Genomic DNA, 115153 nt, shown 5'->3' with positions numbered 1-115153 from the left:
TTGTATGACTTTAGACTTGGCTTAAAAAAATGTTATAAGACTTGTGACTTGACTTGGACTTTACACGAATGACAGTTTTTAAATTTAATGTTGCTGAAACAAAAGTAATTAAAAAAATAAATATATCTCAGGGCTCTCAAAATTTCAAAATCCCTGGTAGCCCTTCGGGCAGGGACTCTTCAGTTTTTGGTAGCCCAAAATAAATGTAAGTAGCCCGAATAAAAAAGAGAGCAATTTTTTGATTGATGTTTTGTTTCCTTTACAATATTATACATTAAAGTATAATATTGTAAAGGAAACAAAACATTAATCAAAAAATTGTTGAAAAACAAATTACAACATTGTATAAAAATTACAATCATCAACTCAAATACTTGGTTCTAATTGAACAGAAATTTCTATGAACTTGTAAGAACTGTGTAGGACATGAATCAGTCTGTGTCAGATCCTGAATTTGAAATTTCCACTGAAGTCACGGGTAAGAGACAAGTGGAACCAAGATCTAGGACATTTGCTTTTTGAAGTTTGCAAAGACTGCTAAATTTTGCCAGTGGTAGTTCACTCTTTGCAACATAGTACGCTGTTCTAAACAGATTTTTCAGGTTTATTTTGAGTATGTTATTTGCAATTGGTGTTTGTTCTGGGAAAGATATTGCAGACTGAGCAATAATGCATTTCTTGGATTTCTCATGGGTTCTAATGGGGGCCTTTCTTAAAATGACTGGTCCCAGTAACAAAGGCGCTTGTCGACTCAGAAATCGAGAGAAAACCAACAACACACCTGGCAGAACATTATGTTATTTACACGGGTGCACATAAGTGGTCCGCATGTGCGCATTCGCTGTCAAAATAAAAGACGCGCACCAGATAAGAAGTTGCAAAGCACTGTTTTTGTCCGCTAGAGTGGGATTTTCACGGCACATTCCGCACCACATCTCTGTGCGTTCATCATTTGTTTGAAGCCAGCTCACCTCCTGCAACCACTTTTCCGAGAATACGTGCTTCTTTTGTGGTTCGGACTCCTTCTGACATTTCTTTGGAGGTGGAGGAACATCACAGTAATTGCTTAAAGGAGCTTCTTCGACATCTTTAAGAGTTTTAAACAAATGTCTGTCCTCCTCCAGAAAATCTTATGTATGCAAACACGCGTTGCAACTTCATATCTTGTGCGCGTTTTTTTTTTGTTTTTTTTGACAGCGAATGCGCACCTGCGGACCACTTATGTGCAGCCCCGGTTATATAGCTCGTCATATTGCAGCCACAGAAATTCTTTTGTCCATGAAACCATAAAGCTGCACTTTCTTTTTGCCTTATAGTCTGATTTGTCATAACTTTTCCGTTTTGTGGTAAGCTTTTCTTTGGCTGTCACTTCTTCACCCTGACCTGTCTTATTTGGCTCAGCAGAACTAAAATATATATCCTGCTGCTTTTACACACACACACATAACGGTCAGCGATTCTCTGCGCGATCAACCTCTCATATGTTTAAGCTTGCTGCGGGAGATTTCACTTGTCATGTTTGCATAGTAAGCTAACGATTGATAAGACAATGTCAGAGGAATTGGTGCACAAATTATCATCACTCACCAATCAGTGCTGTCGCTCTCTAGCGATTTTGCAAGCCCTGTATCTGATTGAGGAATCACTCATCTTTGGAAAAGAGAGTTTATTACAGAGAAATAGCTCTTTCCAAAATAAAAGCTATACTATACGCTTCTTCTGGGCTATATTCTCAGCAGCATATTGTAGCGGGTCAGGGCTGTTCGGGCTTCTGTTTATACAGTTATGTTTTGTTTATGTTGCCATAGTGACGGGTGACGCCCTCTCGCTGCGACGGTGTGTCCTTCCGGGGTCAGAGGGCGCCTTGTGTGTTGTTGTTGTTGTTGCTGTTGTTGCTGTGCGGTTGCTGCGCTGAGCAGTTAGCTAGCGGCAGTGTTCTTCTGCAGATGTCAATAAACGGCTGTGCTCCCTGGCTAGCTCATGGGAAGCAAGACCAAACGACACCTCCGTCTCCTCGTTGTCTGAGCTCGCCACATTGGTGTCAGAAGTGGGATGATGGTGGCACCCCATGTTCTGACCCGAGTGACCCCGGCCGGTGCGCCAAAAGAAGGCACCTGGACATTTGCAGGACTTTGTGTGGGGTAATGGGGTCGTCGGGGACGACTGACCCCTTAGGTGGGGGCTATGTAGCGGGTCAGGGCTGTTCGGGGTTCTGTTTGTACGGTTATGTTTTGTTTATGTTGCCATAGTGACGGGTGACGCCTTCTCGCTGAGAAGGTGTGTCCTTCCGGGGTCAGAGGGCGCTCTGTGTGTTGTTGTTGCTGTGCGGTTGCTGCGCTGAGCAGTTAGCTAGCGGCAGTGTTCTTCTGCAGATGTCAATAAACGGCTGTGCTCCCTGGCTAGCTCACGGGAAGCAAGACCAAACGACACCTCCGTCTCCTCGTTGTCTGAGCTCGCCACATTGGTGTCAGAAGTGGGATGATGGTGGCACCCCATGTTCTGACCCGAGTGACTTTTCCCCCGCCGGTCGTGACCGGCCGGTGCGCCAAAGGAAGGCACCTGGACATTTGCAAACTGAAAGCAAAAAACAAGCGCAAATTCAAACGCGATTTCAATATGTCACATATTGACAGTGGCTCACCGATGCCAATGACATAATTACCCAGCTACATTTCCGAAAGAATACAAAAGCATTGACATATATTTTTCCTTCCTACAATAGCCCGACGGGCAGGGCAGAGATAGATTTTGGTAGTACGACTGGAAAAATCGCTAGCCCCGGGACGTCGGGCTAGCGATTTTGCAAGCCCTGTGTTACAGGCATGGCCCTTTAAGGATGAAGCCTGATGGGAAATGTATTCGGGATGTGTGTAGCGGGACTGCCTGGTGTGTGTGTGTGAAGAGAGAGAGCGGAGAAGGGGAAAAAGTAACGGTTAGCTACAGAAGAGACGAAAAGAAAATAAATAAAAGGAATATAATAACTCCCTCGACAGCTAGAGTTGTGTCGGCGATGCTCGCTGTGAGTAAACTGTTTCAGCCCACTGTACGCGGTGTTCATGCCTTAGAGAAGAAATAAAGTTCGGTGAAGCAGTTTCCTACGCCTCCTTCGATCTTTTTGCTAGCGGAGTTGACCTGTATAGTAAGCTGTTGCCGACTACGAGTCAGTTACGGGACCTTCAAGTAACTGCCAGAGGTTTCCTTACTACGGTTCGGGGCCGCGGATCTGGCGCGGTAACACCTGTATCTGATTGAGGAATCACTCATCTTTGGAAAAGAGAGTTTATTACAGAGAAATGGCTCTTTCCAAAATAAAAGCTATACTATACGCTTCTTCTGGGCTATATTCTCAGCAGCATATTGTAGCGGATCAGGGCTGTTCGGGCTTCTGTTTATACAGTTATGTTTTGTTTATGTTGCCATAGTGACGGGTGACGCCCTCTCGCTGCGACGGTGTGTCCTTCCGGGGTCAGAGGGCGCCTTGTGTGTTGTTGTTGTTGTTGTTGCTGTGCGGTTGCCGCGCTGAGCAGTTAGCTAGCGGCAGTGTTCTTCTGCAGATGTCAATAAACGGCTGTGCTCCCTGGCTAGCTCACGGGAAGCAAGACCAAACGACACCTCCGTCTCCTCGTTGTCTGAGCTCGCCACATTGGTGTCAGAAGTGGGATGATGGTGGCACCCCATGTTCTGACCCGAGTGACCCCGGCCGGTGCGCCAAAAGAAGGCACCTGGACATTTGCAGGACTTTGTGTGGGGTAATGGGGTCGTCGGGGACGACTGACCCCTTAGGTGGGGGCTATGTAGCGGGTCAGGGCTGTTCGGGGTTCTGTTTGTACAGTTATGTTTTGTTTATGTTGCCATAGTGACGGGTGACGCCTTCTCGCTGAGAAGGTGTGTCCTTCCGGGGTCAGAGGGCGCTCTGTGTGTTGTTGTTGCTGTGCGGTTGCTGCGCTGAGCAGTTAGCTAGCGGCAGTGTTCTTCTGCAGATGTCAATAAACGGCTGTGCTCCCTGGCTAGCTCACGGGAAGCAAGACCAAACGACACCTCCGTCTCCTCGTTGTCTGAGCTCGCCACAATATTAAACATATCAGGTCCCCATAAGGAGAATCATGTGCTAACGGCTGTCTAAATGACTCGGGTAAAGTTTGTAGCATGCATGATTGTTGTTTTTGTCTGCTTCCATTTGTCTTTGCACTAGGATGATGTCGGCGTAAATGTGCAGTCATATTCATTGTGTTCCCACTAGTGTTGTCAGCGTTAATCTCGTTGAAATGACGTTAACGCCACAACACGGCAAATCTCCGTTAACGAGCTACCCCTGCGTGGGGCTAGACGGCCAACACGTTAAGAGCTAACTGCGCTAACACACTAGTTCCCACCCATGTAATTGAGCATTGCGTGGCACATCCAACATACTGTTTTACTTTAGTCCATGACTCGCTTACCTTCAGGGTCATAGTCACATGAAAACCAAAATAATTCCAAACGCCAGATCTGAATGAGGGTGCGGGAGGTTCAATTTGCCATGTTGCAAGGAGAGCTTAACTTCTGTCTCACTAGCTTGCCCTGCGCTCTTCCTTCTGACGATGCTGTCTGTGTTGAACGCTCAGTGGATCTGCGCTCGACAGTGCAGCCTACGCAGATTCACTGAGCGCTCAACACAGACAGCATCATCAGAAGGAAAGTTGATAAAATAAATTACAAATTTTGTATTGTTCGATACATATGCGTACCGAACCGAAAGCATTGTATCGAACGGTTCAATATCGATACGAGTATCGTTGCACCCCTAATATACACATATATCTGGGTCTTTTGTTTTGTTTTGTTTCCTCTGTCACTGACACATGGACACATACAAACACACGTGTTCACACAGTGACTAGAGGAGAGAGAGAGTGGACAAGCTAATCACACTGCACTAAATTTACTGCAATGGTTCATTGTTATATACAGAAGGAAATCTCGGCACTTTTTGTTTGAACAGGAAGTTCTTCTTTTGCATTTTTCACTGAATGTTTATTCTGTGAATTTGTAGTTTAGAGGAAGAATATTCTTGCAGCAAAGTTTAATAGAGCTGTATGTTATAGAGGTGCAATTTCAGAATTAGTTTGTGCATGTCTTGTAAGTTCACTTGTTTTGTCAAGTGTTGAGATAAATACAGATTTAAAAAAGAACACATGGTCTTTTATTTACATTGACTCTGACTTGCCTGACTTTACTTGAGGCTTGACTTGTGACTTGAAGATAAAGACTTGAGACTTACTTGAGACTTACAAAACAATGACTCGGTCCCACCTCTAGGTGATTGTAGCGCAAGCTCAAAAAACGACAAGCGGGCTTGATAGGCAGCAGAAGTGAGAAGTAAGGAAGTAGAAATTTTTACTGTACTTAAATAGAATTTTCAGGTATCTCCACTTTACTTAGGAATTTATGTATCTGTCAACTTTTGATTTTAAACAAATACCAGTACTTTTTCCTCCTTACATTTTCAAAACATGTTTATTTTTGGTTTAACACATTCGAGTCAGTCCTGTCCCCCTATTAAACACCAGGGGATGTCGCATGAAAATAGATGAAAGAGGCAAATGGTGTGCCATAGCCAGGGGTTAAAGTGGGCCGGCATTTTTATTTATTCATTTTATTTTGCACAACATCGGAACAGTTGCAGGACGGTTGCACTCCGTCAGCATCTATTTAGCCCTACACAAGATGAGCGAGCATTAAGCAAGTCATATTTTTTAAGTTGTAAGTCGTTTCAAATGCAACATTTCTATTAGCTCAACAAATGTCCACAAACACACAGGCTTTCATGCATTTTGTCGCACAGTGTGTTGCTAGCTAACGGTCCAGCTGCTGTATTTCACAGGGAGAGAAAGAGAGCTAACTACACTCAGAGATGGAAAAAGATAAGAAAGACGGAAGAAAAGGAAGAAGAGTGGTTAGAATTACAGGTAAGAACTGCTCAGTGGTATGTGATAAACTGTAAATGTAAAGCTTACAGGTCAGTCCTCATGTTTTTAAATCAGATTTTGAGTCTGTACATTTGACATTATGCTTTTTCATGTTGTGAAATGTGCTGCAAAACAAACTGAGATAAAATAACTGGTTTACTGTGATGGATTTAAAGTGCGTGTGACTGGTACGCAGTGGCTGTGGTGCTCACGGTCAGAGTTCAGTTACATAAAGGGTAACAGAGTTAAGGTGATGGTGCTTAGATTCATTCACAGATTGAAACCTTCACACCAACTTTATCCTGTGTGGAAAAAAGACAGCATAAACAGAATACTGTCAGTGTAGAGGATGGACATAAAAGACAAGGCATGACCATAAAATACTCAAAGGATAAATTCAATTGGTTTATAATTTTATTACATAGTTGGAAAAAAAAGTTAAACAAGTAAATAAAGAAACAACGTAAAAGAAAAGTAAAAAAACCCAAAAACAAATCAGTAAATAAAGGAAAACGGTAATAAAAAGAAAAAAAAGGGCCCCAACAATCCCCTCTGAGCAAGCACTAGGCGACAGTGGGGAAGAAAAACTGCCTTTAAACGGGGAGAAACTTCCGGCAGAACCAGGCTCAGAAGGGGCAGTCAACTGCCGGGACTGGTTGGGGGGTTAGGGTGGAAAAAGAAAAAAGATGAAGGAGAGAGGGAAGAGGTGTTAGGAGAGAAAGGGAGAAGGGGGAGAGGAGTGGTGAAAATTTAGATGGAACAGAGGTGGAGGACGACGAGGCTACATGAATAAGCAGCAGCGCCTTTTCTTCTTTTTCAGGTACTTTTCCATGAGCTCTTTTTTCTCCAGGATGAGGGTTCTCAACTGATCGTTTGTTTCTTCAATTTCCTTCTCAAGTTTCTGGCATCTTTGCTCCGTTTCTTTTAATGCTCATTTCTTCTTGTGATTTCTTGAAGCTTACACTGCAGGTCTTCATTTATTTGCTCTTGTTGCTGCTTTTGCGCAAGCATTTCAGCGTTTTCGCACTTCAAGTTGTCTAATTTCAACAACATCTCATTAATGACCTCTGAGTGTTTTTTCACCATTTCATTGATCCTACACTGCATCTTTGAACGTAGTTTTTCCAATACTTCTCTTTCCAGTTCAGGTTTTCTGTCTTTCATTGTATTACAAAATTCATTCAGTTTTAGATTTCTTCTCTCAAAGTCCTGGAGAATACGTTTTTCTTCTTCCTGTTGCTCTTTCTCTTGAAGAAGCTCTTTATTTTTGCACTGTTTCATCCAGCCTGACTTTCAGCACTTTGTATTTTTCCTTTATGCCTTCAAGTTGGTCCTGCATTTGTGTGACCTCTTCCTTTTTCTGTCCGAGGATTTGTACAATTTCTTCCATAGCTTCATCAAGCGTTCCTCGGAGCACCTGATTCTTTTGCTCCATGTTTTCGAGATCCCTTTGCATCTCCTCAATAGTAGCATTCTTGTGTTGAAGCTGGGCAGACGTTTCTTTTAATTCAGCACTCTTTTTCTTGTTTTCCTTCATCAGGAACAAAATCTTCTCTCGTGCTTGACCAAACTTTCCTTCCCAGGCCTCATTAATAATTTTTGTGTAAGGCTGGCGTTGCTGTTGTTTTTCCAGCTCTTGATTTCGTGCTTCCAATTGTTTGCACTTCTCTTCCAGTTGAAGCTTCTCTTCTTCAATTTGTTTAATTTTTGCATGTAGGTCGGAGTTCTCCTGTAATGTCCTTCGGGCTGATAAGACACTATCCATGGTTGTTTTTCCTGGAGCGATTGGCCGGCCAGACCTCAAAGGAGAGGCGGCATAATCTTTTTTTCTTTGTGGGCATTTTCGTGGATACATGTTGGCGCCTGTGCACAGTGACTCTGAAAAGGTTTACAAATACTTCCAAATATATCTCTGGTCGAACGTTTGAAGGCTGCGAACAAACTGACTAAAAATTGCTGCTCCTGACCCCTACTTAAGGAAAAAACTTCAAAGGATCAAAGGCATGATGTCCACTCTTTATGAATCACATGGCATTTTGGAACGGGGATGGTTTTTTTTAAACTGTTTTTAAATTTTACTTGAGTGTTTCTTAGTTTTAGACCAGTTGTTTAGTCTGAGGCTTACAGCTGAATTAACAGTAAATTAGTACAGTCGAGTCATGCAGGATGATCACCACTTTTATATATTCAGTATGTGGGTCAGAGTGAGTGTGGATAGACAAAACACAATGATCAGGCATGACATTCTCACTAACTAGTGACACCGTGTCACCTGCGACACACACACACACAGCACGTATGATTTTGCCGGTTTCAGCTGCTGGTTGTTAATGTTGCAGACAGATCCCACTGTAACAGACTGCGGCTGTGCTTGAAGGTCATAACATGTTTTCATTCATTAACCTATCGTATTTCCATGAAAGCATAGCTATGTAGGCAGAAGTCATTTGTCGAGATTGCTGTAAGCAAAACATTTTCAACCTCAGTTTATCACAGAGAAGCAGCTCTCCTCAGCCTCACAAAGAAAATAAATGGAGGTCATTTAATTTGTGACTTTACTCTCAAATAAAGCTTTGTCTATATTTGCAAGTGCATTCATTTTCAGCTTCAGGATTCAGAAACTGTAAGGAATAAATTGATTGGTTTATTTACTTATTTGACAGCGAGGAAAACTTCTCAAGTCAGCAGCAGTCATTGTTCACAAGAGTAAAGTAGCGTCTCTCGGTCTGGCTCTCTAGGAACCTCAGCGTGCTGTTCCCATGGAAACAAGTTTTATACTGAGTAATTGTGTGTGTGTGTGTGTGAGAGAGAGAGACAGAGAGAATGCATACTTTACTTCAGTTTTTTAAAACAAAACGGATGAAAGAATAAATTGGATGTATAACTGATAGCCATTAACTTAGGGCTGATTTAAAGTGTGTGTGTGTGGGTGCGCACACATGTGTATGTGTATTCCAGGACTGAACAATGATTACCTTGACCTTCAACAACCTGTTGAAGCTAAACCTGCATTTCCTGCAAAGTTTGGGACATTAAGAGAATTCACAATGACAGTTTTGTGCAAAATGTTTTTTTCTGGTTCTCGGGGCCTTTAAAGACAATCACTCTTCTAAGCAAGGTCATAGTTTTTTTTTAATTGCAATTCTTGCAGTTGTAAAGTTATTGCAGTAACAAAAGCTCAGATTAAAACTGATTTTCAACTGACCTACCTTCAAGTTTATATTTAAATGAATGCATTTCCATCTAATCTAATCTAATCTAATATAATATAATATAATATAATATAATATAATATAATATAATATTCTGTTTTTGTTCTTAAAAGTCGGACCATTAAGTTATTTGAAAAAGAAAAAAAAAGAAAATCATTCATTTTACAATTTTAAGTCCTCTATGACCTTGGAAAATAGACACTGAATATCTAATATATATAACAAATCGCAATTTTTAGTTTAGCCAGTTAAATTTATCAGATTTTAATAGCTAAAGTTATCAGATAATTCATAAATTACACAGTGGAACATGTATTTTAAGCATATTTTGTTTTACCTAAAAGCTGAATATCATGCACGTCCAGACAAATGAAGGGCACATACCCATGTTCCCCCAAAGAGTTAATATTAGCTACCCTTTCAGCCGTGACTGCCCCATCACCTTAATAATAACACATTAACAGAGGTCAGTTGACAACCAGCTACCAGTTTGTACGTACTACACACAGACGTTTGTCTGTAACACATCATACTACTTCAATTGGGGCTTGAAGGTAAGTCTGCTTGTCTTACATGTAAGTATTTTATCTTCATTCAAGCAGCTTATTTGTAATTGCATTAGTCACACTGCAATGCAAACACTTCAAGGCAAAATGAAGAGCCCGGATGAGCCTCGAAGGAGTAAAGCGGATGGCGAGAACAACAACTGGGAGCAAGAAAATCAATCGGACACATCCCATAATAAGAGCCCGCTCCTTTCGGATCCATGGAAACCATGCAGACGGCACCGTGCTGTTGTCAAAGGTCAGAGTGACGTTGGAAAATCGTTATAATCTGATCAATACTGATGCAATCAATCTATCTGAGAGCAGCCATGTGCAATCTTAATCAAGTATGTAGTTTTACGCTGGAGCTCCAGTTTGGTTTGACCTCAATCTGAAAAGTCATACATTGATCAGAATCTTGAACTCAATAACAGAGTTTATTGATAAGATATTATCACATCTTTTAAATATGTATTTTCTGCTCTAAGGACAGGGTGCAACACTGAAACCTAATTACTGATTTGATATCTTATTAATATTCAGTTCTCATACCCAAGTATAATCGTTTGCTGTTATATTTCATCTGGTGATTTAACTTTCATATTATATTTTTATACTTCTGTTATTTCAGTTATACTAAACTGTCATTTGATTTCATTGTTACTTGTGTATCCAACCACAGAGCTGCGCACAATCCTTGTTTTTTAGATTCATGCAAGGCTTGGGTCAGGTCACTTAACTTGAAACAACAACTACAGAACCACTCGTGCTAATACTGAAGTAAGTAAAAACATTCTTTACTGCAGTAGAAGTACAAATACTAGTGCTAAAATATTCCTGTTACCTTTACACAAATATATGTGGTAGAAACATCCTCCAAAGAGCTACTTTATACTTTGAGTACATTTCAGATCCTGTACTTTTTCACTTTTATTTGAGTAAAGAGGTTAAATCAGTACTTCAGCTTTTTCTGGAGTGTTTTTTAGCACTAGTGTCTGTAGTTCTACTCAAGTACAGCATGTTTGAACATATTAGTGTTTGTTCTGATGGGTGCTTACTTCAATATTAGCTTATGCGATTCTGTAGGTGTTGTTTCAAGTTAAGTTATCTGACTCAAGCCTTGCACAAATGGAAAAAAATAAGGATTGTGCACAGCTCCATAGTTGAATACACAAGTGTGGGGGAAATCTGTCCCCTGTGTTCTGGAAGAGGCACCCTAGAACACGTCAGCAGCTGCCCGAAGGCCCGGGCAATGGTCGGTATCGTTGGCGTTCCTGCGATCCAGGGGCTTTGCAGGATGATCACTGCAAAGTCCTCTGCTGGCTGGGTGTGGCTGGGGCAGCCAAAAAGAATGCCATCCAGGCTGTGAGTGAAGCGGCAGAGAAAGCCACAAGGTGGCTGTGGATTAAGAGGGCTGATCCGTTGGTAGCTACTGGTATGCAAGTCAAGGCCTGATCACCATCGGGTGGCTCACCTGAGCGAGGGTCTGTGATGTTGTGAGACCCAAAACAACTGATTACCCCAGGATACACCACTGAGGGAATGGGTTAAATGCAGAGAGGAATTTCCCCACGTGGATCAATAAAGTATACCTTATTATTATTATTAACCTCTTAAGCCCCAAGCCTACCTGATCTCCTGCCTTTTGCCCCCGTATCAGGGGGCGTTGGAGCTTAAAGCGCTATACAAATACAGGCCATTTACCATTTAAGAGGTTAACTCCAAGTGGACAAACAAAAGTAGAACAAAACAAGATGAAGACAAAAAATATCCTTAGTTTTGGCCTATTTTTAATATGATCATTTATGTTCAATACGTTGGGGTGCTCATACGACTGTGACCCAAGTGTTTATATTTTCAGATTGTTTTGTACAATCTAATTCAAAGGCAACAACTAGAAGGCTGGAATCAAACAATGCAAACTAACCTAAAAGATTCAAACCTGCTCTGGAAACTGCTGAATCGAAACTGAACTGAATCCAATCTGATGAAAAATGTAAAACTTTAATGCTCCACAGCTTTCCAAGTAATTGTGAACTTTACCTTTTAACTTTACCACCTCTGTAACATCTCAGCACAACGCTGTTGCTCTGACATGCTAAACCTTTTTGTTTCCTTAGAGCTGCTGTTGAAGCTGAGGTGTTGTCTGGGAACAGTGTGTGGGATTGAATGGTATGGCTACGCTGCTCTGGGTATTTTGACTGCCATCCTCAGTTTCCTCATGGACCTCAGTGTAGCGAAGCTGCTGCGAGGTGGATACACACACACACACACACACACACACACACACACACACACACACACACACACACACACACACACACACACACACACACACACAAGCTAAGTAAGCAAAGCACACAAATAATCAGTGCTTCTCTCTCGTGTCTCTTGCAGCTCACCAGTGGCTTTATACGATGCTGGAAGGAAATGTTTTGCTGCAGTTTCTCTGCTGGACTCTTTACCCAGCATGTATTTGTGCCATTGCATCATCATTCTCCCACAACATCTGTCCTTTCTCCACAGGTCTGTTGAGCAACAAGCAGGAAACATGATTAGTTCAGGTGTTTTTTCACAGGCTGTGCTGCTTTTCTCTGTATTCTGAGAGCATGGCATTGCAACCGTCCAAGTCCACAGGTGAAGAAAGAGGGAATTAGTTTTTATTTTAGGTCTCAAATCTATCTTAGTTAGATTGTGGCTTGGGGGATAGTCACCACACACTACAAACAAAGCTCTAGCAGAAAACACCCCTTCCTTGAAACGTTCTTCAGTATGCAATTTAGTTCTGTGAGAACATTTTTAATCAACAAGCTTACCTAAAACAAAGGTGTCCATGTCAAAACTGAAAGAAAAAAGCAAAACTATTTGTGTCCAAAGATGATGTTTATAACTAAAAAGACTTGATTTTTCTTTACAACTCATATCATCAACGCCTCATAATGCCTCTAGATTCAGACTCGAATGTATTTATATTATTTATGCTATTTATTTATACTTTTAATTCAACTTTAACATAAACATACAAAACAATAACACTAATGATATAGAGGTCTCAAACACTTGTTACAGGCTTAAAAGTCAATAGAAAGTGATTATTATTGTGAACAACAGGAACTACTACAGCACGAAAAACTCTCCATATATTTACATGCAAACCTGATTATTGTTGTAAGACAGACTTGGAAAAATTGTGAGCCCATGCTTTAAAGCACCAGTTTTTTTTAGATGTGACAGCTAAGCAAACACTGAGTCTCTACCAAATGTGGATGTGTGTGAGCTGATGAGTATTGCAGTAGCAAGCTTTTGCCATTCATTCACTTACAAGTGATCATTACCGTGGAAGTTATGTAGTGTTTGGCTACAACACGGCATAAGATTAGAAAGGCTAATTATCCAAGGTGATTTTGTGCGGCCACACCGTAACATGAAAGGACATTCAACCTTTTTATCTTCATTATAGTCTTAGAAAAAAGATAAATGAGCACAAATGAACGTGAATATTCATTTTTCATCACCCACTTTTTTTCTCTTGAAAACGTCTTTCTGTCTATCTAAAATAAATGGTATTGAAAAACAGTCAAATGAGATATGAAGAAGTCAACTATGATATTAGCAGTCTCAGAAATCTTGTATGAAGTATGAAGGATGTAGGATAAAGCATATCTAAGGGACTATGTGTTCTATCTGTCCACCGTTCGCAGTGCAGCTCTGTACTGTAGCCCAGCGGTCCCTCTGGTCTCTTACTTGCAAACAAAGCAAACAAGGAGACATCTCAGCTGAACCATAAAAAAGGAGAAATTGGTTTGATTTATGCAACCAAAATCCCCCTGTGCAGATATAGCCTTTACAATCAAATACTGAAACACAGTTCATCTTCAGCTTGCCTGTTTTGTGTTGATGGTCTTTTTAAGTCCCAAAGAAATCCTTGCCTTGACGTTCCCCTCTATTTAATCATTCAAAAATCATTCTTGCGTATTCACCTATAATAGTCTTTTTTGCCTTTGTGATTGCTTTTGTACCTCAAACTCAATCTTGTACTCCCAATTGTTTATCTTCTCAGGCTCAGGGATACCAGAGGTGAGAACCATGTTGGCGGGATTTGAAATGCCGCATTATTTGTCTCTCACTAATTTGTTTTCCAAGTTCTTGGGCCTCATCTGTACACTGGCTGCTGGCAGCACTGTTTTCCTGGGCAAAGTGGTAAGATGACTCAGCATGTCTTTTTGTTACTCAGAATGCGCAGCAGTAATGTAATCATTTTGCTAATGGTGTGTTTTCTGATTTGTTGTGACGGTTCTGTATATTTACCTCGAAACATCAGGGTCCATTTGTGCATCTTTCCACCATGGTGGGAGGTTACCTGAGCAATCTCTGCACTCTCATACAACGTGATAAGAAGGTAAAGCACAGAGAAGTAACTAAAAAGGATGCTGTACATTAAAACAGTCTGTGTATGTTAGAAATAAAGCACATTTTAATTCAACTTTTTTGATATTTAAGCCCAGAAACCTTTCAGTTAAAAAAAAAGAGAAAAGCTTTGATAAACCCCTTATATTGCACATCAGGTACCAAACACCAGGCAAACAAAGCCAGAGATGATTTAGTGGCACAGCTGAAGCTCAGGTGTTAGAGTAGGTAATCTACCAATCACAAGGTCATTGGATTAATCTCTGACCCCTCCAGTCCACCAATCCAAGTGTCTTTGCACAAAATACAGAACTTTTACTTGTCTCCAAAGCAGTACGTGAGCTTAGGCCTAAATAAATGTTTGATCGGGTGAATGACACAGTTGAGTGAGACAGAAAGTTGAGTGCTCAGCACAAGTGGAAAGGTGCTATATAAATCCATTTAGTGGCTAAAAGAGATTTAGAAGTTAGTAAAAAACAAAAGGAGTGTGAACACTGGATGTCATCATTTTGCTGTAAATAGGACCCCTAATCTGTTTGGACAAATAATTCTGACTCAGAATCTATTTGTCATCTTCATCTCTTTCTGCTTACCTCATTGCAACACATTTAATCCTTGGGTTAAGATCAAAGCCTAACTGCTGTAACAGATACCTGATAATGAAAGTGCTGAAATAAGTGCTAAGTGAAATAAAAGTAAGTGATGCATAAATATAATACTAGAACTTGTCTACAGTCTTCCTGGACAGTCTAGAAATATTAATCGCACAGCAGCCCATTATTTGTCAGATAATTCCATTAAAAATGCTCAAAAGGAAGCAAATGTTTTTGAGAGGTCCAGATCAGTGCTGAGGTGAAGCCTTTCCAAAATGCTCTAGCTCAGCGGTCCCCAACCTTTTTTGTGCCACTGACCGGTTTATGCCCAACAATATTTTCACGGACCGGCCTATAAGGTGTCGCGGATAAATACAACAAAATAAAACTAGTACCGGTACCGAAAAAAAAAGAAGATTTATTCATAACACACGTGAAAAGACCCAGGAAAACCGAGTTAACGATAAAAACGATAACAAAATAACGCTGAAAACCGATAAAAACTCTGAAAACCATACATTTCACACCTGAGCCTCAACTCTCGCGGCCCGGTACCAAACGACTCACGGACCGGTACAGGTCTGAGGCCCGGGGGTTGGGGACCGCTGCTCTAGCTGTAAGTGGGCAGTGTCATCTTCCACCTCTCAGCCAAAGCTGCCATAAGCAAATCATGCAAACTTCAACCCTCATGCAGTTGTCCTAAATGAGAAAATTAGCGATAAAAACTAAAATTGCTTCTTGTTTCAGGTTGCAAGCATTTTTGGTTTATACTTTAAATTTGTGCGTTTTAACATGATGGTCTATGGAGGACGACTCATTTTTGGAGCCAGCCACGAGTGGCCGTTTGAGGAACTGCAGCTTTTGACACGTCAGAAAAAATGAATCACATCGAAGGACTGAAATAATTCCAGTAAAGACAGAGTCATCTTTACAGGAAACACAATAAGAGAACATAGGCTCTACATGCTTGTTAAGGCCTGAGTGATGTCTAAATGTTAAGAGCTTTGTGTTTGATTCTTCCACTGTTTGGAGGCCATGTTATTTGAATCATAGCAAGGGACCTCAGATGGGCTCAGACGGGGTGTGAAATGCTTCTCTGGAAAACAATAAATGAAATCCTGCTACGTTCTTTAAAGCATAAAAGTCTGAAAAAAGAGACAGCACACACACTACAGCATGTGTTTCTTGTAGGAAAAAGCAGCTGGACAAATGTTGGTTGTATCTGCCGGGGTCGGGGTAGCCAGCTGCTTCGGAGCTCCCATTGGCGGTGAGAGAGCCAGGTTGAGCTTTTTTTTTTAAACTTTTTATGTATCTGCTCACAGCAAATCTGTTTTTCGCACAGTTACTCAGGTAATGCTCTTTTCTGCCTTTGATTTCCCTTTTGCATGCTTCACAAAGTTGCTGTTCCCTTTTATCCTCCCTCAGCCCTATTTGGTCCCCCATCGTGTTTGTATATGTTCCTCCCTCACCTCTTCCTCCTTTGATCACCTCTCCGCCTAATATTTTGATCTTCTTACCTCCATTTCTCTTTTGCATCCTTGCTGGAGGTTCATTGCCAAAGGTTTGTGCTTGAAGGATAAGCTCAAAATGTCACAATTTACATAAAACAGCAGGGGGTCTGTTAACACCTGAAATATACCCCTATTTCTGTTGGCATAGATGCAGACAACACTATTTATTACAGCCTTCCAAAGATTGTACTGTTTAAAGTAGAAAGGGCTACTGCCGTCGCATGCAAAATGTCATCTGCACCTTATTCCTTTGTGTCTTTGCTCCTCTTCCCCTGCAGGTGTGTTGTTCTCTGTGGAGGTGATGAGCTCTCACTTCGCCCTGAGGCATTACTGCCCATGCTTCTTCTCAGCAGCCTGTGGGGCGTTGACCTTCCGACTTTTAGCAGTGTGGGGTGGAGATGGAGGTGATGGATGCACTAAACACCACTCGCTCCTTTAATAGTCTAGAAGTAGAGGGTTTACTTTAGAGTCACAGAAAAAAAAGCCAAATAAAGCCTAGAAGAAGAAGAAGGAATTCCCTCCAAATATGGAAAATTATTGTGTTGCATTGGCCAAAAAAAGAAAGAAGAACACAGTTCACTCAATCAAAATCGAAATATTCTAAAATGAGAAGCTTAATATGAATGCGCGCCTTGTTTTTCTGTATCAGTGCTTGGGGCAGTGGAGCTGAAACAGATGTCAGAGAAAAATGTTCAGCAGTACGTCGAGTAAGTGGTTCAGAGGGTCCAAATCTATTAATTATCCACAGCCTTCCACCAGACAGCCAGACAGCGTGTTGATTCAAACTGGATCCAAACACCAAATTCCTGCAGGGAAGGGTTAGGGTAATAAACTTGCTTTCCAGCAGCTAACAGCTCAATAATCAGGCCACAGTAACAGCTCCTCACAGCAACAAGGCCAAGATAATATGATGATAATGACTGAAGAGCTGAGATTTTACTGAAGTCAGACTTACAAGGACACTGTGCTATTTCCTTTTTAAAAGCTGGACCACTTAACACCAACAACTGCGTAGGAAAATAATGACATTTTAAACATGTGTCCTAGATTATACTGGGCCACCTACACGCTACACCTACATGAGCGCTCAGCTGTAGAAACACAGGACATGAAGCTCCAACCGCACAGTTTTTATGCTGATGTTAATTTCAGAGAAGATCTGGAAGTCTGCAGTTACTGAGTCAGCAGAGCGTTGGACACTTCTTTTTTTTTTTTACACTGTGTGCCTTTAGTACTTGGTGACGCTGGTTTCCACTGTGCAGTAGTACCATTGACAGCTGATCATGTCATGGTCCTGGGTTGCTGTCCCAGTTTTTCTAAGTTAAGGATCTCTTAGTTTTGGTTATTTTAATACTTACCGTTTACAGTTGCTTTATGTTTTCCCTCGGTTTTCCTGGTTTTGTTTATATTAAGTTATTGTTTCAGTTCATCCTGCCCGTCTCAATCTCTGTGTTTGGTGTTGCTCGTCTTGCCACTTCCTGTTTTATTTTCATAGATGTTTGTCCCCTGTGCCTTGCTAAAGGTTCTACTTCCCTTGTCATCCCTGATTTGTCCCCACTGCTTTTCCCACCCGTTTCCCTCTAGGCTCATGTTCTTTTATAGTTATTGTCTCAGTCACCCCTTGACCTTTGCCAGGTCGACCACAAAGTCTATCCACTCCCAGAGTTTTCTGTAAAATCACTCCTAGTGGCTCCTGGTTATTTGCATTGTCTGACTTTACTTTCTGCTTTTTTAGCATGTTTTCCTTTTACATTGATCAGCATTCACTTCCACTTAAGCATCCAGCATCCACTTTGGAGGAGCGTTGGAATTCAGTGAGCTCTGCAGAACGACTTGTTCTCTTACCAGTGTTTGTAAAAGCAGACTGCGTGGATAGGTGCTTGATTTTTCTGAGCCTGTGGTAACTGGGCTGAAAACACCTGAATTCAAAGAAGAGACTGTGTGGCCTGTTGCTTTGTCTACATGACAGCAGCTCCTTTACTGCCTGCAGTGCACCAATAATCCACCAGTGGGCAGAAGATGTATGTCACTGCAGCTTTTTCAGTTGCCTATTGATCATGTTGACACATGGATCTCTCAGAAACCCATGTGCCAGACTGTCTGACATAAACAGACTCTCCATCTCTCTCATGGTATTTATCATGAAGATGTCTCATGTTGAAGTAAATCCTTAATAAATGAAATATTTTCTTTTTTTAAATTCTGATTTTATTTCTTTCTGTTGTCAGTAATGTTGACAGCTATATAATAACTCGCCGTGTCAAACATCAACTTTGGCAAAGTTATTGGAAGCATTTAAGCTGGCAGACTGTAAAATCCAATACATTTTGAGTTCAGTAATGTGAGGGATTATTAAATTTGAAAGGCTGTGGGGAAGATTGAAGTGATGCAATTTGTTTTATGTCCACAGAGACTCTCCAGGCCTTGTTCAGAACTAATTTCCCCGATGCTTTACCTTTCTACCCGCTGGAAATTCTGCTGTTTGCTTTCTTGGGGTAGGTTTATTTTGACAGTATCTGCATAATCAAACAGGTCCTCTTTTATTCTCTGTCTGACAGATAATCCCTGACTTCTGGCATTCGTATTCATATCAGTCACAATGAAAACCAGCTGTTTTTCCTGCTGTACCAATTAGCATTCCAATTTTTTTAGTCTCATCTCAACCATTTCCTCCTCCTCCTTTTCCTTCCCATGACTTCTCCAAGTGTAATGACTTCCGATAGTCTGTTGCTGCCTGGATTAAAATTAGCCTCTCATCTCTCACTGTGGTTTGTGTCACTGTCTGAAAACAGGCTGCTGTGTGGGGCTGTGAGCTGCTGCTACCTCTTCTGCCACAGGTGGATCCTGCGTTTCACTAAAACAAACCCAGTTTTCGCCAAGATGCTGACGACAGAGTGAGAGCTCTTTGCAACCTGAATTGTGCTGTAAAATCTGGTTGACAACTTATTTGCCTTTTTTTCCAGATAGAAGCAAATATTTGTCGAGTAACACACTTTAAACCCCTGAAAGCATGGACTAGAGTAGATAGGAAAACATTTCAGGTTATTTAGAAGTCAGACAGACAATTTTAAAAGCTAATGGAATGAACCAAATGCCTGTATTTTGCAGGAAGGCTCTGTACTCAGGCATGGTTGTCTTCTTCCTGGCATCACTGACGTTTCCCCATTTTGCTGGTCATTACATGGCTTCTAAGGTGGGCATCAGCAGCATTTAAAGACATAAACACTGCAGTGAGTCACGCTGTTGCTTTCGTCTGAATGTTCCTTCATTATAATGCACTTTATTCTGAGTCACTCCCGTGTATGCTGCGTTGCTCTCATCCTCCTATAAATTGTAACTATTAATCCACAATTATAGTCTGCAACAATTTCACCGCTCACTCCAACACTTGATCTGAGCCTGATCAGATTGTTTAACTCCATTACAAGCTCAAACACTTTGTTTGTGTTTGTCATTACTTTGCTCTTCCTTAGACATTATTACACTCACCACAGAGGCTTATTTCACTTTTATTTCTGTCAGGGTGTCAGCTCACAATATCTAATTCTATCTCAGTAACTCATAACTGAGATTTTTGGCGCAAAGCTTCTTGAATAATTTCCCAGTTCTAACATAAAGAAGAAACTTTCTTGTTTCCTAATTCCATTTAAAAAGCTCTGATTGACTCTGATTGCTGTTTTTTTTTTTTTTTCAAATCATAATAATCCCATTAAGCTAGCAAAGACGCTAATTGATGCCGTTGTTGAATATCACCATCACATCAGAATGAATATCAGCATAGAAATGCTCTTAGCAGAGGTAGTGCATCTGAAAATGTCGGTCATGTGCATTGATGAGCCACTGCTTAATTATTCCATGAAAAACTACCAGTTTAGGCAGCAGCCCTGGTTCAGCTCGAACATGAGGCCCTTTGTTTTTCCCCACTCTCTGCCACCTTTGCTGCCTGCTGTCCACTGTGCTATCTAATAAAGGTCAAAAAAATAATGTTAAAAAATATTGGTACACACAGTTTTCATGCAGATTTGTGTGCAAATTTTGGTATCCATCCAATACCAAATACAGGGCCAGAATTCCCGATACGAACACTGATATCGATACTTTTAACTTAATGGCAGCTTATGTAGGGAAGAGCAGCGTGTAATGAGTTATGAGATGAATCATCGTGAATTTGCATTTTCTGATTTTAACAGCCACTAAATCTGTGGCTGTAATTAGAGAAGACAACAAAACTCGTACTTCAGCTTTTCGTGTATTTTGAAACTGAGGTTTTTAAGACCCGGAATGCAAATGTGCCTTTTTATAAAGTGCTTTGGGTCAGCTTTTGCTGTTTAAATGTGCTATAGTTTATAAGTAAAATCGATGTGACAGTCAACACGAAAAAGTTCAGATATTTTTCATAATGCCTGATTGAGTTATATTTTTTATTTCTTAGAAAATAATTTAACACAATTCCTACATGTTGAACTTAAAGGATAGAAACAAAGTATCGATCCGATACCAACACCGGCGTTGCTGTTGATATCTGGATCGATCCGCCCAGCTCCAGTGCAAACGCACTCTTTGTAAATGAGGACCAATGTTAGCATCAGTCTGTTTTTGTTTCATAATGTGAGGTAGTAATACTAATATCACTAATCTTTTAATCAGTACACCATGAAGGAGCTCCTCACTTCTTTCCTGGATAGCAGGCAGTGGACCTCACAATCCCACAACACCTCCGAGCAGCTGCAGCCTTTGTTGGAGTGGAGCTCATCAGGGACTTCTGTCTACTTCTCTTTAGTTTTCTTTCTGCTCATGAAGGTACAGGAATGCAAAGGTCAATGAAATCATCTTTTTATCTGTCTAGGAATCCTAAGAAGGCACCAAACTCGGCTGCGACTCCTCTTGTTCCTCTCTGCTGGGTCACAGCGACCCATAATTGGAATACAGTAATTGACATTTTCACAATCGAATAGGCAAACTAAAGGCTGTTTAACCTTTGAGGATGAAATGTCTTGTGATGCTTGATGCTCAGTCATACCAGCACTGCGGGTGGAAAGAATGGGTTTTTGACCTTTAACAGCTATTAAAGTAATAGCCCAGTTACTGGTTTTAATCAGTCCCATTATGTGTCCACACATCTCTTCTTCTCATTTGTGTTTGAAGCAGACAGAACACCTTGGAAACGCACAAAAAAGAAAATGAGTTTAAAAGAAAATTTCTACACTGAGAACAGCTTCTGATAGTCACTTTAGCAGGAACCAATGAGCAGTTCTCTCATTTCTACATTTAAATGTGAAACGCAAATGCACATAATGGAATCATTTGTGCATAAATGAGAGCAGTGCAAACACAGCCTGATGTGACTCCTCTGGATGCTCTGTGTCTTTGTGTGTTGTGTCTGAGATGTGGATGTTGGTCCTCGCCTGCACCCTGCCTCTGCCAGCTGGATACTTCATGCCAGTGTTCATCTATGGTGAGTGTTTCAACTTTCAATTTCAATATAACAAGTCCGTCTCACTGCATCCCCCATCTGCAGGAGTGAAATGCTGTCTTTTTCCTAACATGGCAAAGCTACTAAGTAAGAAACCCTTTCTTATTGGTCGTTTTGGTTTCTCTTTTCCAGGGGCAGCTATTGGACGTTTGATTGGGGAAGGAGCCGCTTATTTGTCTTCCACTGGAGTGACTCCAGGCCAGCAGTGGGCTTCTGTAAACCCAGGAGGCTACGCACTTGCTGGTAGAAAAACCTGACCAGCTGTAGTTTGGTGCTAATATTTTACACTCGCATTGACTTTTGCCTGAATGTCTGAAAGGGACAATTTTGCCTGCATTAATCAGTTTACTTCAAATTTTGCTAAACATTTTCCTAGAGCTACAATTTGAACCCAGTTTTAGCTAATAAGTTAATTTCTATCATCATCATGCCTTTCAACTTTTTAAGTTTTTAAGTAAATTTGCTGAAATGTGGCATTAAATTTAACAAAGCAACAATTCAAAGTGCATCGTATGGTTGGTCTGCTTTAGGTGCAGCGGCCTTCTCTGGCGCTGTCACACACACTTTGTCCCCAGTTCTCGTGGCTATAGAGTTGACTGGTCAGTTCACGCATGCTGTACCCATCCTCCTGGCGACTCTGCTGGCCAACGCCCTGTCACGCTCTGGACAACGCCCATCTTTCTATGATGCCTTGTCCATCAGCAAGAGGCTCCCACACCTTCCCTCTCTGAAGAAGGCAAGTCCTCAGTAAGTAAACACAAAAGGCCGTCTGACAATCTGTAGTAAACCTGCAAACCTGTAAACTTTGGTGCTGATTGTGGGTTTTTTGCATCTAGCTGAGCAGTGTGTGTAATAACATTATATTAGTAAGAAAGTCATATCAATATATAAGGCATGAAAATGTACACTATTACTGAAGTCTAGCCAGAAATGGGGAAATGTGTGAAAATGTGAAAAAAACTGAATACAAAGTTTATATTAATAAAATATAAAGTTTGTTTGAGTTAATTTTAGGTTTTCTCATTGCTGTTCAAAGCTTGTTTTTCAAACAGTGTTTCACAGTGAAATATTTCATCAGTTGATGTTTGGATCCTCCGACTCTGAAGTTATGCCGAGTATCAAAAGTTTCAACAAAACTTCAGTCCATGACTGAAACTATAAAACTATAAGGAAGCCAACCAAAGTGTAAATAATCATACAACTAACACTTTTATGTATGGCTGTATATAAACTGCTTAAAAAATTATGGGAAGACTTTTTAATCAGAGTACAGCATCAAGTTAGTTGAACGTCTGGGATATTGATCGGGTCAGGTTGTTCATCAGTTTTAGCTGCTTTGGTGTTATTGAGTTCCAGGAGACAGGCAGTTACCCTAGGAGAGCTGACAGGACCGTAGAAGGTCCTTAAACCATTAGCAGGACTGATGTCTGCTCCTTTGACAGAACAGGATGATCACTGCCATAGAATACCAGAATTGGCAGGTCCACCACTGGCATCCTGTGCTTTTCACAGATGGCAGCAGGTTCACCCTGAGCACACGTGAAAGGATCTGGAGAAATTATGCTGCCATTAACCTCATTCGGCATGACCGGATTGGCGGTAAATCAGCGATCGTCTGGGGAATCATGTTCATGGAGGGATGCTCAAACCTCTACAGTACAGGCAATCTGGACTGGCACAAGATCTGGGAGAAGATCCCCCAGGACACCAGACATTGTCTTATTAGGAGCACACGCCAACATTGTCGGGCTTGCATACAAGCATGTGGGGGTCATATAAACTACTGAGCACCATTTTTAGTTTCTGCAATGAAATTTGTGCAAAATGGGCCAGCCTGCTGCAACATTTTTGCACTTTGATTTTAGGTATGTCTTTGAATTCAGTCCCCTGTAGGTTGTATTTTAATTTCCTTACTTTCATTCCAAGCACATTATCCAGTCCATATCAGTGCATCCAGCACGACTTTTTGATGTGTTTTGAAAGAGTTCCTTTCATTTTTCACAGCAGTATAGTTGGGGAATGGCTGCAATCACAGCATTGTAAGATGGCGAAAGATGTACCCTTAGGCCCCCTCCTCGATTCAGAGATGGTCTTTCCCTTTTCATGAAAATGGCCTCCTTGACTCCGCGCTCAAACCAGCGTTCCTCCCTGTCCATACGTGTACATCCTCATCCTTGAAAGAGTGTCCACTGGCCTGTAGGTGTAAATAGACTGCAGAGTCCTGGCCTGACGAGGTAGCTCTTCTGTGTTGTGCCATCCGCTTCGCCAGAGGTTGTTTGGTTTCCCCGATGTATAAATCCTGGCGCTCCTCCTGGCACTTAACAGCGTACACTATGTTACTCTGTTTGTGTCGGGGGACCCGATCCTTGGGGTGGACCAATTTTTGGCGCAGCGTGTTTTGGGGTTTAAAAGCCACAGAGACCCGGTGTTTAGAAAAAAATGCGTCTCAACTACTCCGATACTCCTGACACATATGGGATCACTACAGGTTTTCGCTTGGGCAGCGGTTGTCCTTCTCTCCTGGATCGGCTGGAGCTTTCTTTAGGTGCCTTCCCAGCTTTGACAAACGTCCAGCTGGGATAACCACATTTACTCAGGGCCTTCTTGATGTGCTGTTCTTCTGCCTCCCTGGCCGCTGTGTCAGTGGGGATGGTGTTCGCTCTGTGTTGTAGCGTCCTGATGACACCCAGTTTGTGCTCCAGTGGATGATGAGAGTCAAACCTTAGATACTGATCCATATGTGTAGGTTTACGGTAAATGTCAGCTTTTAGATGTCCCCCATTACTGATGGAAATCTCGCAGTCTAAGAAGGGTAACCTGCCACTTTTCATATCCTCCCTGGTGAATTTGATGTGTCGGTCCACCGAGTTAATGTAATCCGTGAAATGTAGTACATCCTAAGATTTAATTTTCACCCAGGTGTCATCCACATATCTGAACCAATGGCTTGGTGGTGTTCCAGGGTAGGATAGCAAAGCCCTCTTTTCCACTTCTTCCATGTACAAATTGGCCACGATGGGTGAAACTGGGGAGCACATGGCACACCCATGTTTCTGCCTGTAGAACTGACCCTTGTATGTGAAGTAGGTGGAATGAAGACACAGTTCCAAAAGCAAACACACTTGGTTGATGCTGAGAGTGGTCCTGTTGCTGAGGTTGGGGTCATCCTGTAATCTCTTACGGACTACCTCCAACGCTTCCGTGACTGGGATGGAAGTGAAGAGAGATGTAACGTCGTACGAGACCATGGTTTCATCTGCCTCAATAATGACATCTCTCACCTTCTCAACGAAATCCAGGGTGTTCTGGATGTTTATAAGATTTGGGGAAACCTGCAGTCAGCTGAGACTGAAGAAGTCACTTGGATGAGTGACGAAACGTTTCTCCCACAAAACGCTACGTCCAGATGAACAGAATCAATTTTTGGAGATTTACTTTCCTGGATGATTGAGAATGCATCAAAACGTTTTAACCAATCAACAATCAACAAACCTGTCTCGCCTACAACTGATTACCAGGCGATTCCCAGGAGCACAGGCGACCATCAGAATCAAAACACTCACAACAATGAATTTAATCTTTTAACCAAGTCAGCCACAAAAAACACAACAGAAACTCATCATGACAACCCACACTGACAATATCTGGAAACTGGGCACAGAGGCTATGAATGTCAGTAATCATATATCTGCTTAGAACTGTAATTAGAATGAAAATCCAAATGAACTCAGATTTAACAGAGATTTATGTGTCTATACTTGGATCATCATCTGTTTGCCACCCACACAGGATATAACCCTTAACCCTCAGGCTCAAATTAAGTTTTTAGTTGCTAATGCACAACCAAGTCCTGCAGTGGTACTTCTGAGTAAAAAAAAACTCATAAAATATGTATGTGGCGTAATCAGGTTGTTAGTTTTTAAGTGTTGCAAATTGGCAACGCCTGCCTTGAGAGGGCTAATGCTTTCTCATGCTTAATGCTGTCACACTTTCAGATATATTTTATTTATAACCTATAGCACGTTTAAACAGCAGAAGTTGACCCAAAGTGCCAGAAACCCAGTTTCAAAATAAATAAAGGCTGAAAAGTGTATTTTGTCGTGTTAACTAATAATCAGATCGATACCGAAATCGACAGTATCACACAGGACTAACAGATATCATGACACCACTTTGGTAAGTTCAGACCACGCATGGATCAGCCTATGTCTGTCAGATGAAGTGTTGTTGGAATAACAAAAGGTCTTCTATATCACTGCCCTGACAGCAGCAGCTGTACTGTCTGACTTCCAACCAGCTCTTATACAACATGCTTCCTGAGTATGAGGGGTGGAAGTGATCCAAATTCATCAGTAAAAGCAGAGCATTGCAGTTCTCCTTTATGCGTTCCTGTTTATCATTTGGCAGCCGCTATTATGCAATTTCAGAATTGATCATTTAATTTAAGCACTGCTGCTTTTTCTCCAGGTGTGACACGATTCATCTCTCTTGCAGGCTTCCATCCACACCAGTCGGACAGGTTGCGGTGAAATCGGTGCTGCTTCAGAAAGCAGCTGGGCCAGTGGAGGCTGAGCAAGCTGTCAGAACCAGCACTGAAATGCAAATCCCTGTGGTAGACTCCTACGGTGAGCGGACAAATGTATTTGATCATAATTCACTCCAATAGTCTGCCTATATTATCTCTTCTTCATTTTATTGCTTTTAAATTTTACATACATGCTGGTCTAAAGCGCACGCACAGGTATGACATCACAAAGATCAACTGAAAGTAAAATAAAATGATGAAAAGTTGTAGCCATCTTAAAGGCTGCAGCAGTACAGCTTCATAAAAGTGCTTCCCCGAGAAGGTGACAATTATGAGAAAATAATCAATTGGGCAGCTGAGCCTTTCGGCAGCAGTTGCACGGATAAATTTTTGTGTTTGGAACAGATGACTCAAAGCCGCTAGAGAGCTGCGCGCACTTTAAACTGCAGCACCGACTGTGGCAAAGAAAATTGATTTTTCTCTCCTCTGTTTTATTGAAGAGTCACAGATTTTGCTGGGGTTTGTCCTGCGATCAGAGCTGCTGACGTTCCTGCGTCGCTGGAAGATTGAGGTGAAAAGGCTGAATGGAGACAGAGAGTTCACTGAGGGTTTTTTTTTAAAAGCAGCCGTTTAAAAAGAAGAGCGTGTCCGTGCAATCCATTTGACATTGACTGAATGTGAAACAGCTGGAAAAAAAAGATGATTGAAGTAGGATGTGCTGGCAGGACTGCGAACTGATGGAAGAGCTCATTTCATGACAACTCACATCCACTTTAAAGGATTTTCTATTCACAGAAAAATACTTTATTTTATTTTATTTTTTTAGAGGATTACAATAAACTGTTAAAAGTAGGAAATCAGTTTTTCAAGAAAATGGAACCTACTGGTATTAATTCCAGGTCGTGCTTAGCTGTGAAACTCCAAAACAATGTCTGCCCAAAATGTTGACTGTATTGTAATTACAAACTTACATTAAAATTTTCTAGTTTCTAGTGTTGTTATGCAAGTACAATATAAAACCAATCAAGGCATTTACTTGACTTGAGTTTATACCATGAATATTTTTCTTAACCAATTATAATTTGAATAAATAAACATTTGATTTTGTATATTTCAGTTGCATTTTACTTCAAATTACTGATTCATGTTTATGAGCAATTGAAAACCATGTGTGTGTGCAGAGTCCGGAGAAACATCTGGATGAAGGATGCTGCATTTACCAAACCTCCATCGTGATATCACCTCACAACACTGTTCAGGAGGTAGGGGCTCTTTGTTAAATGGAACTGGCAGCATTACCAGTCATTGATTTAAAGCAACAGTTGGCCCAACAATTGCAAGAAATCCTGTTTATCACTTTCTGAGAACTGGAGGATGATGCACACTTTCCAAAGCACAAACCGGGAGGCAGTTAGCAGAGCATAGCATAATCAGTTGGAAACAGCTAATAACTAATGAGCTGTTTTATTCACTGTTTTATTCCATTTATGCACAGACTGAAATTGAAAATAAAAGCAACTGGAGCTAGCTTAGTTTTGAAATATTTAGATATGAGTAAAACACTGATGCAGTCTGTCTCTGAAAATGGACCTATCTGGTCTCACATCTCCTGCTTCTCTTAAGTAATGAGCAAATTTTCTGAATGGATAAACTGAACTGTGTTAACTCTTTATCTCTGTCTATCTGAACCTCTCCACTAGCTCTTAGAGTGCCTCAACCATCTGCCACACTCTTCATCTCTCTCCACCTGTTCTCTCTGCTGTTGTTCTCCTAAAAAGAATGCAGTCAGAATGCCAGAAAATCTCACTTTTTTGATGATTAGATCACAAATATAAATACAATAAACCTTTTTTTTTATGCACAACACTTTTATTCAAGCAAGGAGCAAAACTCATGAGATCATGAATCTCTTTTGTGAGCTCAGGTTTGTCTCTGGCAGGTGAACTTGCAGCTTGCGCAGAGGGTTTATCTTGCTGGGTTGCAAAAGCATCCTCTTCCCTTCCTCACAAAACCTTAAGTTGTAGCAGAGGCTGTGGCACGTGTGCTTCACTGACTCATCGGCTGCTACAGCAACAGGAGACTACACTTCCTCCACCTTCTGGCATTGCCTGCTCCTTGTTGCTGTCACCATCTTTTTTCCTGCAAAATATTTTTATACCCACAGCAAACAAACCAATCAAACAACCAGCAACCAAGTGCCAACAGTTAAAAGCCCTGTTAACTGGTGCTCTCTCTCTCTCCCTCTCTCGCTGCACACTCAAACAAAAAGCTTTGTAGCCAATTAGAGTGAAGTAGATGTTTGAATTGCACACAGCGAACCCAAATCCTTGTGTTTCTGATCAACAATATGCAATTATTTTGGGGGACTTGCTAGACTTTTTTTTTTTTTAAATAAGCAGGCAGCTGTTCTCAGAAATAATAACCCCCACTACACTGCTTAACAAATGATAGTGGACAGATACTATTGGATTACATTACCCTAGCACATAAAGAGCAAGATATTTCTCTCGTTAAATTGGAAGAGACAAAAAATGAAGCCAAATGAGAGCAAATTAAAATTAGATTCAACAGATGGCTGAAAAACACTCTAAACACTCAGTTACTTAAATATGTGAAGATAAAGACAGTCTCATCCACAGGGCATATAATTAAAAAAAAAAGTCTTCTTTGCAACGTATCTGACAAAACAGCGGGGAAGAAACAAAACAGCGACAACAACAAAAACCCTGCAGTTTCCAGGACATCAGATGAATATTTATGATCTCATCTGAGAAATTGCTTCCATTAACCCTTTTTTCCTCTGCGTGTTCTCAGGCCCACAGTATACTGAGTTTACTCGGATCCCAAACCTTGTTTGTTGCAGACGAAGGAAAGCTGGTCGGGCTTATCACGTGGCCAGAGGTAGGGAGTGTTTTTGTGTACTTTCACCCATGCACAGATGTTACCTTCAACATGCACGTTTTTGTCACATTCCCATGTTCCTCAAATGAGCTTTACTTTGTGCAAACGAGACCACGTCCTTGTATGGATTTGTTAAAATTATGCAGGGCGCTGGGAGAAAATAGCTACTTATGGATTCAAAGCAGTCTCATTTGTTCCTTACCTCCATCTCTTCCTCCTTCTCCCTTTTCTCCTCCAGATGAAGAGGATATTAGAGGACTTGGCCAAAGAAATCTGAGCGACATCACAGCGACATCATCACGTCAGCACATCCTATCAAAATGTATTTTAAATAAACATGTATCCGTCTCTGCCTGATTAGCTCAACGTGTTTAATAATGATGTAATTTCTCTAACAATATTTGCACACCAAACTATACTGTTATCACCTGCAAACTCCTGTGAAAAACATTTATCAGAGCCTATTATCTTTCATTTTTATTTTTGTAATTAGAAGGATCTCGTCCATTAAGCAGATAGCACACAGTCTCATTTACTGCTTTGCACTTTGTCTCACAGTAAAATTGTAAGCACAAAGAATATTAACCAGTGCTAATAAGAAGAAAAACAGTTTTAAAATGTATACAAGTAATAACAGTCAGTCTCTGTTCAGTATATATTAGGTCCTGTGGGGCGCAACTGAAAGTTATGTGACCATGCATCTTAAATAATAACCCAGGGGCAGCCATGTTTTTTTTTTCCCTTTGGGGAGGGGGGTTGGAGGGGGGGGTGTCTTTTTGCAAGATGAGGCTTCCTTGAAAATACACCCAAATGTTTTTGTTTTTATTTTTTGCTTATGGCATTTTTTAAGGGATCAGTGTAGTGTATCTTTGGTAAAGAACTGGGCGGATCAATCCAATATATGATAAGATACTTTGTTTCTATCCTCCAAGTTCAGTGTGTAGCCCAATGAATTGTGTTAAACAAAACATGCACTATGAAAAATGTCTGAACCTTTGACAGTCACGTCTGTTTTATTTACAGCCCACAGCACATTTAAACAACAGAAGCTAATCCAAAGTGCTTTCCAGATGGGCACATTTACATTTCAGATCTCCAAAAAAAGTTTCAAAATACATAATTGCCCCTTGGGGATAAATAAAGTCTTGGCTCAAGAGTTGGCAGTTCGTCCTGTAATCGGAAGGTTGCCGGTTCGAGCCCCGGCTTGGACAGTCTCGGTCGTTGTGTCCTTGGGCAAGACACTTCACCCGTTGCCTACTGGTGGTTCCAGTGTCCGGCAGCCTCTGTCAGTGCGCCCCAGGCTGGCTGTGGCTACAATGTAGCTTGTCATCACGTGTGTGTGAATGGCTGGATGACTGAGCGTGTAAAGCGCTTTGGGGTCCTTAGGGACTAAGTAAACCACTATACAAATACAAGCCTTTTACCATTTACCATTTTGGATTCTGATGAAAAGCTGAAAGCTGTGTTTTATTGTGTTAACTTGTTAAAATGTGTTCAGAATTTGCAAATCGATGCTTCAACTCATAAGCTGCATTTATAAGTTCAAAGTAGTGATATTGGTGTTGGTATTAGTAATTGATACCAACATTTCAGTATCACACAGCACTACTTTGGTACACTGACCTATGATTTCTCCTGTGACTTGTATCTATGAGAGATAATTTTGAAAGTTCAGAAGTTTCAGACTTGGGGTTGTAAAATCAAAAAGCTTGTCCTGATTTAAATTTGGTTCAAGGTCTTCCTGTAAGCCCCTGGGCTGTTTTCAGCATGGCTGCTATTTTTAAACCTTTCAGTAGAAGTCCTGTTCTGAACATCTGTACTTATGTGAGCCAGACCTCTATGCTCATATGACCAAAAGACCTTTTCATTGCGCATGTGCCATATATTACGCTGCCACGCCTCAAGGTTCAGATCGTTCCTGCTGAATTTTTTCCCTCAGCCTCTTTGGGCTGTTATATTACAACTCTGCACTGACAGCCTAACACGAAGCCCTTGGGCTTGTGAACAGTGACTTTTCCACTAAAACTGCAGAAAATTGCTCTGCTCTCTCATCACCACCTCCGTGTGAATTTCAGGTCAATTTGAAACATAACTTCACTTTTCCTCTGCACAAATTTGAGGTCTGAGGAGAAATTGTTGAGTGCACAGTGGAGGTGGTCATAACTAGACTTCAAGGGAGTGATCAACAAACAGGAAACTGGAAATCCACCAAATTCAAACAAGGTAAGGTGCCTAAATTTCACGAACCTATTCACACATTTTGACTGAATCTTATAAACTTGTTGCCCACTGAAGGCCCCCTGAATTTAAAATTATAGCTGCTATGTGTTGAATGTAACAGTTTGTGACTTGGACATCCTTCCTAGAGTTACCACAAGGAAAAGACACTGGCATTCTTCAGTTATGCTGACAGTGTAATAACTATGTAAGTAATTGTTGAGAACAAGGGCAGAAAATAACAAGCTCCAGCGGCAAACATGAATAAACTGGAGTCATCCTTTAAGAAATTCTTTGAAGCAATAAATTACTTTTTGGCTTTCAGGAGCCTCTGTGGCCGCAAGTGGTAATTGCAGGCCACTGGTGCATTAAATTCTGTTGTGATCTGAGTCTGAGTGGCTCCACTTCCAAAACCCCCTTGGAAGCCTTTCAGTTGCTCATGCATTCAATTCCAAATCATCAACCCAAGCCAACAATTTTGCTGTCCATTCATTTCAAGTTAGCACATGGGTAATCTGATTGCGATGAACGAAAGCAGCCACAGTGGTCAAACATAAGCTCCCAGAGGAGTCGCTCTTCTTCTTTTGCAGGACGCTGCCATCTCGGACTTATTTTTTTTATCCTTGTCCTACTGTTAGACCGAGGCCCTCTTTTGAAAAACAGCCTCTGTTTACTTTTCTCTTGCTAACATACACTTGTGACCTCTCATTCAGCTGCGTCACATTTAACTTTAGATGCTGCTGCACTGCAGTAATAAATAAACTCCTTAAAGACTTTGTTGATGGATGCGATCACACTAGCCGTGCACAGCCACTGAGGTAACAGAATAGCCACAGCACGCCGCGCGGCAAAGCTTCACTTTGTGTAAGCTTGTGCTAAAAGAACATCATGACAGGAAACAGCAACACCACCTTTCTCCTCTCCCTTCTCTCCCTCTCAAACACACACCGGCTGCACAGTATATTCTGTGTTCTTCTCACTCGGTTTTTTCTACGCTCTCCTCGTCTCTCACCGCTCCCTGCATCTGCTCTCAGCTCGCAGACAGGAAAGTGTGAATTATGGCTAATCACGGCTGAAACTCGGATAATTGGATGTGTGCTTACGTCACCTCTCTATTCACACGAGAAATCCTTAATTTATATGCGAAACCTTTTCCTTCAGTTCACCTGTTAGAAGAAAAGAGACCACGACACAAACAAGACAGCCTTGTTCATCACATATATTAAAACATACTTTATAACAAGGTATTTACAGCATATTTCATTTGACTGTTCAGCTCTATATAACTACTTCATGTACATGGAATAAAAAATGTTTTTTTTTAATGTCACAGTTGAACTATGTACATTCACAAAACTATATGCCTTAGCTCTCAAGAAAATACTATCCGGAGTCTTCTGAACCTTTTCAGAAAAGCCATTTACAGAGTCGCCTCTTAAATGTCTGCCTTTACTTCTCCTCTCGCTCGATGCTGGTGGTTGAGACTCCTTACACCGAGGCTCATTTTAGAGATTGCCATCAAGACTTCTTTTTTTACAGCCTAGTTGTAAAAAACATCGTCCTCGGATAAGGAGCTGCTGTCTACGTGGCGGACAGCGGCTTCTGCAATCACAGTGCTTCTGTCCTGAATAGGATGATCTCTGTCCTGGGCGTTGGACATCAGGGAAGCGGAGCTGATTGGTGGTGGTGGAGGGGGGATCAGGTTGACTGCAGTGTTGTTGCCATACACCTGGGTGTGAATGCTGTACAGATGCTGAGGGACGCCAACGCTTCCACCATCAAGCAGGAACTGAGACAGGTAGTGGCTCTGTGCTGCTGTGGAGGGGTATCAGTATCAGTCAGATGGTAGCTTTGTAAAAACAAAAGGAAAAAAAGTATCTGGATTTCACAAACAAGTGAGTCATCACAGGTTGCTGTGATTTTTTAAGAAGGTCTTTACATGGAATGTGGAAATTGAACTGGATTATAACAAAAGACATAACTTTTATTGAAGCTGAAAAACAGAACAGGAACCAGACATGAAAAACCAGATGAATGAGAAACTAATCACAAAATCCTAAAGTGGGAAAACCAAATACACGAAAACCAGGAACACCAGGAACACATGAATACCTGAGACATGAGGAACTTGGAACACGGGGAGATATGGGAAAGTTAACAGACAAACTGACGGGGAACAAAGCAGAAGACACACACTATATACACAAAGGGTAACCAGAGAATACACAACAGAAGGAAGACACAGCTGAACCTAATCAGACATGACGAGTCAGGGAGGAAGCAAAACAAAATACACTCACACAGAACTATCACCATAAAACAGGAAACCAGAGACTCACACTGAGACGCAGATTGACGGAACATAAGGAAGAGAGGGAGCAAAAGATGTGACCGGGAAACAGATGAATGAACATGAAGACAGAACCAAACCTACACTGAATCATTACACTCTAAACGTGGGAGGCACGGGAACAAACCTAAGGAAAGGCTGAGGAAATTTGAGATGTCGGCCAAGAACTGCAGAGAAGATCACCAGGACCCCGCTGCCCTCTCTGCAGAGCATCTACCATCACAGAGTCCAGAGGAGAGCTGCCTCCATCCTTAGAGACCCCACACACCCCTCAACACGGACTGTTCGCACGGACTGTTTAGAAGTGTGAAATCCAGAACACCTCGACTCAACAACTCCTTCTTCCCCACTGCTGTCAGACTCCTGAACAGCTAAACTACCTCAACCGCAATTTGCACATCAGAACAATTTGCACACTAAGTTCATCGTTCACATTAAGCTCCTTTGTACATCCTTTTACATTAACAACTCCATACCTCACTTGTCTTCAATTACTTATTTTGTACTGATTTATCTTTCACTATTTTTTTAACCTTATTTATCTTAATACCTTGTCTTATTCTTATCCTTATTTATCTCGTTCCTTCGACCCTACCTAATTTGGCATTTGTGTATGGACAGCAAAGGAAGAATTTCATTGCACAGAGAAATGCTCTTTCTTCTGTACACATGACAATAAACACTTTGAATCTTGAATCTTTGAAACCTAAGACCTAGAAATCACCAAAATGTAACCAGAAACTAACTGGAACAAAGCATGACTCCATACTGTGACAATTAGGAGACGTTTCAGTTGGTGAAGTTTCCTTTAAGTTGGAATTTTAGGCAGTAAGTTTTTTTTTTATTTCCTTACAAAACAGCTAACAGAAAAAAGACAAAGAGTCATGCTAAACAGAAAGCACGTCCTCTTTTTGTTCTAAGATTTTATGTGTAAGAACATCACAAAAAATAATCCAAACTACATAAATACAACCTCGGCTGAACAACAACACGTGAGATATCAACAAAACCAATACCATGCATAAACAGTTCCTCTGAGATCTCTACCACTACTAGACAAAATAAATCCTGACACACTGATGACGTTTGATGTCAAGTAAAGTAACTGTCAGTCAGTTGGATTCTTTCATGGCTCTTATTTAATAGAGGACAGATTAATCTCCATGCCAAAGCAGCAGTAACAAAATAAAGAAGACAACAGAGCAGCTTACATCACTATGCAGCTATAAATCAGGTATGTTGTGAAAGACAAATTCATTCTTTTATCTTTTATGTCTGTCTGCAAATAAAATCCATTGTCAACATTAAAGCAACGACTTGAAGGTAAAATTATGACTTTGGGATAATAATTAATCAAACCCAGACGGAGACCATTATAAAAGAAATGAATGCATTTGGTTCATTTGTATTCAGACACAATGGATCGGCCACGTTCGCAGCATGAAAAACAAAAATGAAATGCCGATAAAGGAGACACCAACCTTGTAAGCTGGTGGACGGCTGCTCTGTGTTGTCGCTCATGGACCACACGTTCATGGCTGCCTCAGCCAGGGCAAACTGCTCCGCAACACCTGCGAGACACAAGTCAAACAAACACATTTCGTGCTGCGCTTCTCAGAAGTCGATCAGTTGTTTTTCTTAAAGCACCACAAGACAAAAAAAAAGAAAAGAGGGAAATTCAATAAGTGCCCGAGGTTTGAGTCACCGTCATCAGACGTTCTAAAGGTTATTGATTTTTGTAGATGCTCCCTCGGCACAAACCAATCACACAAAAACAATGTTGGGAGGGATCACAGCATCGTTTTATCTCCACAGAAAACATCTTGTTTTTCCTCCTATGAAACTCATCCGTCTGCCTCACCTGCAGCGAAGCGAGCTTCTTTGAACTCGTCCGTCATTTGGGAATAAAGCTGTTCGTCTTCCTGCAGCTCGGCCTCCATGCCCCCCCAGGCGCCGCCTCCTCTACCCCAGGCCCCGCTCCATCCACCTCCGCCTCCCCTGGCTTCACCGCATCCACCCCAACCCTTCCATTCAATCAGGTGCGCAACTCGCCCCTGGGCCATTGCCGTCGGCTTGGTGATGTGTTCCTTTATTGTGGCCACCAGACCTAAATAATGGAAGGAGGACAAGAAGGGATGAAGCTCAAGATTAGATTTTGGTTGTCCGGGGTGAAAAGATGGAGCATGCAGTAAGTGTGGTAACGAAGGAATAAGAGAAAGTAATTGAGGGGAAGGCAATGTAAAGATGAAATAGCTCCATGAAAATGATGTAGAGTAGGAAAGAGATGAAAACAGCGAGAAACGAAGCATGTGAAATCTAATAGAGGGCAAGAGAAAGGTGAACTATAATGAGATGGTTGTTGTTTGACATGAAATTCTACAGCTTTGCATAATTCAGGCTTGAGGGTGACCATTTATTCTTGATTTGCATAACATGAACCATGAAAAGAAGAACTTCTACTGCTGCCTTCTTATGTAGCGAGCCACTGAAACTGTTAGGATGCCTGGGTCGTTGACCCAGGGGTTTTGAGTTTATTATATTATTTATACTTTCTAGTCTTTGGTTTCTTTGAGTTCTGTCTTATAGTTTATGTCTCTGTCTTCTCTAGCTGCTCTGTCTCCCCTGTCAGCTGTATCCCCTTGTCTAGTTCGCGTCTCTGTGTGTCCTTAGTGGCTATATCCCCATGTCCAGTCAGTGTCTGTGTCTGCCCTGGTCCCACGTCTCTGTTCCCTCTGTTGCAGTGCGTGCGAGTCTGTGTCTTTGTTCAGTCTGTGTTATGTGTTTCCTGTTTTACTTTGAAAGTCCATGTCTGATGTTAATGTGTCTGGTTTTGCTTCCCCTTGTCTCGTTAGGCCTGATTTGCCCCAGCTGTGTTTCCCTCCTGTTACCCATTCCCTGATTGCTCCCTCTGTGTATTTAAGCCCAGTGTTTCTCTGTGTCCGTGTTGCGATCTACCGTTTTCCTAGCTGTGTGTTCTGTCATTCCTCCAGTTTAAGTTTGTTTTGAGTTTTTAGTTATGTTATATTTTTGAGTACCTAATTAAAGCCTTTTTGAGTTCACGACTGTCTCCGGAGTCTGCACCTTGGGTCCTATTCCTGTCTGCACACAGCCTCACCTAACAGAAGATCGCGACCAGTACATGGACCCAGCAGCACTCGCCCCGTCTGAAGAGCTCAGGGAGGATATAATTTATTCAGTGGATAAATTATGTGACCTGTGGCTGAATCATTCTGGGGAGGAATTTCAGCGTGCTGTAGCGAACCGGCTACAGCGACTGGTTTCTGGTCTCCCCTGGCTTTTGGACTCACTTCACCCACTCATACAGGAGTTTTTCCTTAATGAGCTTGATCTGCATCCCCCTGTTGCTACCGCTCACCTACCCAACTCGGAGAAAGATGTGCTGCCCAGCCCGCCGGACTTGGAGTTGCCCGGCCCATTGGAGCCATCACCGAGGAGGAAGCGGCGGCCGCACCACCGGCGTGTCACCCCACAGCTGGACCCCGGGATGTCAAAACAACCGGCTGTGGTGAGCAAAAGGGACACTTTTTCTTTTTCTTCGGGCCATGGGACTATTTATTCTGGGGCTATATTTTTTGCATCAGCTGCTCAGCCGTCTGTCTCCGCTGGAGGGTCCGAGGGGCCCGTTCAGCCGTCTGTCTCCGCTGGAGGGTCCGAGGGGCCCGTTCAGCCGTCTCTTCCTGCTGGAGGGTCCGAGGGGCCCGTTCAGCCTCCTGTCTCCGCTGGAGGGTCCGAGGGGCCCGTTCAGCCTCCTGTCTCCGCTGGAGGGTCCGAGGAACCGCTTCAGCAGTCTCTTCCTGCTGGAGGGTCCGAGGGGGGGCCCGTTCAGCCACCCGTCCCCGCTGGAGGGTCCGAGGGGGGGCCCGTTCAGCCACCCGTTTCCCCTGGAGGGTCCGAGGGGGGGCCCGTTCAGCCACCCGTTTCCCCTGGAGGGTCCGAGGGGGGGGCCCGTTCAGCCACCCGTTTCCCCTGGAGGGTCCGAGGGGGGGCCCGTTCAGCCACCTGTTTCCCCTGGAGGGTCCGAGGGGCCCGTTCAGCCACCTGTTTCCCCTGGAGGGTCCGAGGGGCCCGTTCAGCCTCTTGCCTTGTCAGCTGGGGGTCCGGGAGGACCCAGCCAGCACGTCCCAGTGTCTGCTGATGGTTCTGGCGAGGCCGTTCAGCCACCACCGGCTCCACCGCCTGGTCCGGCCTCCGAGTCTGCAGTTCCGTCTGGTCCTGCATCTGCAGTTCCGTCTGGTCCTGCATCTGCAGCTCCGCCTGGTCCGGCCCCCAAGTCTGCAGCTCCGCCTGGTCGGGCCTCAGCCTCTGCAGCTCCGCCTGGTCGGGCCTCAGCCTCTGCAGCTCCGCCTGGTCGGGCCTCAGCCTCTGCAGCTCCGCCTGGTCGGGCCTCAGCCTCTGCAGCTCCGCCTGGTCGGGCCTCCGAGTGTTCAGCTTCGTCCGCTCCTGAGGTCTCCATGCTGTCTGTTCCTGCACGTCCTGTCCGGCCTGCACGTCCTGTCCGGCCTGCACGTCCTGTCCGGCCTGCACGTCCTGTCCGGCCGATGACTGAACGTCATTGCCGTCATGGACGGCCCCCTGAACTACGTCGCCGTCGGTGCCTCCCGCCCGGCCAGCCTCCTGATCTGCTCCGTCGCCACCGTTGCCTCCCGCCCGGCCGGCCTCCTGACCTGTTTTCTGGGCTCTTGGACCATCAGCCTCCGGTCCGCCCCCCTGACCTGCCCGGGTTTGGACTGTTGTGCCGTTAGCCTCCGGGCCGGCCCCCTGAACTTTTTTGAGACTATTGCCTGGGCCTCTGCGCCTTTCGTGAGCTCTTTTGTTTGTTTGTTTTTGGACTATGCCTGGGCCTTGGTGCTGTTGTTTTGGACTTTGTTCCTGTGTTTTGTTCTGTTGCTTTCCAGGCTCCGTTGTTTGTTTGTTTTTTTTGTTTTTTTTGTTTCTGGCTCCTTGTTTGGTTTGTTTCGAGCCCTCCATCCTGTTTCCCCCGCCGCCCACCCTGGTTGGGTTGGGTTTTTTTTTTTTTTTTTTGGGTTTTTTTTGTTTTGATGCTTTGGTTTGGGCTGTCTGGAAGCCAGCCCTTAAGGGGGGGGGGGGGGGGGGGGGGGGGGTACTGTTAGGATGCCTGGGTCGTTGACCCAGGGGTTTTGAGTTTATTATATTATTTATACTTTCTAGTCTTTGGTTTCTTTGAGTTCTGTCTTATAGTTTATGTCTCTGTCTTCTCTAGCTGCTCTGTCTCCCCTGTCAGCTGTATCCCCTTGTCTAGTTCGCGTCTCTGTGTGTCCTTAGTGGCTATATCCCCATGTCCAGTCAGTGTCTGTGTCTGCCCTGGTCCCACGTCTCTGTTCCCTCTGTTGCAGTGCGTGCGAGTCTGTGTCTTTGTTCAGTCTGTGTTATGTGTTTCCTGTTTTACTTTGAAAGTCCATGTCTGATGTTAATGTGTCTGGTTTTGCTTCCCCTTGTCTCGTTAGGCCTGATTTGCCCCAGCTGTGTTTCCCTCCTGTTACCCATTCCTTGATTGCTCCCTCTGTGTATTTAAGCCCAGTGTTTCTGTGTCCGTGTCGTGATCTACCGTTTTCCTAGCTGTGTGTTCTGTCATTCCTCCAGTTTAAGTTTGTTTTGAGTTTTTTAGTTATGTTATATTTTTGAGTACCTAATTAAAGCCTTTTTGAGTTCACGACTGTCTCCGGAGTCTGCACCTTGGGTCCTATTCCTGTCTGCACACAGCCTCACCTAACAGAAACGAAACTGGACAGAACAGAAATGAGAGCATTGCACGCCTCAGGCAGTTCTTGTTTATAACTCTCAGCACTTTAACAATATTGTATGAGTCTCACTTAGATAGAAAACCACTGAAACAAAAACTGTGTGACATTTATCATTTTATTAGATCCTTTCAGTCTGTTTGGACTCCTTTGTAGTTAGATAGACATCATAATTGTTAGCTTAACCAGAAGGATCCCACAAATCAGGTGCATTTCCCTCGGGTCTTTGAATATTGCCCTGAATGGAGTCTTGTCAAGCAATATCAAGTCTCCGTGTTCCCGTATCTCTACGCTAATGTGTTATTCATAAACTGCGGAATCACCGGGCAAAACCTCAAAGGATCCATCGTTTAATTTAATCAAAGGAGACAAAAGTTGAAAGGTCTTCGGAAAGGACGAGTTAAAGTCAAATTGACAAAGGACAAACAAAGGAAAGGTTGAAAAGGTAAAGGTCAAAAAAAGAGATGAATTTATGGAAAAAGCAGAAATAAAATGTTAAGACTACAGAAGCTTAGAGGAAAACCAAGGATTAGAAATCAAAAGGTGACTTTGAGGATTGAGAAATGGTGTAAATAAGATAAGGGATCTGAATGTGCTGGACATCTGGGTTCAAGCTGAGAAAAAAAAAACATTGGTATCACTTTTTCTTCTTTCCCTTCTGAGCTCAACACCTACTTCTCAGCGTTTTGTTGTACACTGTGACACCCACTTCCGTCTCATGCTGCGTTCACACAGTGACGACTCTTTTTTGCGGCTCTTTTCTGGCTGACTGTTGATGTGGGAAAAGCTATATTTGCATCCATTTATGTTATGTGCACACAGCAATAAAATCCCATCTGTTTTCCAAACGGGGTATTTTGCACTAACTGTCAACACTGCGTTATGAAACGGACTAAATCATAATAGGCTGACATAGCTCAGCCTATTTGTTCCCAGAACGCAGTGGGCAGAAGTAAGCCAGGCATGATTTTCGCTGTTAATCTATAGGTACAGTGCAGACAAGAAACAGTGTTTAAGGGACCGCCAGGTCCATGGGAGGCTGATGCACAGTGTGCTGTTTGGAGCTACTGACTGTGCTGCTGCATGCCTCTATAGAGGCCTGTTATTATGTTTCTGAAAAAAAAAAAGACAAAAAAAAACTACGAAATGTCACATTTGCATTGTCTCTGTGTGAAGAGAAGTAAAACATTTTCATGAGTTTGCACAGTTAACTGAAAGGGCTTTTTCAAGATGTTATTTTTGTCATCCTTGCTTTTATTGTTTCAGATAATTCTCCTTATCACAGAAGTCTTTTTGAAAACTTCTGAAACATATGCTTGTCTGAGTCAGCCTCAATTATTGCTGGACGTTGAAAGCAATGAGCCTATTAAGCAGTTGTGAGTGGAGCACAAAAGACAGTGATATTGTCCTTCTTTGCCTTTAGTTTAGCATCTCACCCTATACCCAGCTTGCCTGTTAGGATTACTGGAGCCATATGGATCCTGACAATAACAGCAGACACAAAAAATTCATTTATATTTCTTTAAACAGGAAATGATTTTTTCTCATTATTTTATGCCATTCTGTAAAGCTGTAAGAACAATAAGGTTATACTGTATGATTGACATTTATGCTAACGGAGTGAACTGGGATATATAAGAACTGAATCAGTTGATTTATAGTTTTTAAATGCAGACAGAGACCAGTCGTGGATGTACTGATGTACTGAAGGAGGGCATGCAGAGGCTTGGTTAAATGGTGATTAGCCTTTAGCTAGGCAGTCGGCAATTAAAGAGAAAAAAAATTCCCTCAAGACCTGGTAGAGACCAAAAACGTAGCTGAGGTGAAGGGCTAGCAGGCTCAGAGGTACAGAGGATGGATGGTGGATATGCTGGACAGAGGATATTGGATATGGAGCTTCCAGACAGGAGGAAAAGAGGAATACCACAGAGAAGATTCATGGATGTAGAGAAGGAGGATATTAATGTGAGAGAGGTGGATCCTAGGGATAGGCTGAGATGAACTGCTGTAGAAAGAAGGGAACAGCTAAAAGGAGAAGCTCATCGTAAATGAAACAAACAAGCTGATATATGAGCTGGGTAGTTGAAACAGTTTGATAGCTAAGCACATAGCTAAGAGAGGATTAGCATGTCAAGTTTTACATTTGCTTGGTTGCTTCTACGTAAGATCAGCCAATCAGATCAATCAAATAAGAGTTCAAGGACTGAATTCAAAGGAGACCCTTAGAGACACATTTGATGTATTAGATTTATCTTCACAACTTCAGAGGAATTATGCCATTACTGGGTTTGAATATAGTGACTGTGTGAGCTATTTCAAAGTCAAAACAAACCCAGATTGTTAAGAGGTCTGTGGTACACGAACTAAAGGCTACGGTCCAGTGGCTCCATGTTGCAGTAGTTAACACATAGGTCTAATATGCAAAACATCCCTTGTTTGAGAACCCGCATGTCGACCCTTAGGGGGTCACAAGTTAATGTGTTCCTAGTGTCCTAAGTTCCAAGTCTGGATAAATGGCAGGGTTGTGTGAGGAAGGGCATCTGGTGTAATATGTGTCAAATCAAATATACCAATCCATCTGCTGTGGTGACCTCATGGGAAATAAGGGGGCAGCTGAAAGTACCTACCTAACAAAGGATAGGACCGGGATGCTTTTATGATTTAAAAAACCCCACATAGCTTTTAAGAGTCTGCTTTCAGCCATTTCCACGACTGGTTTGCTTGTCGCCAGCTATTTTCTCCACTAATGTCTCCCCTTTATCATTTACCGTAGCCGAATGGCTGCTCAAATCCGTTTGCTAACTATGCTTTTTGCTCTGTTTTTGATCCCACATTCAAAGTCATTTGATACACACATACACAAGCTTTAAATTGGTGTAGAGCTGGCATTCCTTTTAAAATATTGAATGGTTCATGCAAACCAACATTTTCAACCAATGCTTTTTTGCTTGAGTTTTTTTTTTAACTCTATAAATTGTCCTTAAACACATATATTATTGCACAACAAGGGCAGCTTCAGTAGAGGTGATTGTGGAAACAAAGCAAGCAGTCATAAAAATGAAACTGACAGAAAATATGTAAGAGTCACTTTGCTGTTAAAAATGAGTCACTGCTAAAATAAGACAGGAAATGAGATGATAAATGAAACATTTAGCCATGTTCAGCATGTCAGAGGCAACAAGCATATCAATAATAATCTGAAATTCCTTGGGGACTGTAATAAATGATTCAATGTCTCATTTATTGCAATCAAGATAGTGGTACTACTTAAACAACCAATAAGTCTGGAGTAAGTGATTTTATCAAATAAAAACAAAAAACATATACTGCGTTGTGTGAAGCACGACTTCCTGGTGTGCTTTGTTTATGAGCAAACACAGACAGATGAATAAACTGTGGTTTTAAAATCTGGAGCTGTAGTGTGGGTTTTGCATTGTATTTAAGTATTCATTGTTACCATTAAATGAACCTGCTAACAGCTCTGTAAGGCTCTAAATACAGGCAAAGGGGTGCTCTGTGTATTTACCATGGTTATAGTCTTAAGGGATGTAAATTTGGCCACTGTGAATGGACAGACGTCCATGTTCACACTTATCTATCCTGACAAGCAGGGGTGCCTCCAGACTTTTTTCATACCATGCTCATATGGGGGCCACTAAAAATATTGGGGTGGCACACCAACAACAGAACTTCCAGTTTTATTTCATGTAGGAGTGTGACCTGTTGCCTGTCTCTATGTTGTCTCCATGTCTCTATGCACTGTTCATGGGTTAGCATTACCTTTTCTGCAGCCTTACTACATTATTACCAATATAGCACAGTCTTGCCAGGGTGGGCCACTGAGGAAGGAGCAGCAAATTAAGTGCAATATTTAGGGGAGCTCCTGAATGTTCCTTCAAAGCCACCATCAATTCTGTATATTAAGCTGTAACTTTGTATTAAATAAACTGCCGGGAACATTCAGCTCGCTTCAAGATGAACAATTACATTTTATGTAGCCACTGTAATAGAGATTTTAAAACACGAAGTTGAAGTGCTGTGTTAAAAATCTGCATTAACTGAACTTAAACTAGAGTCTTCATAAGTTTTTAATTTGTTAAACTTGTTAACTGAAATCAAGAAAACCTAGGGCATTAATTTTGATCTATAACTGTAGGCAAATGTGCTCTTTGTTTACTTTTTCTCATTTAGAAGAGTTGGTTTGATGGCATGCAAATTTGTCCCATTTATTTTCACTTGCACTGATCTGGTCTAAAATAGCCTTCAGAGCAGTTTGCCTTGTTTTCATTGCTGTAAGTAGAGACAGCCATTACTAAATTTAATATTTATTAAAAAGAAATGGCATGTTCAGAATTTTTGTATGTTCTTCAAATTGCACACAGAAAGACTAAAATGTCTGCTAATGGGCTGCTTCTTTTGAGATGTGATTTAATGAGTTCACTTTGACTAAAGTGCTGGAGAAAGCTGTTATCAGCTTCAGACCGAAAAGCTAAAAGCTTCCTATTAGATTGAAGCTGAGTTACAGAAGTATTTTAGTCTGTGCATTTTTTAAAATTTTAAATGACCTTTTAGAGATTAGTACCCTTATCTACAATATGCATGATATTCTAACTGCTCAGTTTGAGCACTGTCAGAAATAAAAGTATTGCTCTGTAATTATTAAAAATCTTATTCAGCTGACAGAATTGTTCTAGTTAGGGTGGGGGATGCGCCATCCTCACCAGCTTCACTTTTAAGGTGGGGTCCCTCAGGGATCCATTTTTGGTCCACTTTCTGTTTTCATTGTATATGCTCTGCTTGAGTTTAATCCAAAAACAAACAAACATGATATTTCATTTTACTCTTATGCAGATAATTCACAGAATTATCTGCTTAAAATGCAAAACCGTGGCTCTTCTGAAGACCCTACTAGACTGTCTGGTCTGTGTCAAAACATGGATTGCATTAACTTTTCTTACTTTAAATGAACAGAAGTGATTTTTTGGAGCACCTGACACCCACTGGACTCAGACCTTTAAAAATCTATTTAAAAAACAAACAAACAAAACCTCTGTGAAGAACCTGAGAATGACCGGCGGCAGCTCTTTTCCTTTTGATAAATAGATAAATGCTGTTGTTAAAGCTAGGCTCTTTTAGCTTCTGGGTACTTAAAAGGTGAGGCTATTTCTCTGCTCGACAGACTTTGAAAAAGGCTATTCATGCCTTCATTTCGTGACTTGACTGTTGTAACAGTCTTTATTCACCTGTCAGTGAGTTGTTGCTCAGTCTGCAGCTGGGCTAAAATGTTTGGGTCTTAACAGATCAACCATATTGATTTCCTTTTATCGGCCCCATTTTTCCCGCTGATTTTAAGTCATTGTCATGGATTGTGCCTCCTTACTTCTCTGATCTTTTTTTATTTTAACTTTGCACACTCCCACTAGATCTGCTGAGCAGATCCTTTTAGCTGTACAGACGTCCAGATAAAGGAGATCGGGCCTTTACAGTATCATTAATGAACTGTGACTGCACAAAGCTAGCAAGAATATGCTTCTAGTTTTATGGTTTTAATTAAATCTAAAGTAATGACAGGACAAGCAGATTGGTGTTTACAATTGACTTTACCCAGCCACAGCAGTCAAGCAAGAGCTTCTGCTAGGAGGTGGCAGCAGCATTTACTGTTATAGCCTGCAGAACTGCTGTATACCACGATGAAAGAATCAGCAGCATTATATAAACTGAAGTTTAGTTGTGATTATGACTACCTTTCAAATGACACTAAATTCACTGAGCACCTTCATACTCTGATAGTGCGAAGCCTATTTCATTTTAAAGACCAGCGTAAACATACGTGTAGAAAAACACTGCATGTTTAGTAACACGGGGTTTCTAAGAATAACAAAACATCATTTCCTTTTCAGTCCAATATTATTGCAGCTTTGCAATCTGATGAAGACTTTAGCTTCCCAGAGTTACTAACAGCGCTTTAGCACCATTGGCTCTTAATACAATCACGTCAGCCTGACGCATTCATCAAACAGCATCATACAAGGAGAATAAAAGCAGCAACGGCTGCTCAATATTATTCAAAATGCAATTACAGTGTTACAATAATATTTGCGTTAGCACAGTGTGATCTCATTTAAGCAGTTAGGATGTCAGCTCCACGTCCACAGAACTTACAGTGCCAATTTAAGTGATGACTGAAGACTGATTAAGATTGAGTAAATGTTAAAAAGCCTTTTGATTCTTTTTTTTTTTATATCACGGAGCCTCTCAAAGCAGGTGCCAGCATCTCAGCCGTCTTCCTGAATGTCTGTATTTGTCTATTGCATTCATGAGGTTTTTCATGGCCTCTGTAATTATTCTGTCACTGTAATAAAGAAGCGTTCACTCGGAAAAGTTCAGCAAGGCATAACACATTAACCGAGATAATGAACCCCCCACTGAGCGGGGGAAGCAGTCAAGATGAGGCAGACAGACACAGGATGGGGAAAGGAGGAAGAAGACGAGGAGCAGGAAGCCAGAGTTAAAGGTGGAGAAGGAAAAAATACACATGGATGAAGGAAATATGTGTGCTGCTTGGCATTACTGTGTGTGAGGGAGTAAGGAAAGACGGAAATGACATTTTAATCTTCCGTAGTTACAAGCACAGTGACTCGTGATGAAGCACGCAGGAATTAAACACAGCATGAACTAAACACGTGTGTGTGTGTGTGTGTGTGTGTGTGTGTGTGTGTGTGTGTGTGTGTGTGTGTGTGTGTGTGTGTGTGTGTGTGTGTGTCTCACCCAGTAAAGAGGATGTGGCCAGCTCTGCAATGTCATAGCGACTGGTTTTATCTGATACGCTGCCATTGGAGGGATTCTGGTCATCCTGCACAGTATAATAGCATAAAAAAAAAGGGATTTATATTCATTACTTCTCAGGACTGAGCTTCCTTTTAGGTTGCCATCAATACATTTATGACATCTGACCTAATTCAGGGGCAGGGAACTGCAAAAAAACAGTAGATGCAAACATATGCATGCAACAGAACATTTGCATACACCCTCTTCTAGCAACCGCATCCAGTCACGTTGAGCCTCAACCCACACTATTCCCACTTTTTTTCTTCCTGGCAAAATGGTGATAATGACAATAACAGTCCCTCAAGTAATCACACTCAGCCTGAATAAGTTGCAGACAAAAGGTATTATAAGCGTGTCTGCTGTTTACACCCAAGAAGCTGCAATCAATACAGACTTGGGAGGTACTTTTCAAACAGTGTTCTCTCGGTTTTAGTATTTTTGAACTGAGAGTAAGCTGATGGTGTAAACTGTTCACATTAGAGCATAGATAAAGGTTCCACTCCAGACTGCTGGAAACCAGTTCAAATCCACTTGTACAGATATTACGGTTTTTCATGTATAACAATAAATGGCATTCACATTTTGTGCATCACAGAAAGGCGATTTACTGATTTCCTATCGTTTGTCAGCATTCGAAAAAAATATTTCAGTTTTCTACAATATGATTTTTTTTCCTTTGGTACAGACAGGCTGCATGTTTTTGGGATGTGTTCAATTTCAGTTTTGTACAATCTACGCGAGTTGATAGCTTAATGTTACTGCTGGAGGTCCAATCTATTTTTCCCCATTACATCCAAATGTAGATGCTCTTTTGTTTTACAAAAGCAAGTGAAATCTTCGTCTCTTCAAATCAGGGTCCCCAGTTTTCACCTTGATAGACAATAGCAGTCATTTATCCTCAGAAAATAACCTGCCTGGAGCAGCACGCATTTTGTTTTACCATTGTAGAAGAAATTAGAAATCGAGGAATTACCATGACTGAATATTTGACCAGTTTGACTGGGTAGGCTTTCAACAACACTTTTAACACGTGAAATAAAAGTTTAGGGTAAGTTACTGTAGTTGCAGTGTTTAGTGTATGAGCTGTAACTCGTGGTTTTTGAGAAATACACCACTGTTGTTCCCTTTGTAGAGGCAAATCAAAACCTCACAAAACCAACATGTTTGCTTGTAAATTGATTTATTTCAGATTTCCATAACAGTAATTAAAAAGTTAATATAGATTCCTTTAAACTCAATTTCACTTGAAGGTTTTAATACATGTGTTGTTTTATACATTTTTTACAAAATGCTAACTGTGACATCGCTAACGCGAAGATTATTCCTTAAAACATACATAAAAATATTAAAGGGTTACAAAAATGGAGAGACAGCAGGACATAAATGTTTTATAATAATTGAGAATTTGTAAATGTTGTAACATTTGTGTAACGGGTATAGAAAGAGCTGCCAGCATATTAGATGTCATCATAAATTGAGCTGGTCCAGCTAATGATGATATCATAGGGACATAATTAGCTAAACTATGATCTGTGTTGTTGGTTTTAAAAAGGTTTTAGCTAGTAATGACAGCCATTAAAGCTACCATTAAAAATCTAAAAGGGCGTATTGACAAGTTGATGGTGGGGTGGGGGGCTTCCACTTACCTTGGCAGGGGATGACTGACCCTCCTCGGGGTGGTGCAGTGTTGATACAGGAATGCTGATCTCTGTAGGGAGTGACAGACAAACCCTGGTGTTACACTTGGAGCATACATGTCTAAGCTTCCTTTGTGTGTGTCGATGTGCTTCCAGGGGTCAAGTGAGCCTCATATATAAATGATGAGATGGAGACGACTGAATCCTGTTAGAGTCATTTAACCAAAGCCTCTCTGCATATTTAGCTCGGCCCCAGCTCACACTGTTTGCTTTCTAATTGATGGTGATGAGGTTCGTATGAATGACAGGAGGAAATGAAGTGCAGGCCCGTGCGATGGCGAATTAACATTATTAGAAATGTCAGACGCACACACACGCTCACACATTAGGGGTTTTCCCACGGGAGGTGCCTTCAATACAATTGGGTATTGCTATGGAAACGCTACAGCAAGAGGTGACTAGTGATGCCCTTCCATTTACTTGCCAGCACACTTTTACACATGCACACACACACTGGTGCACAGGGCTGTATCTGCTCTCTGGCCTCATCGGATCCTATCAGCAGGTCAAGAAACCCCATTGCGATTCCTGATCCAATACACTGTCCTTGTGGGGTTAAATCCCACACTGATTCACTCCCATACACACATACCTGTGCACGTACACACAACACACACCTCCACTGCTCTCTTATCTGTTTGTCTGGATCCTCACAGCTGCCTTCTCTCTTTCCTCCCAGCTTGAAAGCGCTGCTCACTCTGTCACCTTTGTCTCACAAAATATTTTCAAACAGCACTCGGCGCTCCAGCTGAAAATAATATATAAGACTGCAGTATGATGTTAATATTTTGTCATGTAAAATATAAAGGGAAAATATTAAGTAGACTGCTGTTCTGAGGTATCACAGACACCTCACATCTGTCTTCGATGCTAGTGAACCTTTATTTTTGACAGCATAAATTACTACCTATGTTCTCCCTGGAAGAGGCCCTGCATTCAGCTGAGGTATTGTTATTTCATCTAGGCAGCGTTGGAACACTAACTTATTTCCCCCAGAAGCAGAGACAGTGAGCAAACACAGTAGGAGAGAAAATAAATTGCAACCCAAGTCACATCTTCAAGTCACGACAACTTGGAATCGGCTTCTGACGAAGCTCTGACATCCTACAGCTACAATTGTCCTTCACTGATCCACACAAGCCTCGTCATCAGCCTCTTCTCCCAGAGTCTTTATTCTAAAGCAGCCTCAACAGATTCGCTCGAGGATAGATAAGACATCAGCTTAAAATAAGTTTCTGGATTCGTATGATGGAGTGCATTGTAAACATGCCTCAAAATGTGATTCAGGTGGTCTTTCTGCTGTTAGAACTTCAGGAATATCTGCCAAAATCAGAAATCAAACATTTTCCATGATTTTCCATGTCCTCACGTGCATAGTTATTCCTGAAAGGCATAATGCAACTTTCTGAAACAGCCTGTGAATGCTGTCACATTATCTTCAAGGCTGATTAAACCCTCAGACATACACACAGATGAGGAAGAGCAAGCAGGTGGAGTCGGGCACTGACCTTTGTGACCTTTGCAGAGGCAGGCACCCATGGTCTCGGGACGGCAGGGGCGGTTATCTGTTCACCATGGTGGATTGAGGATGAGGAGCGAGCTACAGAGAAGAGGGAAGGGAGCGAGGAAGGCAGCAGTGGAAGCAGAAGTATCAGTAAGCAGAGGAGCAGAGGGAAGTGAGAAACTGTGGTGGTGGTGTGTGTGTGAGTTGGGGGGTAAGTAAGAGTGAATGCCTGGTGAGCTGTAGGCTGAGGCACTGCTCCATACAGGAGAAGGGAGGTGAGAGAGAGAGAGAGAGAGAGAGAGCAACAGACACGAAGTGTGGGGAGGGGGGACACAAAGAAAAAGAGACAGAGAGAGAGGAAAAGGGGGGAGAAAGCATGAATGTCTGTTTGGTGACGATTTGAATCCCCTCCCCACTCTTTCTTCTATTCCCCTCCCAGTCTTCATGCTACTGTATATATTTGACTTCACACTGTGACAAGAGGGCTTATTGATGGAGGTATGTAAGTATGTTGTGGGACAAATAATAGATAGATAGATAGATAGATAGATAGATAGATAGATAGATAGATAGATAGATAGATAGATAGATAGATAGATAGATAGATAGATAGATAGATAGATAGATAGATACTATGTTTCATGCAGAAAGTGCAAAATGTTTAAGTGCAGATTCTGGTGGATCTCACTCATTTTTACGCAGTCATTTCCATTTCTATCTTTTGACCACGAAGGGCAGACAATCTCTTATTACATTATGTGCATATGACATCGTATTTAAGACAACAGCACTAAAGAAGCAACCAGCCCGACTTTTCCGAATGCAAAACGGGGAGGAAAACACGTACAGGGTGGTCTTAAAAACGAAAAGAAGGAAAACGACTGAAGAAAAACAAACAAAGCAACACAAAAACAAGAAGACACCAAACACACATCAGAAGCACTCACACAAGTTCAGAGGAGAGAACCCTGACAGATGACAAAGAAATAGTTGGACCTTATACGAGGGACGAGGGGGAAAGCGCATCAGTTCACAGAAGGACAGCAGACCAACAGCGCACACTGCACATAAATTATATATCTATATATATCTTTATATATAGATATATAATTTATATGTTTTCCTTTGCAAATTCTGTCTCACCTGATTAATTTCTCCGGGGATATGAAACTTTTATGGATGATATTGAAGCCAAATCTTCCTTTAAACGCATTTTTGTGGCGTTATTGAGATGCCTTTGAGACGATCTTCTCTCTGAACTTGCCAGCCTGAGCTGAATGTTCAGATTTTCTTGCCCTTGCTTAAACACAGCATTTAAACACAGTGGCTCGTTTCACCTGGAACGATTTTTTTCTTTCTTTCTCGACTCTTCTTGTCCTTGTGTGTTTCGCAAGTTGGTCTCAGAGCCCGGTGCCTGCTGGCACAGTAGTAACCGGGGCTTTACTGACATCACCCGCGGCAACGTGGGGAAAATCCTGTTGCCGTGGCAACCACGTTGCTCCGTACTTTTGAAGCGTTTTGCTGTAATTGGACGGGGAAAGGATGCAAAGAAACATTATCTGATGAACATGGGAGGACTGCGCTGATAAAGTTAGAGAAACAGCAGACGCTGACCTCAAACATTCAAGAAAATCGTGCTGCGTTTACGTTCCCTTTAAAAGAAACAGTGCTCTTTGTATTTTCCCCAAGGGCAGATTTCCACTAAGCCGAAACTCCACAGGGTATTCCTTCATATACATTCCCAGAGACCCTACCTCTCAACCATACAATAAATAACTAACTGAAAATATAAGTGAGCCTTGAAATTGCACATTGGAGAAAGAAGATGGGGTGAAACTCGATGTTTGGAAAAGAGAAGTTCTTTCTGGCTAATTTGACACAGAGATAAGTATGAGCTGATGAGTAGCTTTACAGAATAATATAATCAATGAGTTGCTTTCATTAAATGAAACCCTGATAAAAACTGTTGACCTTCACTGACGTTTTTCCAGAAAATTGTGCTTCAGGAGAACTTAATGAACCCTAACATCTCATCTAGAAATGACAGATGTTCCTCCAAAAATCTAAGGACCTCTGAGACCTTCTGCTAACAACCAGTGAACACAGTGAAGAAAATTCCTCCTTAAACATAGTGAAGAAACCACACACCTTCAAGAAAAAGAGACCCCTCACTGATCCATTCAGCTCCCCCTAAAAGAAACCTTAAGAAAATGAAAAACTCACTACTTCAAATTTAGCCTATTCCAGCTGCAGGAACCCTTCCAGAGCCCCTCAAACCTCTTTCAGGGCCACAGGACCAGTCTCAAGGAGGGCTGTAATATGTTCACTGACCCTTTTAATACACTTTGGGGGCTCTGAAATCCCTCCAGAAACCCTTTGAGAAGCTCAAGGAATCTTATTATTCCTTTAAATAATTCTGAACCTGCTCTGGAACATTCTTAATAATCTCTGCTGTAGTCCCAGACTCCCCCATGTCCTTCCATCCCATCATGAAACGCTTGGTGAAAGGAATGGGGTCAAGGTTAGGAGCAGCCTGACACCTTGTGGCAAAAAGGCAAAAGTGCATGAGAAACTTGGAAGGCTGTGTTACCACCTTTCATGACATTTGTGTTTCAGTTGTTTGTAAATGTATTGTTAAACCAAACAAGGTGAGTGGTTAAAGCAGCCAGAGCTTGGATGTTAGACAGGAAGAGCTTAGGGAAGTGTTTCATGAATAATTCAGACCAGCAGGTGGAAGTGTTCACTAAAGCCCCAAGGGTCAGATCCCACTTCTCACCTTGCATGTTGAAGAAAAGTCAGTTCCTTTGCTGTTACATATTCACATCAGCTCTTTACCACGCCTCAACACGTCTCAGTGCCGGCTGCTGTGCAAACCTTTTTTTGTCACCGTGTGCAGTTGTTAGACAGCGCCAATAAAACCGGCCTCTTTATGGTCCTTTGGTGTGACTGAATCTCTGTCCATCAAACGAAACCAATCTCGAGTAGGCTTTGAGGGGAATGTGGGTTTTTGCTTAGTAGTCGAGGAGAGAGCAGAAAGAGAAGGAGGAATGTCCAACATCCACATACGCGTATGCGATTCTCCTCAGTGGGAAGCCACAATCATTCAGCAACAGTCATTTCTGTCATCCCTCGCGGCAGAGAGAAAGTTGGATGCCTTTCAGTACTGGATGATTCAGATGATGCACAGTGTACTCAACATGAAAGTTGTTTTTTTACTTCATGCAGCCAAGTTTTGATTGAATACAAGTGTGATTACTTTGTTGCTCTTATTGCAAAGCAAGTAGTCATTCGGCTTCTGGGGAAATTCAACCTCTGTTTGCTGCAGTCTGTGTCAATGTGGGAATTTCCAAGGATTAAAAAAGGGAATGAATTAAAAAGCCTTTCTTGGACGATTACTTTTTAATCCTTTAAAAAGCTGTCCACCCGCCATGCTTTTTCTGTTTTTTAGATCCACTTTTGAATATTACAGCAGTCCTTCAGTGAGAGTCAGTGGGAGCCCAGAGAAAATTCAGCATTTCAAGAAGAACGAGAAGCAAACATGTGACCTCAATGAGGTTTAAATGTGCAGCCAACAATAACATCAGGCCTGACAATCTTTGACAAAGACTTCTTTGGCGAGCACAATAGACATAAATAAAATGGAGAAACATTAAAGCAAGTGAAAGATGAAAATCTGTACTAAAGTTAATGTTAGCTTAAAGCAAAATATACCCATTATTATAGTTATGTCTTACTTTGTGCAAATTATGATGTTAAAATTCAGTCTGGTATCTAAAAAAAAGTTTTTTAAAAACACAAATCATGTCATTTAATATAGGATAAGCTCACACGTCAAAATTTGAATATAAAGGATCATGAGACCTGCAGACCATAACCTGACAGGACAGAGAGCAAACCGGTTTCATTCAGTCTTAGTCGATTATACACTGTCTTCACAACACATACAACTCAACACTTCTTCTTTTACTGCTCCCTTAAGATGTGACCACAGCAGATCATCTGTCTCCATCTCACCCTATCCACAGCATCTTCTTCTGTCAAACCAATATCTTACTTCACTATAAACATGAATCTTCTCTGTGGTCTTTCTCATCTCCTCCTGCCTGGTTGCTCTATATATTAGGCATCCTTTGTTCTTTATATCCTCTTCTTCTCGTCTGTCCTCACACCAACTCTGGAGCATGACAGCCCTCACCTCCATTACTTTGAGTAATATAACTGGATCTTTTTCACTGTGTATTATTTGACTAAGATTTTGGCTTGCTGTGTGACACAGACCATCCAAGAACTTTGGCTTCAGTTTTGATGAGTGAAATTCTATTGCTTTGTTAGTCTGGTACCAAGCTTTTTAGCATTGCACCAATATGATATGCAGCTTGCTAACCAAGCTAGCTAGTATTAGCTGAGAAGTAAGCCCGCTACCCTTTCGTAGTAATGTAGAATTTGACTTCAAAACACGAACAGTGAAGCTTTAAAATGCAGAATCTAAGACTGGACTTGGGTAATAGCTAGTTAGCCTTTTCACACTGCTGCACTTATTTAACACATCCTTTTTTATGAGGCATCTCATGTTACATCGTGCCATGTTGCTCCCGAGTTCTCCATATTGGATGTGCTACACTGGTTGCTAGGGAAACATCTGTATTACTCAAGTGATTGGCAGTGATTCCTGAAAGTTTCCAGATCTCACTGCGTACAACTGGTTACAAAGAAGATGATGTGCCAAAAGCCTGCCAGATTGCCACAGTTGCCAGTTTTTCATGTTTGTCATGTTTGCCAGATGGTTGTGGACCGGGTCTAGGCTTGCGTGACCTGAGCCTTATTCACTTGATCCTACATTGTTACCAGGATTGTTACATGCCCAAAATGGTGGAAAAGTATATATAAAACCTCAACAGACTGCTAAACTACTCAGAGTGTATCTTACCTCTTGTCCTATAACAGCAAGCCCCCTCCTCAACCCTGAATTGGTCAAGTGGTTAAGACAATGCATGGTTGGACAAATTACCCTCTTCTTGAAATTTAGAAGCATCTTGTGTATTTTTCTAATAGTGGAAAATGTCAAGGTAGCTACTTTCCCCATGCTTTCTGCACAGATAATAACTGCTTGTCTCTACAACTGAGCCGGTAACGTCTCTCTTTCTTTAAGTTTCATTTTTCAGGCCTGCAAATAAAGTTCACACCATCAGTATAGCTTAGCCCAGCCTTATTCAGACCTGAATGATTTTTTTTTTCTTTGCTTATTTTGGATTCATTACAAGATCTGCCTTTTACTCTTCTATCTCATTCATAAGGACAGACAAAACTTAAAGCGCTCCCAGTTTTTTTGCTTTTTCTTTTCTTTTCTCTTCAGAGGTTGGAAAAAAAAACATGTGCCAAGCATAACATGAATGCTGGGAAATACCTCTCTGATACAAGGGAGGACAATCTGTCATCCAACATGGTGACTTAGAGCGAGCGTGAGGGACTTTCTGTGGCTTGCCTGCACATGTAGCCAGTAACTAAAAGTCTCACTCCCATCTTTCTGAATAACTAAGAAATCCCAGTTTAATTTATTGTGTGTTACGGCCTTGTTCTGCCAGAACTCCCACTGTGCAGGGCATTGAAACCATAATATTAGCTCTACAATCACATGATAGACTGAGCATACTGAAAACCACTGTCTGCAGATTGACCACTCTTCCCTCCCTTTCCTGCCACTTCTGATCTCTTTTTGTGTTTTGCCACAGAATCACCAAAATAACCCTCTTGGCTCCGTGAAAACGCACCGACCTAAACGGCTGCTACGCCCTCCAAAAAAGATGGGAAAATTCAGACGGCTTTTGCTGGCTAATGGCTCTGGTTACTTGGCCTGCAGCGAAGTTAGCGAGGTCTCTCAAGGCTACATCAACAGGAAATTTCATTAATCCAGAGCTGGGATGAAGTAGTTCACCCCCTTCTTTATTTAAGGCTTTGCCAGACTTTCAGCGGACCACCTCGGCTGTCCTGTAGAGAAGAACAGGAGTGGGAGGCCTCAGGGCTGACTAAACCTTCCCCTCCATGTGCTCCCTAATTGGTTTAATGACTGTAATTATCTGCTGGGGTGCATGTTGTGCCGGGGACGATTAATGGCCTCCAAAACATATGCAGACAGGCGGAAATTAAGAGAGGGGGGCACTGAGACAAAGAATAGCTGTGCAGAAGAAAAGAGCCGTAAAGCTGCAGAGGGAGACACGTCCTGCTGGTTAAGAGAAACAGAACAATGACACAGCACTTTGAGCTTTTTTCCTTTTCTCTGTGGGACTTTATTGGTTGAAATCTTCTACTAAGTTAAAAAAAATCTTAATGAGATGTAATCTGAGACACATATGGACATATAAAACATATGCCACCCATACAGTTAAAAGGTAAAAGTTAACCTTAATGATGTGTTAGAAAACATCTGTATATGAACAACCACGTATATATTAAAAAAAGAGTTAGGTTGCAGTACCACAAATGCCCTGTAGGTGCTCTCTTTAAGAGATTTTCCTCATAAGCGAGTTAAAAGAATTGGTATACAACATTTCTCTTGTTTACTATCACTGGGGAGACTGACTGAGTAAATGCACATTTCTGGAGTTACAAATAGCAACACATGATAAAACTGAAAAGGACCTATTTTCTCTAATGGTTGAAACAGGAACTGACTGACTCTAATGGTGGATGCAACACCCAGAGGGAGATTTAAAAAGCTTCATTATGACATAGAGGATGCAGGTGATTTCCTGAGGTGCTGGAAGAGGCCTGTAGCTGAAGTTGTGTAGGTGCGAGACAGTGAGCAGACACACAAGAAGTGAATATCAAAAGAAACTTAAAACCCAAAGAGAGGAGCCTGGGAGGAAATGAGTTCCACTACACTACAGCAGATAATGTGACACCGTGTGGGTGGAAGAGCCAGTTTTGATATACAGCAGGCTGGTAATTAGTTGATGCCAGCCATGTGTGCCGGTAAAGGACCTGGCAGGTACTGGTGAGTATAGTCACGCCGCCAGAAGTCCAGACAACCAAAGGTACGCAGAGCAAGAGAAAGACAAGAGACAGAAAGCAAAGAAACCAACAGGTCAGCGCTGGAGGCATGAGGGGGGTTGTGATGTTTTTCAGTTAATCAATAAACTGTTTGATGTGAAATATTTGTGCAATATCTTCAAAATTATAATCAGGTTGTTCCAAAAACTCCCTGAAAAGCCTTCAGTTGATCCAAAACGCTGCAGTGAGAGACTACAAAGAGAGAGCATCCTGGCTTCTCTTCACTGGCTTCCTGTTAAATTCAGAATTCAATTTAAAATCCTTCTCCTCACACATAAGGTCTCGAATAATCAGGCCTTCCCCGAGCCTGATTCTGCTGGAGATATCTTCCTGTTAAAGGGGAATTTTTCCCTCCGACCATCGCCAAGCGCTTGCTCACAGAATTAAATTGAATTAAACTAAAAAAAACTTTAAAAAAAAAGATTCCCGTCAAAATTACTTGCACATTTGTTCAGCCGTTAAAAAAATTCTTGTTTTAGTTTGTATGTTATGAAAAAGCAGTAAATCTTCCCATGTTAGAATAATGAGGGAACGCTCAGCTAACGATTAGTCGACTGTGAGAATATTTAGATAGATTCACTGTTGATGTCTGGGGCTGATCTTGGGAATTATTGTTCCATTAAGAAACTTATAGCACAGCTGACCACTGTTTATAGCACACAGCAAGTATGTGACCTGTAGAAATGGAGTGTTTGTTTCCAGCTGTTTAATATTATTTTCATACCTAAATTCTTGTATGTAATGGCTACATGTTTATGCTGCATCCCATTATCTGTGTCTGGCTGTATTTGGACCTTCCCGTATTTGTTTTTAGCTCTGTGTATGCTAAGAACCACGGACCGCCCGAGTCAAATTCCCTGTGTCAACATACTTGGCCGGCAGTTCACTTGGCTGTTTTAGGCGCATGTCTCCTTACGCGACAGGTGTCTCAGCCTATCAGAGCGGTCGCCACTCAACCCATTCGACTGGTCTGCCCATGTTTACTTCTCTTTAATCAAATCTGGATTTTTCTGGCTCCAGAATCATAAAGCACTACCAGCGAAGCGTAAACTCTAATCTAGTCTATGAAAAGAACCATTCAGGATCCTGTAGATCACATTTCAGACATGTTTTTGTAAAATGTATTACCTTGTAAGTAAAAATTAGACTCAGCCATAAGACAATGTATTCCACATGCACAACTGCACGTATTTGGTCTCTGTTGATTTTGCTGGCATTGTACTGTGCAGTGATTCAGTCAAATCACAAATGACTTTTCTCCTTTAATGCACGCCGAGAGCCTTTAACCATAAAAACTGGACTGCCTTAATCCATTCTCACAGTTGACATCTGTTTTGAATGGAAGCACATGTTTAAATCTGTCACATGTGTAGTTAGACAGTGACAAAAACTCATCTTAAAATTTGAAACCATGTCTGCACCTATACAAAGAAAGTTTTTCCTGTATTAATGGGACGTTGTCGCCTTATTTACTGTCTAGCTTTTGGTTTTATTTACTGTGTTAATTACAAAACCTTCTTGTATACTGCAGCAGCCAGAAAAGCAGCATCATGATGTGTACCAGAGGTGGGCCAAAGAGCTCTCTTTAAGAGAGTATTGATACCAGCGTTGGTATTGGTATCAGATCGATACTCGTTCAGTAGGATCGATACTTGGATTCTGTCCTCTAAGTTCAGTATATGGCAAACTGAATTGTGTTAAATAAGTTTTTCTCTTTTTTTTAAAGTGAAAAAATATATATCTAACATGCACTATGAACACGTTTCATTTTAACTATAGCTTTCAGCAGAAGTTGACCCAAAGTGCTTTAGGGAATATATAAAAAGCTGAAAAGTGGGTTTTGTTGTACTAACTAGCTATGGAAAGTAAAACATTTAGATTTTATGATTTAGTTTATAGATTTAATGGTCATTAAAATGTGTTCCAAGATTGCAAACTGATGATGATTTCTGTCATAAGTCATAACACACTGCTCTCCTCTGCTTAAGCTCTCTTCATAGGCTGAAAGTATCGGTGTCGCCAATATTAGCCCGGCATTTACAAATTTGCAGTATTGCAGAGCACTAATGTGTTCATGGCCCTTCTTTGTGTGTGTGTGTGTGTGTGTGTGTGTGTGTGTGTGTGTGTGTGTGTGTGTGTGTGTGTGTGTGTGTGTGTGTGTGTGTGTGTGCGCGCTCACTCTAAGTGAATGACATCAGCACAGTGATTATCGCAAATGTGCAGTGACTTTAGGGTCGTCGTTTCAAAATATACAAGGAGCCTGTGGAAAGACGAGGCCAGCGGCAGCAGCATGTGTTACTGTTCTCCACTCGCCCCCTCATGTCCCCTGCGCTAACATCAAACAGATCCCAGCAGTGCGGTTTGGGAAACGCTTGATGCCGGTAATAATTATTTGCTCCTCAGCTACTATCCTATTAAACAAGTTCATTAAATCGTTTAATTCCAGCAGCTTAGTTTGTTTTCACGTGGATTAAACCTGGAGAGGAGCTTTGGCAGTGTTCAAAGAGCAATGTTGGATCAGGACATGTAAGATGTTCTAGTTGAGAATGCGGTGAAAATGGGAAAATTGAGGGGCTCGGAGGAGAGTTAGCTTAGCAGAATAATCTGCAAAAGCCTGGAGTGCTGCTGAGAGGAACAGCAGCGGAAAGACGCAGGAAGACCAATATAGACAGAAATTGGAGCGTGTGTTTTCTGGTCAGGAACCCGATGCTAAAATTAGCAGGGATGTAAATTCCTGAGCGTTGCCGGTTTTCAGATCCACGCGTGACACTGAGAGTTGCCAGAAAAACAACGCAAACAAACAACAGCAACAAAAAGTAAAGGAAGGGCGGCGGTATAGGAAGAGGTCATACATGAAAAAGTGCCTGGGTAATGTTTTCCGCCTTCCTTACTTCTTTTTATTTCTTTTTAAATTGACCTTCGCCCCGAGAACAAAGACATCTAACAAGCCACAAGAAGGAGGGAAAAACTCTGAAAGCGAAAGCCACGGCCCCCACGCACAACAGTCCTCAGGGGGAGGCTCGGGCCCTGGACGCCAAGCCTTCAACATAATCACCACACATGCTATTGTGGCCTGCAGTAAAGCTCTGGTATGGCTCAAATCTGCAGCTAACCCTTTCCACCCCCACTCTCACCACCAGGCCTCTCTGTCCCACCTCCTGCTCTTTGTCTGTCTCTCCATGCATCCCTGTCATTTACAGTCCTAATGACAAGACGCAAACTTCCACACATTCAACCCTCGGCGAGCGAGGATAATCGAATTACAGCTGACGACAGGGACGTAAACCGAACTCAACTTGGTGGATTTGCATAAATCCAAACAGTACAATCAGCAGTTAAACTGTGTGGCTCTGCTCTTCTTTTTCCATAGCGGCTGGAAGGGAGAGAGACAGAGAGAGAGGGGAAAAAAATCCACCTCGCTGTGAAACACTAAAGCCATGGACGGAAAATAGTGGAATACTTTCTCAGTTTACAGTCGCCACATAAAGCCAAGACTATTTCTAGGCGTCCTATTGGTTTAACAGAGGCAAGAACACGCAGCCAGCTGGAAGTCAAGGACAAAGACTCGTGAGGGACTTAGCGGCAGATCCAAGTTCCCATGCTCCGGCCCTGTAGGGTCTTTTTCTTGCTACTTCACTGACCTGCAGATTAATTCAATATCTAAATATTGACATTCCTCCTTGTAGTGTGTGGCTCTTATCTGAAGAGTGCATTTAAGTCCCCCTCTTTACATCAGTAAATCAAAGCTGATAAATTTTCAAAATGTGGGCGGCAAGGTTAGAGTGAGTCAGATAAGGCGCAGTGGATCAGTCAAGGTGAAGTGAAAAGTATGGGGCATGTCTAGACTTGCTGGATTCTTGGGCTTGTGCACGGTTACATTTTATTGGTAATTTCTGTCCTCAGCAGGTGTGTGAATGTAAAAGAAACTGATACAACATTCTCCTGTTTCAACACCAATATTTCTATTTCCCATGAAGGTCACATAGAAAGGAGCTCCAAATATAAAACGGCCTTGATGTCTTTTTCAGTGATCCAGTGATTTTATTTATAAGTTTGCTGGGCCGGTCGTCATTCACGGTTCAAATGTGGACTGACGCACAGCAGACTCTGAGGCCTGAGACGGTCCCGTGTAAAAAATAAATAAGGAAAAAGAAAAAAGGAGAAATTATAACCCTATCGTTTACATGAACGGACCAGCAAAAGAAAAAAAAACTGAACCTGGCTCAGTGCACTGCGCTGATCAGTTACATTTATGCAAACCCACATTCCTGCTGGAAGAAATGCCTTATTCATTCTGATGACTAAAAGAAAAGCTCAGATGTTAACATACATGACTTTATTTTATAAAATCCTGTCCCACAGCCTTAGAAATAGCTGATCTGTAGTTAGTGCGTTCTTATTTTCAGGGCAGAGGTGAAAATTACAGTATTAGAAATCATGCTGGGACTTTTTTTGCATAGTTTTTTGGTTAGTTTAGATAATGGTGCAGACACTAGAGCAAGAGGCAGTATCACAGGTGTGGAAGAACCAAGCAGCAACCTGTGGTGCATTGAACAATGAAAACAATGCAGAACCGCAGCTCCTAAACTGGACACTTAAGGCCAATTTACCAGTTTACAGGCTGGTTAGATAAAAACAAAAGAACAGCAAATGTCCTTTGTCATGGCTTAAACTTCTTATTACTCCCCCATTTATATTGTATTAAGGCTTAAAATTAAGACAATTAAAAGCGTGGCTGCTTTCAGTGACAGGTAGGTGCTGTTTCTGTGTTCTGTTGTATTACAAGACACTCTTAATAGTCACCCTTTCAGCTTCTCTGGTAAGCACATTTTGTTTTAAGCCTGTTTTTCGCCAGCCCGACAGTCTTTGTTACGCTGTCGGGACGGGACAAGAACCAGGAGGAGTCGGACAGACGCAGAGATTGCAACCCTGCCAGCCGCTAAATCAGATTGTCTGAATCAGTTTATTTGGAAGATGATAGTAATCTGTCATCACATGAATTTGCAAGAATGTGGAAACTACAATCTGACCTTTCAACAGGTGTTTTTATGGGTTTTTTGTTCTTTTTTTTAAGATTAGTTTTGCTAAACTTGGAACGTCTTGTTTTTTTCCCCCTTTATCAGTCACCGAGTTCAGTGTAGTGACGTAAAAATGATAATTTAATGACCACATTATGGGAAAAGGCCAACATGTAATCAACTGAAACGACCTTCCACTACAACTAACAGAGGGAAATTGTGCACTTTTGTCTCGTATCTCATGCTTAAAAAAATGATTGATAGACTTTCTGTGGTGCTAAAACTGATTCTGGTTTTTATGCATGACTATACTATAAGGATGTAAGATTTGCCTTCCTTGTTCTCATATACACACACCAGGATTCAGTAGCTTGTAGAACCACATTGAGCAGCGATATCTTGATGTGATCATTTTATATATGACTTTAGCCTCTTTGTGGGCATTTTTCTCAGCACAGCTCTCATAACCTCCTTTCCCACTGCAGCAATTTAGACAATTGCAAAACCTGGACTTTTGTTTTTTTCCTGTCAGTCTGTTCTGATCGTCGTCCTGACCCAGTTCAATCCAAGCTTTAGCCATCACAGATGGCCTCATATCAGACTCTAGAGTACTTTGATACACAGCGGAATTCATGGTTGACTCAATGACTGCAAGTTGGTCATGTCCTGTGGCTTCAAAACAAGCCGAGATCAGGACTCCTCCATGCCGTGTTCGCTGATGATCAGCTCATCGACTTGTTACACCTGGCTTTTACCTACCCTCATAATTCGTATGGAAGCAGTAAGGGTGTTCTTAGTTTTTCACAGGACTGCAGAGAGTCCAGTGAAAACTTTCCTTTTCTCATTACTGTAAAATTTCACAGCACTACACATCAGATCATTTCCCAAGAAGTAATTAAATGCCATTAAAATAAGTTTTTAATAAATGCAGGAATCAGAGTTAAATGTGAGATTTTTTTTAATGTTGATTAGATCATATAACTCCTGTAAAACATTTTCAGGAGCAGCCTTGTAATCTGTTTCCAAAGAGTTCGTTGAGGACTTTTATAGTTTCCAACTCTAGAATTAAAAACACCCAATAGCATCAGCATACCCAGGTGGGTGTAAAGACATGGCGTCTTTTAAAAGACACATTCTTCTGCTTGTTTTAATGTCCATCATGCAACGGGCTTTGCCAAACTCGAGACTTTATTGCTCCGCAAATGCAACAAAGGCAGTAAAAAGAAACCAGGAATGAAAAAAAAAAAAAGGGACATTACAGCTTTTTTTTTTTTTCCTTTTTTTTTTTTTTTTTTTTTTTTTAAATTACTGACAATAAGAGAGCAAGCTCCAATTATAAACCCAGCTCAATGTTTATCAGGATAAATAAATACAAGTTCAAAATAAATACACTATTAAATACAGTATAAAACAACAGGCACAAAGGGAGGAAATTGCTCTTTGATGAAGGAAGAAAGCAAAAGAAGTAGGAGATGCTGCTTTGGAAAGTGATGAACTTAGAAAAATAATCTGTTTGGTAGCTGGTAAATAGCGAAATCATGAAAACTATACAAAATGTAACTGCAATCAATAAAACACAGTAATAAAAAAAAATCCCTTTTCCAAAGATGGGTGTCTAACTGCTACAACAGAATCATAGATACACTTTGAAAATACATTAAAAATTCAAGTAAAGGAAGGTGTACATCAGTAACACAACGCATTGCAGTCATCAATTAAAGCACTGGGGCACACTGTCCACTATCCACTACGTTATAGAGCCGCTTCTTTTATATAGACGGAAGCAAACTCTCGCTAAACTCCTAGAAAGAGGCACTTTAACAAAAAGATAAAGTCTTTAAATGTCGGAAATCAAGCAACTGTCTATTCATAGAGCTTCATCCAGCCGACGTGTTACCCAAACCAACAAGAATATGAACGAATGTCTGTAAAGCTTTTACAAAACTAAAGGAGACATTGAAATTGCAAACCAAACTATTATTTAGTGTGAAATTGTCTCAACCACAACCACTCATTATTTAATCCTCACCATTTTTTTTCCCCAGGGTATGTTTTTTTTCTTTTTCCCCCTCTTCGTTTGCCGGCACACTACAAACAAACGTGCTGCATTCCAATAGAAACTTTTGAGTGGAATTGCAAACTACTGCAATTCTTGATTCTTCGATCCAAGTGCTTCATTGTAGGTTTTCGTTCCTATAAACTAAGAGAGGGGGGGATTCTGTACACATAGAGTACCTCACATATGTCCTCTCTTTTTCTTCTCATATAAACATCACTTATAAGATTATAGCTTAATTTCTGCACACAGCCAGGAGGCGGCCAGTAAAAACACAAGGTCCATCTGTGTTTATGCACCCAGGTAACAACATCTCTTTAACTCTGGGCCAGCTCAAGCTCATTTCAGCCACTGCGGCGCTCCGTCCTCACCGGCCGGCCTAACAGGAAATGGAGCAAGGTGCCAATTAAAGGAAGATTTTGTGACATCACTGCTGACCACAGTCACAACAAAAAGGCTGATCACACCTTGACTGTTCCTTCGCTTGTTTGTTTGGTACTGGATACAACAAGCTCAGGGTACGATTTGTGTAAAGCATTCCAAGGAGTAGACCGTTTTATGAACCGTAGATGGAAAAAAAGAAAAGAAAGAGAAAATAAAGATAAAATTGCATCTGTACAGAAATTATGGATAGTAAAAAAAATAGATATTCAAATATACACAGTCTACTTGATATATTTGTCGGTGTGTATTTGCTCCATTCCCTGTAGATAAGAAATCAGAAAAAATGTACAGTAAGCTTGTCTTATTCAGTCAGCCTGAAAGGATGGCACAGTCCTCTTGATTCTGATGATCCCATCCCCGCAGTAGTGCTCCAGCTCCGTTTAGAGTTCAAAGGGCTGCCGGCTGCAGTGCCTGATTTGAATTCCCTTCATTATAAGGATCACACTGCAAACACGCTCAGTGTGCTGGTCTGGTCCTTTAAGCCCAAGATGCTGTAGGCAATTCTTTTCAAATGTCCAGGCAGCCTCACTCCAATGTTCTTAATATCCCTGCAAAGGACACACACACAACGAGGAGGATATATAAGAGAAGCGCCACATGGATTTACAGTCTGGCCACATTCCAACACTTTTCACGCACATCCTTCCTGCCTCTCGAGCCTTGAAGTAATCACTGACTCATTCGATGTGATGAAATGCCAGCCTGGAGCTGAACCGATTCATGCCTACGTGGGATGCTTTCCAAGTGTGCAGTCTGCCAAGGCTTTGATTGATCTTTCATAAGAAAAATAAAAAGGACATCACAGGGGGCTCGACGAGCGCACGACGCGAACCTGCAAAAGCCCTGCAAAGCAGCAGCCTAAAGTCAAAGCCTTAATTACAGCCTTAATTACTTAACAAGGATTCTCTCTGCTGACGATGAATCAGTTGTCTGGCAAGCAGAGGGCGCGTTGTAAATAACTGCTGGTTTTCCAAGAGTGCTACCAGATGCCCCGAGATGGAAACATGGGGCCATGAAATCACACCATACTGTATGACAAATACTTCAAAAGGGTTTGTCTCTGCTTCACAGTCTGCCCATCTTCCCAAGATCAAGACCTACATATATACGTTGTGGCAGAATGGGGTGTGGAGGGGTTTATTTTTGGTTGGTCATGTGGTTAGAAAATGCTCTGGCCCTCGTTATAGAGCTAAAGCAACCTTATACTATATGCTTCACTAAGCCTTTCTTCCCGAAACGTTGAGTTCATCTCATTAAATTACCCCTTTTGTAATCGGGGGAGTCAGGGAAGATCTAATTGCCTCAACCATCTTGTGATGAGTTCAGGGAGTACTTTCTGAGCGCACCTCTTCAATCTCTCCAGAAATCACATCCATTTCAATTCAGTAATCTCCTCTAGTTGCTGCTCCTCTACAGCCTATTCCCTCCTCCCCCCCTCTTTCCCCTACTTTAATGTTGAAGAAGCCACAAAAGGCCTTCGATCTAAACGGGCAAAACTGGCGGTTTGTTAGGGGCTCGAGTAAAAGTGCCGTCCAGGGCAGCGGGTGTGATTGGGTGCAGGGAGGGAGGAGAGAAAGGATGGAGGAGGGCAAGAAAAATAAGAACTGCAGTAACCACAAGCCACCACCGTCAGCCAACCACAAATGAGCCCCACTTCTTCTCCTTCCATCGATTAAATTTTCCATCTCAAACATTTCTTAAGTTGTAACCGAGGCTGGCGATTATATTGAGTGCAAACTATTTTGCTGGCTGTTAAAACTTAACATCTTTGGGAAAACAGATACATGAACTGCCCGAGAGAAGTCCGTCAGGGGCTGGGAGGAAAAACAAGTGTGCAACTTTTGGATCTACAATCTTAAAACCTGTGAGCAAATAAGATAACTGCTACTTTAATATCATGTCACACTTACTCAGTTTTCATCTGCAGGACTTGTTCCATGGTGACAATCCCGGCGCAGGTGAAGTTCTCGCTGTACTGGCTCATCTTGATGGACTCCAGCCATTCAGACACCGACCTGAAGGGAGAGCCATCTGAGCCGCTGGTGCTTGGCAAGCGGATGGATACGCTGGTAAAGTAAAATGGATCCAAATGATAATAATCAGCAGGCTTTCCCCACAACAAAGGCTGATGACTGAACTGCAATTACTGTGCAGGAAACCATTGATAAAAACCAGTCGGAGGAGTTGGGGCGAAAGATAGCGTGGCATCCTTTGTCCTTTCTCACCGTTTCTGGCTCTAATGCGTTTTCACAAAGGTGAAAGTATGTATTCTCACACACAAAAAACATCAAAAACAAAAGAACGAAAAACAACAAAAAAAATCTTTAGCACGCATAATTCTTCCATTAGCCCAGCAGCAAAGGTGTCAGTGTGTCCTGATGTTTTTAAGTATAACATCTTAACACTGCCACTGCCCCAGTTGACCCTAAACATCCTGCAATTTTGTAAAATTAAACTTAATGGTTGAGCTGCTGCCTAAAGCTCTCCTTTGAAGCTAGGAAAGGTTGAGTCTGAAGTCAGACGGCCAACTCTGAGCTGAGCGTCGAGTCAGATTAGTCACGTTTTAAAACTCCTGTGACAAAAGTCCAGTCAGACGTCAGTCAAACTGTTTAAAAAAAAAAAAAGCCTTGATTTATTAAATAAACTGAGTCATTTCCCTGACAGACTTGTTAATAATGATGTGCATAGTCTTCAATGCACATCGCATGGCTCCGTCCTAACATCTAGCAGAAGGGAAGCTGAAAGAGCTCAAAGGACGTTTACATAAATGAGACAGAAGGAGGGAAAAAAAGTAATTTATATTATTATTGTATTGCCAAATGTTTTGGTTAAAGGGCTCTTTCCAAGAACTGGTTGCTGATAGTGGCAGCCACTGTAGAGTCAGCACTAGAAAAATATGCACTATAAGCCTTCTGCCTAGTGTTTAAATAAATCTTACCGTGGGTCAAAGTCTGCAATGGTCTTCAGGGACTCTGGGCTGCGCAGCAGCTTGTCCAGCAGGCTCACTATGTCTCCGAAACGTGGCCTCTTGGCGCGATCCTGGAGCCAGCACTGCAGCATCAACTGATAAACGGCTGAGGGACAGTCCATAGGTGCCGGGAGCCTGAAAGCTTCATTGATGGCCTTCATCACCTGGAAACAGTTGATCTCATTAGCCCTTTTTTTGTTTGTTTTTTCTCTTTAAAATGACAGGGTTCTTCAAACTTTGTGGTCTTTTTTTTTTTTTTAATTCTATGAAGTTTGCTTGTCTGGCACATACCTCGTGGTTGCTCATGTCCCAGTAAGGTCTTTCTCCAAAAGCCATAACTTCCCACATGACTATGCCAAAACTCCACACGTCACTAGCCGAGGTGAACTTCCTGTATGCTATTGCCTCTGGAGCTGTCCAGCGAATCGGAATTTTACCTCCCTATGTGAGAAAAAAATGTTAAAAAACGGTAAGAAACAGATCTTTAAAACGTGGTAAGATGATTCTGGCTGGAGAAAAGCTCTCAGGAAGGCCCACATCTACTCACACTTGTGGTGTACGTCCCCTCAGGATCGTCCTCCAGCACCCGGGACAGGCCGAAGTCAGACACTTTGCACTCCATGTTGTTGTTGACGAGGATGTTGCGGGCAGCCAGGTCTCGGTGGACGTAGCTCATGTCAGAGAGGTACTTCATGCCTGCAGCGATGCCACGCAGCATGCCCACCAGCTGGAAGGAAGAAATCTCACCATCATGGTCCTGGTGTAAGAAACAAAACAGTTATTATAATAACTTAAAAAACAAAAAAGAAAAAGGATCAAACTCTGAACTTCAGAGCTCGTTCTTGTGTTTTTAACAGCTTCTTTGTGGCTATACTCACAGAGATAGTTGCATTAGTAAAAACTGTATGTTGTGGACTTACCCTAAGGTACCTATCCAGAGCTCCATTCTCCATGTATTCAGTTACGATCATGGCGTGTTTAACTGCACAAAGAAGCCACCAAGAATAATAAATTACACATCTTTCCATTGCACCAAAACAACTGAAACATATAAAACTTAGAAAAGAAGCGGCCAAACTCACAGAAACCCTTACATTTGGTAACCACTCCCTCTAGGCGAATGATGTTCTGGTGGGAGAACTGGCCCATGATGGAGGCCTCGCTCAGAAAGTCCTGCCTCTGTTTCTCGGTGTAGCCAGGCTTCAGTGTCTTGATAGCCACTGCCACCTCTTTCCTCCCCGGCGCTTTCAGAATACCGCGGTACACCTCACCAAACTCCCCTGCAACAAAAAAAGAAAAAACACCATCACTCAGACACTTGAGTTGAAAACTAGATGCCCAATATTGGAACATGCATCTGATACATCTCAAGAGTTTACCCACAGGGGTTTGGCTGTGCTACAGATTGAAAATGAGGAAGTCTGCGCGGCTGTTTTGCCCGGGGCTCTCTCATAGAGGTGTGTTCTCAGAGCCTGATTCTCTGTTGTCGTTTTATTAGCCTGTAGTTCAGGGTGGTGGTGGGGGGTGGGCATGGGAATCAGCTGTCACGAGAGGAGAACGGGTGGGGGGCACGCGGTCGTGGGAAGCGGGTGTTGGAAAAGACCGTTTGCTTACAGGGTAAAAGTTTGTCGCAGTTGAGTAAACGTATCATCATGTGGGGCAGAAAATGGAAAGAAAAAAAAAAAAAAAGCCAACAGCGCTCAGGAAGGTGCTCTGATATCGTTCCAAAACACCGTTCTTGCAACAGTTCCTTTTTTGTGTAAGTGTGCTGTCAACTTGAGCCACGACAAAAAAGGTGCCACAGCCAAGACAATAAAATGTCTCAACTTGTTGTGCGAGCCTGACGGATGTTAATCTCACTGAAGTAACCACCGTCAGTCACCCTGCTAAGCTGTGGAAAATGCACAATGTAAACAGCGAATTTGGGGGATTTGAAAAATCTTTCAACGTCTCAGAGCTAAGACCCACAACAGACTGTCTCAGCAGGGCCGTCACTCACCAGCTCCGATGACTTTCTGTTTGGTTATGTGGCTGGGGTGGATTTCGGTGGCAAACTTGAGGACGGCCACGTTGGGGTCCTCGTATGTGTGTGGATCCACGTAGGTTTTCAGAGGCTTCAATTGTTCTGTCAACCAAAGGAAGAGACAACAACAACAACAAACACTGTTATTGTAGGTCGACAAATAAATCAAGTCAATTCATTGAAATGAGACAGAAAGGTGGGAGAATTTTATTTAATTTTACCTGGGGTGGAGAAGTACGTGTCCTCTGGTCCTTGCCTGGTGTGAGAGTTCCTTTTTCTAAAAACAAAACAAAAAAAAAAAAAGGAATAAATAAATTTTTAAAAATCCATCTGCAAATTAATGCCCTACTTTATCTCTTTATTATTTCCTTCCTTTAACATCAAGAGCACATGGCAACCTTTGTAGCAATTTTTCTTTTGCTCTAAGGCTTTCACTGCTGCAATGCATCCATTCAGAAAGAAGTGGCTCTTTGATAGCGGCTGTCGATAGGCTGTGTTTGCAAAGCTGATTTAAAGACTGAAAGACAGACGAGCAGGAGGGGAGGGAGGGAGGTAGACAGGCGGGCTACAGTACAATCTGCTACAGCAGAGACCCAGGTCACCTTTGACAAAGTACCCGTGGCCTGGTGCAGAAAGAACCAAGCCCCTCTTATCACCAACAATGTACCACTCTGGGCAAATTTCCTTTCAAGGGCCCCCCCACTACCCCCCCAACACTCACTAGAATATCACCATTGAGCAATGACAAGGCACATTCAACGCAAATTCCTCGCCAGTGAATGCTGGGACACAAATCCAGATAAATAGAAAGAGAAAGCTGGCTAAAGGAAGGGAAAAAGTGAGAGGTGAGGAGAGATGAATGCGGGGGCCATTTGGAGGCCCCTCAAAAAGGAAAAGCAGAAGAATGAGGGAGGAAGCTGGTGGAGGAGGACTTATTCTGACCGGTTAGCAGACAGAGAGTGGAGGGAAGGGAAGCAGAGCGGGACGTTTACTGACCGTCTGTGGAAGAAAAGGAACACGAACACTACGATCAGCATCATCGCCACCCCAACTGCCGCCACTAATAAGACAGTGTAGTTCTGAGACGGGCTTCCTGGAAGAGAAAACAAGGTTAGACGCACACATCTGCATGAAACTAGTGAAACTTGTAGAGGGATTCTGCTAAGTACCTTCAGTCAAGGTCTCGAAATGCTCCTCCATTCTGGAGCCTTCGGAGTTGTCATCGCTGCCGAGGGCCTGCACAATGAACAGGTAGGCCGTACCCGGGGCCAGATCTTTGATTTGCGCAGAGTTCTTGTCGAGCGTGAGCACGGTGTAGGTAGTCTTATCAAGGTTGTCATCCTGGGAGGCAGAGGAAGAAATGTGATCTAAGCAGCCAGTGTTACTGCAGAAGACGTGATCCTGCAGCCATTTATATTAGTGGCTTAAGCTTATGGCCAAAACGGCGATGTCTGATTTTGAAAATTTATGCCTCGTGATATAATTATGAATATTCAAAATAGATCCAGTGGATCTGTTATTTAAACAACATGCGAAACACACATACACTGACACAAAACCAAAATGATACATAAGACAAAGTTTGATTTCAGGGCATTCCTGGTGAGAAAAACAAAAGATGCTCACCTTCTTGTGGTAAGTTAGTTTATACCGGACGTGAAGCTGGGCACGTGGTCGAGGGGATACATCCCAGGAAAGAGCCAGGCTGGTGGAGGTCCGTCCCACCAGTCGCATTGTGGTAATTTGGGGGGGATCTAAGGAGAGGGTAGAGAATATTAGGGGTTTTTTGTGATGTGAAAAGCTGAGAGGATATAAGAAACAATAGATAAAATAATAGACTTTAGAGCTGAAATCCGACAGTTCATCTTTCAACCTGTGGAGTTGTCGCTACCTCACAGATAGCCCCACACTGCTGCTTCATATCAGCTGTGCTCACCTGTGTAGTGCAGAAATATAGTGACATTGCTCCTGGATGCTGGCCGCTGAGCCTCACTAGCCAACTGCGACACGCCGCTGTGCGCCTGCACGATGAAGGTGTAGTTGAGGTGAGCTTCCAGCTCGCTCACTGACACCCTGGCCTCAGTCAGCTTCGTGCTCCCCGGCTCATAGCGAACTCTCTCCCCACAGGGCTGACACACAACCCCATCGCAGCGCTGGCATTCCACGCTGTAGGTGATGTCATTACGACCTCCGGTGTCTTCAGGGGGGGTCCAGGAGAGGATGAGTCTTCCCACGGAGGGCTGACGGACAGCCGAAAGATCTCGTGGTGCAGAGGGGGGGCCTGGTGAGCACAGGTTTGAAATGCACGCAGCATTAAGAGCAACGAAGAAGAGAAGCACACGATGCCAGATGTGTGGGATTTTTTTTTTTCAGCTATGACTGGAAATATACTTCTTTTTTTTTTAGAAGTTTGATAAAAATAACTTTTAAACATGTCCGGTGTAGGCTGAAAGTCATGCTGCCAGTTCAAAACCATAAACACACCCCTGCACATCCTGAAGGATTCACAGTCACTTTTAAAATGTCTGTTTTGATTACACACTGGAAAGGTCACGTGTGGAAATGGCACTGGTTGCACTGGCTGAGTAGCAAACACATCCTCATTTCAAATGTTTCTTTTTTTTTCTTCCACGGGTCTCACCTGAGCAGGGTCCAGTAGTGGGGTCGGTTGGGGCCCGGAAGAAGCCATCCTTGCAGGGACAAAGCACAGCACCATGTTCCAGCGTATCGGTGTTGGCAGGACATGGCTCGCACGCGTCACTCGATGCCTCCGCTTTGAAAGAGCCAGGCCGACATTCTGCAGAGACAAAGACGACATTTGCATAAGCAGCAGAACAACAAATGACTTCAGGCAGCATCCCAAATGACAATGCAAAGCTAGTTTCTCCAGACCTTTCTACACCCGTCAATAGAGCCGCAATGCTGTGAACTTTTGACCTCATGTGCAACACAATCAGGCTAAGTTGACATGTCAAGACTAAAAGTCACATTTATACAGGGCTCAGTAATTGGCTGGTTGCAGACAGGGATTGATCAAACCTTCCAATTAGCAGATGGCCTGTTCTACCTCCTCAGCCTCAGCCACCTCCAAGTGAAAGATATTTTGTAGGGAAAACATGTGCAAGAGTTTGCATGGTGCTGGCTCTACTTATTAAAATACTCAGATGAGCCCAACCCAGCCTGCACTCCTGCCCTTTACTTCTTCAACTACTAACGCCTCCTCCCTCACTCCACTGTTGGCTTCTCACCGTCTCTCAAAGCACAACCAGTTATGCCACATTTGACGATACTTAGGTTGTCAGTGCTGCAACGGGAGAGAGGAATGGAAGCAACAGCTTTCATTAAAAACACCAAGAATCAGCCCAAAACTGCATCCGCGTGCGCCTGACAATCCATCATCTCTATTTTTTTTTCCTTTTACAGAACCACATGCAGATCTTTGAAACTGTATCGCTCAGATAAGATGACACCCGATTTCACACGTCCAACTCTGAATAAAGAGACGCAGGTAGGGGTCCAGCTGTGCGTAGCCGCGGTGAAATACGAACTTAATGTGGTGTGAAATCTCAGAGAGAGCGTGCCATAAAGGGGAGTGAAAACGAGATGGCTCCCCATTAACTCCGCGAGAGCATTCCAACGCCTGCTGCCGCTCGTGTCCTCACGCCGTTGCACATTCATCCACACACGCATTCATGTGTGCACCGAACACATGCACAGAAAACACATACATGTATGCAAAGCACAGCCTTGGACACATGGGACAAGCTGACATCAGAACAGGGATTATGTCTACTGCCTGTCACCTGTTCACATCCCTCTGCTAAGTCAGTTCAACTACACACACACACACACACACGCGCACACACACACACACACACGCACACACACAGAAACACAAAATAAGACATCTCTGCCTTTGTTCCAAGTTGTATTTCTGGAGTAAATAGCTAATGAGTAATGACAGACCTTTACATTTTCTCACTTGTAAAGGTTCAAGTGATAAAAAAAAAATTCAAAAGAGGTGCTAGAAATAGAGATCAGACAATGTAAGAACCTTTCATGATATTCAAAGACTGTGGTTAACGCCGCTGACAGAGGAAAAGCAACAAAACATTCAAATCAAAGGCAAAATGTACGTGTTCCAACAGGGGCGACTTATAAAGGAGAGCCGAGGATGACGATAAAAATCAGATTCACGCAGAATTCTTTCACTGAGGTCGAATTGAGTCAAAGTTTATCTGCAACCTACAAGTGCCCCCACACACACAGACAGCACATGGCTGTGGCTCTGTTTAAGATACATCAAGGGGATTTCCTCAATAAACCGTACATTTCACTCCAGCTTCGCTTGTTTTTTTCCTCGATCTTTGCGGGTTGGGAGCTGCGCTGCTGTGAACGGGTGTGTGTGTTATATAAGGATTAGAAGACAGAAAAAGCTCAGCTTGAGGTATTTTGTTTTGTTTTGTTTTTTAAGTTTGGCCAACAGGCTTACGCGTTACTCAATCCTCCCTCAAGACAGCGCCTCGTTTCTGTCTCAGCCAGCTGTTTCACCAACAGCTACTGCTACTCATTAACGCAGACGAGGCAAGAGGACAGGAGAGGCAGGAGAGAGGTGGTGTGAAGGGGACAGAAGAAATACTGTATCCTGCTGAGGACTGAAGAAAAGAGGGGAGAAAGAAAGGAGACGGGGATGGGTGAACTCGCTCATTGAGAAGGGGGAACAGCTGCTGCCTCAAACCCCAATTCATACCCCTACCTCTCCTCCTCGTAATCCCCAAATTCCTTCCTCCTCTCCTTTCTCTCCTCCCGGTCGCCTCTAAAAAGCCTCCCAGCTAACCCATTAACATTGCTATTCACCGCTGACCAACAGGCAAAGAGAATGCCATGCCATTCAAGTGCTGAAAGAAGAAAAAAAAGAAAACATACAAACAACCAAGCGCTGCAGATGGGAATAGCCGGAATGCCACATGGCAACTGAAAAGAGGAGGACTAGCCTCTTTTTGGCGCTACAGTGCCGGCTGCAATGCATCGTGGTCAGGCCTGCGGAGATGATGGCCTTACTCTGCGAGTCCCCTCTATAATCAAGATGCATTCCAGCGCACACCACCCAACAGGAGGCCTGTACCAGAGCGCCTTGAGAGCAGATTCATTTTCAGCCCAGGTCTCCGCTGTAACAAAAAAAGGTCAAGGAGTTTGTGTATCATGAACATTTGAGTCACTGACGGTAAATGAAAGTAGATGATTCTCTGCTGAGGTATTTGATGAGAGGATTCCTCGACAAAGGAGAAAAGTCCGGTGAAAGACAACTTCCTTGTTCCACGGAGAAGGTGGAGAGAGGGGCTTTGGATTGTTGCTGGACACAACAGGAAACAGGAAGTGTGAGACTGACGCAGACTTCCTTCCTAAAGCAGCCAATCAAAGCATGGAAGCATAAGGGGAGCGTGACCAGGAGAAGAACTGCCGCTGTGGCTACCAGAGACCTGAGACAGAATAATAACCCAAAAGGAAGCCAGAATGTGTTGACCCAACACGAACAGAGGCACTAAACCCACAAAGAGAGGGGGGGGCTCCTTAGATGAATGATCGTGTATACAAATGTCTCTCAGCCAGCTTCTTCAGAGTTGAAACATTTCACAAAGTTAGACTGGCCATTTTTCCCCTCCCTGTAGCTACAAAGAAAGGAACTGTTTGTCATTTGAGAGGCCCCGTGTGCCTCGAGTGGCTCTGTGTTTGTTTATTGAGAGTGAGTGCAGGGGCCCGCTACATTGCTGGGAGCCTGAGTGGCTCTGGAGTGGGAGCCTCCGATGGCCACCCCATAAGGCTTGTCAGCTGAAGTTAAGATGGATGGAGGCGCCGAAATGATGAATGCACGGTCGGAAAGATGGATGAATGGGTAACATGGTGGCTCAACAACAGGAATCGGCCCTCAGGACTCGGGCAGCACATGGTAAGGGGAAACCCCTCTGGTCCCCCAACAATTGAAGCCAGTGCAGGGCTTTTTAAAGGTAGTAAGGTCATGTCTGCCTCAGGGCAATTGTGAGTTAAACTGTGCATGGCTTACAGGGAGTCAGTGGCCAAGTAAAACAAACACATGCTCGCAGTGAGGAGGAGGGAGACAGAAAGGATAAATTCAGAACTACAGCCAGTGAACAGAAAAGAAAAAACATCTTGCAAAAATAATACCAACCAAGAAATGCAATGTCTAGATCTTAATCAGAATGGCTCCCCGAGTATAACTAAAGGCATTTGCCTGTACCCTTGTCTTCTTATTACACTCCCCATCCCCCTGGTTTTCTCCACCTTGGGACAAACCTGTAATTGCAATATGTCATGTCATTTTGTTTGTATGTAGGGTGACAACACGCCATTAGCATTTTGGGGTACTCGGAGGTAGTGGAACAATGGGGGTCTGTGTTGAAGGAGGTGAACTGGTAATATGAGCTGGGGTGGGGGGTCACTGAGGTAAAGGAGGGGAGAGCAGCAGAAGGCAGTAAAGGTGTAAGGGCTGAGAGCAGAGTGTGCATGTGTGCATGTTGGGGGTGGGTGGGTAGAGAAGCATTAGTCAAAGGGATTAGCTGACCAATGGAGCAGCTGTAAGGGCATTACATCTGTTTTACAATTGCTCTCAGGCTTTCATCTGGGGTTGCTAACAAACACAATAAATTCCCCGATCTGCTTTCGCCTCTCACTCCCTTTGTCCACCCAGATTCACTGACAGGAGGAGGAAAACTGGGAGAGAAAGGTCGAGTCAAGCAGACACGAAATGTGCTCAGCGTTTCTAAGGTTTTGCAGATGCATCGAAGAAACCAGTACTGGTTGAGGTGAGCCAACAGAGACAGCTTCCAGTGGTTTTCCGCAAAGCTGCTTGGTAGAGCCAGATGACCAGGTGGCAAACGCGACACCCGTTTTACTACACCACAACAAGCCAACAGGTAACACGCTGGATGCTGATCACTTTCTGCTTCCTGGCTAGGGGAAGTGGCCAAAATGAGACCGAAATGCACCAATAAACAATAAAGGTTATCAGGGAGGACAACGAAATGGAAAGCGGCTGAGCAAGGCCGCTCGGCATCGACCGACAATGGAAAGCCCTGAGCCAACGGGTTGGGGAGTCACCAAGGGATTAGGTGACCTCCGGTTTCCGCTGTGGGCTCGTCCTGTTAGCAGTGAAGGGTGGGTGGGTGGTGTGTTGTGCTTGGGGGAGGTGGGGGTGACTGACTGACATGGGGGAAGGAAAGTGCTGACCTCACACACCAGCAGTACAATACAATGCGCTTCACATACACACACACACACACACACACAGCCTGCAGGCTCAGGAATGTCAGCAAGAGGAAATATGTCCCAACTTCCCCACCACAACCAACACGCACACTAAAAAGCTAAAAATTGCTAAGGGTCAGTTGTTTGGGCCAAGGGACATTTGGAAAATAAGGCGACTGCAAAAACAAACTGGTTGTGTTGGTCAGAATGTTGAGGACTCCGATTAAAGCTGCACTAATCAATTTTTTAAAAATACATTCACAGCACTACGTGTAAATCAAAAACACTTGTTTGTCATGACGAACACGAAAAGTAAACACTTCCCGTTAGTTCAAAAGAACCTTTTCCCCCCCGTTTTTCACTCATTGTTTTGGTTTTCCATGACATGAGGATTGCTGAACATCCAAAAACTAGCACTGTTCTCAGTGCCTCAATGTTCATATAATTATTTAATTATAAATAATAAAATACGCATGGAAACCATTTGTGCTAATTACACTGTAGATGCAAAGCTATACATTTTTTAGGTTTCAAAAAGTGGGCTTCCCCCTCATGTGCCTCACAGTTGTTTGGTCCACTGCCTACTAACTCCTTCATTTAACTTGGACAATGTGAGAGACTTTGGTCTTTAATTCTGCAGCTCAAGTGACTACAACTGCATTTTTCGCCTAGCTAAACCTTAATGTGGCTGCCATATTGTTACAGTGCACATCTTCTAAATGTTTCGGAGGCAGGAGGTCTGCCTACAATTAAAATCATTAGAACTCACTGAATTTTCAGCAAGTGTTTTAAGTGGTTAGTACTGTATGCTGGCCTTGAGAGTTCAAACACACTGCAAATTAAGAAAAGACCAACCAAGAAAAAAAAAAAAAAAGCTGCACAAAGTACACAAAATACAACGGAAGTTGAATAAAACTCAACGGAAATAGAAAAAAGGCTGTGCAGAAAAACTCCCAAATTTTAGGGGGAGAAAATAATGTGATGGAACAGCTGTGGAAGTAAGCTAACAGGAAATGGCTAATAGCAAACATGCATCTACGGCATTATATGAATTAAAACATGCATTACCTGCAACTTTTTCGCCCTCACAAGGTTAGACGCAACTGTTCTGTCACGTTAATGTCTCCGCAAAAACACTGTTGAGTTTTATTTAACTTCCATTGTGTTTTTCTATTTGCTGGTGTTTTCTTGAGTTGCAATTGGTTTGACCTCTCAGGGCCACTGTAGGGTTAGGTATTCACCACAGATTTTTTTTTTTTTTTTTTTTTTTTTTTTAAGTATATACATTTTTTTTAAATAAAATCATGAAGTGCCCCACGGCTCGACCGCAACACCAGTCACACTTTTTAAACCACAGTAGTATGATTAGCTGCAGTCCACATTAAAAACTTGTGCTACATTTTCTGTCATCTTGTTTGAATTAACTGCCAGTGTTCTGCTCACTAAAAGCGTGGCCCAACAAGACTGTGCATGACACCACTTGAAAGTCCACCCCCACCCCCATTACCTAACCAGCTCACTCAAGTTCAGCCCGCTAGGCAGACGTTAGCTTGGCGTAAGATCTGAGAAATCCAAAGTAAATCAGTGTAATCACAGTGGGTTTATAGCCAAGGTTATATCTAGACTGTGCATCTAAATGAACAGCATTGTCCAACGAGTTTGTGACTTAAGCAATTTTCCCCCCTTTTTTCCCCTATTTTGGAGATCAGCCACAGGGATCAAAGGTTAAAGGAGTTTGGTAGAGCAGAAAATTTCAGTGTGGGGATTATCCTGCAGGAGTGAGATGATTCCATTGTGTAAAATCCACTTTAAGCCAGCTAAATGAAATCCCTGTCATCTTGAGGAGTGGTGCCGTGTTCACGTCTTTGCACAGTCACCATCAGATTGAGTGAAATTGCACAACACCTTTGTTTTAATAAGTCTGCAATCACCATGAGGAACCAGCTGGCTCTCAGCGCAACCAGATTAAAAGATTTACATCTACTGAAGTGTCGATCTCTGACATTTTAGATTGCAAATGCCAGATCAAGTATTTTGTTTTTAAATAATTTACTTCCATCAAATGTTTATGGCTTAACCATTACATGAAGCCAGTTGTTTTTTCCTCTCCCCGTCCACTAAAAACTCTCCCATTGGCAGACTTGTTCTAATTTAGCTTCTATTTATCTTTACGAGCCACTTGCGGAGAAATGTATTTATCAAGGGCTGAGATGAGAATTGTACACAGTCTAAATAGTCCCATCATAGCCGTGTGAAACGGGATGTTTAAACTCTATTGGTGTCATATTCATGACCTGAACCCCGGCCAGTAATAACAGCCACTCAGTGATTTCACAGGAGACATGAACACAAGACGTGGAGGAAAGACTTTTTGTTTGTCTGTAAGTTTATTGTACTTGGGGCAGCTTCTGCAACAGAGCGCGTTTCGGGAGTAAATTGCGATAAAATGACGATGCAAATAATCCGCTGAGATAAGAAACTATTAAATAAATACGAGATGAGAGGGCGGAAAATTGAGGCTAAAATAGAAAGACTCTTCAGGGACAGGGAGGATTTTGGGAGAGAGGGGGCAGAGGACGGCAAAAAGAGAGATTGCACAAAGGCAAAAAAGCAAGCAGAACCAGTAGTTACTCTGCTTAAAAAGACTAAACACACCCAAGTCAATTACTACCCATACAAATCACTCACCACAGCATGCAGTCACAATTACAACAGTCACCAACTGTTTGTTACATCAGCTGAGGACGAGCTCGGAAACACGGACACAGACATCGGGGGGGGGGGGGAGAAAATGGTTTACTGGAACCTTTGTGGAGAGAGGAGTCGGAACTTTACTGGAACTCGGGGAAACAGTTGTTCCACCGAAAGTGCCCTCAGCAGTCCAAATATTCCACACTGCGTGTCTTTTTCTATAGCGTCTTCTGTAAACCATAATATGGGATTAGGCCTTATTTGTTGAGGCTTTAGAGCGACCGAGGAGGTGTGGACCAGGGCACTTAGACACAAAAACCAGAGGACCAGCTGTGATCCTTTGAGGAGGTGCAACGGGTATGCCATTGCATTGTGCCAGGGAGGACTGTGGGTAAGGAAGGGCGTGATCGGCTGCAGAGGAAAACTGTCAGTGTCAAAAGTGAGTCACAAGGGGAAAGTGTTGAGGTTTAAAAGACTGACCAGGTAATTGAAAGAAAGTTGTGATTTTTTTCCCCCCCCACAGAATAAAAAAAAAGCAAAGTTTATTTCCACAGCATCCTGATCCATAGCAGATGGTGAAGGGAAACAATCAAAGAAAGCTTCCTCGGTGCTCTATTTACAGTTTAGATTAAGTGGGTTTTTAAATACTATTTTTTTGAAAATTTTTAAGTATTAAATAAAAAGCTTAATTTAAAAAAAATGTAAAAAGATTTTATTTTTTATTTTTTTTACAAAATATACACTTGTAAAGTATCTAAAAGTGTCCCAATTTTAAAAACCACCCCCCCCCAAAAAAACCCGTCTTGTCAGCCTTGCTGACTCATATGATTTACAACCAGTTCATAAAAACGTTTACAATAACTGCTCTAAACACTCAGTGCAGTGCAGGAAGCGATGCGTTTTATCTTCAGGGTCTGTTTGCTCGGTTCTGTCGTTACGATGAGCATCGACGGCCACCAAGAGAACAGCGCCACACACCAAATAGAAAAAAAGAAAAAACAACAACAACAAAAACTCAGAGGTTTAAAAAAAAAAAAGGGGGGGGGGGGGGGGGGAGAGAAAAGAAAAGGGGGAAAAAGATCCCTGCGGTACAGTTTGACAGAGAGTGATCTCCAAGCCAAAAAAGTACCACAGTGAGGAGCTGTGATGAAGAGACGGGAGACAAAAACCAGATGAAGTCACAGGTTTCTATTTAATAGGTCCCACGGGAAGAGCGAGGAGTCATAAAAGTGAGTGAACACATCGCCGAACATGGAAACTTTCAACCCAAGTACGAAAAAGCGCCACAATTGAAGTTTTGTGGTTTCTCCCGTAACAGCGCTCCACACAGGAAAGAAGCGGGGAGAATGATTAACTGTGCGTCGGTAGGATATTCCACTTTAAGCTCTCTGAACCATTCATCTTGGCCCACACTGCAGCTCTGTGATTCATTTCCACCTTCATCTGCAACTGCCCTCATGCATCTTAGGCCTCTCATTTAACTTCATCCTGGTAGTTTTTTTCCCCCTTGGGGGGGGGGGGGGGGGGTTCTTTGTTTAGTCATCTTTATGTGAGGGCTCGACCCGGAGCTGCTCTTCCCCCTCCTGGGAATTCCACAGGTCTGGAGTAATGCTGGAAGGCTCCTCCTCAGCAAACCGATCAGGAATGTATCAACCACGAGGGAGAGGAGGTGGAGGTGTGCTCCACCGGCCATGCAGTGGGAAACACAGCACTCCATTGTTCTCCTACCTTTACATTCCTCTCCTCTCTCCATTTAAAAAAAAAAAAAAAAAAAATCACGCCCCCTCCTCTAAACACAGCTTCTCGCTTTTGCATGACCCCTCTCTCTCGCTCATTCCTTCCTGCTTCTCCTCCCTAATCATCTTACCTTCCACTTTCCTGCAGCTAAAAATGATCTACTGACAGAAAACGTAATCGCTTTTAAAACAGCTCTTTGCCACTGGTGGGGGAACTAAATGGGAAAGTAGATCTGTTACAGAGCCACAGGTGGATTTACAACCGCTGCCCCCCAAAATGTCTTTCAGATGTCTATTAGAGGTATTCATACCCGTATACGAGTGATTCAGGTCAGGCATGTGGGTGGGTACGAGCAAGTGTCACGAGCAGCAGAGAATGAGGCTCCCGAGTCTTCAGGTGTTCAGTTATGGAAACGGATCTGAACAGGTCCTTGCATGCCGGGCTGTGCAATATGTTCATATACACTGCTCAAGTCAGACACACACACACCCCACAGTGGAAGCTCAGTAAATCTGTGACAACAGAGGGAGGAGGATCAAGACATGGATGCAGACAGGGCGACATGCAGCCAACTTGCCCGTTCACACATAAGAGGAGGGCTTCAGCACTCTGTGACGCTCTATATGAACAAAGTGAGTGAGGCTCAAAAAGCTTCCTCCTGCCGCCTCCCACTTCCCCCCCCCTCCCCAAACCATCTTTAAAGATGCTAATCCATCACAGTACAGTAGCCTCCCAGCTTCTTTGATCACTTTCAGTCACTCTGACAGCCCTCACCGCAATAATAAAACCCTTCTTTTGCAGGACTTTAGGCACAACTGCACCACAACTACAAAGGCAAAGGGACAGATGTATCACTGGACGACATATCACACTCAAAAGATAACAAGAGCAGGTGATAATGAGGTGGCAGGAAATCAACCTGATGCAACATGCTGTAAGCCCTGAACCATGAAAGGGCCATGTGCTTGAGCAAGACTTTAAAATATGTGATTTGAAAGCTGAGCGTGACTCCAACCCAAAGGTTTCTTTATTTAAAAGATATGTTTTCAAATATTTTTTGTTACCAAATGAGATTCACCAGCGATGAAAAATGAATACGTCAAGTACAACCTGACTCGAAACCTCTTCTCCCAACTTAAGCCTCCATATCACAAAGGCTTTAAAGTGCTTCACATGACTCTTTCCTTAGAACTGCACATGTTAGTCATAGTGAAACCCAAAAACACTTTTCCTAATTTTACAGGTATCAGTTCAAGGTCAGGGATAATGCCAGGGCATGTACAAGTAGGCCTCAACATTCCTTCCATTGCAAAAAAAGAACCATGTTAGCCAAAGGCAGAATTCCACTGAGTTACAATAATAATACCCATCATGAAGATCCACACTCTGCCATCCAGGCCTGTTTTACACCCCGTGGCAATTAAAATAAAGGTAAATAGTGACTAATGCTGGATGGGTGCTTTAAAAAGCACACTCTCCTGGGAAGCAAATCCTGGTTTACACCCAGACGAAGCGCCTGTAGACAGAAAGACTTTGAGAATTCCAGAGACTCAATCGCATGTGCTCACCTTGACATGCGTCTTTGACCTCTTCGTAGCCCGGTTTGCACTGGCACTGTCCGACCTGCACCGCCCACTTCCCTTCCTCGGTGCAGTAGATGCGAGGTGACTCCTCACTGGCTGCGTTATCCACGCATACCCCGCTCACTTTCGTAAGTGGCTGGTTCTCACCTCCGGCCACCGTCTCAGGGAACGTGGCGAGATTCTGTACGGTGCCCGGGCAGGTTTTGTAGAAGACCCTGACGGAGAGAAGAGCGATGCAGGCTCCGATGTCTTGAAAGGCCAAGTAGAAACCTTTTCGAGACAGCCCGTCCACCACTCGCGTCTCTGTGTTGATGTGCATTTCATTTTTGCCGGTGATCTCATCCGGAGCTATGGTGGCCACCTTCTTAAACTGGCTCTTGCGGAAGGTGGTGCCCACATCTGCATCCGATTCAGACGTATAGAGGTTGAAGGTTTCCTTGCATACTAACGAGGCTCCGTCGAAAGAGTTGCAGTCGCGTACGATAAACTTAAGTTCCACAAAAACCCGCGAGGCCAATGGATGCCGCTGGATGAAGGTGGTGCGCAGCCAGTTGTCCTGCTCACGCTCCTCCACGTTGCAGATGGAGTACGTGTAGAACTGAGAGCCATTTAGAGTCCTCTGGACAACCTCCCACTAAAGAATAAGAGCACACACACACAAACAAGCGAAAAAGGTTAAGAGGTACGAACACCGAGCCCTGGGCAGCCCATAAGCATGTGCAAACCAAAACTACCAAGACAGCAAAGGAAAAAGGCTCTATTGCACTCCTCATAAGGGTTCAGCTATTGTACTACTGTATGAACGGTATGAGTGTGTGTCAGGGAAGCCATGCTCCACAAATTGCTAATTACTCCCTGTGAATATTTTTACAGCTTCACAGCAATAACACATTTCTGGGACATGGAAAACTGCACTTTACGAGCAGCATAACAATACAGCAAACCTCAGGGGCTGATGAGCATGAGCATTTCTGACATTGCAAAGATACCAAATTATTTCCAATTCTTTCTTTTTTTTTTCCTCCCCCCTCTGGCTACTTGTTGGCATGTTCCCCAAATAGCTTTGCTGCTTGCATATTAAATGGTGCCACAAATATTTCTGGTGGAAAAAAAAGTCACAGCAAGTTTTAACAAAACCTTGGCTCCTGAGAAACAACTGGCCCCACGGAGACAGAGGCTGTGGTTTAGTCTCTGCATGTAGCCCCTGTCCTATTAATTAAAAAATAAAAAAAAATGTGCTTAGCTGGCCGATTGTGTGACTGTGCATATAAACTAAATGTGCAGCAGCAGAACCCACACATCTATAAAACAGCTGGTGAACATTTTTCACAATTTTTACAAGGGGCCCTTAAAACACCTGAGGCTGATTAATGAAAAAGTGAAACTTATGTAAAGGTTTTATTTCTTTTCTTCTTCTTTTTTCTCTTCAAGAAATTTGGGTGAGCCATCACAAACACGCTTGCACATGCCTTTGACTCATCAGTACATGAAATGAAGCCATTTGCTGTGAATTTGCATGAGCCTGACTGGTCAATTACTGTGAAACTGCAGCCCAATCGGAAGGCATTATATGTTTCTAGTACACTGGTGTAATAATGTGCCGGGCACTGCACTAAATGTAGACGTTTACGTTTTCCCCTCCATCCTAAACCCATCCTCTCCAAAAAAAAAAAATAGAGAGGCACCACATGCTGCAAACTTTAAAAGTTAATTGCTCTCTGACATACAATTCTGGAGCTGAAGCCTTCAAACCACAAGAAGCCGCAAGTATTCCCAGTTGAGCGCTAGCAGCTATTCTGTCTGCCTAAGCTTTTGGTATAGTCCAGACATGCTTGGATGCAGTTCCTGATAGGATCCTGCTACTCTATCGCATATAAGGTTAACTGATTTTCATTAAAAAAAAAAAAAAACTAAACATACACACACAGCAGCCGCTCCACATCTAACCACAGGAGTCAAATAGTCAAATGTCATCAAATTGGAGGGTCTACATTCAGCTGGAGCCTTTCCGTGCATTTTCTCCACGCTGATTTGTCTTTAAGGCAAATTCCAACAGGAAACGTGGGAGCTGGAGGAGAAACCAGAAGCAGAGCTTTACTCACCCCGGTCTTCTCTCCCTGATCTAAGGGCCAAGTCAGCCAGCCCAGTTCATCTCCTGACGCCCTCATGTCCAAAAGCATTTCTGTGGAGACACGAGAACAATTTCAGTAAGTGAGAATGCACCTATTTTAAAATATATATTTATCCAGAAAACATTTTGTTTGGTTTGAAATAAGTAAAAATATTAGACTTTTGATTCCTCAGAAGAGATATCTGTAAATAAGAAGCCATGAATAAGTTGGAGTTTTGCTCTTAGACTAAAGAAGCGATCAGATTTTAGTTAAATAAGAGCGGCAGCTTGCTGCATGAATATTAGACGTTTCATTTGCCACATGCCAGCAAACTTTGATATACTCGAGTCAGCGTGTTGAAATCTATTATTCCTCTTTTAATATAGAGGAGTGGGAGGGGGGGGGGGGGAAATCACTCAAATTGTGGCAGATTTCACCTGCTGGTGCGACGTGGTTTACTGCAGCGCACACGAAGTCTCAGCATTGCTGATGGTTAATAATCAAACCAAACTCCGCGAAGTTCTTTTTTTTATCCAAATAAAACATTGAAATAAAGAAAGAGACAGAGCAGTGCAGGACTGTCATAAAGCTTGAAGAATATTTCCTGGTTGTTAAAACAACAACTTTTAAGTTGGTGTCCCGCATGGCACGCGTGCTTTCCTTAAGCAAAATCTCACAGACAGATTTAATGCAACCAGGTTTTTAAATGATTTGCTTAAAAAAAAAAAGTCACTCACCTTCTTTAGTTTGTATTGTAATAAATATGCCACTGAGAAGTACGTATGAAAACAAATAACGTTTGATTCCACCAAAGAAATCCATTTGGAAAAACTTTTCCTTCCTCTCTCCGCTGCTGGGCTTGGCTGGGACTCTGAGAGGTGAGCACAGCTCGCTGCAGCTCATTCACAAACAGCACGACACGTCACGGACTCCGCCCGATGGAATGTGTGTTTGTGTGAGTGTGCGTGCATGGTGTGTTTAGCGTTTCCAGAGGTGGGAGTGAATGGCAGTGGGGTGGTGAGGCACTTAGGGACTGTTGGACATTTCATAATTACAAACAAACCATCACGAACATCTCGAAGAGCTTATCACAGTTAGTACAGCCTGGTGCAAGTTTCCAGAGAAAACCTGAAATATTTCTGTGTGCAATCAACCTCAAATTGCACTAAAAGGGCAAAGCACTGTTAGCCTCTGGGAGAGAGGAGGGTTAGAGGACAGAACTATTACCCTCCAATGAAAATTACATTAGTAATAATTTTTTTAAGATTTCCTAATGCTGTTAAAAAAAAAACAGAGCATCCAGGTTTGCATTATTGAAAGTTACATTATTTTACTTTGCACACACACAAAAAAATAAATCACAAAACTCCTCAAACCTATCAGGGTCAAAATAGATGCTAATAGTCAGCTTTTTAAACAAAAAAAACAAAAAAAAAAACACATGTCTGCTGAGCAATTCCAGCTCCTTGTTCTTTGACGAATCTCTCAAGCTTCTCCAGATTTGATGGTCTTCAGGCACGGATCTTGATCTTCAGTTCATCTCACAGATTTCCAAAGGGATTCGAGTCAGGGCTTTGTGCAGGCCAGTCAGCAACGTTTACTTCTGGATGTAGTTTTTCACAAGGAGCGATGTATGTTTTGTAAGTGAAAACAAAGTGATGACCCAGACCCAGGATTGCTGCTGCCTGCTGGAGGTTTTCTTTTAAATTCAAAATCTCAGTGAGTCTTCACCAAGATTCCTGACCAGTCCTTACCAGTCATGACCAAGATTCCCAGTTCCAGATGCACTGACGCATCCCCACAACATAATACTCCCACCACCGTGTTTCACTGTGAGGGTGGTGTTGTACACCTCTTCCTTCTTTCTCCAAGCATGAACAGCATCTCTGTGGCCCAAGAGCTCTAGTTTCATCTCATCTCAACAAACGAGGCACTTCCAGTATACATAATCCTAATAGACCTCAGCATACTTCAGTCATACTTCAGTTCTTCTTGGTCTACAACCTCAAAGTCCATTCCTGTGCAGGGTTCTAGTGATCATCTTCTTTGAGAGTATTACTTTGCCTGACTTGGCAAAGTCATTCACTCGTGTCTCTGCAGCTGTTCTTTAGTTGCTGGTCTTGAGAAACATCTCACTAGTTTTTGAAATCTTTCCCTTCCTACCTCAGCCAGGCTTGTTCTTTGCTGTGTGGCTCTCTTTAAATTTCTAAATTATACTTTTGTTCTCCAGTTCTTGACACTCTGGAAAGCTTTGACTACTTTGTATATTCATCTCCTGCTTTGTGAGCATCAACAATTCTTTAGGTAGTGTTAAGAAATGCTGTGTTGAAACTTTTTTGCTCTGTTAAAACACACACACACACACACACACACACACACACACACACACACACACACACACAAACACTTTAAACTTTAAATCTCCTCATTTGTAGACCAAAGAATTCTTCATGCTCTGTTTGCCTTGTAGTAAATTATGAACCATCAGCCATCCAGTTTTCATGGAAAAGAAGCTCATTTTACCGGGGCCACTTGAAGGCATCATTGGGTTGGTTATAGTTTTACCTACCTGGCTATCAAGCAGCCTGCATGGCACCATTTGCATGGAAATATTGATTTAGAATTATTTGCCACACTGAATGGGCGCAAGGAGGAGTGGGAGCCGCTTTACTTGGCGACCTTTGTTCTGTGCATTGCCACATACAGCAGCAGAATCATTGTGACAGGCGGAGAGAGATGTATTCATATCAGCATAATAGCAACTCAGAATACCAGAATTCAAAAGTACAGCTGGCCTACTGATACCCATCATAATTTATGGGAAATATCCCAAAAATGCAGCACCCTGCCAACCCTGGAGATAGACAGTGGTCAAGTTATGAAGGAAAAAAAAGGTTTAATCTTTGTTTTCAGTCTCAGGAGGGTATGTGGGAGTGGGAGTGAGGGAGTCCAGTATGAATATGGGGAATTAGGAAAAGTCCTTTACCTAGCAACTGCTGCAGAGTGGAATTCACTGTTGAGCTTTATCTGACCTGCTTTCATTGTTTGTTGCGCACTGTTTCTGTGACAAAATGTTGAGAACCGGCTATAGAAACGATAAGTCGCTGCCGCGCTTTACATCTTGCTTCCCACTCCATCTTGCATATCCCAGTCCAGCCCGAGGGCTGTACCTGATTCCCAAGAGTTTATTCCTAATTGTGTTTACATTTGCGCGCCAGTTGTGTCCCCACAATAGACGATTACAATACAGTGTGTCATTGATTAGACATGGGCCTCCTACAAACACACACATGCATTGTTGTTCACACACCTGTGACGCTGACACTGCGGGAAAAGAGGTGGGCTTCTGCTGGTCAAGGCTGTGTCCCAGTCACCCTCCCCTCACCCTCCTCTTTATGCCTTCAGGGGACTCCGGTTTCACAAAGCTCCCCCACTCCAAAACCACAAGAACACCATGGCTCTCGTGAGCTTATGAACCCCCTAAAAAACGTGCCACTTGCCCGGCTGCTCTCCTCCACAGCTGCCTTCACGCACCCCTTGCTCACGCCTCATCCTCAAGCTGCGAGCACGGGGGAGGTTATGGTTTGAGGCTCATGATGGGATGCAAGTAGCTAAAAGAAACCTTTGATTTTGTCCTCTTTTCCATCTTGAAATGATAAGACATCCCAAAGGGGCCACATGTGCACTATCTGACCATGGTGCAGCTCTTGAATATGTATTGTTCTTTGTACTGCAGCGCTTAAAGTTAGTGCAGGGTGTAAACTGAGAACTAAAGTGGATTTGGGGTGTGCGGTTGAGGTCTGTGGAGGCGGGGGTGGCGGGTAGATTAGATTGAGGTAACGTCTGTTCCTGGAGGGGGTGGAAATGCTGGGAGCTCTGCCAAGCACAGGTGTAGAGCAACTACAGCAGCAGTGACAGAGGTGGTGGGGGGCAAACAGCAGGGGCATTGTTTCCATATACACACATACAGGGAAACAGCGTATGTGAAAACACGACATTGGCTCGTCTGTTTGTCTTATAAGCTGCACAGCCCAGAACTTCCATCTCCTCCAAATAGTGCCCTCCCCCACCCACCTCAGCCTCAGCACCCGATCCCTTTGGTTTTTTCTATATTCAGGAGCTGGCTTGAGAAATAGTTCCATGTAACTTGTCACATTTATGGCTACTTTTGATTTTATTCAATTGTATTTATAAAGCATCAAATGGAACCGAATCACCTCAAGGTGCTTTATTGTGTAAGGCAAAGAACGTACAATAACACAGCAAACCCCAACTATTAGACGACTCGTTATGAGCAAGCACTTGGCGACAGTGGGAAAGAAAAAACGAGCGAAGAAGAAACGTCAAGCCGTTTGTACCTGGGCTTTGCGTGGATAGTTTGGATGTTAAGGAAAGACAATGATCACTACCAATTTTTAGCTATACAACCCCAAACAATGCGCAACAACCCGAAAGCACTCAGCACTAATAGCTGTCATCAGTCACTGTAAATGCCAAACACATGGCAGTTGGATTTTTACACATCAACATACAAGGCAGACATCTGTAAGAGCTGTATATATTACATATACAAATGTGAGTATGCAGTAATGGGTAAATGTTGGTGGTAATGTCCACTTGATGCGTGTATTGAGGTGAGAAGCTGGGAGGCCCGGGGGCATGTGTGACCGATATGTGTTGATGTGTAATGTAAACCACCCATGTGTGGCTGGTTTCACTGTGGTCATTTGTATTTCAAACAGCTAAAGAGGCCACTGCTGCGGGGAAACGTTCAGGGACAGCTGATGCTCAGATTAATCTCCGGTTCTTTCAGAGTTTAGTCTGTGATTGCTTTTATCGTCTACTTTTCCCATTTTGTTTTCTTTTTTGGGTTTGTGTATGTTTGCTAGTCATGTGCTAAAACTACTCAGATTGAATGTTGCTGATTAAAGGGGCCCTCTGCTGAGTTTCTTAAAGGTGGAGGAACTTACAAGAGATTCCTTCAAAATAAAGAAGTCAAAGCCAGGCATCCCGATACTGCTCTTTAGTATGGGTTAATTTTAAACACACACACATTATTACAGTGCCACAGTGCATCCAGTAGCATCTTCCTCTTGTACTGAATTCACATCATAGAGACCATAATGACAAGACTCTAATTGCTTGCTTTGCAAAAAATAAAGTTCAGTACAAAAATAGCTGCAAAGTCACTGCATTGATGTCAACTCTGATATTAAAGGAGCAGCACAGTTTTATAACTGGCTTACATCTAGGCTGGCATCTACAGTCCTCTAAAAAACCAAGTATACCGGATGATTCGATAGCTTTTGGACACATAATAATTTTTTTTCATTCATCTGGTTGTAGATTTGTTCCTATGCTTTGATAGTTGTCCTGTTGCATGACCCAGTTTGGTACAAGCTTTAGTTGTTGGTCAGGCCTCGGGAGTTCATGGTTGATTAAATGCCTGCAAGGTGTCCAAACAACATCTAAATCATTACTCCTCCACCACCATGCCTGAGAGTTGATACAGGGTGTTAGAGTTTCTTTGTCAAACAAGTCGCTGTGCGTTATAACCAAATATCTCTACTTGTCTGTCCAAAGGAAAAAGTTCTTTCAAAGGATGCATGTTTGGAAACTATGCTGCCCTTCCACACAAGCCATGCTTTTTCAGTCATTTTTTCCCACTGTGATGAGCTTAAATATTTTGGATTTTTTAAATTTATTTATTTATTTTTCCAGTTTCTCTGACCTAGGGGTGAATTTGCTGGGACGTCCACTCCTGTGAAGATTGTTGCATTGTGTAAACACACACCTGAATTCTCTGCTTTTCTAGAGGTGGTCACACTCTTCTATAGTCAGTTAGTCGAGTGCATTTGATTAGCAACACCTGGTGCTCTAAATTCCTGTGAAAGCACCAAGGACGTACTTAGTTTTTAACAGACTTCATAGAGCCGTGTGAAAACTATTTTATTTTTTTAGATGACTATACCTCAAATGTGAAACACAATTATTTGAGCGTAATTTATCTTTATATGGTGTGATACACAGCCAGGAACCGGGGTATCAGTCTTGAAATAATGCAGGAATGTTCCCAAGCCGACATGGAATCAAACCACACAGTTCTCCAAATACATGGCATGAACCCAGCATCAGACCACTGAGTCATCCAAGGGAAATGACAAAATATGCAATTGCAGCAGGCTTTTATGACTTGAAAGACTTGAAATTCTTGTATCCCAAGACAAAATATACTCCATCTCCAACAAGGTCCCCTACAGTTTTTGTCCACAGTGGGCTGTTGAATGTGATTTATGACTGAAGTTGATCCATTTATTTATTAAATGTTTTTCTTGACCACAGTACCCGAGTTTAAATGTAAAGCTTGAATTCTAACGTGTGAGAAAATAAACCGACATGATAACAAAATCACAATTATTCAACGATTTTACCAAATCTTCCTTCAAGTAACTTTAAGTAAAGAGAACTCAGGCCTTACAAAAGCTCATTAAAGTCTGGAAGTGGTTTTTGTTCACACTGAAATGCTAATGTATTTACATACAAATGTTTCTGTTAGTCATTATCTTTGAAGGAATTTGTCAGATTAAGCATTAACTAAAGACTTTATTAGAGCATTATTTACATAAAACTTTTCCATGTCCTTTTCATTCAAATTCAAAACTTATTTAATTTACAGTATCATCTCCCTGGTTTAGCAGCTTACATAACCTGTGAATCAAGTCATGAATCATTCAAACAGCTATCCTGACAAACTTCTTCTCCCTCCCGTTCTACCCATTCCAGCTAACTGTCCTTGGAAAATATTGGCCTAGCCTGCGGGTGGAACGGCAGAATAGTTATACCATATAATTCATTGAACTCCTTATCACAACATTAACTCAGCATTCCGATGCCCTGAGCTGGAACATGCTCATTTTCTCAGACGACGCCTCCTGTGTTTTTTTATTAGAGACACGGACCAAAATGAAGTGGCAGATGTTCCCATTTGCTCACCCAAGTAGAATGACCTGCTCCTTCAGGCGCCTCCTTCCTCTCCTGCTGCCATATCGAGTGACTGCTAACCTGAAGGCCTTTGTGGACGTTTAAGGAGGCACAGAGGAAAGAGCAAAAGGAGACAGTGCTTAGAATAGTTGAGGGGGATTCCTGGAGGGTCAGGGAAGGAGGGATGTCCCGTGGGCTCTGACAAGAGGCCCCTGGGCTGCTGAGAGCCTCCATTGAAATGCATCTGTTGATCTGGTTCCAGATGAACCTACTGGGTAAGTAGGTATAAGTGATATCAGATGGAATGAAAAGAGGCAGGAAGTGATTGGAAGTGTGTGGAAATGTGTTTATCCATGCATGTTTGGTCCGGGTCACGTACCCTTTACCATTGGTTGAAATAAAAGGCAAAATGGGTGCAAATGTATGGTGGCTCTCAGAGGTCAAATGCACAGCAACTTAAGAAAACATCAGCCAGTAGAAAAATGCTGCAAAAGAAAACATTATGGAGCTATTAAAAAAAAATCTCACAAAACACAACAGAAGTGTTTTTGGGGAGATGATAATGTGACAGAAGAGCTGCGGAAGTGTCAGAAACAAAAGCATGCAAAGGATTTGCACTGAAACACACTTAAGAGAAACAGAGGATTCGTAGGTGTTGCAGGGAAGGAAAGGCTGTAAGGTAAAGTCTGTTAGCTTCATGTAATGGTGCAGATACATGTTTGCTGTTAGCTGTTTACTGTTAGCTTACTTTATTGTCTCTTCCATTGTGTTTTTGAGAATTCATTCATTTATTTGAATTTCTTGTGAACTTTTGTGGTGTTTTTTCCAACTTCTGTTGTGTTTTGTGTGCTTTTGAGTTGCAGTGCATTTGATCTCTCAGGGCCACCGTACGAATGGGAGAAAAAATACAGTCATGCAGAGGTTTCTTGTTATGACTGAAACTGACAGAAGGATTTTAATAGTGGCTGTAGTAGATCTTAGCTAACTGAAGTGTCCATTTCTAAAGAGTGGTCACAAAGTTGCAAACAGGTGAGCAACATGAAAATTTGAATAAAAATGGCAACGTAAATCTGAACTTTGGATTTTTTTTTATTTTTACGAATCCTTGAAAATGGCCAAACATGGCAAATCAACAAGTTGTTCATACATTAGACTAGTATTAATGATGGCCTGAGTATGTTACCATTTCTTTGCTGATAAGGCAGCAGAAGGCTAATGTGTTTTAAACCAGCAACTATTATTAATCAAACATCTAAGAGTAAATCCTGAAAACAACATACTTTTTTTTCAGCACTGAAAAAAAGTTTTTAATGCTCTGCCATCATACAGAGCATTAAAAAAACACTAACACACACGTGTTAGTGTTTTTAGTTGATGACGTAAAGCCTTTGCTTTGCTTGTGAATATGTTCTGATCTTAAAGATATTTTGTGAATGTGGTTTTCTTAAGAGCCAGCGCAGAGCCACTTGATAAGTGTTTGTGTAATTCATGAGAAGCTTGTTATCTGATCATCACTGGTTTTACCAGGAAGTAACAGTGTTTGTGCAGCAAATTAGTCTTGATCAGTTTTGTCACTGTGTAAAGTTAGTGGATTGATACCTTTATTTTCTGTGTCTTTTCTAACATATTGTGCTTTCAAAGAACAAAGCATTTCATTTGAACTTTTTAACAAACCAACTTCATTTTGAAAACAGTCCTCATATTAGGAAACATGCACAAACAGTGCAACTCATCTCATATTGCTATCTTCACAACGTCCCCTATGTGAAATACATTGCTACAGCCATTCCCCAAACTCTCTCGCAGCCCCTGTTTTATGTATGATTGTTTTATTTGCTTATATATTTCTGAGTAGTTTGAGCTACAGTAATATGTCGGTGCATGCCACCGCTATGAAGGAGACTAATTTGTAACATAATCTCATTCTTTCACCCAGGAATTAGCCGATGATTCGACTGGTTCTCTGAAAGCTTTTTCTTTTGTCTTGGCTCCTTATTCAGCACAGCAGCATGGTACAACAGAGACTCTGCCAGTCAAACAGTTACAGACACTAAAAGCCCAGCAAACCCAGTTATGTTAACAGTTTATGCGCGAGCACTCTCAGTTGGATGTATGTCAAACTAAAATTGCTCACACAGTCCTGTTAAGCATAAACTTGCCTAAAAAGGTGCCCCAGATGTCGGAGCTGTGGTAGGTAAGTTTAAAGATCAACACTAAGATAAACAGTTTTGCAGTTTCCGTTCCCTTCCTCCCACCACTCGCCCTGCCAGTAGCAATTAGCAACAGGTGATTGACAACCGCACAGAATGCTACTTTCATGCTTCACTGTTGATCTCAGTTGGTCACATGCCCAAGCTTCACGATTTACTTTCAAAGCAAACAGAGGACTCTCAATTCTGCCAAGATTCTGACATATCAAATCATTTATTTATGTTCACACAGCATGGAAATTACTTGTGCCGAACTCATAAAACATCAACTTGTGAAATCTACCCACAAAAACTTTAATTCTAGCTATAAGTCTCAGGCTTGATTATTTGTACAGCTCGGCAGTCATGAATAATTTCGGAGATGAAACCAAAGAAGGTTTCGGTTGACATCTTCTCTTTCTTTCTGATCCAATGAGCCAGCCTTACTCATAAATCTCTGTTTATCTCCACTGCTGCTGAAAACATTAAATCTGATCTCTAAAAACAAATGACTACAGCATTGCTAGGACCTTATGTTGGCCATGCTAGATTATTGTAGCTCTATTATTTCACATTAGTATCCGTCATCACTTCTTGGTCCTAGATGTGTGAGAGCTTTTTCAGCAGGACCCACAATTGGCAGTGATGTCACCTCAGTAGCACCTGTCCTTGCGGTTGGATCCCACCTCCCCATGTGGTTTTTGGATTGCTGAGGTAGGCACGTCAGGCATGTCTAACTCTGACTCCAAGTAATAAAGGGCTGTTATGGCAGTGAAAGTGTTGGGACAGCTGGGTGTGAGCTTCCTCATACCCCGAATATGAAGCACAGACTGGACGTGTACTTGGGAGGTTTAAGACATTCTCAAAACACACAGCAATGAAACAGGAGTTTGGCACACTTGTCCTGAAATTGGACATGAAACAAGAGAACCTCAGCAAATTATTCTGTTGTGAAATTAGAAAAAATAAAGAAAAAGTAGGGTTAGCTAAAACATGACTTGCGCCTCTTAATTGTTCATAATGCTTCTACAAAAACTGAGCATCTGATACCAGTATGTACACATTTACTTAATGTGTTCATTTTTAAAATATCCAATGTATTATATTTTATCAAAACTTCCACAATAATTAGATTGCATTTAATTTGTATTAAAATGGTAAATGGCCTGTATTTGTATAGCGCTTTACTTAGTCCCTAAGGACCCCAAAGCGCTTTACACATTCAGTCATCCACCCATTCACACACACATTCACACACTGGTGATGGCAGCTACATTGTAGCCACAGCCACCCTGGGGCGCACTGACAGAGGCGAGGCTGCCGAACACTGGTGCCCTCTGACCACCACCAGTAGGCAACGGGTAAAGTGTCTCGTCCAAGGACACAACGACTGAGACTGTCCAAGCCGGGGCTCGAACTGGTAACCTTCCGATTACAAGACGAACTCCCAACTCTTGAGCCACGATCACCCAAAGATTATACTTCTTCAGAAACACTGTACATGTATTCATACTTAAATGATTATAACCTGTTACTATAATGTTTGATATTTGATATCAAATATCTATGTAACAAAGTCAGGATAAAATCCCATCATATTTATGCCTTTATGTTGTCAATACAAATAATGGTAGTTTAAACAGCTCTATGTACCATTATTATCACTTTGACCTTCAGACTGACCTTGAAGGAGAGGTCAGAGGTCACATATGACCCTTTTGAAATCTTTATACGTTACTTTCTTTATGTTGACTCTATAAACCACACTTGTAAGAATCATAGTTTCTAAGTTGTGAGACTTTTGGTCAATTTTCAACCAATTAAGCAAGTCAGGGGTGTCGAGCTCCAGGCCTCGAGGGCCGGTGTCCTGCAGGTTTTAGATATCACCCTGGATCGACACACCTGAATCACATGATTAGTTCATTACCAGGCTTCTGGAGAACTTCAAGACATGTTGAGGAGGTAATTTAGCCATCTGAATCAGCTGTGTTGGATCAAGGACACATCTAAAACCTGCAGGACACCGGCCCTCGAGGCCTGGAGTTCAACACCTGTGAGCTAGATTGTTAAAATGAGCCCACTCTACACTTCTACAAAGTTTTATGACAATTCATTCAAAACTTTTTGAGCTATCATGTTTAAAGACAGAATGACACACATGCGTGCAAACACAACCGCCTTGGCGGAAATAATTCCCTTTTGACAGAGGAGGCTGCATTTCAAGGATGAGTCATTATTTGATTTAGAAGAATTTCTCTATGAACCCGTTTATACATGCGTTTGTATGTGTGAAAGGCTGTCAGTGTCCTGGCAGCAGTGTAAATCACTGACTGTCAGCTCTGTGTGAAGTTATGTGAGCAAACTGTCCGACAGTGCAAATTACATATTAACAAATGTAGTTAACTAACCTTTTAGTTAAGTCGTCGCCCAACCAAATTTCCTTGCATTGACAGATCATTACAGACTTGTTTTTGATAAATTATGGAACCTTATAGGCCCACAGTACACACCGAGCAGTGTTCCTGCTTTCAACCCCTTAACACTCACATTTCTTCTATCTTGTCATTAAACTCCATGATCAGCTTTCACGTGTGTGTTTCGCTGCCACTCCAGCACTTGTGGAGTTAATCGCTGCAGCAACAGTAATCACGATAGCGGCTGTAACAGTATCTTCGGTTTAAATGAAAAGGTCTTTCTTTCTACTCTTTAATTTTCCACTTTGCAAATTCCCGAGGTAAATACTTAACATTAGTGATTTTGTTTAATTTCCATTTCGGAGATGAAAGTCTTACGAAACCTAACAGTGCCGGGACAAAATGTCTGGAAGTAATTTTCGAAAGTACCCAAACATGAATCCCCATAATCTGCCACACCCAGGTGTGCCAATAGGAATTACAGAAGGAGGTGGGCTGCAATGACATAATAATGCAAGGCGAGGCATGTATGTGTGTGGGCAGATCAAAAATGCCAAATCACTGGAGATGGTATCACTTTGCTTTCTTGTATAGAGAGGAGCGCACGTCTCTTAGCCGACTGTTACCTTCGTCGCAGATGACTGAAACTTCCAGTCTTTTAACCTTTTGCCACCTTAAACACACCAAAAGTGACCCTCCAGATGGCAAATTACTACAAACCTCCACATGCTCACTTTCACTTGAAGTGCTGTCAGAAGTGGCTGTGTTTGGACAGCCCTCCCTGCAGCTGTCACATCTACAGATTCAAGAGTGGGAATGCACAGTGTGTGCTTGTACACATTCAGGTGCAATCTGTGCCTTTTTACTTCTTTGCCATATTTGACAGCGAGTGTGCATCAGCGCTGATGGGGTGCCGTAGGCGCTGGCCGAATAGGGTGAAGGTGGTGCAGGAGACAACGAGCGTGACAGCTGTTCGTGGAATGATGTCGGGCTGTCAGGACTGCTTCGCAGAGAGCTTGTCCTTGCTTGTTGATCTCTTTCAACAAACACCAAATACCACAGCAAATCTTTGCATGCACCTGTGAGGCCGAGGAGGCCACATAGATAGCGTGGGCGTGAGACGGGGAATAAAAGAGAAAATAAGCTTTGTAATGGCTGCATTTTTGAACTGCATAGTTTTGTCTTTTGTATTACCAGCCCAAACATGTTCCTGGGAAGATTTTCTCAGTCCTACAAACTATTTTCTCACCGGTCTCAAAGCAAGTTCATCCGTAACTGAGACGATTTCCGATTACCCGCATAACCTGCTCACTCTGACTAACCAGTTTTCTTTTGAGCGTATTTAATAATAAGCTATTGATTTAATAGTGAGATGTTGAGTTGTGTTTCATAAATACCTCTATGGTGCACAGCCATGCAGATAGTTGCGATTTTATCTGCTGAAGTTTTGCGATATACCTGACATTGACTCCCAAATGCTGAAAATCATTTAAAAAAATTACATAACTGAACTTCATTTTTTGTTTAATAATATGATCTTTTATGTGGAATAAGTAACTTCAACTACCACTGTACTTCCATTGTGCACATCTGCCTTAGTCTTTGGTTGTTCAGCAGGTTTGGAGTAGAAAATTGTACTTGTTGGTTAAAACATCATAATTAATTAGTTCACATTCATTCACTTAATCAGCTGGAAATGTGTGAGTTGCACTGTGGTACAAAACATATAACTTTAGCATTTGCTAATCAGTTCTTTGGGATTTAAGGTAAAACTTCCACGATGATCAAATAATTAAAGAATAACAGATAATGTTTTTCTTAAAACGTGTCGGGATAAGCGGGATAATCCAACCGCTCATATTCTGAGAGTTTTCTTTGAAACTCCTTTGTGTTGTACAAATTGCCTGCAGCTTAAATAAGAAGTAACCACGAACACCTAACAACCAAGTCGCAGTTGAGTCAAGCAATTATTGAGGCTATTTAAGTCGAGCTTTATGTGAAAAACGTTCTTACATGATCTGTCTTGAAGAAAATGCCCCTCTTGATGATTCACATATTTAATTTGGCAAAGACTTTATGCCAAAGGCAACCCTCCCCCATCTCTTTCAGGCTTGGGATCGGCAGTCGGAGTACACTGGCTTCTTGTCCCCCATAGGCTGTGGCAGGTCTCACTACCATCTTGGAAGGTTTATAACAGCAGTGAAACCCGCCGATGATGATGATGATGATGTGTGGTGTGGAGGCAGTGGTGGTGCTGTGCCATAATGCAAACTTTGGTATTGACCCAATACCCAGTAAATACAGCGCCTGAATTGCCGACATCAATGCCAATATTTTTAACTCATTAAGGTAGTTTATGCAGAAGAGAGGAGTGTGTCATGACTTATGAGATGAATCACATTCAATTTGCAAATTCTGAACACGTTTTAATGACCAATGAATCACTTTTTATTTTCCACAATAATTAGTTAACATAACAAAACACGCCTTTCAGCTTTTTGTGTATTTTGAAACTGGGTTTTGTGGAAATCTGGAACCTAAATGTGGCTGTCTCTAAAGCACTGAGGGGCAACTTCTGTTTTTTAAGTAGTATAAGGTGTAAATAAAATAGATGTGAAAAGGCTCAAACATTTTTTACTGTGCATGTTTGAGGTATGTATGTGGGATACATACTGATCTAAATGATAGAAACAAAGTAGTGATCCAGTCACTGATCCGATACCAATGCCAGAGTTTGTATTGATGCTATCGATCCGCCCACCTCTAGACAGTGACACTAATAAAAAGGCATGACGTAGAGGTCGCAGAGCTGACGATGCTACGATGTTCAAAGGGAGTGACCAGGAGTGACAGGATTAGAAATGAGTGCATTAGACTGATTAGTGATTATATTGAGAGGCATAGTGCAAATATATTGGACCATGCATGTTGAAGATGGAGCTGCCAGGCAGGAGGAAAAGAAGGAAGACCACAGAGAGGATTCATGGATGTAGTGAAGGAGGACAAGCAGAGGGCTGGTGCGACAGAGGAGGATGCTGGGGATAGGGTCAGATGCAGGTAGATGATCCTTAAAGAAGCAGCTAATAGAAGAAGAAGCTGTCCCTTTAAGGAAATAGAAAGAGAGGCATCTTGTTGACTATGATACAAAATAACTGCATCCAAGGACGAATCCTGATCATGATAAGAACGAGCAGAACAGTGGCACTCGTCGATGAGTATATGCCATGTGTTTTGCCCTTTAATAGGACATTGGGGGAGTATGCTCGTCAAGGATGTTATGAAGACATCATCTGGAGATAATTAGTAGCACCCTTAAACGTCTCAGAGTTTAGGTAGCACTGTTTTTCACTTCAAGCCATGAAAGGGTCGTTCTTTGCTTGAAAAGTTATGGGTGAAATTGGAAGAGGCTCGCCGAACAAATGAGAAACTGACTTACTTTCTTCTGCTCCTTCTAAGAGCGCCAAATGGCTAAGTATTATTATCAGAGTTGCAGCATTCCAGTTTATACAACTTAAAAGGCTCCAGAGACTCTCTCCAAGACATAAATCTGTATGAAACTAGACTTTGGTAATTGCCTAAATCTCTGGTGAGACCACAGCTTTCTATAAATCATAACATGGTTGAGGTTTGAGGGCGGCAGTAATATTCCTATAAACAGCTTATAACTTGTTAGTATCCTGGATGCTTAGCAGCGGAGATTCACAAGCCAGTTATGCAGCAACAATTAGCTCACCAACAAACACACAGACACACAATGGGAGCGAGAGAGTGAGAGGGGGAAAAGCTGCTGAGGAATCCTGACAGTTAAATGGCTTCCTTTGTGCTTTATCTCTTCCTTAATTATACTTTTGTATTTTCCAGTCTTAAAAAAATTCCAAACCTTGTCATTTTCACTGAGAGTGTGCTCAACGTTAAGCAGGCAAACAATCAGCACATCCAGGATGGCATAAAAGCTTATTGTTGTCCCTCCCTGGAAACCAACTGTATTTGAAAGTGAGTCAGACCTGCATACACAGTATACAAACTATACGCTCGCCTCATGTGACCTGCGTCCACTTTTGCCACTCGAATGCCTGAGGCATAATCTCGAGTCTCTCACACTTAATCACAGTGGCTGACAGACTGGGTTCTGGAGGCGGAGAGTGGTTAAGTTCAGAATAGATGGAGGCTGGAAAAAAAGACAGCAACACACAAGCCCGTCTTTTATTTTCCCTGAAAAGTGAAACAACCACAAATCGGCTTCACATCTCCCTGGGGCCAGATCACGACTCAGACTCTACCGCTTTGGAGAAGGAATGGAACAACACACACACACTGTAACTATATGGACCGTAGTACTATATTTACTGCCTGCTAATTCTGATGCAGTGGTAACTCGTAGTGACTTGACATGTTTTATGCTTACGCTACATGTGTAGTGTTTGCTTTATTTTGAAATTTACTGGTGAAGCATATGAACACACTGGTGCATTTGGATGAAAGTCCAACTTTTCTTTTTAAACTCTTTAGTTTGCCAGCAATCCTTCTGGCAGTAACAATGTTACTTTTTAACATTTTTTAATGTCACTTGGCTTTGGTTAAAGAGCTCCCGATAGTTTTGAAGACCCTCATTTGGCTGACTCAAAGGCGATAACCTGGTCACGTGTGCAGCACTGTCAGTGTTTAATGAGATCTACCCTCAGTACCAACTGTATTAGATTCACCTTGTTAGTACCAGGTCAGATTGAGATCTGTTGGCAGTGACATCATGGTCTTGTTCAAGATGATTTGGGTTTTGTTACGTGGCGTGTTATCCTGCTGGAAGCAGCCATCAGAAGATGTCACAGCAGAGAAACTAAGACGCATCAGACCAGGCAAAGTTTTTCTGATCTTTTATTGTGTAATTTTGGTGAGTTCCTGTGTAAACTGTGACCTCAGTTTCTGTTTTTAGCTGACAGGGTGGTATATTTTTCTGCTGCTGTAGCCCATATGCTTCAAGGTTTCAACCATTTTCCTGTATACTTTGGTTATAACGAGTGATTATTTGAGTTAAAGTGGCCTTCCTATCAGCTTTCTCATAGGTATGACTGATAGTTAGGGTTTCTTTGTAAGACTGTAGGGTCTCTACCTTACAATATAAAGTACATTTAGATGACTGTTGCTGTGAGCTGACACTATGTAAATAAAACTGAATGCTAAAGGGCAGCGCAGTAGCATGGTGGTTAGAACTGTTGCCTCACAGCAGGGCTGCAAGCAAAGCCACCATCTGGCCGGGTCCTTTCTGTGTAGAGTTCGCATGTTCTCCCCGTGCTCGTTTGGTGATTCTAAATTTGCCTATAGGTGTGAATGTGAGTGCGAATGGTCATCTGTGTCTTTGTGTTAGCCCTGCATCAGACCCCATCTCTCCTCCTACTGTAGCTGGGATATGCTCCACCCCCCCATGACCTCAATAAGAATAAGCAGAAGAGAATTCACCTTTGATCTCTGGCATCAACGAGGAAGTTTTTACCCAGAGAACCGACACGATATTTTCTTTCTTTGACGATTCTCTGTAAACTCTAGATATAATTGTGCACAAAGAGCCGAGAAGTTGAGCAGTTTCTGAAATACTCAGAACCCAACAACCATGCCACATTCAAAGTCACTTTAATCACCTTTATTTGTCATTCTGATGCTCGGTTTAAATTTCATCAGATCATCTTGATCATGTCTAGATGCCTGAATGCATTGAGTTGTTGCCAAGTAACTGCATTGTCAGTTAAACATGTGTACCTAACAAAGTGGCTGCTGAATGTAGGTGACATTTCACATGTGTCTGTGTAGGTTCTCAGGCATCCAGGTAAATGGCCTGCATTTGTATAGCGCTTTACTCAGTCCCTAAGGACTCCAAAGCGCTTTACACTACATTCAGTCACACACACATTCACACACTGGCAATGGCAAGCTACGTTGTAGCCACAGCTGCCCTGAGGCGCACTGACAGAGGCGAGGCTGCCGGACACTGGCGCCACCGGGCCCTCTGACCACCACCAGTAGGCAAACATGGGGTTAGTATCTTGCCCAAGGATATTTAGCATGCAGCCAGGAGGCAGCGCGGGATCGAACCACCGATCTTCTGATTAGTGGCTGACCTGCTCTGCCACCTGAGCTACAGCCACCCAAGTTCCAGGTAGTGGTAGGTTGTTATTTGGTGGACATTCAGAGGACTTTTAGTCAGGATGTTCCCTCTACACTACACTAGTCTCTACAGTATGTTTTTACCACATTTAGAGAACCATTAATGATGTCACAGGGACTTTTATGGGACCAGCCTTTTTAGTTTCTTGCACCAACATCTAAGAACCTTCAGAAAACTAAAAGTACTGTAAACGCAGTAAGTTTTGCAGAACCTTTGGAACCCTAGGACTGGTTAGTTTTGAAGTACCATTGAAACATGTTGCAATGTTTCTCAAAAGTATTTATATGCAGACACTGGATATATAATGATTCTTCAGAATTTAAGGTTTTTATTCCCCCGCACAAGAAAGCTTTGAACACACAAGGAAGCCAAAGACAACATGGCAAAGGCCCGAGGAGAACTGAGGAGTGCAAGGGGCTGACAGTGGCAGACGCCAGGGGCAGGAGGAGGCACAGGGCTGGCAGGAGGTGGGAGAATGGGCAGCAAAGCTGGAGACGAGACCAGGAAGTGGAATTTCACGAAAACGAAGGACTTTAAAAATAAAACGGGAAACACATGCTTGCATGATAAAACTCTGATATCAGAAACAGAGTGTGAACATTTGAGTTCTTTCACTCAGCATGATGTAGAGCGTTGCCTCCTCTGACATGACTTATTTTTAAACAAGATATAAGATAAGCACTTTGTTTTTACTGTTGAGCTGATTTGTCCCATGAATGACGCACTCTCCTGAATATTCTGCCAATTCTCATCACGCAACCCTTTAAAGAACTCCACAGCGTGACTCTCTGGAAGTTCACTGAATAAATTCCTAGACTGATAATGTACTAGTAACCATGTTTTGACTCTTACAGATTAGTAACGCTAGTAATAAAACATTTGTCGAGTTGTATAAAAAGCGTTACAGAAATCTGAATTATTTCCAGACCATCAAGACAAAGACCGCATTTCAGATCAGGTGCCAAATATATCATTTGAATGCGTGAAATGTAAAAGACATAAACACTTGGAACTCTGATTTTCATGTCAATGTTATGTGTTTATCAGCATTGCATACTTTTCATTACATTAGCAGGCATTCAAAGTGAGAAACATAATATGAAAATGTATGCATCACATCTGATACAGACATTGAACTGCAAGTAGGCCACCGAGCCACAATGTCAGGGGAAGGTGCTGCGTTTATGAGGCTTGAGTCACCAGGGTGAGGCCTTTATAACTCCACTGCAGCCTGTCCACACCTAATGTGTACTGTGACCCTGTAAGTCACTTAATCCATTTCTGACTCTTGTGCATTGTAAAGCGGAGAGATCACAATATATGTGCCCGTCTGGCACCGACCTCTCCTCTTCAGTCTGGAGAAACATTCCTACACATGGACAGTTATTATAAATGTGTCACACTCACTCTCTGAAAACTGGTCATATTTACAGGGCAGAAAGATAAATTGACTTTATAAAAAAGTGCACCAAGGAGTGTTTAAGAATTCATAATCTAATGGAACCTAATGGAAATATAAAAAGCTAACTTGTAAACTTTAATGTAGTTAATAGAGCCTTTGTGTATTTATCTACATGACCTTTGGCTCTTGTTCTTCCTATCTTTAATGCTTTGATAGGTTCACTAAAACACTAAAATAATATCTTATCTAACACATTCCAGTTCGTTTGTTTTTTAAAGCGTATAATATATTGCTTGGATTAAAGCATTTACACTCAGGCTCCAGTCAGTGTTTATATCTCGCATATTCCCCTTGGTAATTTTTTTTCCATGCATGGATAATAAACAAACACATGTATTACTGTACCTTATCAGCCTAACAGGGAAATCAGTCATGTTCACTTTCTGTGAGTGGCTGTTTCAGTATTGTTTTCTGTATGGGACATTTAGAACACTCTGAGGCAACAGAGGTTACACAGGGATTACTTGCTGGCTCACAAGTAATCCCTGTGTAACCTTTATTACTACCTGGCTCATCATGACCTGAATAATGACACCGGACTCTGTAGATCTGACATGATGAGATCTGGTGAGAAGCACCAAGCTGACGACAGGAGTGCCTTTATCCACTCCACAACAGGTCTGCGCCTTGGACACATTTCAGGCTTCAGTTCAAAAAGAAGCTAAAGAAGAACTTAAATGAGTTCTTATGTGTTATCATTAGATCCTTAATCAAAAGCATGGTGGTTACAGTGTCCTTGTCAAAACAGTTTTTGAGCGTGGGTTACAAATATTGTAACAATGCATAATTGTCTTATTAGGTTAACTGCAAAAATAGATTACTTTCTTTAGTTGTGTTTATTACAAGCATTATTCTTGCAGCAGTTTCAATCATTTTGCATCAAAAGGCGCATTTATGTGCAGATGGACATTAATAGCTTAACAGACAGGCTACAGGAGAACATTTTTTATCAACCATATCAAGAACCAATTAAATTAAAAGAACAGTTTTATACACAGCTATTCACTGGCAATACAGCTAATGCAAGAAAGCAATAAAACTGGGTTTAGAAAACCTTTAAAATGTTTATTTGGTCTGACTTTTGATCACAGTTGGATTTTGTGTGTGTGCATATGTTTTTTAGTGCACTGTCTAAAAATAAAGATTTATGACACCAGGAAGAATAGTTAATGGGCGTCTTAAGAAACTGAACTAAAACTAAATCATCACTGCTGATGTATCCCACAGTAAACTTCAGTTGCACTAACCGCTAACCTTGTTGCAGTGGCTGGTGGTTTAGGTCCCCATGATGGAAGCAATGCACTAAGAATTCTTTTCACCCAAATGGTTTTAAAAGGTGCAAGAAAGTAATCAAAGCAAATGATTTTTTTCCTCTGTATCCTTTCTACGCTCTCATGAAAGGACAAATTGTCTCACAGCCACATGGTGGAATGCATGGAGCTCATTGTGCAAAGGACACAAACCAGAAAACAAGCACTTATCGGTCTCTGAAAAAAGAACCTCTAAATTTCCAACATTCTTCTCATTTTCTGGCAAAAGCTGAACTTTCAAAATGTCATCCTGTGGAAATGTATTCAAGAGGAAACCAGCTCTAAAATATGAACAAGGCCCGCTTTAAGGACAAAAGCACGCACTTTGCTCTAACGCTCAAAGGCAAAGTGTGTAATCTTAGAAGCACCACGATTGTGAAGGAGGAGGGTGTGTGGAGAGCATCAGCGGAAGTCTTTCTTGTCTTGGTGTTCCTCTGTCATGTCTGACCTGCTTCTTCTCACGCTGCGAACAGGGTGTCAATTAACATTCCAAGTCTTGGCCTGTCAGGCCACTAAATCACTTATGCCTCACCTCTTTCTGGTCCTTTCTACTGTAGGCATAACGACAGGAGGGAGAAAATGAGTGAAGCTCGGGTATGAGCCCTTTACCCTTCTCAGCAGCTGTTGTCCTTTTTTTTTGAGAAGCACTGAGGTGATGCATTACACTTGATGAAAAACTGTATTTAATATTGATCAAATCACCGCCTGCATGTGTTTGAATGTATTTTCTTCCCTGCCTAAGGAGTACTTCCAAAATTAATGAGAGATAATACAGCCCCAACCACCAAACTTTCTCAAATAGTAATCCAATCGTCTCTAAATCCCCACAGGCCTCCCTCTGGGGAATTTGTCAACTAGCATACACCCGAATTGGACGGGTGCAGCCGGAAACCCTGATGTTCCAGCCACAGTCTTAAAATTCCTCCAAAACCATAGAGCTGCCTGCCTCAGGGATGAGTCTGTAACTGCAGCTTTGACAGCCATGGTGCTCATTTGTCTTGCTCCATATCCACTTGAGCACTGCTCTAAAGACGGAGCCACAAAGAGGTTTTCAGACTCACGTTTGGACAGAATTTATAGGCAATGAGATTGATTCAACAACAGTGCAGGCGCATGTTTGAAATAACTTTATGTAAATTGCAGTAAATATAAAAACAAAAAAATAACAAAATTAAAATCTTATTTGGTGTGAGTGCCCTTTGCTTTTATCACGGATGTGTGATTCTGTGCATATCTGACAAATTTTAATAGTTCTTCTGTGGATTGAGGCTCACTCGGTGTTTTATATGTCTTCATACAATATCGCGCTGTATGTTGAAATCAAGGCTTAGTGGTTGCAGGACTCCTTGTTATGCCTGTCAGTGAAGATAGGTCTTTATCACCCTGCCTGGAATTTGGCACAGATCGAGATCCTCCCTGACCGCATTGCCCAACAGAACAGCCTAAGAGTCTAAAAGATGCCAGCACTCCTATTTATTTGATACAATTTCTTTTCTGTTAACTGTGACGGAGCTTGTCAGCTTCCGTCAACATCTGTGTGTTATCATAATGCAGGAGGAGCTGACCTGATTGTATCCTCCTTATCCATTACGGCAGTAATACAGTGATCCTGTGTTTAGAATTTTTCCCCCAGCAAGACAGACAGAAACGTTTATATGCACAAGTTTTAGAATAAATAAATACATGAAAATACAACCAATTTGCAATGAAGTCTTTGTTTAGGTCTCAGCAAAGATCTTCTGCTTCCCTAGGTGGACGTATTTCTTTGACAGTTTCTAATTCAAACACTGTAGAAAACCTAAGCTCCAGGACAGGTACTGTCATGTGAAGGAAAACTCATACTTGCAGGGTAGGTTTATGTTGCAACTGCCTTCTGTGGTTGTCTGATTCACACTCCCAAAGCGTACCATGGCTTGAAAATAAGCCTTGTAGTTTAGTGTTATAGTGACATCTTCTGACCACTGTAAACATCGCAGCAACAACTGTAATAATGAGTAAGCCAGCATGCTGGGGCAGCGGTTTGGGCTTGAATCCACCTTTCTGTCTGGAGTATACATGCCCATCAAGAAGACGGATTGATGGATGGATGCCAGGTAAAGTATTTCTACCTCTGCCCAGAAAATTGTGACTGGTTTTTCCGTTTGGTGGCAGGATTGATCCAAAATGTGAAAACTTTCACTAGAGTTTGGCCTAACTTCATCCAGTTCATTCAGATCTGGAGTCTTTGCATTGCTGGAGAGACAATATTGTACGTTTTGTGTCATATTTTCATCAATAAATTCTAAATTGAAAGAATACTGGAAGAACATTAAGAAATAGTCTAGATGCAAAGGTATCCAAGGTAAGACCGCTCTTGTTAACCATTTTAATTGCTGAATCATTTGCAGCTTTTGCAACATGTTAGAGAAGCATTAAAGCTGAGGTTTAAAGCACTGAAGGTCTCTGGTGAAATCCTTCTTCACCTGTACCTTCAGATTCACAAATCACAAAAGGAGAAGAAGAAAAACAGAGTTACGGACCATTTAATGATCTTCAGAAGTAAGTTAAACAACCATTTATTTTACAGTTTAAAATGTCCTCATGGAGGAACAGCAAAATACACTCAAAATGAAGGTTGATCAAAAGACAGTTTTCATATTAATCGCTGTTTGAAGTTTTTTTTTCTTTTCATTTGTTTATCAAAAATTATAAGTGCCTTCAACATAACCATGAGAGTACTCAGCTTGCAGTCATAGAAATATTTACAACACAAAACTGACAAGCATGGTTTTTACTTTCAGCATCGGTTCACCTCCTCTCCCGTCTCTTTCAGACTGCGTTGTTTTGTTGCACAAAACAAAAAGAAAGACCCTGAAGAAAGACAGTTATAAGGGGGGGGGAGAGAAAAATACACGAGAGCACAGATTAAGGAGATCAGTATTTACAGCTTGGCTCAAGGACACAATTAAGGGGAGGGGTGGAGACAGATGATTAACACATCCATTAGCGGCTTGATGTCAAGTTTAAGTCACATTCTTTGCCTTTATGATCCTACTTTAGCTTTTTAGAATTTGAAAAATAAAAGCATGCATATCTGCTATGAAGTCGTGGATAAATGACCTCAAGATGCAGTGCCTAATAAGTAAGAGAGTTGTTTTTCAGACAGCAGGGGGCAGTACAGGACCACATGGGGGGAGAATAAAAACAGGAATAGGAGCAGAATTGCAAACCCTACAGTACAATGGTCCTTTTGAAATGAACACAGAGTTCCATCATGTAAAAGCACTGTAATAACAGAGAAAGGTTTATGAACAATACAAAAAAAGGAATCAAATCTGCCCTCCGGATGACAAAATACAAAGTCACATATGAAAATATGTTCTGATCAAATGTTTTAGATACATTGCGCGTGTTGAGTATTAGCAAAAAAATGTTTTGGCACAAAATCAAGTTTTTTTTGTTGTTGTTGTTTTTTTGGGGGCAAATATCAATCGGTAATCTTGTACAGATCCTCCCCCGCTGTTCCCCATCCCTGTCCCGGTCCAAAGAAAGATCTGATGATCTGTCTTGTAAAATATTCACTTGGTCTCTCCACATTGCTTCAGTCTTTAAATATTTATAATATTTACAGTTTCACAATTGTCAACAATACCTTTAGGCTTAAAGAAGATGCAAACAAAAATAAACTAATTAAATATTCTTTATATAGTCCCCTGTTGAGGCATTGAGTGTAAACTGTACAACTCTAATCGTCCCCTTACGAGTTCCTGGGGCAGGGAACACTTTGGGATGGAGAGTTGAGTCCAGAAATTAAGTAGAAATTTGCTGATGGTGAATAAGCAAAAGCATGTATGACTGATCTTGATTGATCGTTTTTCCAGGCAATGATTTTCTTTTATCTTGCACAAGCATGACTGATGTGATCACAAGAATTAGTCCATAACATGTATCATTTTATACTCAAATCTGTACAAAGTTCACAATTTCTTCAACATAGTGCAATGACTTCTGACATAGTCTTAAAAAAAATCACAATCACTTTTATGAAGATAAAAAATATCCCATACGAAGGTATCCATCCACAGCTTAATGAATGCTATGAATAAGAAAAAAGGCTATGCACAACACCTCCAAAAATGGCAAGAATGAAATGAGCAAAGCCTCATCCAAAAATAAAATCCCCCTCAACCCTTCATATCCTTTTCAGAAAGGTATAGTTTTTGGAATTCAACATCACTGGGTGACTTAAGGACTTGGTGAAGTGAAGGAGAAAAGGTGAGTTCATGCTAAATTAGGTTGTTTTGTTTTTTTCGTAAAAAGAAGTCCAACTCATAAAAATATGAGGCAATTCCAGCTTCCAACAAACTGGATGAGTCCAAAAGGGCTGGTGTTGGCTTAGTTCAGGAAAAAAAATGGAGGTAATTAAACAGAGGCGATGACAATCATGAGGTGAGGGGAAATGCTGGATATGCTGTTGAGAAGGTCCGGGGCCAGACGTGACAAGTGGCTCTCGGAGAATTTACATGGTGGAAAAATCTGAACCACATAAGCTGGCTGTAAACCCAAAGAAGAAAAAATAACATGATGAGAGAAGGAGCAACATCTTCAACATCTTAGCTGTCTTACAACACAGTAAAATGTGAAAATATAAAAACATAAAATGCCTAAAGTCAAACCTGAGTAGAGCCAGGGTTGGGCACATTGATGATGCCAGCTGCCTGTTTAGCTTGCAGGTATGTGATGAAGCCACTTTTCAAGGCTTGGGTTTGACCAAGGACATCTTCTTGGTCTCGACCACAGGGTAGAGCCAGTAACAAACAGTAGTCATTTTCCACCTGCCACACATATCAAGTTTTAATCTTAAAATGTATATATATGTATATAAACAAAGATAATGGCACTCTCTTACGTTATTGCTTAATTAATTCATAGATCCATCGTTTTAGTCAGTTCTTCAAAGTCAGGGTCCTGATTAAAGCTATATTCAACCAAATTTTAGAACCTGCTGTTCAAAGGTAGCAGAAATCAAATACTTACAGTCATTCTGCGTGCCACACTGTCCAGCTGGGAAGCCTCGAGCCTCATCCTTTGAACAATACGGAGAAGAGGACCTCCCTCTGGGGGTGGAAGGGAGCGCTGGGCCAGCATGTTGTTGCCGGAAACAAAATGTAACTGGACAGCAGCCTGGTCGTTTTTCAATGCCAACAGGCCTTGCCATACGATAGGATACTTCTGCATGAAGAAAAGAAAAAACGTCTTTATTTTCCCTGAAAATAAATTCTACACGTCACCAAAGAGCTGGTCTGTCATTCTTCTTACCGTCAATAGCTGCACCATGTCAACGGAATGATGTCCTGAATGTTCCAGTTTGGCATCCGGCCGTGGCTTTACTGAAGTCGAAGAGGGCACTGCTGAAGTAGACAGGAAGGCTGGAGGGCCTTTCTGAAGAGATAGATCTGACTTGTGTGTAAGACCCATAGGGGACATCATGGGAGACTGGTATGAGGGTGAGACTGTATCCCCCTGTATTCGGGAAATGTGTGAGAGGTCCGAAGAGGTAGCATGGCGAAGGTGGGAGGTCTCAGACTTGGAATCACTTCCACACCCATGGGACTGAGACATTTTACCACGGTTACCCAGTTCAGTATCTGGAGGTACCTGATAGTCCGAACCCAGCAAGAGACATCATACATTTTATGTATATGTTTAAATGTGCTTGTTAAGTTGAAAATGTATAGTAGTAGTATTATTTGCACAAATGTAATCATTAAAGCATCTTAACTCACCTGTGAAGATGTAACACCTTGGTTAGTCAGGTTGTGTGGTGAAAACTGGGATGAGAAGCCTCGAATGTCCCTGTAAACTGGAAAGGAGCCTGCACCACCTGGATGCATTAGGTGAACCCCATGAGGGTGAGGCGACACCATGACAGGACTAGATGCATGGACTCCTCGGATTCTGCTTTCACTGGAGTTTGGATGGATAAGCTTTCCTTCGAGTGGTTTGAGAGGTTCCTTTGCAGAAAGGTCAATGCTCTTCCCCGAAATAGGACTCTTTGAAGGTCCAGAGATATTGCCTGAAGATGCTGTTCCAGTCTCCGAGTCTCTGCGTGACTGTCTTGCCTCTACAGCAGCCTGTTCACCCCGTTGCTGGTGCATGAGGATGCGCTGGTGCATGTCTCTGTACTGCTCCATGCGTATGTTTGGGTGAAGTCCTCTGTGATCACTGTGAATCATCATTACATCTGACTGCAGCTGGGGAACTGAAGGTCTACTGAGTGCTTGGTTAAAGTGTCTAGGCTCTTCTTCACTTGCACTGTTGCCACCACCACTTGATACTGAACCTTGGGGACTTGAATGACAGTGCAGAACCATATCTCGAATGACATTTTGCTGTTGTGGGTTTGAGCGCTGTTGAGACCCCGGAAGCGGCGCAGACAGCGAATCACCTCGTCTTCCATAATTTATCCCAGGCATCGGTGGGGTGTTCATCCTGGCATCATGAGCCATTGACTGAGTGACACTGTGAGGTTGAATTATGACAGAGGACTGTTCTGAGTGCGAGTGATGCATCGCAGAATGATAGCTAGGCATTGGTGGCATGCCATGAGTCAGAACAACAGATGTGCCGATAGGAGAACTGCTTGGAGGACAGGCTTTGACAAAAGGTGAAGGAGAGTGAACAGCTGTTCGTGGAGACTGTGGTTCTTGCTTAAGGTGCAGAGCTGAGCGATCATTTACAATGCCAGGGCTGGGGCTCATGCGGGTTCCAGAAAGTGATGGGTGGTGTGTGACTGGGCTGAGATTAGACTGCTGCGCAGCTTTGCCAGGGTCCATCTTTTTCGACAGAGGCTCTGACCCTAGTCCTCTCTTGCCATGCTGTTGTTGTATCACAGGTGGGTTGTACATTAAGACTTGAGAAGAACTAACTGGTTGCTGGAACATCTTTACTACACTGCCTTGGGGGGCTGTGTGATATGGAGTCTCAGATTTGTCAGATCCAAAACTCTCCTGCTTGGTACTAGAAATAACAGGTTGAGAGTTATACGACTGGCCGGCTAAAAGGACTCCTGTGTGACCATAACCAGAAGGAGTTGGGGCTGCTTTGGGAGTAGGTGACTGGGATGATGAGATGACTGGGTCTTGTTTTAATTGAGATTTGGAAACAGATTGCTGAAACTCTATATCACCAGCACTGGCTTGAGGAATCTGACTAATTTTGGCTCTCATCCTGTGAGGTCCTTCGGTTTTCTGACCTGAATAACTGAGTACGACAACACCCTCAGATGTATTGACCCGTAGGCCAGGACTGGAACCAGTAATGTATGGAGTGCTTTCGACAACAGAGCGTCCTCTTGTCCCATCTTCTACTATATCCATAGCAAGGCATCGGCTGTTCTCATTGGAGTTTGATCTGAATTTTTGCTTGGGAATGGTTAGGCCAATGCTTCGGTTGCTTAATGAAATACGTGGAGTTTCTTCTGTATCGTAAGGCATTGGAATTCGACTTATTACTGAGGTAGCAGGAGAAATAATTGTATGCTGGTTTTTCTCTCCACAGTTCTGCTGTGACTCTGTCAGTGGAGATGGTTTATGATGCATGGGCTGGGGAGGTAATGGTGGCCTCTCTTCAGAATGTAACTGTCTTGAACCCACTGCATCAGAGGGATTTTCATTCTCTGACATCCGTGAAGGCTCTGACAGTGCTGGTGTGACTATAGTGGTAGGTATAGAATTGCTATTTGACGCAGACACATATTTAGGTTCCATCAGAATTTTTCTTAACGTGCTTGAACTGGGGTCAATGTCAGAGGCCTTGGTGTCTGGAGGCATTGGAGGATTTGCTGCAGGGGTTCCAAGTGCAGCTGATGCTTGCATTGAAGGAGTTACCACTTTTACATGACTTGAAGGGGCAACATAGATTCTGCTTTCTTCAGATCTCTGAGGCCAGTCAGGTGAAAGTGGCACTTTGGCAGGCCGCAACAGAGGTACACTTAACTGGGATACAGGTTGTGTGCAAGCAGGAGCAGGGGTAAATGTAGGAGTACATGGCTCTGCTGCTTGGGGGTGCTTTTTAACACTGGAGATACTGTTTGTGCCAGAATGAAAAGCAGATTCTTTAGGCACAGGCTGTTCAACCTCGGGCTGTTCTGCCTCTTTGGGTGTGTCGACCGTTATGGCACTTGTTAAGTCTCGCCTACAAGTAGCAACAGCAGTGACTACAGAGGCTGCTGAAGTGGCCGCAGCTGTAACAGTGACTGCTTTTGAATTATTGGTTTCTGGGTCTTCTGGGATTGATTCAGGTAACTTGACTGGAGTGGACTCTGACTGAGAAACCTCTTCAGCAGCATCCCCTTTTCTGTTACCTGCCCCTTTACGACTTCTTGGCTTTTTTGGGGTTTTGGCTCTAACTTTTCCGGTTTTCCTGGGTGTTTCAAGTAAAATGGGATCTTCAGCTGCCTTAGATTCTGCCCCTGGCCGATTTGAGCTTGGTGTCACAGGACCATCATCTAAATCCCCGGCAAGAATATTGTTGATCACCATGTGTGTTTCAGGTTCCATAATCTCATTGGAGGAGGAGGATATCAAGGATTCAGGGGTGGGAATAAGAGCAGTGTAAGTGGGAGGAGATGTGAAGCTTTCTGCATCTACACATGTTTCTTCTGCTGTAATTGAATCAATAGCAGCTGCAAGTTCAGTTTCACTAGCAGGATTAGCTCGCTTCTCCTCCTCAACTTCACTCTCTGGTTCCACTGCAACAGGAGGCAATATCGTAGTTTGCTCTGAAGGTGGCTCTTTATATGGTCGAGAAGGCTGCTCCACTGTAAGCTTAGCAATATTTTCGACTGCCTGCTCTAATTCCATCTGTCGTGCTAATAATGCAGCAGCTGGATCAGCTGGAAGTTCTGATTCTGAGTCTTCCTTATCCTGTGCAGCGAGCTCTTTTGAATCTTTTGGAATTTGGTCTATTGTTTTTATTCCTTCATTATCTTGTAGTGCTGTCTTAGTTTTTGTAATAGCTGGAGCTTCAAAGGTCTCAAGCTCATCATCCTCTGAACGGAGTAAACCTTTTACATCATCAACACTAACACGGATCTCGAGATTTTTTAAACTGTGTGATTTGTCTTCAGCTATCTGTTTGGTGTTACGTTTTAACCTTGGTGTTTTAACTTTTGCACTCTTTTCAGGCTGCTGTCTCCTCTCTAAGGGGCCAATGTCTAGCTTTTCATCATCGACATCACCAGATTTCTTTCCACCATCTTTTAATTCCTTTTCTTTTTTGTGCACTGTTGAGTTTGGATTTTCCACCCTTTCTGATAACTTGCCAAGCGGTTCAGTTTTAGGCTTAAGCTCTGGCTCGTTTTGACTTGCCATATCATCTTGTTCAGCTAGCTCTGTCGTGCTCCCAGACAGTTTGTCTGCTCTACTTCCTTTCTTGTTAGTTGGAGGAGATGGAGTCTGAGGTGTTTGCTGCTGCTTCTGGGTGCGGGGTGAACGCCAGCCCTCAGAGGCTTTCACAACATCTACTGTACATGACGCCTCAGTGTCTTCTTCCATCAGTTTCTTCTGATCAACCTTTACTGGTGAAACATCTTCTCCTCGTTTGATGCCTCTTTTAGGTGGGCGTCCACGTCTAGCATTGGTAGAAATTTGAACATCTTGCTGTATTGGTTCTTTATCAGCACCACGTTTGCGCATGCAGCGTGGTGACTCAACTACCTCTTTGCCAGCTTGGTCGTCTTCATGTAGTGTGGCGTAGACTGACCTTACGTTTCGCCGACGTGTTCTCCCATGGATCAAACTTGACTCGATGTTTTGTTCAGAGTCTGATGCATGTATTGGTGACTTGGATGTTGTTTTAGAGTCAACTGATGTCTTTGGTGCTTCTGCACGAGGAGATGAAGCCCTTTTGAGTTTCTCTCGGTCAATCCGTTCACTCTTACGTGTTGCAGGTTTTTCAGTGGCAGCAATTTGGGAAGGTTGTGTAGTTCGTAATACTGACAGCGGTTTTGCCCTTTTACTCTTGGGTTGTCTGCGATTTGGTAACGGTTTTATTTCAGCCTCTAGTTCTGGCATGCACACCTCACCATCGGTTTCGGTTTTCTGAGATTCCTCAAAGTCTTTTGATTCTTGATTTTCAGTTTCAGGTTCTGACTTCATAGTTTCAGGTTTTTCTTCCATCTTTGGGCAGTCAGAGTAAGTGATTTCTGTAGTCTCTCTTTCAAAACC

At 42.3% G+C, this 115153-nt stretch overlaps 4 protein-coding genes and 1 long non-coding RNA gene across 9 annotated transcripts in view; 2 read left to right on the top strand and 3 right to left on the bottom strand.

The window, feature by feature from the left end:
- The first annotated feature begins 9811 nt into the window (after positions 1-9811).
- Positions 9812-29475, top strand: clcnk (chloride channel K). The gene is given in 20 exon segments (XM_014411775.4): positions 9812-9851; positions 9854-9964; positions 11826-11957; positions 12103-12231; positions 13766-13905; positions 14027-14104; positions 15897-15972; positions 16495-16620; positions 18627-18711; positions 19009-19110; positions 19325-19409; positions 20864-21016; positions 21602-21671; positions 21822-21932; positions 22220-22436; positions 26184-26314; positions 26715-26785; positions 27396-27476; positions 29029-29115; positions 29354-29475. Coding segments are annotated over 20 exon segments (2049 nt in total). The 5' UTR covers positions 9812-9826; the 3' UTR covers positions 29393-29475.
- Positions 29476-32541: 3066 nt separating this feature from the next.
- On the bottom strand, positions 32542-50980 carry fam131c (family with sequence similarity 131 member C). Of its 4 annotated transcripts, none has more exons than XM_023154345.3 (7): positions 50635-50980; positions 49496-49743; positions 47937-47998; positions 46231-46315; positions 35544-35789; positions 35164-35253; positions 32542-33144 (listed from the first exon to the last, which is right to left on the bottom strand). In XM_023154345.3, exons 2-7 carry the CDS (start codon positions 49524-49526, stop codon positions 32873-32875), a joined length of 786 nt encoding a protein of 261 aa, XP_023010113.1. In that variant the 5' UTR covers positions 49527-49743; positions 50635-50980; the 3' UTR covers positions 32542-32872. The 4 variants fall into 4 exon arrangements, with proteins under 4 accessions (XP_023010113.1, XP_004571017.1, XP_076734713.1 ...); XM_004570960.3 differs by having other exon boundaries at positions 32542-33147; positions 50635-50978; XM_076878598.1 differs by having other exon boundaries at positions 32542-33147; positions 49496-49735; positions 50635-50978.
- Positions 50981-62496: 11516 nt separating this feature from the next.
- On the bottom strand, positions 62497-85391 carry epha2b (eph receptor A2 b). 2 transcript variants are annotated; one of them, XM_004570958.4, is made up of 17 exons: positions 85170-85391; positions 84424-84503; positions 82307-82955; positions 71689-71844; positions 70984-71328; positions 70674-70801; positions 70217-70388; positions 70044-70140; positions 69269-69324; positions 69024-69149; positions 68107-68304; positions 67945-68006; positions 67572-67781; positions 67316-67465; positions 66995-67188; positions 65967-66122; positions 62497-64604 (listed from the first exon to the last, which is right to left on the bottom strand). In XM_004570958.4, the coding sequence occupies exons 1-17, from the start codon at positions 85333-85335 to the stop codon at positions 64496-64498; spliced, it is 3054 nt and encodes a 1017-aa protein (XP_004571015.2). In that variant the 5' UTR covers positions 85336-85391; the 3' UTR covers positions 62497-64495. The 2 variants fall into 2 exon arrangements, with proteins under 2 accessions (XP_004571015.2, XP_004571016.2); XM_004570959.4 differs by having other exon boundaries at positions 68119-68304.
- A 6121-nt stretch (positions 85392-91512) lies between these two features.
- Positions 91513-115153, top strand: part of LOC101484028 (uncharacterized) — a 55386-nt gene continuing 31745 nt past the window's right edge. Inside the window, exon 1 of the long non-coding RNA XR_013094996.1 lies at positions 91513-91688. This is a non-coding gene — a long non-coding RNA (uncharacterized LOC101484028). The remainder of the gene's footprint in view (positions 91689-115153) is intronic.
- Positions 107452-115153, bottom strand: part of spen (spen family transcriptional repressor) — a 27477-nt gene continuing 19775 nt past the window's right edge. The window contains exons 11-15 of the mRNA XM_004570952.5: positions 110711-115153; positions 110244-110582; positions 109962-110156; positions 109601-109759; positions 107452-109478 (exon numbers count right to left, since the gene is read on the bottom strand). The exon at positions 110711-115153 is cut by the window's right edge and continues 3358 nt beyond it. Coding sequence (XP_004571009.2) covers positions 109347-109478; positions 109601-109759; positions 109962-110156; positions 110244-110582; positions 110711-115153 — 5268 coding nt within the window. The 3' untranslated portion in view covers positions 107452-109346. The remainder of the gene's footprint in view (positions 109479-109600; positions 109760-109961; positions 110157-110243; positions 110583-110710) is intronic.

Source organism: Maylandia zebra, linkage group LG20, assembly GCF_041146795.1.
Source record: "Maylandia zebra isolate NMK-2024a linkage group LG20, Mzebra_GT3a, whole genome shotgun sequence".
NCBI lineage: Eukaryota > Metazoa > Chordata > Actinopteri > Cichliformes > Cichlidae > Maylandia > Maylandia zebra.
This window is presented reverse-complemented; position numbering and strand designations above follow the sequence as displayed.

Excerpts from the sequence above, each read along its gene's own strand:
- fam131c (XM_004570960.3), bottom strand. The coding sequence starts at position 49,526 with ATGGGTGCCTGCCTCTGCAAAGGTCACAAAG. Across the intron at positions 47,999-49,495 it reads CCTCTGCAAAGGTCACAAAG|AGATCAGCATTCCTGTATCA; the intron begins GTCAGTGCCCGA and ends CACTCCCTACAG. Across the intron at positions 33,148-35,163 it reads GCCGTCCACCAGCTTACAAG|CAGCACAGAGCCACTACCTG; the intron begins GTTGGTGTCTCC and ends ACCCCTCCACAG.
- epha2b (XM_004570958.4), bottom strand. The coding sequence starts at position 85,335 with ATGAGCTGCAGCGAGCTGTGCTCACCTCTCAGAGTCCCAGCCAAGCCC. Across the intron at positions 84,504-85,169 it reads TACAATACAAACTAAAGAAG|AAATGCTTTTGGACATGAGG; the intron begins GTGAGTGACTTT and ends GTGTCTCCACAG. Across the intron at positions 71,329-71,688 it reads CACTACTGGACCCTGCTCAG|GCCCCCCCTCTGCACCACGA; the intron begins GTGAGACCCGTG and ends TGTGCTCACCAG.